At 28.2% G+C, this 144,179-nt stretch overlaps 2 protein-coding genes across 3 annotated transcripts; one reads left to right on the top strand and one right to left on the bottom strand.

Moving 5' to 3' along the window:
• Positions 1–17,201: 17,201 nt before the first annotated feature.
• On the top strand, positions 17,202–24,622 carry LOC132939004 (ribose-phosphate pyrophosphokinase 2). 2 transcript variants are annotated; one of them, XM_061005996.1, is made up of 7 exons: positions 17,202–17,506; positions 19,442–19,625; positions 20,433–20,504; positions 22,874–23,097; positions 23,165–23,338; positions 23,407–23,566; positions 24,247–24,622. In XM_061005996.1, the coding sequence occupies exons 1-7, from the start codon at positions 17,295–17,297 to the stop codon at positions 24,337–24,339; spliced, it is 1,119 nt and encodes a 372-aa protein (XP_060861979.1). In that variant the 5' UTR covers positions 17,202–17,294; the 3' UTR covers positions 24,340–24,622. The 2 variants fall into 2 exon arrangements, with proteins under 2 accessions (XP_060861979.1, XP_060861980.1); XM_061005997.1 differs by lacking the exon at positions 20,433–20,504 and having other exon boundaries at positions 17,203–17,506.
• A 9,234-nt stretch (positions 24,623–33,856) lies between these two features.
• LOC132938514 (protein bric-a-brac 1-like) lies at positions 33,857–76,857 on the bottom strand. Its single transcript, XM_061005393.1, has 6 exons — positions 75,555–76,857; positions 54,680–54,737; positions 46,628–46,894; positions 38,410–38,558; positions 35,723–35,998; positions 33,857–35,268 (listed from the first exon to the last, which is right to left on the bottom strand). The coding sequence occupies exons 1-6, from the start codon at positions 76,560–76,562 to the stop codon at positions 35,098–35,100; spliced, it is 1,929 nt and encodes a 642-aa protein (XP_060861376.1). The 5' UTR covers positions 76,563–76,857; the 3' UTR covers positions 33,857–35,097.
• Between the last annotated feature and the right edge of the window lie 67,322 nt (positions 76,858–144,179).

A 144,179-nucleotide genomic window follows, 5' to 3' on the forward strand; every position in this document is an offset into this window, starting at 1 on the left:
TATTATTATTGATATACCGCAATAATACTTTCGCCGCAGAGGTATGCTATTGTATTATAATATTTTAAAGATGATTTATATATCAATTTGCATTATATACTATTCTACTCGTCTTATACTTTTATATATAGGTGAAGTCTTTTAGATTCTGATCGTAGCGATTAATGCGTATTGAGATTTTATAATTAACTACGTGTATTTTTTGGTGGAAAAAATGCTTTGATCTTCAACATTAGGGATGATTTCTGGTTACAAGTTGGTACTTTTTAAGGTTGAAATTAAAATTTTTTTTTTTATATTTTTATTAAAAGAATAATTACAATCTATACAAACATTTTACAATAAGTAATTTTTTGATGGAGAATAGCGTTGATATAACAGAGAGAGAAGGTACTCAGTAGTACCACCCGACAGATCAAGGAAGGAAATATCTAGGCCAAGATCGTTTCAGTCTTCTTCTAGGATTATTGGGAATTGTACAAGAAAATTAAAATTTAAAAACACTTTTCTTAATAATTAGGAAAAACGACAAAATATTAAGGGAAACCTTTAGTAGCATCTTGAAATCTTCTATATTATATTATCAATTATGGTATAAATATAATTTAATTTCATATTAATACCATTTTAAATTTTCTATTTTTTTTTAGATTCTGAGCGGCTCAGATTGTATTGGTATGTGTGTGTTATTAAATTTTTTATGTCTCATCACTTTTTGAGGCTGTAAAAATGCTTCAATTTTCTTCAACAGCATCTTTTCAGGTAGGAAAGTGAATCTAATTGGTACTTTAGAGGGGGGGGGGGGGGGGTCAGTAAAAATTCCAAGTAGTTTTCAAAAGCGTCAGGAAAAAGAAACAAAAATTTAAGATAAAACTGAGATTTTTAATAGCAGTTAAGAAGTAATAATGATCCATAATATGTAAGAATTTTTTATTAGTAGATAACCAAAGTTCAAAATTGTACAAAAATTTATCAAATTGAAAATTTACAAATTATTTAGTAGTTAAAAATTTAAAAAGTTTTCAACTTTATAGCTAAGGATTAAAAATCGAAGCATTATTTCGACTATTTCAACACACAAACTTACTTTACTTAGTTTACTTTCGACACATGTAAACTCAATACCTATTCATCGCTCCACCCACAATCTAAAATGTTCAATTTTTACATCTAAGACTTAAAAGTTAAAATGTAACTTTAACTCTAAAAAAATTAATATCTAGGATCATCGTAAGGAGTTCATACTGAAAAAGAAACAACAATACTTGTATTTCAAATATGGATGATGAAGAACGATTTTGGGTTATTTTGTTGTACCTATACTTAATTCAAAAATATTTTTTGAGTGGATTTAAAAATTCTAGTATACTAGTATTTATAATCAATGGTTCTACGTATATTATTAAAGTTTCTTAATAATTAATAACAGTTGGTATGTGATTTAGCATATAAAAATACTATAAACTATTTTAATAATTAAATAATAATATATTGTAATAAATGTAATATTTTTGGCAAAAATTAATTTAAATTACTGTATTACTATGATATAAATATAAATATATCATACAATATTAGTTAAGATCTTATACGTTTTGATACATTTTATGTATGCAATGATTTATCAATTGACCACATAAATTACAGTGACTAACTCAATGACGAGGCACATTCGACGGTTGACACTTACTACTGTACAGCAGATCAATTATTAGTTATTTACTTTCCTCCCTTTTTTAAAATAATTGTCCATCTATTATGGTCAAGTTTTTTTTGACAATAAGCTAACTTATTTTTTAAATATTTGAATATTTATTAATATTAATTTTAATTTTTTATAATTGTCTTATAATTAAATTTTAAATAGTGGATAGGAAATCGGCCAACTCGTAAAATCATTACGATATTAAATCATCATATTATACTATACGATAACATACTTATGTGGGTATGTAACAAATGTAAAATATAGGTTATTCAAATTAAAAACTATACAATTATTTTCAACATTTTATTACCTAATTATTATTCGGTCGTTTCGTGTTTATCAATTCAGAATAATATAATGACACTTAATGTCATTATAATCCCAAATCGTTTATCAAACTCCAATAGTTACATAACAACGTAATAAAGTAAATATTTAAACTCCGGAATTCGAAAAACTCCATGTTCCCATACGTGTATATTATTAGAATTGTCATACCAAAATTAGTAATGTATACTTGTGTGATTATATTCTGGGTGATATTATGAGTACCTACTTAACAATCAAAAAATGATTTTTTGCCAATTCCCTATAGATAATCTAAGAACATTTAAACGTTCGAGTTGAAACAGACTACTGAGTACCTACTAATGAGTCCTAGACTACTAACACACATTAAAATATATTAGGTATTAGTTACCCACTTATAACTTAAAATATTTTAAACTTGCAAATAAATCGTACTGAATCTTTATTTTTATAGACAAGTACATAAAAATAATATAATTTCAATTATAAATCCAGCACATGTATTCTTTCTTACCAGTAGCGCAGCTAGGGCTAAAATGTTGGGGGGGGGCTGTAGCCCCCACCTGATATTACATGAAAAGTAACCCGTGGGGGCGATGCCCCCACATCCCCATATATATTCACATAAAAATATAAAAAGCGACATGAAAAACAAAAAAAATTAAGGAAAAACGGAAATTTTTACGCAAAATCTGTTTTCGAGAAAATCGATTTTGGTTTTTGTTGCAACTCTAAAACAAATGACCGTAGGTACATGAAATTTTGACTGAATGTTTATATTAGCATTTTCTAGACACCATTACATTTTCCAAATATTTTGACTTATTTTGAGCTGTTTACGGACATTTTCAGTTTCCATTTTTTTTTAGTTTTTTTTTTCTATGGATGTCAATAAAACTTTATTTGTTGGGTAAAAAAGCTTGAAAATTTGATACAAGGCTCCTACTATATTGTTACAATGATATTTGAAAAATATTAAAAATCCTTAGTCACAGTTTTTATTTATAAGCTATTAAAGTTCAAATATTGAAAAAATACGGAAAAATCACGAAAATTAGCAAATTATTTTGAGTTGAGAATTTATAAAAATATTTCTTTTTAAATCTAAGATTTGAAAATGAACTACAAAATTATCCATAAGTTTGTCTACCTTGATCAAAAAAAAAAATGTCTACAAGAAAGTCAAATTAACTTTTTATGAGCGTTTGAAATTCATATTTTTACAACATTTGATATTCACTTGATTTCCCATGTAACGATTTTCTTATTTTGTAATTAAAAATGCATGACTGTTACTTGAAAATTTCACTGAATGTTTATATTAGCATTTTCTATACACGATAAAATTTTGAAAATATTTTGACTCTTTTTGAGCTGTTTACGGCCATTGTCAGTTTTCAATTTTTTTAGTTTTTTTTTCTATAAATATCAATAAAATTTTATTTGTTGGGTAAAAAAAGCGTGAACATTTAATGCAAGGCTCCTGATATATTGTTACAATAGCAGTTGAAAAATATTAAAAATACATAGGCACAACTTTTTTTATAAGCATTTAAAGTTTGAATTTTGAAAAAATTTATCAAATTTAAAATTTAATAATTATTTTGTAGTTAAAAATTTATAAAATGTTCAACATTTATAGCTAAGGATTCAAAATTTAAAACAAGGCTCCATGTAAATAGGTAAATCAATTTCTATACCTACTTGATAATATTTTCAAAATAATTTGACTCGGTTTTAGCTGTTTACAGATTTTTTTTTTATTGTTAATTCGCTTCAACAACAAATACGTTATTAGCGTATAGAAGTATTTTTTTTTTTAATTACAATTTCTTTTTCTTTAAATGTTAAATGTTATCGTCATCAGTCATCACCGACACATATTAATGCTAAAAACAAGATTTAAAAACAACATTTTACTGTGTTAACAGAATAATTTTATTACATTATAATTAAATGAAAAGTTATTAAATAATTTATGTTGAATGAATGAGTGATTATTACAATTTTGATAATAGTTATGCCGAAAAAATGAAATACAATACAACAACAATTGCAAAAAACAATAAATATTATAATTATTTTAACAAAAAAAAAAAAAAAGGCATCAGACAAGACGAGGCGATGTTGGGGGGGGGGGGGGGGGGTACGTGATGGCGATTGGGTGGTGATACAGATGATGATGGCCACTGGTCGCCTCTACACCGTTCTCACGGCCGGTCCTGCGGGGCGGACGAGAGTCGCGGGCGAGTTTGCTCGGGACGCGAAGACGACCATGGCAGCGGGCGAAGTCCGGCCACGACGGCTGCGAGAGCGACGACGACAATTTTCGACGAGTGGTTAGTGCGCGATGTAGTGTGCTTGACGGTACTGCAGGCGCTGAAGACGACTGATGTGCCGGCGACGACGTTGACCAAAGCTCGGAGCGAGCGACGAAGACTATAATATCGGCCGGCGGGATCCGACCGTTGGGCGAAAACAGGAGAGAATCGGCGGACAGCAACGCACCGCTATCCTGATACTCTCCAAGGTTTTCGCCCTGGAGTCACGCACCGCCAAACTCTGAAACGTATCGTTTCCTCGAGCCCGGCGCTGCTGACGTCCGTGTCCTGGCCACCCTGTAATTATAGTCATCCGTCACTCACCCACCGTGAGCTCTGTGGTCTCCATCGTCTCCGCCACGAGTCGTCTTCGTGCAGCACTGCAGCAGTCGTCACTGGTACGGTCGGACGGCGTCTATGTCCGCGTCGGTACCGCTAGCCTCCATCGTCGTGTTGTCGTCGCTCTCGGACCGAAGCAGCCGGGCGCCCGCCGCGCCGCCAGAGGGTCTCGCGTGTCTCGCGTATCTCGAGCGCGCGACGTCCGCGATCTCGTCACGCTACCGCCGGTGGCCGGAGAACGTGTATCGGTGACTTACCGCCGAACACCCCAAAAGTGCACTGTCACGTACCTCTAAACTTCGACCCCACGTCATCGCCTCACCTTGTCCGCTGCCCTCGGCCAGGGGGGAACTTTCGGACGGTTTCACTTCGGGGAACAACAGCAGAAAACGCGTACGGTCTTGGTGATACCTCTCCACGCAGCGGACGCGATCCTCGCCGCCGTCCGTCTGCGCGGAGCTGCGCGTTTTTCTAGCGTTGCCCCCGGGTCCAGCCAGCCGATCAAGTCTCCAATGCTGTTCTTGACCTCAGCTCCCCTGACCGGTGTGACGAACTCCGCCTCGTCACTGGGCGCTTCTACGGGCGCCTGCATCGCTGGCACAGCGACCACGTCGTCGTTGATCAATTCAACCGGTCCAGTTCTGGAATCTTCGTCCGGTTGAAGGGTTTCCGACGAGTCGCCGCCCGCGAACTGGGTCGCATAATACAACAGGCCCGCCAAATCCTCAACCGTAGGTTCTTCTTGGAAGTTGTCAAATACGCCAAGTTCTGTTTCCATTAATTCATATTCGATGTGGTTTATGATATACTTGATGACATGTTTTACGGTTTTCTCGATTTCTTGGGTTGTTTGTTCAGTGTTATGCGATTCAGCCATTTTCACAGGTAAATATTGTTCGCGTGTAGGTAGTCAGAATAAATTGCAAATGAGCCGATTCCGAAATTCGTCCTAGGCCGTCGCCGATAATTTAAAACAAACATCGTTTATTAGTAGCCAGCAAGTAAAAACCATCATATTATTATTAATCGACCTGCAGCATCGCCTGATGGATTTCGGGCCCGTTTATTTTTTCGAACACCATATTATTATTATTATTGATATACCAATACTGTGCTTACGTTATAATAACGCAGAGGAATACTATGATTGATGATTTATTTATTGATCTGCATTGTATACTGTTGTACTCGTTTTATACTTTTGTATAGGCAAAGTCTTTTAGATTCTGATCGTAGCGATTATTGCGTATTGAGATTTTACAATAATTATGTTTGTTTTTGTGTGTGTAAAGGTACACGGTGGTTTATGGTAGACAAAATGCTCTGTTCTTAAACATTGGGGATGATTTCTGATTGCAAATTAGATCTAGTTGGTATAGGTACCTATCTTTGAAGGGTGACATTAAAAGTTATTTTCCTCGTTATTTTATTCTTAATAGGTGGGAAAAACATTTCAATTAATTTCATATTATAGAGTATAGACATTTTAAATTTTCTATTTATTTTTCCTTTAAATTAAGATAAATACATTTTCACAACAAATAAAAAAAAATCAATAAAATGTTTCACATAATATTATTTATTTTTACTACTATTTTTGACTTAAAAAACAACTCTTTTTTTTAATATATTATTTTTAAACACCCTACACCTTGTTTAAAAATAATTTAATAACAAGACGCGATATATATATATATATATATATATAACGTAATTATTTATTTGATTATAAATCATTTTATGTAATTCACCATTACTACTTGACTTATTAAGAGTATCATAAATTTCATTACTTTGTACATAATATATTTTAACTTTATTATTTTTTATTCTATGTACCTATCTAATAGAAAAATGCATTCATTAACTTTACTTATTATCTAATTTAGCAGTGATTCAAACACAGAACAAGTTCTGTGATTCAAATGTCTAGGTCTGTTGTTATCTAACGATTTCTTATTTTTTTCAATACTTAGCTTGTATTGCTTGTAAGTCATTTGGTACGTAATTTGTTATTTTTGTAATTTTCTTCATTATAAAGACACAACCATCTTCCTCTTTTGTTTAACATAATCACATATTAGTGGAAAACTATACCAATAATTATACAACTAAATAGTTATAGTCGCATATTTAATTTTGGTGGTATTAAGAAAAATTCTCAATATTTTCATAAATCTTGTCATATATTTTACTCAAACCATCATCGAGTAAATAAGTTTCACTATAGCTATTTAGTGGTATAATTATTGGTATAGTTTTCTACTGATTTGTGATTATATTAAACAAAAGAGGAAGATGGTGTTTAGCTATTTTGCTCACAATTAAAACATACTGCAACAAGTAAAATTTGGTGCTTCTAATTCAGTACCAAGGACTGTATAACAGCATAAGCTTCATCTAAGTATTTTCTACCTACCAACATAATATACTTTGACAAAATAAGAAAATCATATATAAAAATATTATATAGTTACAATTGTTATTCAACTTCAAAAGTGGTTCTTTACCAACAGTACACTCAACAAATTCATGGGAAACAATTGGTAACCGAAAGTATTCCATTAAGTCTGGTAAATGTTTATTCCGATTTTCTGTATCATACTTGATCCATTTCATTAGAGATTTATACACGTATTATAATAATTAGAACATTATTTAGTTTCGGTCAAGCCGTTTCGGAGGAGTTCAATAATAAAAACAGTGGCACGACATTTTTATATATTAGATATACATATTAATTACTTGATATGCTGTCGCACAATGCCCGCGATCTGACGTAGTTGGATTGACTACCAGAGTGGCTGAATTGCACTTACTACTGCAAGTTACATCCAAAAGGATTTGAACAATCACAATTTTTTTAAGGGTTGTCATTTTTTAAGTGAACGAAGTGCACAGGGTCAGCTAGTATAAAAATAAAAAGGCTAAACAATAATAAAATCAGCAAAAACAAAAATTACGAAAAAAGATATATAACAAACATTTTTGACGATTAATATCTAAATAAAAAGTCGATAAATTCATTTACATAAAACTTGCTTCAAACCACTATTTTAAAAAATGACCACTTTGTATATATTTGTATTGCTTGATTTTTTTTTATACCATGCCATAATACGGTGAACGATGTTGACGATTATTTAAATACAAAAATCAATAGATTCTCTTATATAAAACTGGCTATTCAAACCACTATTTTAAAAATTGACTACATTATATATTATTTTTATTACTTTAATTTTTTTTTACTTAACCATACGGCATATACAATACCTACCTATATATTTTTATTATTTTAAATATTATATTATATAACTCCATTTAAAAATATAACGATTTTACTTAATTTTGTAAAATTAATAATCACTAGATATTTGAGTTAAATTATTTTAATAAATATTATCCGTTATGAACGAAAATGTTTGAATTGTTTTTTGAAATATTTTATTTAAATAAAACTTACTTTATACTATTATGGCAAACTAAGTGTACCCTATAACCTAAAGTTTAGGTTAGGTTAGGCCCATGGGTTGGGAACCGCTGACCTAAACTATTGATAAAAATAAATTCTTTATAATATGATACGTCGGTTATTGTTTAATAAACAGTTGGTGGAATCAACATAAATAAATCACAGGTGGAATCGATAGTTGGCGGAATCAACATTAACAAAAACCCGGTGGAATTGATATCAAAACGGCGGAGTCGATAAAACCCCTCAGGACTGTAGCGCGTCCGATGGTAATCCGGCCGGTCGAGTTGCGTCTCCGGTCGCCGCCGATTCCGCAAGCACCAATACGGTCTTCACTCGCTCAGTGTTTTTGGTCACCGTTGAAGTCGTCTTCGACACAACAGTCTCGCGGTCTTCAACACTTGCACATCGTCATCGCGCACTATATAGTCGCTATCGCCGTCAACCGTCCCGCCGCGGTCGGGACTCGCGCTCGGTCACGATGGTCGTCACCTGCGAACAAACGCGCCATCGACTGCACTCGTCCGCCCGTGGGCCCAGCCGGGAGAACATAATATAGAGGTGCCCCCCAGTGGCCTTAATCAGTTCGCCATGACGCCATCACGTACCACTCTCCTAAGCTACTCAAAAACTACTGGACCGATTTCGAAAATTCTTTCATTATTAGAATGCTGCATTTATCCCTGAGTAACAGGCTAATTCACAAAGAGTAAATTGGAGGTTAGAAGGAAAAGCCGTTTTCGACAGTCCGTTTTGTTTGTTATTGTAACTCAAAAACCAACAACCGAAGATACTTCAAATTTTCACCTTTTTGGGCAATTTGTAAGCATGAGAATTGTTGATAAATCATTTTTAGGTAGGTCAAAAAATTTTAAAATTGAATATATTATAAGTTTCTACACAGGTTTTTGAGTTTTTCCACCTGTAACAAAAAAATATATTTACCGGAAAATGACTTTAATTTATTATGGGCGTTTGCCATTTGAAGTTTAAATTTTTAAGACATTCACACGATTTCTCATCGAACGATGTTCTTATTTAATTGTAATTAAAATACGAATAACTATAGAAACTTGAAATTTTCACCACGTGTTTCTCTTATCATTTTCTATGCACCATACAATTGTTTTGTTATTAAAAATGTATAAAATCATTTTTTATAGCTAAGGAATGAACATTTAAAACAAGATTTCTCATAAGTGGTTTATAAAAACTAAAATATTAATTATTTAAACGAAGAATTACAATTTCAGTTAGGTATTATGTTGTGATTTAAAAATATTATTCGTGGAAACTATTGAAACTTTTAAAGTTATGTACTAGGTACTAGGTATACCTATATTATTATAATATTTAAATATCTTATACTTATACAATCGATAACACATAATGAAATTTTCAAATGCAATTTTTTCGGAAAAAATTAATTCAACCTACTGTAGTATTACTAATGTTTAACAGTAAAATAAATCCCTTTAATAGCAATAATAATATCATAAAACATACTTAATATATTAAGCTTATATTATAATTATATATAGGAATCATTTTTCATATACAATAATACGATAAATTAAAATTATCATATCCATTACAGTGAGTGACATACGTGATACTTACCTAATATAATATATAGTAGAGTGGTACCAGCTTGGCCACCTTTTTTTTTTAATCCAAATTTGTCACATATTTGTATTCCTTAGTGCTGCACTTCCCTCTCCTTTAGCATAGTCCTGATACGAGGACAATATGGGTACGATATAGTCTATGAGACATGATGTATTTGTACACCTATTTACAAAATTCAATGCAAAATGTAATCAAAATACATAGATAGTCTATACTATATAGTAGTTGCCTATTTACCTATGTCTTATATAAATCACGGCGTACGTGAGCTAAAAATTGATATTTTAAAAGCAAGAAACTATCGCGAACCAATAATTACCAAGTTAATGAAACCAATAAGACTAAAAATTAAGTACAGTACAGTGCCACTTATTATTGGTATTCAAAATATAATCGTGTGGACCTCGGAAAACAATACTCAAATAAGAGCATCGAAGGACTGCAAATTCGCTGGGACATTTAACGAACCCTGTAACTTGGTATATATAGCTTGAGAATATTATACACAACCTTTATATATTTATACATAATGTAGACTATGATATATTAATATATTATTGTAATGGTGTGTAAGTGCAGTGTTTCATAAAGTGAACAATTTTTGAAAATACAAGAATCAGTCATATTCAAAGCAAAATCAAAATTTGTAGGTATTCCATTATATCCAGAAATCATAATAGTGAATAGTGAATACATTGCAATTTAATGATGAACAATTATTTTCAAGATATTACAATACATGTTAAGAGGACGTCGCACCCGCAAGTGTTATCCCCGTCTTAAACACGTACAACATGGACATTTCCGTTCGCTAGTTTCCATAAGGTGCTGCCAGTTTTGATATTTGAGTGAATTGACCTATATTATCAAACTTTTAGGTAACAACGTTCTCTCGTCGGTTTTTTACGATATTTTAATTTTTAAGCGAGTTATGAGCATTATCAATCATTAATATTTTACATACTGATAACTCAATTAAAAATTAAAATATCGTAAAAAACCAACGAGAGAACCCAGATAATGTTGTTATACCTAAAAGTTTGATAATAGGTCACTCTAATATCAAAAATGACAGCACCCTATTGAAACTAGCAAACGAAAATTGTCGTACGTGTGTAAGACGGAGACAACACATGCGGGTGCGACGTCCTCTTAACATATTATATTATGTTCTCCTCGCTATAGCTCCACAAACTATAGTACTATACATGTAACAAGTCGTCACTCGTCATTCGATCATTAAACTGTACGATTATTTTATGTCACAGACGTCTCTGTCCAAGTGGTCTCATGAAAAAATTGCACATGCAAACAAATAACAATTGGCCCGACACAACCTTATACACGGATATATTGGTCTTCGTCCAATTTTTTTTTCTGTAACATTATAATTTTGATATCCCAATTTAATTTTTCTATGGCTGGTTTTGAAACACTTCATTACTTTTATATTATTATATCAATACCAATACGCACAAGTGACTAGACGGATATACCTTTACTGCATTGAGAAATATTCGACATCCACGGTAGGTATATGTACAGTCAAAATGAACCAACAATAGTAACAGGTTGAATAGTTGGAGTAATCTGCTATAAAAGACATTATATTTATCAAGGGAAATATTGATTGAAATAATAAGATATGATTATATGAACTATTAAGTGTAGTCGGTGTGGAATCATACTCACTAAATAATGTAGATCATGGGTTATTTAAAAACAGATTGCTAAAAATAGTTAGTCTAAGCTATAATTTATAACCGATCAAAATGTGTATCTTGTCCTATTTAAAAACTCACCTCAACTGCTTAAACAATATTGGTATGACCAGTGCCGTAGCCAGAAAACCTTTTTTTTTTTGGAGGGTGGGGAGGCACTTAATTTTTTTCTCTAGCCTTTGAAACTCTAGAATATCTAATTATGACCCCTTTGTTCATAAAGTGTATCTACTCTTTTTATGACTTTATATTTTAATATAACAATGTACTAATATTATTGTAAACCATAAGTTAATATAATCATTAATATATTATCATTATATCAAAATGTGTTGTAAACAATACATTCCATTTTTTGTTCATATATTATTAAAATTTACCAATAAAAATTCAAAACTATATTAGGGCTTTTGAAAGCTGGTCGTTTTTTGTGCATTTAGACAAATAAGCGGAAAGAAATAATAATAATATACTTCCAGAAGTCCGATTTTAATTTCAAAAAAATATAAGAATTTCTCCGCTTTTTGTATGTGTTTTGTAGGAAGCAATTTTTTTTTAGTAATATTAAAGTAAAAGTGAATTAAAAAAAAAAATTAATTTGGTATTATACGTCTATACTAATTAAACAATACTACAATTCAAAATTCCATTTTCTCCATAACCTAGAAAAGAGATTAAGGAATTCAAATATGTTTTCAAAATTAAAATAGGGCTTTAGGTAAAGGGTGAATTTTTTTTCCGCTTTTTGGGAGTTTCGTGGCACATGGGAGTTGAACATTTTTTATCACATAATTTAGTGACATGACTGCGCGTATGTACGTTACTGAGGTCCAAGAATCTTAGCCGTCGTTTATCTTTAATTACACATAAATCGTTCGGGGAACTCACACACACTAATGATCAGTCACACAGCACTAAGGATGGATGTACAATATTTCTTAAATCCGACCCCATCAAAATGGTTCGCTTTCGACAGCCTCAACTTATAATTTTTATAAAACATATAATATAATATAAAACAAGCAAAAAAAAATTTCGGGGGGCACGTGTCCTAACCTAACCCACTGGGTATGACATTCAGTGATATTTTAATTTAAATTTTTTGAGTGTATTATGCTTCAAAAATAACCATTTTCTAATATTATGTTTTAAAAATATGGTGTGCGGCTTATGGTGTACGTTTTTGAAATAGGTCACAATAATTTACGCTAATTATTGGCGTAGAAAAAAAAGCATAATTGATTTTTGTATCATTTGTTAGGTTATTTTTATTTATTTTTGTGGGGGGAGGTCCATACAATTCTATGATGATTCTATAGTTTGAGTAAATATAATTTTATGGAAGTAAGATTTACTGCGGTCTATAAAAGCAGCGACTGTCCGGAACAAAGTTCAGGGACAGCATACGCCGAATTTGCTGCCCCCGTGCGTTGTTATGCTGCCCCCTGTGATATTAAAATTAAATGTATAGTTTTTTTTATGATAATTGATAATAAGTTACGAGTAATTGAAAAAAGACACGTGAAGTCTTTGGGCCTGTCTGGTCGTTATTGCCTATCTTATATGTGTATAGGTTTCTCGCTTCACACAAGTATTTACCAACCTAAAAATGTAATTTACGTCTATGTGTAGTTAGATGTATTTAAGGCGATACAAGTATCAGAATTTCAAAATAACGTTTAGTTTTTTAAATATTAAAAATCTTAAAAGAGATATTTTTCAATTTTTATTTTATATTTAAATCACTCGCCATATAACGCACTGTTTACCAAAAATATTACTTTTAAGATTTTTAATATTTAGAAAACTAAACGTTATATTGAAATTCTGATACTTTTATCATCTTAAACACTTAAAGTCACACATTTATCCGTAAATTAAATTATTTATTTTTTATTCATTACCTATGTGAATAATAGTCAACATTTAAAACAAATTTAAAGAACATTTTTTATTGTGCTGTGTGTTCCTTTAAATCTTAATTCACATTGAACTTTAATTTTAAATTACATTAATTGTATTTCGTATATGTTTCTGTTTTATAATGGATGCAAACAGTAAGCATAGTAAATTGGGTGTATTATATAATATATTATATTATAATACTTGTGATCAATTATGGGTGGCTTAAAAATTTTAAATGAATTACCTTATTAGTTAGGTATAACTTATTATAAGTGCAGTTAATAATGTGTAAAATTGATTTTTATTATAATAAATGAGAAGTAAAATAATATTTATTGATTGTTGGTAAATGTTATTGGTATACTGGTGTATTATATGTCTAATGTTGTTGACGGTGGTTGGTGGGAGGTTGTGTGGGGGGTGTAGCCCCCCCACGGGTTAGGTTGAGATTAACCGTTGTCAGGAACGCTAATTTTTTTTTAAGATTTTGAGTCCCCTTTTTTCTATTTTTCCAATTTGAGCACTGCTTATAATTAATTAATGCGCTTTCTGATTTGCGTTGGACGTCACAGGATATAAATCGTTTTTTTTTTCCAAAAGGCGCTTATTCTAGTGTTTTATTCAAAAGGGACTTACTCCTGGTGTAACGATTGTCGTTATCGAATTCATACATTACTCGCCTTACGTTGAGCACGGCTAATATGCTGAGTGTTAAGAAATGTCAAATGTGGTCGAAACGTCTAATATTAAATATTATGCTGACTATGGTTTCTCACGCATCGTTATAGCATTGACCGACCGGGACTCCAGGCAGTTGGCAATAATTGTTGATGGTCGATAGTTGGAGTCGAAGGACCACCCTGCACGACACACCACGGCCCGATCGCTAACCTTAATTTATATTATAATTTATAAGTTATAACTCACTGATTTAATGCATATTATTTCATGTTTAATATTATATCATAAAAGATTTGGTATAAATTATAATGCTGTAGTAATAATAATACTTAATTCATATATTATATACGATATATATATATTTACCTATTTTTCATTATATCACATATTATTATTATCTAAATCATTTAAAAATTAGAGAAAAAAAAGATAACTGTCCTGAAAAATTAGAAAAATGAAAAAGTTCCGTTTTGAATTAAAACCTATAAATTTATTTAAAAAAAAAACATAAATCAATTAACACTTATAAGATTAAATGATATATTTTTATTAAAATTTAATCAATTTAATCATGGTTGGGATATTTAAGACATTTTGTTTTGAACTCTTGAGTTGACATTATAAAAAGGTTATTACTTATTTTTGAAATTTTCAGGTACCTAGTAATTGAGCAAACAATGAGCTTTAAGTAAAAAACATAAACAACTACCGAAAACTCATTAGTCAAACATACAGCTCAAAATGAGTCAAAATATTTTGAAAATTTCATAAAGTATAGGAATTGATAAGATAAATATATGGTGTAAATGCCAAATATCTACAGTTGTTTGTTTTTGAATTACAGCAAAATAAGAAAATCGCTACATGAGAACTCGACTAAAAATCCAAAATTGAAAAATTTGAAATTCAAACGTTCATAACAATTTTTTTTTTTTAATAAAAGTAGACAAACTTATGCGCAAATTCGTATTACATTTTCGAATCTCAGATTTAAAATTAAAAATTTTTATGAATTTCTTACTTAAAATAATTTGCACATTTTCGTGATTCTTTTGAATTTTGTCAAGATTTTAACTTTAAATGCCGTTTTTACTGTGGCTACTATTGAGAAAATCGAAAAATGACCTCTCTAAAGTACCATTTTGATTCAATTTGCTAAAAGTTAAGGTACTATATGTGGAAATCGAAGCATTCCTTCTGGTAAAAATTGTTTAACAGGATTAAAAAAAAAAAATAATAAACACCATTGTAAATCACTAGCTTCCTCGCTCTGCTCAGAATCTAATACAATTGGGAAAAAAATTTTGTATACTTCTTATTACAATATTCTTCATTTAAAGTACCCTTTAATGTATAAAAATATACAAACCCCTAAACTCGACTAAGATATTCTGAAGCACTTCTGAAAGCAATGATAAAATCGTTGTTATCATGATAAATGTTTGGCTATTTTTTTTGAAGTAATGATAAGACCGTTGATAGATAAGACTTTAGATCATATACTAATCACATGGTTGAAATAAATATATTTTTATGGAAGTAGAATTAAACTGATAATTAAAAAAAAATTGTGACTGAAATTTTAATATCATTTTAAATGCCATTGTAACAATATATTAGGAGCCCTGTATTAAATTTTCAAACTTTTTTATCCAACGAATAAAATTTAATTAATGATGAAAAAAATTGGAAACTGAAAATGTTTCTAAACAGCTCAGAGCAAGTAAAAATATTTTGAAAATGTTATGGTGTATATAAAATGATAATATAAACATTCAGTCAAAATTGCATGTATCTAGTATTTTTCCATAAAAATATCGCATATTCACATAGTATAGAAATAGAATAACCTACATGACTACACGTAAGATATTATAGACATGGGTACTGAGAAATATCAATCAGGAATTCACGAAAATTGACATTTTAGATTTTAGATTATAGACTGCTGATGTAATACATTACGTGATAATAAATTTTGGTAATCACTAATCAGAATAAGAATCCCTATTCCCTGGAAATAATCCCATGAGGATGACCCCAACCCTAGGAAAAATACAGTGTCCTAATATTTTGACGATAATAATATTATGAGAACTACAAATAATATTAATTATTCATGAACTCTTATTTAATAATTTTATTTTATTTTACTTTTTTAAACTTTGGTACCCACATTTCAAATATTCTAGGTATATAATATTATGCATGATTTCTACGACGGAGTAACTATAAGTATATAACAATTGTATTGTATTTTTCCTTTTCTTATCTTTTAGAAAATGTATCTGATAAAACTTTTAAAAATACCTTCTAATAATTATTTAATTTTAATCTATGTTTATTTTGAAGATGCAATATAGCTTTGTTTTTTAATTTAATGAATCTTCAATACTTGATTTTTAGTTTTTAATAATTACTTATACAATATTTTATATTTTAAAATTATATAAATTTATATTCATTAAATCATAATAATTTATTATTAAATATTAATAATTTTGTAAACGCTTTAAAAATATTAGTCCAATAACTTTCATTAAAAAATTGATGTGTGAGAAATATATTGTATTCCAGAGATTTGTATTCTGCAATTAATAAATTGTAAAGGTACAGCTCGGTGGCAGAGCGACAACAAAGTACAAGTAACCGTACCGTTACAAGTACCGTTTAATCATTAACAATATTTTTTTTTTAATAGTCATGATGTTTGAATACGGCGGTTTGAAATACTTATTAGATCATATATTTATTAAAAATTTGTTATTTAGTTGTGCCATGAAAGAAAGTGTCACGTTTGGACCATCCTTTTAGACAAATCCTGGTTGCGCTACTGAATTGTGAATATGTGATAGGTAATAGGTATAAACTATAAATATAATATGCATTAGGTATATACAATGTACTATATTATAATCAATGGTATTACCCAGTTGTAAACCACTAGATGGATGAGCGCACTACTTCACGTCAAATAGTGGTAACGTCATAACATTATATACATATATTTTTGTACCGTGCACGTGGTTCCCCTGCGGATGCCCCAAGGGTTTAGCTAGACGCCCGGACTACCGGGGCTTGCCGCTCGGCGCGTAGTACGGACGGTCGCCGCCACCGACGACAGCGACGATCTTTCGGTGGGGTACGTGCGGCAGGCAGCCGGTAGGCGGGCGTTCGCATAGTGCTACGATGATCGCCGTGGTAGTATGCCTTTGTTATCATCCGAACCCATTCGCGCCCGGTGTCTAGTTAAATCCAATTTGGTCTCGACCCGCTCGAACGTCGCCAACAACAGAATGCCAAACATCAAGGTGTTCAGCGGCACGTCGCACCCGGACTTAGCACAGCGGATCGTTGACCGGTTGGGCATCGACGTCGGCAAGGTGGTCACCAAGAAGTTTAGCAACCTCGAAACATGGTAAATGGTAACCGAAAGCGCGCCGCGGACCGGTCTAACGGCTACCCCCCCGATGCGACTGTGTCTAATCCAATATTTCATTGTAATCCTTCTTTGGCTTGTCATATTATTATAAGTTATTACCGTTTGTATCTCAATTTGAAATATGACGGAACCACCGCCCACGCGTCGATAAATCATACATAGTAAATACCGCGGAAACTGGTTTTATTTATTTGTCGATTTTTCCCGTCCGTAGTTTTTACGTCACCGAGGGCACTGCTCAGACTGCACCGGCTTCTATTGTCTAGGTCGTGTCGCGTACACAGATAAGTTTTTGTGGAGACATATTTTGGTCCCACGGCACTCCTCGCGGAAGTAAGGTTGTAGGGAGATGGAAATTCGCCGTGAATTCTGTTTTCCTTGTAGGTTTTTTTGTAGGTTAGGAAAATGGTTTTGTCCCGCGGAAACACGTGTTTGCGCGCGCGTTTCTCGGTTCAAATGTTATCCATGCGTGTGCATTTTCGTTACGCGCTCAACTCCTGATATGGGCAAAAGGCATTAGATCGCTTCCGGTACACGTGCAAGACATCCACCAACATAATTCACGGCCGGTGGAATAGACGTGTCTCGTATAGGTGCTATCTGTCACCGAGACGAATTATTCTAGGGCGTTCGGTGGCCCAAACATTCTGTAAAAATTAGAGAATAATGACACTTTTTCTGTTTTAACTACCTGTTGATCATCTATTCGGGTGTGTTAACAATAATAATTTTCCCTCGAATTTTACTAAACACTACCTATTATTGAATAGGTACCATTAAAGTCAATGATATAGTATAACCCTTTGTTAGATACTGTATATTATATCGTTTTAACAATTGCTTTTATTGTTTTATCAATATTTCCTGTGCTCTATTGACTATTGCCCTAGCAACAACATAATGCATTAGAGTAAATTAGTATGCTTTCATTAATTTAGAAAAACTATTATTTCACTTTGAATTAAGGACCTTCAGTGGAAGAATTCTACCCCTAAAATTTCTTGCTTCTACAAAAAAATCTTATTTTTTCACCATAATCAATACACAGAGTAGATTAATTGTTAGATCGTAGATAATTTTTAAAAGATATAAAATAATTTGTAAAACAGCTATAACATTATAATCAGCTAATCAGATAATCAGTTTCATATTTTTATGGCTGACTAAGAACATTGCCAAACATCTGCAATTGTATCATTATCGATTATTACCACATTTATTACGGCTTGAAGAGGCCTTATAGATGACCCGGTTTGGCTAATACTCTAAATGTAGACTTATTATTGAGACTAACTCTATAATTTGTTTTAGTCATATAAAAACTGTAGCAAAAAATAATGTAAATGTGATAATTCCCTCCCCACATGGGTCTGTGATTAATCATAGGTAAAACCATAGCCTTATAAACTAATGGGCAGCATTTCCCACACTGCCCAGCCTTTGGTTAATCCAGACGACATAGCTGAGAGGGAAAACATAACATATGATCATATGAGAGAAAAAACATGTTTTAGCACACTGTAATGGCCCAAAACCTCTCTTTTTCTCTCAGAAAACTCATCTGGTGATTTCTCTATATGCGCTGTCTATTAAATTATAGGTCTATGGGTAAAACCCAACCAAACTAAAATCTTACATACACTTCTGAGTACCAGGGTATATTGGTTGATGTATAGTGTTCTTCTTCAACTGAAAAGTCAATGCTATATATAAGGTTTTTCAAACAAAATTCCACTTTTTATTCAAAATTATAAAAATTAACAAAAAAAGTAGACAATAATTTGTTTATCTATAAATTAAAAATAATGATTTATAAATATATAATGACAGTTTTCTTTTTCAAGCTTGCTATTTTAGTAATTTCCATGTATCTCTTCATAGTCCTTAACATTTTTTTCATATATATTTTAGTGTTGAAATTGGAGAATCAGTCAGAGGGGAAGATGTATATATCATACAAAGTGGTAGTGGTGAAGTTAATGATAACTTGATGGAACTATTGATCATGATAAATGCTTGCAAAATAGCATCTGCTTCACGTGTTACTGCTGTCATACCATGTTTTCCATATGCTAGGCAAGATAAAAAGGATAAGGTAAGTTTTTAAATTAAATTAATTTAAGTTCTAAACCATATAATCATTTATCAATTAGAATATTGTAGTGACTATTACATTTTCATTTTACATTAGTACATATTATTTACTAAAAAAAATAACTATCCAAACCATGCAATTCTACATTTTCTTTCTTTAAATTATTTTTATCTTAACTAACAAATATCACTTGTAGGTATTTGGTAAAATGTAAAATATAAAATTATTTTATTTGTTGTGTAAAGTAATTAAAAGATAGCTTAAAATGAAAAGGTAGAATATGTTATAATGTTAAAGAAAGAATATATGCAATATTATAAAATAATTTATTATTTAATTGTTGTTTAATAATTAAATCAGTCTCAATAATTAAAAGCTTGAATGTGTGTGTGGAAGAAAATATACATATCTACCATTTCTTCACGATGATTGGGTTATTTTAATTTATCATAGATGATTAAATAAAATGCTTCTAGTATTAAAGGTTTTTCATTTTCTTTTATATTTTGTTTGATATTGAAAAATACCTTATAAACTAGGCAAAGTACCTTTTAGTTTTAAATTTGTTTATCCTTTTCATAAGTAACTTAAAAGAAAATTATTTATAATTATTTAGGTAGTTCATTCTTTTATTACTATAATAAATTTGATTCTTTTCTTATGTGCAGATATAACAAAAAAAAAATATTTTCATAATGTTCACATGCCAATTAATTTTTTTTCCTTTAATTACTTGCATGATGGATATTACTCTAATCCGTACCTTACTTATTAATCATTTTTCGCTGTTCATGCTGTAAACAAAAGAATGGCGACATCCCCGAGAATGACAATAATAGATCAAGGGCAACCGTCAAGTGCAATGAATGGAAGTTTCGGGTATAGTTTTATTCAATGAAACATTATTAAATATACTTACCTGGGCATTTTAACTAAATTCATACATTATTTTATGGGATTTACAAAAATATGCGTCTTGTTGGGTATTGTGTGTTTTGAAATGTCAGTTTTCAATGTGTCAATCATTGATTCTTTATATCACTGAATTACTATTGTAGACAGTTGTGCCATTAAAAGCCCCTATTCTCTTATGTTGAATATCACTTGTTAATTTCACGCAGTTATAATTTGTTGTATGATTACAATGAAAAGTATTGGATGTCACGTAGTGTTGCAATTAATTTAATACAGGCTTATTATTTATATATAGGTGATAAAAATTAGGATAGTTGCCAAAAGTAACCATCATGTTACCATTAATGCTTCACACTGAAATATTTTTTTTGATTTTAAACTACATAGGTACCTACTATAAAGCTTATCGTTTCATCTTATGCTTTATTTATAAATAATACATTCATGGATAGATGGTTTAAAGAAAAGTTAGTGATATTTGTAAAAGCTTATTAGCCGCATGTGTGTATAATATATTAACATATTACTACCTACTAAATTTTCTTTTGAAATTATCGTAAAAAAGCTTTATTTTTAGTTAAGATAAACACTACTTTCTTTTCTTGGCATGAGTACCTAGTACATATTTTTTTTATTTAAAGGTTTCATTTTTAATATGTAATTTAATTAATTACCTGTTTTTATATTTTAACTACATTAAAGATACAAGTACTTATTGGTAATATCAATAACTGTACAAATGATGTGTTAAGCATTTAACATAATATTATACTTGGTAAAATAATTAATGTTAATTTTTCATTTAAAATAAGTGCTAGTGTAATTAATTGTACTATGTATTATAAATGTCATTGAATTAAAATCTATGATGAAATAATTCGATTGCATGTATTATAGTTAATAATATCTTTTTAATACTTAAGTTATTTAAACTAAATTTTGATAACACATACACGTATGACGTATATATAATATATATATATATATACAATAAATAGCACTTAATAAAATAATCTGCTTTACGAGTGTAAATGTAGAAATCAATTAAATAATATTTATGTAAAATAAATTGATATTTGCGTTGGTAATAACTGTTATATGTTTCATTTATATTTAACCAATTATAAAATAATATTAGAAACCATGTTGGACATGTTTAAGTCTAAATAACTAATTATAAAATTGACTGAAATGGTAGTGTTAACTAACACAATTTATATGTTACCTATTTTAATTGCTATAATTTAACATTACAGTTGTTTGGTTTCAAGAAATGAATTAGCCATCAATTCATATTTTTTGTTTGCTTTATTTTTACAGGAATTATTTCGAGATTTTGTGATCGGCAATCAGGTGCTAAAAAAATGTTTTTTAGGAGTTGAAACAAAAGTTTCTGTAACATTTCTTTATGTTTGCATGTTTGTTGTTTGAATGTCATTAATTACTTTTTACTTTAACATGTATTTGTAATTTCCTAATTTTTTATTGATGTATCTTGATTATAATTTTTTTAATTTAATACTAGAATATCTTATACTTTTATTACATTAAGTATGGTATCAATATCATTAAATCTAACTTATCTAGTAAATTGTTTCAAACTTAAAACTGTAGAAAACAATGCATAGAATATTATATATTGTGTTTATTCATGATTTCAAAGAATTAAATGATAGAAACAAATTATAGGTTCAGTATTATTTTTAACAGAGTTGCATTTAAATGTTTATCCATGTAAATGTGATATCTAATTGTATGTCATTTTTTGTTATTCTTCATAACTAATAAAATTTATTGATACTAAAAGGCCAACATTTTATTTTCAAGTCAGTTGTTTTTATCAGTTCCAATAAACAGAGAAACTTTTTGATGATTTGTATTTTGCTACTATTATTCAACTATTAAATAAATTCATAATTAGAAAAAATAATGTTTAGAATTGTTAATAAAAATTAATTACTGGTGCATGATTTTATTTAATCAATAATTATCAAGCTGGTAGTTATCTCAGTTTTACATAGTGGTTGGTTTATCAGTGGAAAATTTTATTTTATTTTTATAAAAAATATTGTTAAGGAAAGGATTAAGTTGATAATAATATTTTAATTTGTAATAAATTACCTGAAACTTCCATGAATTCACTGATTTACCAAGCTACTAAACTCTTAACATATGACTTGCTTATCGGTGAATGGGTGGCTTTTGGTATAGGCAAAAACAACATATACCCATGTAATACAATAATACTTTTAATCACTTAAATATTCATATAATATATTATTTTATTGTACTATGTAATTGTACTAATGATAATTTTTTATGTGACATTATAGAGTAGAGCACCAATCTCAGCTAAATTAGTGGCCAACATGCTGTCAGTAGCTGGTGCTGATCATATAATAACTATGGACCTCCATGCTTCTCAAATACAAGGTTTCTTCGACATCCCTGTTGATAATTTATTTGCTGAACCAGCTGTACTTAAGTGGATAAAAGAAAACATACCTGAGTGGAGAAACAGCATTATTGTGTCCCCAGATGCTGGTGGTGCTAAAAGGTACAATAATAACTCAAATTAACAAATATAATTTATGTATATATAAAAATTTATAATATTTGTCTAGGGTCACATCAATTGCTGATCGTCTAAATGTTGAGTTTGCTCTTATTCATAAAGAGAGAAAAAAAGCTAATGAAGTGGCATCAATGGTTCTAGTGGGAGATGTTAAAGAACGCATTGCCATCTTGGTTGATGATATGGCCGACACTTGCGGCACAATATGTCATGCTGCAGAAAAGTAAAAACTTTAAATTTAATAATATAATACAATTATCTATTTTACAAGTTGTTAATACTTTTTTTTAGGTTAACTGAAGCGGGTGCTACTAAGGTGTATGCAATTTTAACTCATGGTATATTCTCTGGACCTGCTATATCTCGTATTAATAATGCATGCTTTGAAGCTGTTGTAGTTACCAATACCATTCCACAAGATGGCCATATGAAAGAATGTCCTAAAATTCGTGTAAGCATATTTTAATTTACTTTTGATTTCGTCTTTATTTATAACAATTCAACATAAAATATTTTTGGAAATAAATAGTATAATGAGAGTTTTGAAAAAAGTTAAATCTTATTATATATTTATATTTAACACCAACATGTGTGGTGTGTTTACTGATAAGGCCTTCTCTAGGGAAAGACAGGGGCATTTTTCCACCCCTATTCCGAATATATAAATTTGCCGCCCTTATCCTAAAAAAGACACTTCTGTACAACATTTTTCTGTGTATAAAAAATGTGCCGCCCTATACAACCACATAGTACTTAGTGTCAATCCGCCCCTGGGGAAAGGTTATTAATTGGCGCTCACACTTATAAAAGTAATATTTTTTATAGACCCAGCAAAAAAATGTTCTTTCCAAGCAATGGAAATTATTGGGATGCCCCTGTACACAGATTTTAATTTTTTTCAAGCCTGATTGCTTTTTAGTTTCATTTTACAATGATACAATTTGTTACTCTATGACATTACAAATTATTTTTTCCATTTTATTTATTTGACTCATACAATTTTATTTATATTAAAGATTGTTTCTAAACAAAATGTTATAGTATCAAAACTACAAGCTTCTAAATATAATATAGAGTTTACAACTTGACTAAAGACTGACTTTTTTAATATCATATATGTTTATTTTATAGTGTATAGATGTATCAATGATGTTTGCTGAGGCTGTTCGGCGGACACACAATGGCGAATCAGTTTCTTATTTATTTTCAAATGTGCCTTATTGAAATGTGTTATCATGTTTTTATCATATTTGCTATGTACCTACATGTTTTTTAATATATTCATAAATTCATACAGTAATCTATTATGCTCAATAAAATATTGTAAAATTATACAGTTTATGAGCGTTACATTTTAAATAGATATCTGTTATACCTAAATATTATAAAACATTTTTTTTTAAATGCCAAGCAGTTTAAACAATTCACAATTTTAAATATGTCAGTTATACATAACTCCACTTATAACTCTTTATGTACATAATATTATATACATTTTCATATTATATTACAGTGTTTATTATGGAAATCCTGGATTTTAACCAATATTAAAGTTAATTTTAAATTAAGAAAATTATTATTTGGTATAATCAGTATTCATTTATTATTATAATTAACATGATGGTACCATTTATTGTAGATTGATCAGCAGTAGTTAAATAGTTAAAAAGTTATCTGATTTGAATCTCAGTTGGTTTATGAATAAAACATAAAACTTATTTTATTTGTGTCTAGTTTACCATTGGTACTTAGTAGTTGGTGATAAACTGAATCATCATAGTTTAACTAATAGTAGTTGCATAGGATGGGGAAGAGGGTCTAAGGGGCTATAGCCTCCCTGGAATTTTGTTTAGCCCTCCGTCCACTTTTTAGTTGCATTTTTAGAATATAGTATGTTGTGTACCAGGAACATAATGGCTATACTCCTATATCCCCTATGTATAAATTCATCAAGCTACGCTATGAGTAGTTGAAGTGGTCTTTCAAAAATAAAAAACATTTTATCAAAGTTCAAAATGAAAATGCGCTAATCTCAAATTCTGTGATATAACTCATACATAGTTTCATTATATGTTCCATTCATAGCATTTTCTGCTTAAAGGGATATAAAAAAAGGCTGAAATTATGGAGTTTAATTTTTAAGCAATTATTGTCCATTACATAATTCACATTTAAAGATATTGCAACACTAAGCAAAATTAACATAGTGAATAGAATTCTATGTCTTACAATTAATATATTTAATTGTAGTCTGTTTTGATACTTATAGGTTTGTTGTTTGTGTCATGTTCGTCTATACTGTAGCCTGTGGGTATATTTAACAATTGATTTGTACCTAGGTATAATTTTGAATTTGAACCTCTATATCATCCAGAATTCATTACACTCAATTCTGTGTATGTAGAGCCAGCTTTGGCACACCGTTCCCCCCATCCTATCTAAATAGTCTGCTAAGACATTTGTCATAGATAAACAAGTGCGTCAGGATCACAGAATAACAAGACAAGTAGTACAGAACAAGTAATACCATTAGAATTATATTGATTACATAACGATTACAGATTTGTAACATACACGCGTTTTATACATATAATTACAAATAATAAATGTGAGGGGGTGGAGTGGATTACGGCGTCGGCTCCGATGCGTACCGTCGCCGGTTCGAATCTCGACCACGGGCGGCTTTTCTCTCTGGGCAGGCAACTGTCTAGAAAGAGAGGCTGCCATCCCCCTACCGGGTATAGCTGAAACCTAGGGGTGCCCAATTTGAAATTCTGCCAAAACCAAACACACGTGTTTACAAACCAACAGTACCCTCCCCTACAAACAAACAAACCGCTAATGGCCATAGTTGCCGGGATTAATGATTAATAAAAAAATAAATAAATAAATGTGAGTAACCTAACCGCATGGGGGGCAAGTAGGGACAGTTACCCCCCTCCCCCTTTGGCTTTTTCTGGGTCGATTATCATATTATTATTGATAATTTTAATGTCCTAAAAAAACTTGAAAATTCCATAACAATGCTAAATGGCGCACTAAATTATTTTTAATTTTAATATAAAAAATATAAATTTGGTATAAATGATAATATACATTTTAAACTTTTAAAGGATTGTAAAAAAGACAGAATTTATCATATTGGATTTCTTTAATCTGAACTGAAAATTTACTTTTCTTTTTTGATATATGTTTAGATCATATATTTATTATAAAAATCATGTAAAAACGTGTGCAAATTTCAAAATAAAATTTCAAATTTAAATTAAAAAAAACTTCAAAATGCCACAACAACAAACTATACGTCCTTCCCAGATAGCATTTTGTAATGACAATATTATTCGTGATTATAATGTTATAATAATATTATTAAACAAAAAATTGGTATCTGGATTGCATACTAGTCTAACAATACTAACAAATGTCAAATATTATACACCTATGTCACATGTAAGCGGACAGCGGTGAGCCTAAAGGTAAGGAGAAGAAAAGTACTCTTTAAGAATGAAATATTAGTCGATTATTTATCATATTATGTTGTAGTAAATAGGACAATTCGAAGAAATATATTATATTATGTAGTTTTTTATTTAATTTGTATTATATAAGTACCTACATAACTACACCTGGTGGATATTTCATATTTATAGGAGTCACAAGCAGTAGGTATTAACTATGTAAGTAATATTTTTTATATTGAATTTGTCTAGTGCCCGTGGGGCCGGTGGGTAGGTACTTGAGTATTGAAGCATTTCCGTATTTATTATTATTTACATGATGTCATCCAAGATATTATATATATTATTATTATTATTATTATTATATATTATATATCGTATATATTATGGACGACGGCGGTTGAATATATTATTATATTTATATGTTATGTGCTTAATATGCATACCTTTAGGTACTTAGGTAATACCTACTTGTATCTGAATAATACATATTATATGGTTATTGTAAAAATATAAATAATAACTATACCTACCTACCTATCTGGGCAATCGGAATTAAATTTAGATGAGTTGCATCAGTTTAGTTGTTGTAGGGTATCTAATTGAAATATTGTATTATATAGGTAGATACCTTTTTTTATTTTATCATTATACTTATCGACCAACTACAAAAGCAGGTGCCAGGCGTAATGCTATGGTGAATGCGACTGATTTTATAATCGAAGAACACTCATTAGGTATATCAAAAGCTACTGACGTTTTTTAATATATTTTTTCACATAATTTTACATATTTAAATTTTTACTATTTTTCTATTGTTATAGTTATTTCTGTTTGGAAGGGCAACATACAATTTTAGTTTCATATTCCGAAGCAAAATATTATTCGGAGTATTTTAATGTAATCAAATCTTCTAATTTTTACGAGATTAGTTAGGTAATTAGGTAGTTATAGTTAGTTAGTACAATAAGTCGGACCAACTCTTTGAAGTTATCGTCGACTTATGTAACGAATCGTCGTAGGTAGAAAAATAATGTCCAATAAAAGCTTAGTACCTAGTATAATAACGTGGTCTATTATCATATTCGTATATTAAACTGTACGTAGGTAGGTATATATATATATATGTAGATTTTAATATTTCACATATTATTATAATTATAATAAATTATAATAATATAGGTTGTATAGTATTACACACGTACAAACGATAGGTATATTATACCTAGGTATTTTCATATAATTAATGTTTTTTTTTTTTTTTTAGTTAAATAATATATTGTATACTTTAGTTAACTTTCAATTGTGTTTTTCAATTGGTTTCGGGGCATGTAAAACGCGTTAACTGCGTGTTTTATAATATTATAATGTACCTATCATTATTTCCAAGGTTGGAATAGAATAAAATTATTATGGTTCATGATTTTAATATTTAAGTTAACAAATTGTACACAGACGCGCTTACCTATACCAATACGTGCAACATATAATATTATTTGTTTTGTGACGGTAGGTATATATATATATAGGTAGGTACCTACTGCAGAGCTGTGTGCCTGTGTGAGCTCTGTATGACTGTATTTACCTAAAGGTATACCTATCTACATATTTATTTTATAAATAAATTTGAAAATGACCGGGCCCATTATCATCCATATTATTATTAATATTTAATATACGGTTTGTACAATTTTTATGCAATGGGAATTTAATACAGGTATAGGTTCATATCTATAGATATATATTCTTACTCTATGATATATAGTCTATACACTTACATATCATAAATACTTGTATATGCGTATATTAATGTATTATATTGGTATCTTGTATACATTATTGTGTTCGCATACTATTATTACTATTACTATTAGTTATGTATTAAATTTAAATAATTAAAATATCTATGAAATATTCGTACCTACAGTATGAAGTCAGGGCCGGCGCAAGGCCATTAATGACGCCCCAGGCCAAAATGCCAACTGGCGCCTTTTTCGGTGCTGTTCTTGTAGGGGCTCTGAAGCCTCCCCCCACCCACCCATTGAAATTCCCTATTTGCGCGTATGGCGCTCACACACAAATCATAGAGAGATCATTGCTGGATGCGAAGACAAAAGTTCTGAAAACGATGAGAGGCACTACCCCACAACTACTTCAGTCCTACCTTGACCTTGGAAGGTTACTAGAAAAGAAGAGCCTGACTTATTCATTGCATTTTTGAAGGACATTAAAGCAGTTTATCGTTAAATCTATATACTATCAATTTTTTTAATTTTTAATTAAACTATGGATAAAACTACATTAAATAATTTTTTGACGTGATTTATTTTTATTGATTTCATTAACTTTTTTACGTTATTATAATATATTTGTAATTAAACTATGGATAAAAGTATAGAACTACGATAATTAATTTTTCGACGTGATTACAACGCGGTCTACATATAGGTAATGCGTAGGTACTGCTGTTAGTCTACTACGGTGGACCGCATACTAGAGCGGAAATATGACGGTATTCCGCATACAAGATCAGCCACCCTTTTTCTTACAACAACTCATAATATCATAATACTTAGGAAAAAATGTTGTTCGTGGACAGAAGTACGGAAAAATTATATATTATGCTTGACTTGTAAATAATTTGTTACCTATTGTCTAATTTTTTAAAAAAAATAACATATAATGTAATAGGTATAATATGTATAATTATATACCTGGTATATAATAGTCACATATAAATACAAAATACCTATATACTAATAATAAAAACAAATATTACAGAAATGGTTGTAAATCAACACTTTTCTCGATGTTCTCCCGACAAAACTCTGTGTAACTGTAGAAAAACCAATTTCGTTTTCTATAGATAAAATCGATAATGAGACCAAACGTTCATTAGCCATTGTGCCTGGATCGCAAGTATGATTTTATGAGTGTTAATTTTGAGAAACTCCGTTCACTACTAGCTGGTGAAAAATATTAAGAAGTGAACTTATGTCCAAACAAGAAATTAACAATTGCTTAATGTTCAGAATCTCTGCTGTGCACAATACGATGTACCATCAATATCAGAGTCAGATCCATTTTTAAGGTGATTGTGTGGTACCATACGGCATACGCAATATGTTTCAATAATTCGTTTTCATTTTCAGACGCATTTCTTAAATCGTACAAAAAAATAAAAAATTCACGAGAAAGTGTTTTGAGTAATAATTCTTTAGTTACGTCGTCATATTTACCCAAAAGCTTGACTAAACTTAAAAACATTTCCATTACTTAGCGTACAAAAAATTTATCTGAACTTCCTCGAAACGCTAGATTATTCTTAGATAAAATTAAAGTTACTGATAGCAAACGGTCTAAAATTGTTATCCAATACAGTTTCCATGTTCGTAATTCGTTTGTGCTCTACATCTATTTATTGTTCTATTTAGTTTTAACCGTTTTTCTATTTCTATCCATGTACCATAAGTCTTAAAATTATTAGGCGCTTTTTCGTGCATAGTAAGTACAGCAGATACGTTATACGCCAATCAGAAAATCCACCAAATGCCAAATTTGACTTATAGGAGTTTTAACAAATAATTTAAAACAGAAACAAAATATTGTAAACGATAACAAATATTCGAGAATTTTTATATTTATAGAGCAACATATACGATATACATTCTACGCTAAACCATAGTAAATATACTTATATTATTTTAATATATTATGGCTAAGCGAAATAACCATAATAATTATCAATATTTCAGTATAAAGTTATAGGTATTTTATATTTAAAAAAAATAATATTACTTACAAAAATGTGCAAAATTGTAAAAAGCAGTTTCGGCGCCCCGCCGAAAATGGCACCCGAGGCGACCGCCCGAGTCGCCTTACCCTCACGCCGGCCATGTATGAAGTAACTAAGGTAAGGTAGTAAGGTACCTATGACTCCATGTATTTTGTGCATGTTTGGCCTCTTAAGTATTAACTATAAGACCAGTTTATAGTTAATGTTATATAAAGTATGGATTTAAACGCACTTAAGTATTAGTTTCATAGATCCATCACCATGCATTATAGAATAATATTATAATACCTAGAGGCTATAGTGTGGTAGTATGGTGTACAATTGATTATTCGATTGACGATATTTTTACGATCATATAAAGACTATATGTATTAGGTATGTATAGGTTAGGTTACCTATACATTGTAAATATTATTTTATAAATATGCAGTAGCAGATCTATAGCCGCGGATGCTAAAATCCCCCTTGGGCTGTGTTGACCTTTTTGTAAAATTATATTATTTATCATCATTTTTGCGCCTGATAAATGCGTGTAAAATAGTCGTAGCATCACAAAAGAATTATTGATCCGCCCCGAGAAAATTATAAATAACAAACTATCAACCACTTTTAACTAGTTTTAAGTTAACTCCATCGTGTAATCGATAAGTCTCCCGGTCACAGCAGTAAACTATATAGTACGAATTTATTAGTTATTTACTCTGATTTAATATCCACAGTTGAGAGTGGTGGCCAAGTGGCCAAGCGCTGTCTATACGCATCTTAAAAAAATCTTTCGATCCTGCTGATGTTAAAATATTATTATATAAATATTATAAACTTTAATTAATGGGCGCGTAAATAAATGGGTATCTATAAATAAATAAATATGACTGTGATGGGGGACATCGGTGATATATTACGTATATAATATTATATCTATTATTATAGAACTACTGTACGAAGAGTGTTAGGTAACCGGGGCTTATTTTAAGGATTTTTATTTAGCGAGCACATGATTGATTTGATGCACCCCTCGCACAGCCCAACGCTAACCCCACCAAGCAAGAAAATACCCACCCACCCGGCGCATTTTTCATTCAAATTCAAGTAAAATATGTCCAAAGGCACGTTGAAACATAATGCGCCCTGTTAGGCCATCTCACTGTTGTACCTATATACATCGCACGTTGCAGAAGTTATTCATGGTTTGCAATTTTGCATGTATAAGCTATGCATGTTTGGACATAGGTAAAATAGGTACATATTTAGGTATTTAATACGGCAGTGCCTCAGCCAGGATTTTCCTTTTTGTGTTTGGGGGGGGGGGGGGGTACGGCGGCGGCGGCGGAGAGGGCTGATAGTTTCAAGTTTGTTGTATAAGGTAGAGCAAACTAGAATCTCTCGTATACGTTTGGTACCTGATATGCTGCTGATGCCGTGGGTATATATCTATAAAATTTTGCTGCAACCTTCATATAAATTATAATTTTAATACACGGTCACGTGTAACGCGTAATGCGTCCATAGAACGCTGAATGCATTTTGTAATTTTCCGAAAAAACTTCGGGGATGGCTGTAGGGCAACAGCCCTCTCGGACCCTGTCGATAGTGCGCTGTAATGTGGAACTGTAACGGTACCTATACTGTTCTGTTTAAGTACTCCGTGAGTGTAAAGCTCAATTAAATAAATATTATGATCGGATAGTAGGTACCGAACGTGACAACACCATAGTAATATTATTATATAAAGTCCAATGTTTTTCAAAAATAAATCGACTGTCCGTACCCTCACCTAGGTACAGGTTAGGTTAGGTAGGTACTCGTATATTATTATATGCACAGTTTAAAATTTTGATATATATAAGTATACATTCGACGTGTTTCAGCAGCCAGCCAATCGCCATTGATCTCGACGAACACAATATTATTAGTTACCTATATATTTATTATTGTAATTCTTAATATCGAATAGATATTGAAACCATGGGCGAAAATATTATCATTACAATAATTTAGTCCTTGGTAGACAACGATCGGAATGAAATGTGCGCAGATGATGCGATTACTTAAATAATGAATTGATCAATCCCCATAGACTATGTATTATTATGTTATTCTGTACGTTTACACCTTACACAGTACCTGTAATATATCTAATATTTAATGTTTTGTTGTTAAGCTATTTATTTTGGAGGTCACGTTGACAATTTTATAATAATATTACAGTATTCACAGCGTTGGTTTATTCGTAATGATATTAATTTACATTACAATAAACATTTTGTTTAAACAAGCTCGGGATTAAAAGTAACATATAGGCAGATTAAATAATATTTTATCTACAAGACTACAAAGTATACATAATATATTATGTATATTATTAATGTGTTAAAGATTAATATTATGTATTTTACCTAAAGTAATATTTATAAGATAACACTTAGCTTTTGGCCGTAGCTGCAGGTTAATTAGTAACATTTGAAATTAATATTGTTAAATAAGAATAATTAATAAATTATAATATAGATACGTTTTGAAAATTTTGCCAGAAATCAGAATATAGCTAAAAGCAGTGGACACGGGCCGGGGCACCTAAGTTGTAGACATTATTAGATAAGTCATTTGAAAAACGAATTATAGATCACTTTATAATAAATGTGTCGTGTAAATATGTATTGAGTATATAAACATTAAATTATAATTTCGATTTAAAGTTGCATTTATTGATTTTAAATTAATCTAATAGGCACCTATTAATTATTATATACAATATCTATGCTTAAATGGCATTTTAGATAGATTTTGAACTATTTCGATGTTTTTTTTTTAAAAAAAAAATTAAACCAAGTATTAACAAAATATAAAATATTTGTGTAGGAAATAATCGTCATACACATTTAATTTTAGGTGAAATTAATTATTAAGGGTGAATACTGAATGTACCTACGTCATACATTATAGTGTCATACACATTTATACCAAATTTACATGATTACAATGACATAGAAACGCATTAAACTTAATGTTATATTTTTATGCTCTTTGTCGTTCTATTTATATAACACAATATAAATCAATGTCTAATTTTATTATTATTATTAATTTAATATTTTAATAATAATTTGTATGGTATGAACAACATTTTTTTATCTGTTTATTATTATATTAATGCTGAAAGTATTTGTTTAAAAAGACTATTATAACACAGTTAATATCAAAATTTTTTTAATACACATTACATAATATTATATGATAATAATTAATGGAGGTCTATTATTTTAATTTGTCTATGTAATAAAAATATTTATTTTAAAAATCGTATATTATGTATATTAATTAGATAATATTTTTTTTTACATTATTTATTTACTATTTTTGTTTTTTTTTTGTTTGATGCCAAGACATAATAAAATAATAAAATTGTTTCTATAAATAAATAATGAGAGTAACACATCGAGTATGTAATGTAGCAAGGTTTATTTTTTTAAAAAATATACAACAAAAGAAAAAGTATTACCTTTTTTCTATTAATAATATACACGTCGGAGTATTACAATATTATTTATTTGTGTAGTCTAAAACAAGTACAATTTTTTAAGTCCATATAATAATAATAATAATAATAATAATATTTTAATGAATACAATTATAAACAATACATAATTAATCAAAATGTATAATATGAGAGTTATGCATACAACAAGCTTATGCTAACAAAAGTGTGTGTAAATAAATTAATCTAAAACTAAAAAAAAAATAATAATAATAATAATAAGGAAATAAGAACATGAAATACATTTTACTGGCCTAGTCCGTTGAGAATGTTTGTCTTTCAATAAATGATTTACAATAGATATTTACGTGCTAGGAACAGGTAACCAATACAATCTTGCCTTAAAAGTATGTATTCAATTGTTTTTTTTACTCCAAAACTACTCTTACATAATATTAATAATTATCATGGCAACCGCACGTCATATTTTACAAGCATTACTGTATATAAGTTTTTTTTAAATATTTTTTTAATTTTTTTTTTACAACCTACTGTTAATTAATAATAACACATTTTATTGTCTGCCAGACATAGTATTGACACATATCAAACAATATATACACACTTATTATATAATATATAATATACATTATACGTAATATATTTTATACATTGGCGCTCATTGCCCACGTATAATGTCATAAATAATAGTATACGAATAATTAATATATTATATTATATAATATAATATACAAATATGTAATAAAAAAACTACTTGTTGATTCACGTGATACGCGAGTAATGGCTTATAGTCATAGTTATTTTGACTATAATATTTTTTTAAATCATTTAAAAAACGTATATTACAATAATATAATATTATCTTCAGTAAATATTTGTGAATTTTGTTTTCAAACCGCTGACATTTCAAAATAAAATATATATATTATACTTTTTTTATTGTATATACAGAAATCGAATGACGTAATTGCGAATATTTTAACGATTACATAGTGCGATATTTAAAATAATAAATATAATATCTATTAAAAATAAATGCTAGGACTGCCAATCGATAATATAAGTCTATGCTTTAAATTTACAATAGTTTTTTTTTTTTTTGTTTTTTTTTTTTGTTTAGTTTTGTTGTTTTTTAATCGACGACCAACTCACATGACCACAAAGTCTTTAATACATCGGTATTATTGGATTTGTTCGCTATAGTTTATCTCAGTCTGTGTGTGGGTGTATTTTTATTCGGTCCGTTGCTCGATGACTAACGGCAACGGCTGCTGATCGATGGTGTTGCCCATTGACGAGCCCCCGGTACAATGGCTGTTCTTCACGAGCTCATCGATGTCTTCAACGAACACATTGTCTTGGTTGGAGTGGTCGATGGATCGCTTGTAACCACTTAGGCTCACCTGTTTGCAAAAACGAAAAACGTGACGCATTATTTATTTATTTATATTTTATTGGAATATTAACGCAGTTAATAACGGTGGTTACAATCTGGTAAGGAAATTTAATACAGTTGAAAACTTAAGAAAACAACTGTAAAATAATAAGTGCCCATAAGAACACATAATAATATATATAATAAAGAAATACAAAAATTAGATTGTTCAAGCCATTCGGGGAGTGTATAGTATAGGTTCTGAGGATGAGGTGTGGGGGTGGGTTATGGCCTTACAAAGTGGCGTGGCTCGTGGTAGAGAAAGGAAGCTGAATGCGGGTGGAATAAGTGGGAATTCTAAATTATTATTATTACTACTACGACGCTGAAATACACCTCCCGGAAACCCCGTACTGGTATAACATAATAATAATTGTTATTATTATTATTATTGTTGTTGTTGTTAGTATTGTTGTTCTTACCTCGACGTTGTTGTTGGAAACTAACGGCGAATCGGGTGGAGACGAATTTGGTGACATGTCAGCCGGACTGGGTAGGTGTGAAGAGGCGAGTAGGGCGAACGCGTCGACACCCGATGAAGGAGAGATGTTATGTCCGGCGGCGGCCATCATTTGCTGCCGTATACCCTGCGCGACGGCGGCCACAGCGGCCGCGGCAGAGTTCGGCGACACGGGACCTTCAACCGACTGAACCGCGTTGTTACCATAGTGACCACCAGACATTGGGTCGGATAAACACTATATAAACATAAAATATCGGTATTGTTATTATAAGTTTCACGAGGGAAAAAATAAATCTTTTATAAAATATTATTTTAAATTAAAAACGTTTTTGTTTTTTTTTTTTAATTTGCATAAATTTAAATTAATTTACTCCAGCCATATACTTTTAAAAGACAAATTGGATTGTATAATAAATTATTATTGGCCTTACTATTTAAGACATTACTTTAATGGAAAATAATTTTAATAATTAATAAGTAATAATAACAAAAAAATGTATTAATCTCGATCTAAATTTTAAATGTACAATAGGCGAGCTTAAATTAACACTACAGGTATTTACGTAAAAATTCAACTGACTATTAACTGTTTTTTAAAATTTAATTTTTATAAAATTCTTTGTTAAACTAGTTTTATTTGTAAGCTTAAATTTGTTGTTTTATTATTTTAATCTTAACACAATATTATTAAATACTAATGTCTAATACAGTACCTACCTAATAAGTTACCATGATAGCTAATGTTCAATGCGTTTAATACTTTAATGTCATAATTAAACATTAATTTATATCCCAGTTTTGTTGTCAGACATTAGACATTAATTGATAATTATAAAACCCATAAAACAGTGAACTAGAATAACATTCTACTGCAATAGGTATTAGGAATAGATGAAATGAAAAAATAATAATATACAGTAGGTATTTAAAACAAAAACTGTATTATTTCAGTAAAACAAAATTATTAAAAAATAAAACATATTACCCAATTGAATAACTGTTATATTAGGTAAACAAAAATGTTATTTTTATGTACAACGTTGAAATCACAATATTATAAATAATCTTTAATTGAAGTACTGTACATTATTTTTTATTTTTCAAGTTGAATATTATTTTAATATTAATTAGAATCGTATATTATATTGTTTCTTAGAACAGAAATTGATCATCAGGAAAATGAAGAAAATGATCAGGATATCATTTTGGGATTTAGTAAATGAAAATGCTGAGTGATAACTTATGAGACTTAAATAGTAGGTTTTGGTTATGAAATACATACCTACATACATATTATAACTTGTAACTACTGTTAAAAATAATATGAAACATTTATCGGAGATAAGCTACTCTTATAACTTTTAACTCCGATAACGTAATTCACGAGTGATGACTTAATACTTATTATTTTATAATATGACAACGTCTAATCTTTCGTGATGTTGAAACATTTCATTTGTTTAAAAAAAATAAATGTATACGGTATACACATAAGCGTGAGTTGACATTCGCGATGGAATGCTTATATACAATCCCGGATAGTCTCAACCCCAACTCCCTTACCATCGCACCCTAAGCCCACCCCAACCATGCATGTATTAAAACAATACATTTGTCACTATGTTTATATCTGCGTATGTGTAGGTGTAATCTTTTGTCGTGGAATAAAATTAAAAATCATTCCAATAATTATCATTATCGATTTAAATGGAAACAACACGATATAGTTTGTTATTTTGACGTCCCGATTAAGTTGATGTAAATGTACATTGTACAGATATACTTGTTAAATATAGGTAGTAATAATATTAGTATTGAGTTGGATGGTTGCACTGACTACTCGACGTTACAGCACGTTCCTAGCTAGTAACCATCAAAATTCGAATGCATTATTAATTTGAAAAAGTTTTTCCACAAACCGCAGGAGGGACCGCGGCCCACTAAACGACTTTCCCCCCTCACATATTGTGTAACTATTTGTACATAATTTATTTAATTCCGTATATTTTTAATTATATTTAAATTAGGCTTTAGTCCATACATACACACACATATATATATATATATATATATATATATATAAATATTGTATATTATACAATTATACAAAAAATAAAATACATAAATATAAAAAACCGACTCAATGGAATATTATTTCAAACACGCAACTGATGAAATTTACTTTTGATTACAAATAATGGCAAAATAAATAAGTAATATAACAATTATGTTTTCACTGTTTTTTTTTGTGACGTATTGTGCAGTACATTTATTATATGCCATTATCGTTGAATCATAAATTATAAGCTTTGCAAAACGTCCTTGATTAAAATTTAATAATGGTAATTTGTCAATATTTATTAAATTAAAGAATACGCACAAACTGTACACATAATTTATATTTTATCATACCTAAAAATATTTAAATTTGAAGAATATTATAATTATGTGTGAATATTTATTTTGATTCCAAGAAGTAAAATTATTTGTTTTCAATAGTTTACATATGAATGTATATTATATAATTAGTATAGCAGAAAGATATATTTTCTCGTTTAAATTACCCCTTTTTGGTACCTGACAACTATGGTTAAATATTACAGTTTTAATTAAATTAAAGAAATATATACATTTTTATTTTCTTACCGGTATTCTTGGGTAAAGGTGTAATGCTTCTTCTTTGATGTTTTGTGCGTCTCTGAACACAACAGTCCTGATTACATTTTGAATATGATCTTCTGGCCAAAATCCTAACAATATCCTTTGAGGACGTCCTCTGCCTTTAGGCCTTAAGTCTGTAAACATAAATATATATATATAAGAATTTTTACCTATATAATCTATTATTTTCTGATATGTGTTATTATTTATAAAAATATAGAAATTATTAATTAGGACTTATAAGTAAACTTAAAAGTAAGTTATGTTCTGTGTTCAATACCTGTAATTATTGAAAATATTTTAGGTTAGCTTTATGATTTATTAATCAAGAATGGTTCGTTGAATAAATGAATAGTTAAACAATGTGTATGTAACTAGTTATTAATTTGTATTCTATCTGATAATTAAGTCCTAAGTTTTTTAATTATTATTTATAAAATAATAGCAAAGTATCTCAAATTATAGAATTAAAAATAAATAATAATAATTTAAATATAGCCCAAGGAAAAATATAGTGAAGTATTTATTCGTAGGTATACAAAGTAAAGTCAATATAGTTTTTCAAGAAAAATAATTACAAGTTTTATTTAGTTGTTAATTTTTGAACAAAGTCATGCATTATTTATATTGACAATAATGAATTTTACAAAAATGCAAACAGCAATTTTGCTCGATTTGACATAAGTAGATACTTATAATGGTGATGCAATTTATACATTTGATCATTAGTTTCTCTAAGCGCAAAGGAGAATTACCGACATGACTGTCGACCAAAATGTAAAAAAATCATGATTGCTTTTATATTTAATATCACAACACACCACTATCCTGCGCCGATGTAAGCAGCGAAGCGAGTCGAGTGCCCAACACCCGGTGTCTGTATCCTGTCCGGCCTTTTCATATTATACATGTAAAAAAATAATGTATAATAATATAATGATTAATGAATTATAATTGTAATAAATTATAATAGTTATGTCAATTGGTATTGAACATTGAAAAATTATATGAACACATAATATTAAATTACACTTATTATTGGAAAAGTTTTTTAATTATCCTTAAAAATAGTGTATTGATATATTTCATAGATAATTAATATATTAAAATATATTAAAACAATAAAAAACACACACCTATTTAAAATTATTTTTTCACTTTGTAATTTATTGTTATTGATTTTTAGAGATATTCTTAGAAGTATTTTTTTTTTAATTTCCTTTGAATATATACATAATATATTAATTAATTTTTATACACAAATTATCATTTAGTATGCATGTTTAGTAAGCAGGAATGAGAAATTTTAATTGGAAGTATAAATCTTATTTCTGTGTAAAAAGATAAAATACAATTTACGGATAATGATATTTAATTTTCTTCGATTTGTGTAAACCACAAGAATAATTTTATTTAAAAATAAAAATCAATTAGTACTTCTCTCTATTTGAGTGTATATTTTTTCTTTACGTCTAATTATTTATTTAAAATAGGTATTAATCAATTATTAAAGTTATATTTGTTATACCAACACAGATTGGCGGCTTTTCGAATTTTGATGAATTTCCGGGAAACCGAACAGCCAAGAAAAACATTAGTTGTTCGGGAAAACTTTTAATTAGAACATTTTGTGTTTTTAATTTTCTTTGCGAACACGGTCGGTAAAAAATGAATAAATCTTAAAATGTTTAAAATGAAAAAAAATTATAACGGCGGTGAAGTGTGACAATATTTGGGGTTTATTTAGTGTCAACAACCGAGAACCACGGCTTTGGGCGATAGTCTGGTGGAGATTATATTTTGAATTTTTGTCCCTCGTAGTTTTGAAACAAGTTGTGTGCAACCGAAAAGAACATTACAAAAAAAAAAAAATATGGACAGGATATTTCTGGTATATTTCAGATAAAATATATAATATTTTAAAATTAATCTTATATTAATTCAAGACTTCAAGTGTTAAAAGTTTAAAATCTAAAAATAAACATTTTATCAAATGAAATACAATTAAATAAACTATGAATTCCATATACACAGGGTGTCGGACACTATTGTCTTTCGCTCTGGTGATCACCTATACAGTATAGTTTGTTGTGATATTAAATTTAAAAGTCATACAAATTACGGTAGTAAACAATTGCAAGTCTTATAAAATACCATAAACGATGATGTATATATATGCTTGTAAGTAAAAAGTTTGAAAAATAATAAATTCTAATACCGTAAGCCCAAGTTATACCTAACACATCCATAAGATGTACAAGTAAATAAATAATCGGGGAAAAATTCAAATTTCTATTATTATAATTTTATGAATAACTATAAAATTCCAACGAAAAATGTGTTGTACTATACGTGCAACTTTTAGCACACCCCTTCCCGAAAGCACTAGGTATACTAAAAGAGAACACAAGCACGTCAAAATGTAATAAAAAAATTAATCTCAAACGTATAGGTACTACCTATAATATACACGGACTACGAAAATCGTGGTATAATTATTTTTTTATAATTTATCTATGTAGGTACACAATATATAGTAGACGGAGCAGATGCACTCGTATATGCACGGTAAGTCCATATATATATATATATAATATAATAATATAATAATACGCGGCCAAACTGCCACGACCGCAGCAACGGGGACGCCGTGGGGTTAGAGTGGGACGGCGGCAAAACCACGAGGCGAGCTAATATGGTTAAAAATCGTACCGCCCCTATTTTCTATATATCATAACACACGCGACGGTGCCGGAGGGGATTGGGAATGATCGGCGGAGGGTGCATGCAGTAACTATACTCATTACACGTGTTCGTATTATACGTGTATGACGACCGACGACGACAACGACAACGATGCAGAGCATAATAATATATAATATTCTGCACCCCTCGCACATCATAATAGTGTATATAAATACATATAGGTAATATATATATATATATGTGTAAGGGGGTATCGAGTACGAGTATAGCACGCGTGCGCACTGTTCGCACATATATATTTATGTGTACCGCCATACGCCCTGGGGATTTTCGTAATACATATATGTATATTGTGTGTATATATATATATGTTATAATATATAGTGTGGTGACGTGGAAAAGTCTGGAAACTCGGGTCGTATACCTACATACCATATACACAACTATACACGTCCTTATTATTTGTCGAATCGAAGGGTTTCGAAGATAAAAAAAAAATTCGATAAGCTGTCCGCAGTATTTGGGTAGGTATTTATTATTACGTTACCAAAATTTGTTATATAGCTATAAAATATTAAATTATATATATATATGTATGGGAGATCGCCCGGTTCTTAATAACAGCGAATCGCTGCCCCCCTCCATACTCGTCGACGAAGACGTATTATTTATATGAAATTCTATGATGTTCTTTGGAGTTTTACTCACAATAAACGACGACGATAATAACACATATAAGTAGTTAATAATAATAATAATAATAAAGGATGAGTTAACGATCTGAAGAGACTAAAAATATTAGTGTGGTTGTCGGTTGAAGATGTCCGTAAAGTCTAAACGAATTAAATTAGATAAAATATAATGGTTATGACGACCAGGACGTTGTGAAGCTAATATTTTAATATCTAATGGATAAAAATGAATAATAGGTACCTATAATCTACATGGCTATATCATTCTAGCCTGAACAAAAAAAACACAAACGTACAAATCGTTAGGAAGATCAGAAAATAAAATTATTATTATATCACCGTTATTATACAAGGTAAATAAAGATTCACCAAATATGTTTACCCCCATGTTTCCTTTAATAATGCATTTATTCAAATTTCTATTTATGAAACTTTTAAGTATACTTTTAATTATTTAGATTTCGTGAAGCAATTCTTTTTTCATTATGAGAACCAACCTTTTTTTTTGTAAATTGCTTTACAGGTGATTTTTTAGAAAATGTTGATATATCTTAATCAAAATCCAAACGATTAGTTTTTGAGTTATTGCAATCTATATACTAGGGATAATAGTCTTTAAATGCGGTTATACTATACAAAAATATAAAATAGATTTAATATTGAATTTGGTATAATTTTTTATAGGTTATCTGACAATTTTTAAAAATTACAAAATATTGATATATTAATATGAATAACTATAATTTTTGAATTAAAGAAAACAGGAGGAAAGTAGGTAACCGCTCTGTTAAATGATTGTACCTCGTCATTGAGTAGGTCACTGTAATAGATGTTTTAAATTTGAATTCAATGATAAATCATTGCACACGAAAAATGGTTCTGAACGGGGACGGTCTGTCAGCCAATTATCATATAAATATATTGATATTAATTATTATTTATTATAGTAATTTATTTTACTATTTATAGTAATACAGAATAAACTATAAATAGTCAATAGTATACAAATATAAAATTAATCTAAATGTTTGAAAATGTAAATGTGTACTTAAATTAAATATAATAATATTCGTTCAAGTATTAAATTAATAGTATTAAAACTATTAAATCACCCCGTAAAATAAGATTAAATTATAACAAAATAACTAGAACTGTTAATTTTCGATTAAATATCAATTTTGTCAAGTTTGAACTTAAATATCTCTTAAAAAATCAATGCTATATATTTTTTTAGTAATTTAGGAATTTTCGGTATGAGCTACTCAAGCTACTCGAATTTATAAATTATTGTGATTTGACTAATTTTGTCAGAATTTGAATTTCAAATGCTTATAAAAAAATCTTGAACATTTATCTTTAATATAAATAGCTGTAACAACAAATTATAAGGATCCTTGTGTTATAATCTATTTTCCTAAAAAAATTGAATATTTCTCATGCAGAAAAAAAAGCTCAAAAAGAGTAAAATATTTTGAAAATGTTATTATGTATAGAAAATAATAAAATTAACAAATATTATTATAAATAATAATTAGTGAGTATTTTAAGTATCAAGGTTATTCATTTTAGAATAATAATAATATATCAAAAATCGATTGAGGAAAAATAGTTAATTTACAGTTGATTATCCAATGTTGTAAAAATGCTTATAAAAAATGTATGCGACTTTCCAGTAAACTTTTTTGTTTGTTTGTTATAAGTAGGAAAACTTATGAGAAATCTTATATAAAATGTTGAAATCTTAGATATAAAAATAAAAAAGTTTATACAATAGTTTTCAAATTATGGCGATTTTGACTAAATCCTTCAAAATTCCAATGTATTTTCGATATTTTTAATTTTTATATGAAAAATTTATAACGAGGAACCTTGTATTAAATTTTCAAATATTTTTACTAAACGAAAACATTTTAATCGACATCTACAGAAAAAAATTCAAAAATATCAAAGTTTATAAATAGGTTTATACCACAAAATGTATTTAAATATTTTGAAAATGTTATCATCTTCTTACAAAAAAATGCTAATATAAACACTTTGTTTCTACGGTCATTCGTTTTTGAGTATTGCCTATCAAAATAATAAAATCAATTTCATTAAAAACTGGGTTTAAATTTATTTTATTTTCTCAAACGTACCAAATAGATCCAAATTTCTATCAGAGATCACCCTCAAAGTTGAAATTCAAAGCATTTTTCAAATACTTTTCGTGTTAACAGACAAAAAAAAACTTCATTTTAAAATTAATATATTCATCATGGGTGATTGTCATATGAAAAAATAGGTTGGTGTCACCATAGAACGCACCTTAAATAGTATAAAAAATTCAAAATATTTGAAAATATGCTTCTTCAAAATTGTTAAAAATTACAAAACTCGGAATTTGAATTACCTAATTAAGTATTAATGGAAAAAATGGGTGAGAGCATACCCGGTGCCTCTTTGTGTAAGGTATTAGTCTATACTTTGGTCTTTATAGTTTTCATTTTTTTTTAATTCATAGTAATTTAAAATGTACCCAATATTGTTCTTATAGAAGTTAATTTGAAATAGGGTAGGGATACTTTAAGAAAGCAAGTTAACTCTTTTTCGGCACATTTATGCATTTTCCTAAAGGTGTTTTATTATTTATTATGTTTGGTTAATGTATGGATAAGTAAATATTTATTTAGAGAATTTTAAGAAAAACATTATAATTAATATTGCACAAGCTTTAAAACGTCTATAACACAATGATGAATAAAAATTGGGTTAAGATGAAAATAACCAAATAAGTCTGAAAATAATACATTAAAAAAAAGTATTTACTATAAATGTGTACTAAAATAAATACAAAATATTTAACTGAGTCTTGTTATGTATTATATAAATATTATACCTGTGGTTTAATATTGGTCTAGAGTTATATTTTCAAATAATAAATACATCTGTCAAATATTAAATCAGAACAAAGCAATCATATAAAACATTAATTTATATATAAAGTATTTGCGCTTTATGGATTGGTTTGTTTTCTAATAATTCATTTAATTTGTTATTATTTTTTAATAATTAAATTGTTTAAATATCACTCAATGTTGTAGAAATTATTATTTCTCTTAATTCAACTATGAGTAATTTTGAAAAAATATCCAATAATATTCAAAATAATTCAAACACAATCGAATTATTAATTAAGCAACTCGAGGAAAAAATTCATAAATAACATGACCAGAATTATATAACTTTAAAGATCTTTGTTTGGAAATTCAACAAGAACATTTTTACTATATTTTATTATTATTTTGATTATAAGAAAAAACGTTGACATTTACATATTATAAAAAATATATATTTTTTTAATAACTGTCAGCGTACATAATATTAGTGTTACGTACACATTGCACAATATAAATTATTTATATTAAATCTTTCGAGTACAGAGTTCAAACGATATACTCGGAATTTTTTGTATACTTTTTTTGTGAATATAATAATAATATATTGTTATTGGTATTCATTTAAATAATAAAAAGAAATACGAATAATAGACCGATAGATGATAAGCAATGTCGTCATAAAATTAATAACATAAAAAATTACATTAAACAAATTATAAAGAGTTCAGCGGTTATTATATATAATATATTATTATAAATATACAGAGTGTCTCACAGTGTACGTCTTCATCAATTTTTTTTCAATATATAATATTTATATTTGAAATATAATTTGGGAAAATAAATGCTATACCTAACCACCAATACTTGAAATGAATAAATGTCCAATTTTTTGTTTTCGATTTTCTCGGTAATTCAAAACGGCATAATATATACGGAATCATTAATTTCCATCGGATAGGTATTCGAATGGAAATGTATAAGTTATTGGCAGTAGAATGCCTAACTATATGATATTAAATAGTATAATATATTTAATGACGTACCAGCCTGCAGTATATACAGTGATATAATATATATAAAAGTCATACGGATACTACACACTATACACTACATAATATATACATATTTACGAGAACAAACACCCTGTATATATTCTATATAATGTATACTTTATACATGTATATAGTATAAGTATAATATATGCAATAAAGATGTACAATATAACAAATTATATTATTGTGCAATTTGATCTGGAAACGTTTAATTGTTCACATTATAATAATACGGTGTATATAATATTACAATATAAACGTTATGAAATCGAAATATATATTATAATATACGAATCGCCGATATAATGATATACACGGTGCGGCGGCACTTTGATTACGAGAAGAGAAATTATAATATACAATAATAAATAATATTTTATATGTACATATATACATATTTACGTGGCACGCATAATATACGCACACGTATATCGTATAAACACGTACACAATAATATATACAATTATAATAATTATTATCGTGTGGCCCGCGTAGATAGGTATATAATATTATAACATAATGCCCGGTCTACACGAGGCTATATAGTACTTCAAGCTAGGATATAGTAAGGCAGTACCTATTTCCGGTGACTCTCCTGGCTCGGCACAGGCTAGAGTGGTTTAAAGTGTTTACATCATTCGCCTGATATCTATTATAACTTATAGGAATTTCAAACCAGTTCGGTGGCGGGTATGGTGCTACTATAGCTCGAGTCTAGGTATATCCTGGCTTGAGACGCTACCTTCAAAACGAAGCTAGTTCTGCTCAGCACTAATATCCTAGCTTGAAATATCAACCTCGCGTAGATCAGGGATAATTTTATTGGATGATTAATATTTATTATGTAAAACGCGTCTGCAGCGCCGCTTACCTGCGCCACCATCTGCGGAGGGACCGAGCAAGTTGTGCACCCGGTTGGCGTACAGCACGAACGTCGGATACGGTATGTCGTACTTCCGAGCGGCCTGTGACAGCGACAAGCCCTCCTTGAGCACGGACAGTATGGCCTCGGCCATCGTCTCTGGTCTCCACGACTTGAGCGGACCGCGCTCTCTGAACCGTAGGTTGTGCACGAGGCTCTGGTTGGTGTTCCAGCACTTTTGCCACATGGACTGCAGTTGGTACTGGTAACTGTCAGCTGTTAAAACAACAATAGAACACACCGGTTAGTGAAGCGCATAGGTATATAGGTATCGTTCCTATATAATAGGTAGGCATTATTATATTATATTATAATATATATATAATGTACGAGTTAATAAATGCTACATGAAAATGAATCATACGAATGATATGAGAGATGAATATTATCTAACGTAAAATAGAATGAGAGAGGGAAAGAGTGGAAAGCGAGAGAGAGAGACAGTCCACGTCGCAAATCGTATATGCACTGCCGGTAATAAAGCGGGAAAGTGGAGAATGTCGATTTTTCGAGATTCTGACACAGCTTAAAGGCAGAAAAATGATCTTACTCTAAATGTGTAGAAATTCAAGATATTATTAACATAGATAAATCATCATATTATCGAAAATTATTGGTTTTATAATACGTTTTAAAATATTGTTTGACTAGAATTTAGAAAACAATGAAGTATCTATAAGTGTGATAGGGTTTCCAAGAAATTTTCTTTTTTACAAGTTCTCAATCGTATACGTATTTTAAACAATTATTCTTAACTAACATACATCTGGAAGAAACAATATAATATATTAATATGTGAAATTACGCAACTGCATGGGTTGTACGGGGTGGGAACTGGGCGCTGCAATAAAAACGCGGGCGATAATACATTAATATCGCACATAATATAACGATATTGCAGTGTGCTGCGCACGCCACGACGGCGGCACTATATAATATTATTATTAAAATGCCTATACATACGTGATTTACATCTAAGCCCGGCTGTTGCGTACCTCTACGTGTGTGCTAGTGTAATATAATATGCAGAGATTTAAATTTTTTTTCTCCAATATAAATATAATATAATATACGCGTCGATGACGTGCGAGTTTTGCGCACGTGCATGGCGGACGAGACTTTTTAAAATATATAATATAATCGAGACGGCCTAACCCCCGACCAAATCTAAAACGCTGTACACTACTACACTATATAGTATATACTAACGTAAGCAAATAAACGACAAAAAACAAATATATATACACCATATTAACATCTATAAACATTATTTCGACTGTGGCGTGTTAATTTTAACAATGCAAGCTGCTCGTTTGTTGTCTATGTATATATACGTGACTGCGAGACTACGCGCACACACACATTTATGTTTATATTAACGTTGATGGATAAAGGGGGAGGTGTGGAGGTAACAGGAGGCGGTTGTAGAATATTGTCAATATACCGGTGCACCACCACCGGGTTACAATATACGCTGCGCTTTTATAATATATGCTATGCATAATAAAATGTATAGTAATATAATACATATAGGTTCCGCATATGTATAAAAATATATAATCTAACTATTATTTGCAAGCATCGAGTAAACCCATAACTACACTATGATTCAAACACTATGCAGTTACACAGTGCACACATACTCTGAGACGACAACCGGCAACATAATTCGTGGACTTTCGCCTACCTGCAAACGCGGCGATTGTTGTTCGTGCAAAAAAAAAAACGTGCGTAAAAGTCGAAAAAACGTATATAATTTAAATTTATTACAAATTATTAATATATACAGCGTGGCAAATAAGGGGTGCAAAAAACTAAAAAAATAAAATAATAAAAACGGGATACAATATAATATACATATTATATACACGAGCATCTATAATATACATATATAGATATTATGCATTATACGTACACACGCAATTTTTTTCCATCGAATATACCGATATTATTTATAGCGCCGCGAAGGGAAAAAAAGGGTCAGGATGGCTGTATTAAAAAATAATTGGTAATAAATATCTTATTAGAAATTTTGTGTCGATCCATATAACCAAGCTGCAGTTTATTGACACAGGAAAATAAAAAAGGGGTGAGTTTTTTAGAATTTAAATACAAACAAAGTCTAATGTTGTATGGAATGTAAACAATGTGACCGACCGCACCAAGTAGTATAGTAATCAATATTTATTTTTTATTGCCTATTATTATCGAGCAAACACTCGAATGTATAGAATTTCTATGAGAGTTCGGATGGCATTTATTGAAAAGCTCAAGACAATATAGTAAATAAATAATACACTAATACATTTTCCACGGAAATCGATGATATAAAAATGTATTATGATTTATTATGTTTCTATTTTTTTGTGGAAACGATATCAACGAATTGTGTAACATGAATAATAATAATAATAATAATAATAATAATAATAATAATAATAATAATCGACATCAGAAATAATAATAATAATCATAATATTATACGCAAAGACTGGGGTGGTTTTGATGCATGAAATGCATATTTTGTTTTTACGGATATCGAGCGCATAGGTAGATAAATAATAATGCGTATAAGTATAATAGATATAATGGCAGATGGATAGCCGATATATATTTAATATCATATATTGTATAAGCGTAGGTATAGGTGCCTATACGAATAAACGGCATACCTATAGCAATATGTATATTTTATGCAATTGGAAAATAAATCGATCGAGTTTATATTATACATACCTACTACATGTAATATAGGTGCTCATATAATACGCACGTGGGAGGGGGGGGGGAGGTTCGGAATACTAAATTTTGATAATTTATTTACGACTCACGGTGAACGATTATACGTATATAAATATATTATATATTATATCCCAAGTACGTACAAGAATATTTTATGCGTATGCGTATGCATATTATAATGTATAGGTACCTGCGATGTACCTATGTATCAATATTTTTCTTTGAACGTCGTAGTATAATAATAACGATTTCGTCGGGAAATAATATATTTCAACGAATAAAGAAGAAAAAAAAATGGGAAATAATAACAACAACGGCAATAATATAATGTAAGCAACAGAATAATATATATTATAAAATATAATATGTTACCGGCGTCTGCGCGCGTGTGTCGTAATGGCCATGTCCATTCATTAGCATTTCGTATAATAAAACAGGGCATTTAACTATTGTACAGTAAAATTATGTACTATGTAAATTGTTTTATGTAAATCCATCACAAGTCGCCGCACTATAATATTATAATATATATATATATATATTATATATATATATGGAGCGTTCGCTATTATAATATATATATGTATGATTGCTGGTCTACGCCGAACGACAAACACATTGTGTACGTATAATATGCCTTGTATATTTATTGGACGCACAATATACATACCGCCGATTTCTCCCGTCCGTTTACTATAGGTAGGTACTACACCACTTCACTTCGCCACAGCATGAATGTATAATATATTATTATAAGGTATACATAACACCCCACACCGCGACCACCACCATCACCATCACCACCACCGCCGCCACCACGGTATAAGGCAAATAATAATAATAATAATAATAATATTGTCTCCCGACACACGCTGCACATACTTATTATTATAATAATATTCGGTTTCCTTTTCCTATATATCGTTACACGCGTTATAATATCGTATCTTTATAATAATGGGTACATGGTTGTGTACGGTAGGTATATGTATAATATACGTATAATATTATATAGGTACGCGTTACCGTATTATAATATTATATATATGCAATAATATTATATATTATGTGTGTGTAAACTCATTAACCTTTCGACCTCGTTGCAGCGCTGCAATGATAATGGGTGTATATACTGTATACGGACGAGGAACAAAAAAAAAAAAAAAATATATATATAGGAGAAAAGGGCGAGAGAGAAAAAAGACGGGAGGTGGGACAGTATATAACACTGCAGCGGGATGGGGCTAAGCCCGTTTGTTGTGTATCCCCTGGGCCCTGGGTGGTGAATAATGTACGATAGTAGGTACCACCACTATATTACGCGCGTTTGACCGCTCGACTCTATAATATATATTATATATAGTTAAATTTTTAATAAGTTCCCGTGTTATACGGAATTACAATTTATTCGCATTATCCGGAGGGGTATATATAGGTGCCGCCTACAATATTATACTATACATGCAACAATACCATACGATAATAATATTATTACGAACGATGATCATATTATATATTATACAACGTCGTGCAGCAGTGCGGAGTAGCCAGGATTTTGCTTTGGGAGGGGCTGATAATATTTGTGTTATATAGGGAAGGCTTAACTAGAATCCCTCAAAAGTTTGGTATACTGATGCCGTGGGTTAGGCTAACGTTTTAGAATTTCGTATACCTTCATACAAATTACAATTTGAATATTTGGTCACGTCATTCACGTCGTTGTAATACGTGATACGGTCAAAACTCACAAAAAACTGAGAGCGTTTTAAATTTTTATGACATTTCTGGGAGGGATGCAGCCCCATCAGCCATCCTTGGCTACGCCACTGACAACGTGCAGTATTTCTCTCACGATCTAATATTGTTAAAAAACGGAATAAATTGGTTGTTTCTCGCACCTTCAAATATCCACTCAGCAGACTAGCGAAAATTCCTCGAAACCGCCAGGTGGCATATATGCACACGGTGCACACGATGTAATGTTATTATGTAGGTAAAAGCATCGTATTGTCGTTAACGGGTGAGTCGCTCAGATTACAACTGTCGAGCGGTCGTGGTAGCCGCGGTAGGTATAGGTAGGTATTAATATTACTGTAATATGTATTATAATAATATCAATCGTTAAATAAGCCATCGTCACGCGTGATGCGATACTGGTATATAATATTATGTTATTATATAAGCGTGCGACACCGTCATCGGTCTTTTAATTTAAGGTCTGATCGATTAATTTTCCATAATGTGTATGATTACGTTTTAATAATTTCTCAACAGTGGACGGGATGTCGGTAGATACCTAATATAATGTTGTATCGTAACGATATAGGTAGCGAATGAAATGCTGCAGGTATATACGAAATACTGCACATAAGTCATCATTGGGCAGCCGAGTAAACCTACGCGGGACGCAGCAGGTCGCGGTGAAAAATTGCAAAACATAATAACAATATAATAATATATTTTATGTAGATATTTTATAGATGGCTCGTGTGGCATTTACTTTGAACCAGACCGCCAGCTGCAATACACCACCACACACGGACACGGTATAAATAAAATAACGGGCGAGGGGTGAAGAGCGGTGCAGCGACCGGATTTCGTTCATAACCATTGATCGACGAAATAGATTTCAGTACCAAAGTCGGTAAATAATTTGTTCGTTATTATAATAATATGTGGGTGATTATGTCCTATTATATAAAGGCGTAGATATATAGGCACCTGTAAATTAAGCCGAAAAAAAGAAATACAGATATGGCACGTATTTTTTTTAAAAGGCACGAAAACGATCTAAAAAAATATTTTAATATTATACAAATAAAATAGATAAAAACATTTTAAAACATTTCAAAAGTACGTGACAATTAAAAAGTACAAAAGATCAAATTACGATAGGAATATTTAGGATTAATGTTACATATTACGTCGCACTACGGAAAGTTATCGCTCTCATAAATTCATTATAATGGCGATTCAGTATATAGGTACATACAATTATCTATAGGTAAGTACATGTATTTCTTCATTACTCGATGCATATAAACGATATATAGTATATATAATACATATTACATATTATACTATATTATATGTGATGTTCATCATGTATTCATTGTAGATGTTTATATAATAAAATATTTGTAATACAAGCGAGTAGGTAGGTAGATTATTGTTATTTATTCGATATCACAATGTTATTGATCGGACGGAGCTCTTCCTCGGATATAGAATTAATTATTTTCAATTACTCCAAACTTAAAAGGGTAGGTGCGCATATGAAAACAAGACGACTATATTATAGAACTTCTCTCCGGTCCTATTATATAATAATAACATTATTGTAACAATATTATTCAAAAACACTAAAACAATTACCATCTGAGTTGGAAGTTTCGAGTTGCTAAATGTAATTATTATATGCGTCCTATAATTTCACGATCACCACTATATATAATACAGAATCCATCTCTTCCCGTGCTGCAGCAGTGTGCAAAATGTACGGAATGTACAACGGGCCAGCCTGTCGGCGGGGTGTCTTTTTTTTCTCCAACGGTACGGAAAAAAATTCCGTAGTGAATTACCAAAAAAAAACCCGGATGCAGTAGGTATAGGTGTAAAACGGTCAATTGGGCGGCGCACAGGATCGAAGGGCAGAAAGTACGACACACGATGCGCCTTCTCAGACGGGTGCATTACGGACACCACGCGAAACGCATTTCCGACGACACGTCCACGTGGGTTTTTTCCCCCCTCCCACCCATTGCCGAACGGTTGTTTACAGTCACTAATCACACTACCGTTGACCGTCGGCACGGCGCCGCTTGCACGTGGTGAGCGGTGCCGTCAACAGATACGACGGCGGCGGCGGTGGCGGCGGTGGCGGCGGTAACTGTAAAGTGTAAACGGTGGCGGCGGCGGCGGCAGCAAACGGTTGTTTTTGTTGTTGTATTTGTGGTGGTGGTCTATGCGGACGGCGGCGGCTGTATAGCGATAATCTTCCGCCGCCGCTGTAGCAGAACGAGAACACCACCGCGCCGCCGCCACTAGCAACGCGCGTCGAATGCACTTTTCTCGTATTGCACACAATCAATTATACCATCGTGTCATGTGTTATGACCGGCTGACATAGAAAAGGAAAATAAATCCTTTAAAATAGACATATTACATATTTTATTATTTTTTTTTTGCACACCGCCTGTTTTAAACCCCCTAATTCGCCCTTCGTAAACAATGTTTTTGTAATGAGAGTGGTTGATTCTATTTGATATTATAATATTACATAAGTAGTAGATAAATCTAAATACTTTATCGTCCTTTTTTTCTGATACATAATCACTAATTAATGAGGTGGTCGCGCTTAGATTTAGAAAACCTCAGGAGCAGCGTATGCACTGTATGTCTATTGTATACTATACATCCATAGTTTAAAAAAATATCCGACGTAATGCCAAATTAAATGTTCTTTGAATTTATTGTGTTAACTCTTATATAATTAAATAGAACAAGTAAAATTGTTTTAAGTTGGATAATCAAATTTTCTATGAAATATACAGTATTAAAAAACAGTATCAACGATCTGTAATTCACTTTTCAATATGTGACATATAATAGAGTAGTAGACAAACAAGTCTGATTCCACCTAAAAAAGATGTTCAGTCTTACGAAATATATTTAATATCTATACCAGAGTAGAGAGGAGTAAAAATATTTAATATTTGGTTTTTGATAGATTATATTATAATATAATCATATCAGGCACATCGAATTACATATATAAATATTATAATATGCAGAAATATAGGAATTATTCATCAATATAAAATATATATAATTAAATATATGTATTAAATGTATATAATATACTTAATAAAAGTGTTGAATTATGTATAGGTAGTATTTAGATTATAGATGCTTAGTCAATCCAAAATAAATAAATTCCAAATAAGATATTTTGAATAAAAATAAATGTATACATATACAATACAGAACAATGAATATTGTTGAATATTGGGTAGAACACGACTCTACATCGAATGTATTTTTTTTACGAAATATAAACATGCCTTATAAATAAATATTATTATTGAAGCCAAAATTATTGTAATAACAACAAAACGGCTTCCTAAGATAAATACAATACGTATAATATATGTAATACATATAAATGTAGGTATATATTGTATAATCATTATTTATTATATTATAATGCACCTATACCTATATGGTATAGTATGATATATATGATAATATTAAACTTACATGTCATTGGCGAGGACGTGGATGCGAGCCAGGCTTGAGAACTTTCAAACATTTTGGCCTAGAATCATAAAATAAAAATTGAATTATAAAAATGGGTATACATAATATTGTATCGTATAACATTAGTACTATTATGACATATATTTTGTAATACAAATAGTACCTAAGAAAAGGGGATGGTCTATATAAATTGTTAATGAACTGCATTTTAAATAGCTTATAATATAGAGATCCAACAGTTTTTTACCCTGATATATTCCTACTTAACATATTTCGACTTATACGTTTATTCACTAAAATGTGTAAAATACTTAACAGTTAATTAAAGGTTAAAGGTAAAAATTTCATGGTTAACCTTCCAACTCATTAAAAATAACCAAAAACCTTTGGGGAACTGTGGCATCATCTTCCCAAGGGGAGTGGCGGAAAACCTAATAAGACATTTCTCACTCACCCTGTAGGCTGTAAGTATATCGTGGCGAGCACAAGTCACTAATGCTATTTTGTGCTAACCTAATTCTTGTACCAGATATTATTTACCGTGTATAAAAAACAACAAATAAATTTCATGTATACAACCATTTTATCTCTTATTTCGTACTAATATAGGCATCGCATTATAGGTACTTTAATATTTCATGAAATCCTAGTTATAATATGTCTATTAAACAAAATAGGTATACGATATTTAAATTGTTTCATAATCCGGAAGCTTTTAGCGGGCACTGACTGATGACGCGTTGTAAAGTCCCGCATTTACAATTGTAAATACGTAACTAGTATTCGAGAACAATAAAAGATATTTACATTAAGTATAACATATTACACACATTTTTATAAATTCAACTATCACAGATTATATTATATTTATCTCGGCCCAGAATCTCAAATGATGTATATGGCCACAGCCAATGACCCGGAGTTGTGCAAGTGGATATTCACCAACTGTCGGTCTATGAACTTTTAAATTATTCTGAATATATTTTTACGAATTTGTTCACAATTCATAGTATAATTCGAAACATGGGTACAACTACACTTGGAAATATTAATGTGCAACGGAATATTCATAATCGATATTTATAATATATTATATAATATATATCAAAAGGTCATTTGTATACAATAAGGGTAAATGTCAAATGACCTCTTTATATAATGTCATACCTAACCTTCGAATACGAATAACGACATTACAATGGTTTATTTAATTATTTGTTTGCTAAAATCCGTTTGAATTTCAGAGAAAAATACCGGTGAAAAATTGTGATACTTATCAACACGGAAACACCAGTTTTCAGAGTGTGGACATCGAGTTAAACCGAATAATACCAAAGGGATATCCGATTTGGACTAGGAAACAATTTATGGAGAAGGGTAGGTTAAGTTTGTATCAAGCTTACGAGGGTCAATGACGTGGTTGGGATGCACAGGTCAGAACTTTACGCGACAAAGGGTGTTTCATTGTGAACATACTTTTATTTTTATTTTTTCCGTATGTCTGGAGGCGTTGTCCGTCTCGACGTCGTTCAATTTTTCAACAAAACCACAAGGATGAAAATTGACGCGAGACACACGTCAATAAATATTTAAGTGCATTATTTCGAACGCGACAAATACTAGCTGGATGAAGTCATGTAGGTCCTACTATAAATGAATTATATATAGAATTAAACTATCCAGGAACAGTATGACGTATAGAATACTTATATAATATTAAAAACACATATCTATAACTTGTTTATTATTCAAAGTTTGGTTATATATTTAGATTGTTACACATAATATGGAGGTTAAACTAAAAATTACTGGATTAATGATATTACAAAAATACTAAGGTTAGAATAATAAAATTGCAAATATTTTAATATTATTATCATTATATAAGTTAAATAATGTTAAATTGACCGCTTGACAAATTAGTAATTGATAACCAGTATTCGCCAATACCAACTTTAAACATTTATAAAACCTAGATTTAAATTGCAAATTAGCTAATCACATATTGTAAGTAAGTAATGATAATGTATAATGTAATTAATATACGTAGTACACTAGTACAGCAGTGAACACTATTAAATACAATATGCATGCAAAAACGCTTATACAAACATGGTGTTATAACAGCCGCTAGTATAAATTTCTTACAAAATAATATATTGTACAATAGATATGCTTAACAAATTATAAAATAAGTATGCCAGTATAGTCAAGCAATTATAATTTACAATTCTGTAGTGCTAGTATTGTGTTACAAGTATATTTAAAAATATATACAATTAAATAAGTTATTATTATATTAATTATTATTATTATTATTAATAATTAATAACTTATTATATTATTATTATTAATAATTAATAACTTATTATATTATTATTAATTTTCAGTGATTGTGATAAAAGATTCAGTCCTTTTTAATTTTAAAATATAATATGTTATATCAATGTAACTTGTTAAGTTTCTAAAAAATTGTACTAAAGAAACGGCTGCAATGAAAAAATCAATAGTCAAAATTTATCATCCGTAGGTACCTACCGCAGTAAAATGATCCCTCCCTTTAGTTTCAGAACGAAATTACATTTATTTTTCCACTGTACGGGACAGCATTTACCATTTTTCCCCATTACAAGATAGTCATCGATTTATTTCCCTGACAAACGAGACTCGGAGAGAGTACAGGAGAGACAGAAAAGAGAGAGAGGGGGAAATACACATACACAAAACCGGATACTATTGTAATAATAATAATAACAATAATAATAATAATAATCGTAAAATATAATATTAAAAATAATGATAATAGCATATACGATATACACGACGCAGTTGAATGTTATTTAAAAATATAAAATACAATATTTTGCCACACGAAAAAAAAAGGATCGATGGAACAGAACGTGCATGCACACACACATTTTGTTTCACACAACCACAATAAATATTAAAGACTATGGTGTGCACACATACACACACACATATATATAATATTATATATATATATATTATACACATACCCCCAACACAATAGTATGGTATTGGTTTATATTGTATAAATATAATAATATAGTGTTATGCTGAATAATACATTTTTATTATTATTGCACACATACACTAAGGCATTCTCGTTATTATCATTGTGCTGTTACGATTCCACCAAGACCCCCTAGCAGCTATTATTATTATAGTTATGGGTTATTATTATTATCATTATTATTATTATTATTATTATTATTATTATTATTACTATTACTATTATTATTATTATTACTATTATTATTATTCCGACTGTACCCCAAAGCAACTGCTACATTAATAAAATAAGTCTGATGTCGGAATAAAAATATATATTTGGTAACCCTCCTCCCCTTCTATCTGTTCATACTGTATTTATATATATAGAAAGACGGAAAGATATGAACAGAACCGAGGGGGGCTATAATAATAATAATATTTAACTATACAGTCACGTAGCTCCGCATTAAAGTAATTATTATATAGGAATATTATGTGTCTTTTTGTTCTATTCTCGTCTCTAACAGAGACGGAAGACTGGTGAGTGTGTGTGTGTATTGAGAGTGAGGGAGCGAGAGAGAGAGAGAGAGAGCGCGCGTGAGAGAGACAGTGAGGCACGAGAGAAGGGAAGAGAAAATGTATAATATAATATCTGATGGCGTATATTATGTGTACACATTATAATAATATACCAAACGATTATTATTTTATGCCTGTGTATGTGTATGTGTCGGTTTTTGGGGCCCACCTGGGAACTGGTTAGCGTTGACGGTCTAATGGATATATTTACGGTGTATGTATGTGTTGTATGCACAACCGGAATAAAATAAATATTAATATTTAAACATGGGCGCACTTCGCGAGATAATACTTATCTATTTAATAAAGGGTGGCGGAAAACACGTAAATAGGCAGGTAGGTATAGTTTTACTGTGTCTTGAACGGAAACCGTCGTTGGTAACTTTGACGAGGAATTCGCCGAATCAAAATAAGTGAATTACTAAAATTTGTTTAATGTATGATATTACAATAATTAGTAGTTATAATGGAAATATGAAAATATTTCTAATATTAATATCGGAGGTTTATTAATCTTTCATAAACAACAACTTTTACTGGCCTACTTAATTTTATGTTAACAATACCGTATAAAATGCAAAATATGCATAAATAAATTGCAATTTAAACAATAATAATACTTCGTGCAAAATAAAGTACATTTTCTTGGAACAAAATACACGCCGCTTAATTTAAGGTAACGTAATTTAAAAATTGCATAATATATACGATATATACCTACTTATATGCGACAATCAAAGCTGATCAATAACTTCTCCCTTACATAAAATTATGGACAACGATTGCGTACAATATATAATAGACATGTATGTAATAATATATATGTAATTATCTATATATAATTGGAAAAAATATATTTCCCTCGTGAGATTTTATTGTGTAGATATTCATAACCTTAACTTTATATAACCCTATGCTGCGTTACAATAAATAATTATAGCGTACCTACATTGGAAGATAGGCGTATAAAAAACGAAATAAAAAAACTCTATCCTATTATCATAGGTAATAATATAATTCTTTATAACCTATAATCTATGTATTCTAGAATTGAATGAGAAAAAATAGTTCGGTCGAATTGAAATGAGTAATTAGTATACAACGCGTAGTTCCATTAGTGAGTTTCCAATTTTATTCGTCTCTAAAAATACCAATGAACATCTGTTGTTTTTGATATTTTCTCATTTGTCAATTTTTATTATAAATAAAAACATCTGTTTCAATTAAATAATATAGGGGCCATATAATATCAATTAAATTTTATATAATAAAATACATAATGCACGCTACTATAAAATAATAATATAAAATAATAATATACGCATATTTATTTTAGCCGATAGTTAAAAATTTAACCCCTATATGTGGTCATATCACACCCGGTGCTGGTCCAGGTCACGAACCGGAGAAACAAATGGACAAAGAGGGGAAATAATGGGTTCTGAGCGAATGCGATAGAGATTAACTGGTAGATCTCACCGTAGAATAACATAGTACTCAACTTGAATACAATGAATAATTCCAAACGTTGATCCTCGTATGTTCTATATCTATGTAATATTTGTGATGACGTAATAGTATAATAATAAAACATACTTGTGTATAGATTTAATATAATAATATATAAATCCAATAAATCAACACCAGTTTCCTATCATGAAAATTATTAATAACTTATAATATTGCACGCATCCGTAATAATTACGAATATATTATAATATTATATTATGTTATTATGTATTTAAATTTCAAATCATGGGTCACATAGAAAGATGTGTATAGTAATAATATAATTATTGGCTATAATATGTATAGGTAAAACCTATTGAAAAATATTATTTTATTATATACCTAAATATTAATAGTATATATACAGACTTATAAAGGATCGAAGAGTGAAAATGTAATAGGATGAAAAAAAATTCAATTAAAAACGACTGTACAAATAATATACAAATATATTGGAATTGATTATTATTTCGTTTAGTTTCTGGTTTAGATATCAATACAATTGTAGATATGATAATTTGAACAAATAATATATTTCAACTTTATTATCTATACTTATTCATGTATCAAAGTGATTTTAAACAATACAATGCAAATAAAAAATTAAAAAGCTCCACTATAGTATTTTTTTATTTTAAAATCTATGCAATGGTAATTATTTACAGATAAACACGTAAAACTTTGGTGTTAAAAACATTGTTTATTAACTTTAAGAAAATATATATTATTCTTTGTTGTTGTATAGTAAAGTTGTCCTCTTTTCATTATGTAAAAATGTTTTACCTACGTTGTGAAAAAATATAAAGCTCTTAAAATATAAACGTTTTTTTTTTTTGCAGTTTTAATGGGATATGACATTTTAGTATTAATAATAAATTATATTATATAAATATATGTTACAGTATATATTAATGGTAATGCATATAATAATTTATTTACGTCACAAAAATTTACAGCTTCAACCAATATCATTAAATAATTGTATTTCCATAAAAATAAAAATGTATCCAATTATTAACAGACAAAAATTAAATTATAATTTGCCGTACCTAGTTATTATTTACAATGAGATTAAATCATACACAAAGAAACATTTCATTAAATTATTATGGAAATGGACAGCAGATAGTTATAAATCATTACTAAGACACAGTATCAGAGTGTATGATAGTTTTTTTAAAATAAAAGGAAAAAATTATTTTATGAAAAATACAATAAACAAAAACACGGCCGCTTAGCTGTTCTAGCAGTGTCAGAACTCAGATGGCTGAGGAGGAGTCGTCAATGTCTAAAAATTCATATTACATCATATTTATAACCGCTGCAACGTTGAAAGGGGGTGTACAGCCGTACAGGTTTAACAGTTAAAAATCAATCATCGTTTTGTGGTTCCCAATTAAATTTTAATAATCATACAGACATTATAATACATTATTGGAGTTTTACGGAAGATCTAGGGCTATAGGGCACCATGGTCTCAGAAGCTTGAAAAAAAAAAAATATGTGAAGTCTTTTCCATTGAAAAAAAATCCAGCGCAAAAAAAGGCATTTAATAAATGCTTTCAGGTAAGCAAAAACAAAAGCGGAACAAAAAAAAAAAATTGTTTGATAAAAAAATTGGCGTCTACACACGGCGTACCTATAATACAAGGGTTCCACGAAAGCATCGAACACAAACCCATTTTGTAACCTTCGGCGGCGGTAGCTAATATGATATATTCCAAATTCATAGCTAGGCGGTTGTGGTGCTTAATTAATGTACAGAGAGAGCTTTCAGTATTCTAATCGATATTTACAGAGGGTTCCCTATGCCCCGTGTCCCTGCGCCGCATTGTGCGTAATATTATTATTATTATTATTATTATTATTATTATATTGTGTTCAGAAATGAATAATGGAAACTATTACTGAAACACCATTCGGCCCCACGTAGAGACATTAAAACTATTTTATGTGCACATTTTATGCACAATGAGTAATCGTGATGTTTCCAGTTTCGGATTATTTTATATAGATAATATTATGTGCTGTATCCAAGCAACATAGTAACATACATCTCGAAATAATATAATTGTTCGGAAAACAAACGGACACTCTGATCGCACGCACACGCAGTCGCCCAAAGAGTGTAACTAGGAAAAAAAGAATTGAGAAAGGATTATTATAATATCGTTTTTATACAAACGAATCATATATTATTATATTACTTTTAATTATTCATAGCCGTGTTTTTCTCGGTCTAGCTGCAGAGAACCATTATAATTTATAACGCTACTTTCACCGATATTTTCCCATTATTTCTATATGTACTCTAATATTAATAATTATTTTAATAACTTAGACTCGCGATATTATAAATAATATTATGTACTAGCTAGGTAGGTACATAAATGATAATTTTATAGCACTTGCAATCGTTGGTACAAAGGAAAATCAAACATAAAAATAATAATATATATAAAGTATTTAAAACAACCTATAATGTATACTTAAATACTTAATACTTAAATAACATTATTACTCGTTTCGACAACTCAGCGTACATAATAATATATAAAATAATATAATATTATAAAACACATTATCACACACACGCGCACACGCAAACAGCACACACACATTGTGGTACACACATGACACATCAATTTATATACAGGATGGTTGTAGTTCCTCTAACATAACGCACTAATATTGTTTTCTTTAATAATGAATTTACTCAAATCCTGGTTTTTGGAATTTTCAAGTATACCATTTAAAGAATGTCCTGTGGGGATACAACATTTTTTAGACACATCAGCCATGTACTCCGAATTCAAAATTTTTAACTCAAACTGTTTTGGGAAATTAGTTCTTGATTAGTGTCTATTTGAAACTGATAATTCGAAATTTGTTACCCGAAATTAATGTTTCTGTATAAGTTGTTTCTGAATTACTAAAAATTGTTTATAATATAATCATCCTGAAAACCTTTACAAAAATATAACAATATATTTGTAATAGTTATTAATTAATCTATACATAATAAAATATACTCGGGCAATTTTTCAAATTAAAAAACGTTAAGAGATCCAATAATTTGATTTTTAATAAATTGACCAAAACATGGTGGTGAGAATGTTTAGTGAACCCTGTAAATATATATATATATATATGTACACCTAGGTATACCTAGGTATTGATATTATTAATATTACTATTAAATGTATAAATAAAACTGCGCTTAATTAATGTTCCTACCAGAAACGATTGTCAACAAATATAATTATTATTTATGTGTTTTATGGATATGGAAAAAAAACATAAATTTATATATATATATATTATTATACAATACAATATAATGACAGGAACGAAGGTTACGTACACGATGATGACGATGATAATGATGATAATAGTAATAATAATAGTAGTAATAATATATTATATATTATGTAGAGTATCTTCTCTGCGTGTGTACTGTTTTGTGTCTGTGAATGTGCGCTCGCGCGTGTGTGTGTGTGTGTGTGTGTGTGGGTATGTGTAAAACCACTTGGGCACAATAATATATAATATGGATAGGTAGGTATATATTATAATGTATAATACGTTTATACGTACATACATAAATACGTATAACGTATAAATATATACATGTACGCGCTTAGCACAGGCCATTTAAATCCCGTTTATTCATGTACAAACACACGTGTTCCATTACATCCGCATGTACGCAATGTATAAATAAGGCCGTTATTTACGATATTATAATATTGTGGCCGACAACAAGTCCGGCCATTTGGTCTCTATTGTTGCGCAAAATTCAAACTTGGTGCGTATATTATTATTATTATTATTATTATTATTATTATATTATAATATATTATATGAGTAGTATAACTATAGTAATATCGACCTCTTTAAAACACGCGGTACAACACCGCCGCCTCCGCTGGTACCACTTCCTTCACCATCATATCCACCTCCACCATAGACGCCGCCACACCACAACTACCTCCACCTCCGCCGCCGTCACTACCGCATGACGGCGGCGTAGCTTAAGTCCGCCGAATCGAATGAAGATTGTCTCCCTGGGCTTACCGATTGTATACAATATGTATATCTATGTATGTTTATAAACCTCCACGACACACACATGGTTATATGTATGCGTACCTATGTATTATTATTGTGTATATACGTATGTAATATGCCACACACTTCCACCTACGAATTATTATTTTTCTTTTATTTCATAAATTATATAATCATAAAAATAAAAAATAAAAATAAATAAACCTACAAGGCGGAATTGTTATTTTTATAATTAATGCATTTTTTTTACATTCAACCATATGTGTGTTTGTATTTTTTCTCTTTTTATTATTATTGCGAATAATACTAAAAAATATACATTTCGTTCGTGTTCGTGTTTATAAATAATATGTTTTATTGCCTCGCACGGTGTTATTATAAACTTTGTTTATTTCACCGTTTCCTGTTGGTAATGGTATAAAAATGGTATTTAGACGTGCAGGAGTCTTCCTCCTTTTAAATATATTTATATATTTATTTATAATATATATGTATAATGTACATATAAAATATATAATCGAAAAACATCTTTATGGTATGGGGTAAAAATAAACGGCAAAACTTTAATAAAAAAAAAAGGGTAGCTAGGACGCTAGGTAGGGAAATGCTCTAGAATTAATTATAACATAAATATTTCACAATTTGTTTTCGTATATATATAAAAATATATATGAATATAATATTATAATATTATATAAGCTTGACGAAAATAAAACGTCCTGTAGGCGGAAAAACTTCTGTAATATTTTCGGAGGCGTGCCGGTGGAAACTTTCATTTCTCGCCATTTTATGCAAATAAATAATTTCGAAAAAACACTCAGACGTGAAACAAGTACGTGACGGGTTCTTTTCTGGGAAACAAAAAAAAGGGTTCCAAACAAATAACTCCGGGACACGACATAGAGATTGAATGACCCAACGTGTGTTATTCATATTATAACATTATAACGTACATCGATCCGCTGGAAATTAAATAACGAAAAAATATATATTGTCAGAGCAATTTTTAGCCCCCTGATACATACGCGTGTGCGATGAAAACACACGCACACACACACGCATAAACACGGGCATTGGGCAATGTGAGAGTTCGAAAATTCAATTTGCGGCCCTCCATTTTCTTTTATTATTTTATTATAAGGACCGCCTGTGCGCTGTTGCAATTTCAATTAAATTTATCCCCAACGTATACACTATACAGTCTACTTATTATTTTTTTTAATCATACATTTATTATACTAGCGTATACATATTATATATGTTTTTTTTTATTTAATAATAATAATAAAAATAATAATAATATAATATGGGCCCCGCATATGGGGGCCTTAATTATACGAACTCCTTTCCTTTTATGTTCATTCCCTATCCCCCTCCCGAAACCAATAGCTTATCATTCAGAATCCGTTACAAATACACCGAGATCTAATAATCTATGAGCAAAGGTACAACTTGCTTCGGCTTGAGACGACCGCAACGGCCGGCGTGGTGTCATCCGTGAAACAATTGTAGGTATATACAATAATATAAAACCGGTCCGGGGGAAAAATTATAGTTCATAAAATGTTATATTTATGATTTATCTCTTGATATACATATGTGTAGTACTAATTTTTACGTACACGCAATAGTGCATATTTTGATAGATTACAAATATAATTGTATTATTACTGTCGTAATAACAAAAATTATTATAAATTATATTATAAATTTATAAATATATATTCGAAAATACATTATGCACTTATGCCAAGACTTTACGTCCCAACTTATACAATTACGACTTAAACAATACTTATATTTAGCAAACGTTTTAGTATAATTAATGGAAATTTGTTAAATACCTAAAGAATATAATATGAAAACGAAACTTTAATATCCAGATTTCAACTGATAACCAAAGAAAAAAGTAGGTAATAGAAAAAAAGATGAAATTTTTCATATTGTTATAGTTACAGTTACGTCACGTGATATAAAATATATTTTCGGTATATCAGTTGAACATATTTAATAATATTCGAGAAAATATTTTAATTTAAGAACAGATAAGAAAAAAGCATAACGCCAACGTTTTTGATATAATGTAGCTCAGAAATATATTATATTTTGAAACATTAAATTAATATAAATGGATTTAGAAAAATAAAGGTTACATATAATATATTATGTACAAAAAAAATAACATATAATAACATAGGTGATACACCTCTTGTACGCCAGCTGTAGTTAATGTACCGGTGACCGAGTATAAATAAATGAGACGGTACGATCGGCTCTAAACGTCTATTATAATAATATATTACGTGCTTTTTTTTTATTATTATTATTATTATAATTCCAACTGTTACCACCACGTTCCACCTGTCTGTGTTATTCAATCAGACGAGTGCATGGAGAAAAATATTTTTTTAACATACAATTTTATAATACCTACATGATATTATTATAGAAAGTTCATACGATTACCATGCATAACCCAAAGACAATAATTATCTGGGTGGACTTAGTGACGACGACGGGTATGTTGTACAATATTAAAATAATGATAACAATCGCAACATTATACTGTAGTTCTTTTGTATTAACCTAATATTTTTTTTCTTATGACTGTATTAATTGTGAAATCAAGTCACAGCGATTATAGGGTATTATTTTCCCGGTCATTTTCTTGGTGTAAATTAAATTTACTGTAATTTTAATAATAATTTTTAAAGTTATATTTGAATTATTACCATAACTAATACCAAATTCAACTGTTTTGATATTTTTCAACAAAATATATAGTATAATATAATGAAAAAAATAGTTGGTAAGAGTACCTAACGTATCAACTATATAAGTAATTTGTTAATACATTTTCACTTTGTCGTTAACTTTTAAAAAACATATTTTATAAACTATAATACTTTCTGGACGATTTTATACCATACTTTTTTTTTTAGTTCTATTAGGACTTTGCATGGGTTCTAAAAAGCAATTGCATGTATTACGAACAAGTTATGATAAACGATTTGATTTTTATCGTAGGGGGGGGGGAGGAGTGGCCAATGAGGTTTCATAATGGGTGCTTATTTTGGTATAAGCTACCAATTCGATATTGTTAAGACTTGGTTTTAGTTATTACTTTATCACACTGATAGTTGTAATTTTCAATAGACTTTATTGATATAACTAATATATTATATTTTTTCGCAATCTTACCTTAAATAAAATGAAGTTGAAAATTGCAAGTTACAAAATTTATAATATAATTTATTATTATATAACTTATATGTAGGTACATATACTAAAAGTTATACTCGTTCTACCCCTTCCTTCAAATATCAATAGTTTTTTTTTTTTAATATTGACGTTAAGGGAACGCATAACATAATTAAACTCTTACTAAATTAATGTCCCTACACGTAAATTTAAAGATCCTAAGTCTACACAATAAAGTATATGGACGGTTAGCGTGTTTGGCGTAAAATATCGACGATGAATAATTACGGTGTTTGGCCAGTTTTTTATTATTATTATTATTATTTTCGAAGTGAGGGGTGCGCGCTTATATCGAACAACACACAAGCCTTTTTTTTTTGACAATAAATAATAACCAAGGGACTTCCTCCAATTATACAAAGAGTGCAGCCGTCGCTTCTGCGTTCGCAATTTCCTTTATTAAATGTAAATCGATCGTTAATTGTTTATTCGGTCGACGCTCATAGCTCGTTTTCCGCCCCGAAAACTTGTATATAACTGAAGAGAATTATTTATTGGTTTTACCAGTCGTAAATTTTAAAAAGAAAAGTTTTGGCTGCCGCCGGCATTCGCGAAGTCCGCTAAGCCAACGGTGGCCGGATAGGGTGAGTGGTGTAGAAAACAGAAAATGGTTTAACTTAATTCGATTAATTAGTATTGGTAAATAATAAATTTAGAACAAAACTCGCCACCTTCCGGCATATATACTGATGGCGGTAGAACTTGCTAAAAGTTAGGTTGGGTCGACTAGAAATGTAGCTTATTATGAATGGTTGTTATTATTATTTTTCATTTCACCTTTATAAGATTGTTTTTTCTTTTTCTACCTAGGAAATCATTATCCTAGACATATAAGAAGAGTTTTTAGAGACACAACAGTCGACGACAGTGGTAATTAAAATAATCCAAACAGCCGGAAGAATGAGGGAGAGCATTGTTTCGCATATACGATTGTAATAAACCCACATTTCCCCTTTCCCTATAGTTACTACGCCATAATACGTATATAACCAAGATCAACCGTTGTTATAAGCATTGCATTTTTTTTTAAAATCATACTGAATGAGCGTGAACATATGAGAACATCAATACTAGAGTTCCTAATTATAATTTAAAGTATTAAATTCCTCACAACTGATGAGTACACTAATTTAAGTTCAGTTTTCAATATTAACAAATATTACTTCTATATACTATGTCCTAGGTTAATATTAAACAAGATCTGCATGAACTCAACATTTAAATTAATGAGGAAATTTAAACTACCGTAGGGGTTTTATTAGATAGGTATTTAATACAGTTTTCTCGTAGTGGATCGCAGCAATATACAATTCTAGAAGGTATTATGTAATTAATAACTTGGTAATATTTACTAAACGAATAAAAACAGTATAAAAATATTATACAAATATCAATTATATAATCACTGAATAATAGGAAGATGTTTATTTAAACATTTTAATAAGCTTTATAAGCCTATTTAATTTTTTAGGTAACTTTAGGGTATTAACTTTTTTGTATTATAGAAAAAATAACTATTGAAAAAATATTTTGTTTATATGTAGGTAATATTTATTTATTGATTTAGAAACTTTAGGTACCTATAGTCGGTGTAGGTATTATACAAATTTATGTATACATTTTTTAAAGAATATTGTTTGCATTGTGTAATAAAAATAAGAAACTCTAAAAGAGAATTGCTATCCGCAGTGTGACATAAATGTATAGTAATTAAAATTAATGCTGGACGTTTTTTTAAATTTTTTTATTATTATTCTTTTATTGGAAGTAATTAACTTTAACGAGTTTAATTGTTGGCACAAATGTCACATCCCCGTTTCGCCATCCGCTTATTATTATTAGTTGTTTTCTTTTAATTGCTAAGTATAAATTAATTCCAATTAATATAATAAGAGATCATAAGGAGAGCGCGATATAAATCCACACAAAAGCCTATTTCTTTATTTTGCTGGGATGTAAAATTTGTTTTATAGATTCTATGGTACGTTTATTTTTTGGTAAGTTCATAATTTAAAATTTGAAAATCTAACGATTATTTTCAGTTACATCATGGCATTTACTATTTAATTATTTTGTATAACTCATAAGTACACATTATTGATTATTCTGTGCATAATGCATACGATTATAAATATGATTAGTTAAAATGGAATAATATATTATATTATAATCAACAATAAAAAAGAAATTTGTTTAATATAAATAAATCATTTGTAAGAAGATATAATATAAAACAACTACAAGGAAATAAAAGATAAACGTACATTGTTTTATTAGGTACTTATTAGATATTAGTTATTATTCCTAGTATTAACAATAATCCTTATGGTAAAATAAATGTATAAATAAAAAATAAATTATATCTTTCAATAATTATTTTTATATTATTTTACATTATGACATAGGTATTTGTCATTAAATGGTATTCCAGGTACCGTACGAACGACAGCATTAGTAGCAATGAGAAAAATGATGATTTATAAATGTGCGTATATTTTCATTGACAAGCATTTAATTTTTTGACACGTGTCAAACAATTGACAGTAGTATAGACAATTCTAAATGTATTAGAACATATGCGTACCAACCATGAGTTAAATTAACATTTTAAAGGCATTTTAACATTAAATATTATATGAAATGAAATAGGACGTGTTTGCAAGTCACATCTTAAAACAATCCTCAAATTTAATTAACATAATATTTTTATTTTATTTTTATATTTGAATAATATTACAATGACACTAAAATAATACAATCTAAATTATTTTATGATTCCTTATCTGTTCTACTTTATATACATGCAACCGCCTGGGGCTTTAGGGATTTATCATTTGCTATGAATTTTAACCAAGTCTAAAGTTAAGACCGATATTCACAAAACACGTCTTCATTCTCTTTTTCTCTCTGAGTATAGTTATAATAATAATTATTATTATTATAATGAAAACATTCAAAATCCACATTTATAGTGACAACAATAATGGTGATCAATGAATATTTCGGACAAAAGTAATTTAACGGCAACAATGTCCTCGGAAAACAAGAGCTGCATTCTAAATTAATCGAGGCTAATTTTTGAACAGAATATAAATAATGGAAAAACTTGTCATCCACTAATGTCCTCTTATAGTAATAATAATAATAATAATGATAAATTATTAATTAAAAATCACAATCATAAAGGCTAATCGGTCTCCACGTAACAACAGTTATATTTTATGGTTTTATATGAATTCCCTACACGAACTACGCCGCTCACAGCCATTGTCGTAAAAATATTTATCAATGTCTGCCATGAGCTTGGTAAAAGAAAGTATTTACTATTTATAATATGAATATTTCGAAATTAGTCTTTATACAATTAACATAATTTAAATGTATTATTGTTAATCTATGTAAATGGTTTTAGTTATTAAACCCGTTGGGCACCTATTTTGTTCAGAATAAAATCGTATGTTGTGACATTTTATGTCTATGGTACAACGACGCCAGTGAGTCCTTTTACAACTTTAGACGATGAATATATTATTAAATTGACTATTGTCACGCCAAAGTTAGTTGAAAAAGTTGAAAGTCTAATCAAAATGTGACAAAAATATAGCCAGTCAACATACCTATTACAGGTTTAATGAAACACAGCTTATCGATTAGAAAATGATGGAATAACAATTAAACATATATTATAATCTATTTCTCAGAAGATGAATTCAAGAAAACAAAAGCAATCTTAAAGACACATAATCTCTACCTGGTTCTATTCTACTTTTTTTTTGTAAATTTTAAAATGTCTGTCCTGTAATTAATATATATTATATTCTCCAAAGTATATACCTACATTATAATACATATATATATTATATTATATACGTTTTATGCTGGGGACAACGTGATAATAAATATTTATAATATTCATCACACTGCAGCATGGATTTGTGTATAAATCTGAATAAAATATTCCACGAAAAAAAAAAAATAAAACAATGTTTTAATTAAAACTATAGTTGGTACCAGCCTTTAGGGGTTTTAATCTCTATCACTGTGCCGGGAAACGGCATAGCCGAAGGTTTGTTTTTTTAGTTTAAAGTTTTACAAATTCCAGAAATTAAGTTTAATTTGTTTAAATAAATAAGCCCCCCAATCAGCTTTTACGAGAAAAGAGAACTGGCCGAAGAGATAATTGTATTACAAAAGAAAACTCTTCGTTTTTATTCCGTTAAAATTATAATAAAATTTCCAGATACACAACCAACCCTCCGTTCAGGGATTCGACGGAGAGGATATTATACTACAGGCATGGGATAGGTATAAATTAAATTTATTGATCTCTGCGTATTATAATAATATTATACTATTATAATTTATAATAAAAATAAAAAATAAAAAAAATGGAATGCATGGAATTCATCGTGGTTCAAATAACATTATAATGTTCCGTACAGCCATCATATACATAATAATATATAGGTACCTACATATAATTTAATAACTTGTGTTTCACACTTAATGAAAATTAGATTTTAGAAATTGAAAAAAAATTAAAAATTATTGCATATTAACGTTTGAAATTGACCAGCTGAGTCCAATATACGTAGGTTGTAATCTACGTTCTAACAATTATTTTTTTCATCAGGACTTAGGAGACCAGCTTCGTGATTTATTCTTTATAGTAAGTATTATATTTTACAATTACGATTATTATTTTTTATGCCTGTATAATAAAAAACAATAAGAAAGAATTCAATTTGGATCTGAAACGTTAGCATGTAAAAATAACTATATTTTTTATGAAAATGGTAGAAAAATAAGTATATAAGTATTAAGTACCTACTGGGACAACTTATTTTGTATCTACCATAAAAATATATAAGCATCATAAGTGCCTACATACAATATTTATTTATTAGGTAATATTATACATTAGTTTTCGGCAAAATATATGAAAATTAATGTCGGCAGATAACAATATGAAAATGAATGTAAACGCCATTTGTATTTTGTTGGCAGCATAATTTGTCAAATATACATACCTTTAGGTCATAACAGCCTAGTAATAAATGTTCAGTTTCCCACGAACATAAATATAAAACAATAGGCTATGTATTATTATTATTGGATTGGCCTACATTGTGGTATTGCAAAATACTTAACATAATAACAATGATAAAAAAAAATACTTGGGCTACCGGAGATTTATAAAATAAATTATTTATGAATTTTGCTGATGGCTGTGTTTATAATAAATTTAGGCGTTATTTGCAATCCGAACGGAAGTTTACTTATTCTTAGGCATTAATTATTTACGAAAAACACAAAACCGATTCGTTTAGGTCAGTACAAAACAGCTCGATATACAGACGTCTGTCGTATTCCGTTTACAACATAAGGCACATATTATATATTTCCTCTTTTTCTCTCACTCTCTCTCTCACACGCATACACACACTTCTCTCTTGTTTTTCTTTCATCGTAAAAATAAATGAAACGACTCAACTCGGTGATTGATTTTCATAAAGAATGGATCGTTATCAAAAGATGCATTACATATTATATTATGAAGTATGAAAACAAATAATTGTGTTTAATATTAAAACGATTATTAAATAATCGTCACCACCGGTATTCAAATGAAAATCCGATAATTACATAGGGCTAGGCTTATAACATTTTTGCTTATAGTTTTTTATCTCGGAAAAGATGTTACAGAGGCTCAAAAATTACATATTCATAACCGGCTATGAATATTCATTCTTTCGTAAAGTTCGGGTAATGTCGACTTTCGCCAAATGATAATAAAAATTATAATAAAAATGGAGTAATGCTTTGTATAGTGATTGCACGCATTAAACATATATGTATAATATGATGAGAATAATAAAAATATAAGCGTTTTTGTCGTCCTCGAAGCAGTGATTTCTGGAAAATATAGCTTCTGTTCCTAAACTCTGTACTCACCTCATTCCACAGCAGGTTCCCCCTTTTATGTTGTATGTTATAAGTTATAACAGATCTAAAAATACCAGATCAAAGTATGGAATTTGATAACAAAAAAAATTGTTGATTAAGTATCAAAAATAAAAAAAAGAATAAATCTTTTGATCCATCCAAAGAATTTTAAACCTAATTAGAATATGTATAGAATCCATTATATTATACGTGTATTATATATCCATACACACTTTATAGACGATTTAAGTCAAGTATGTACATTCATTCAGAGTTAAATACATTTCATGATGAAAAAAAAAAACGCGGAATCAAAAACACGAAGTTTACAACCGCAACTTGTAGGTCAGGGATAAACATGTCGGGAAAGGGGATGCTATTTCCAAACTTCTAAGGATCCTTATAGCTTTTTCTACGCAATTCATTTTATCTCGCCTTGTAAAGGTGTTTTTACAGCCGGCAGCTTTTTTTAAATTCATTCATTTCAATTTGACGCTTAAAACTAAAATCACAATTATTTTATACAACAATAAAAAATTAAACAGTTTACAAGAGCGCATTTTATTTTATTTTTTTTTTTTTTAAATATGTCAGGCAAAATTTTGTTTAATATAATATACATAAATATAGTTTAACAACAAGTCATTATGATTTAAAATTCACTCGAAAAGAGGATTTTTGCCTTTAGCACATTATCTCTCAGGTCGGTTTAAATAACCATCCGTGAGCATACCTATATAGCTACTAAATAATTCAACGTAACACACCACACACGACAAGTGTATTGTTCAACGAAAAGTTTAAACGCTTCATGAACACATTCCCCAACCACTTAAAGCAAAAAGAATAGCAACTATTTTTTGAAAAACTGACTTTTATTATATGCTAATCTTTAATTGTTTCAGTATATTATACAGTGTATATATAGTACCTATATACATCCATTTTTTATCTGTGCGAATACAGTCTACAAAATATTCCTCAATCAAGTACTCAATTGTAGAAGAGATTAAATAAAATTATGTATTTTTCTGAATTATTATAAAACTTTCTAGAAAGTACTTATAGGTATTTTGGTCATGTTAAAATAAATATTTTGAAAACTACTATATGAACCCAACAAGTTACTCAGAAAGAAAAAAAACGTAACTCTTGAGAATAATAGAATACATAAAAAAAACCAAACGATTTGACAATTAGTGTAAACTGCATTTTCTTCCTACCAACGGTATAAAAAACACATTGCATGGATACTTACAATACAGTTAGAAAAATGATGAAAATTGTATTTGTACTACCTATTGCAAGCTTAGGAAACAAATGTATCGAAAACGACAAAAGAAAACCACCAATGCAATACATATATGATAATGAGCAATTTTCATAATATCTATGATATATAAATAATATATATAGATCCCTATCAATTAAATAATATTATGTTCAAGAACCTGGGATATCACTAATAATAACATAATAATTCAATGAATTTGTTTATTTTATCGATATAATTTAGCGAATAATTTAATTGATAAAAAATTAAAATAAATACTTTTGATAAATTATAAATAATTACTGAAATTTATCTCGTACATGTGGTACCTTTATCGTCAGACATTTATATTATATTAAATTATTATTTTTATTTTAGACATTAATTTTAAAATAAATATTTTCTATATTATTATTTATAGTGATAAAAGGAAGAAAATGCGGAAGAACACGCGTACGCATACAATTTAAATATAAAAAGAAGGCGGAGAGAAAAATTAACATTGCGGGGTGGAATGGGGGCTCGGGTGAAAGCTTCGAAAAGTTGTGTGAACGAAATTACGGTGTCGGGGGAGGCGTCGGTGGTGGCGAGCGGTGACGTCACTATATACACGGAGGCGCATTCTGCCATTGTTATTGTTATATTAATAATAATAATAAATAGGGTTAACGGGCGGGCGTGCGGGCGGGCGGGTGGTTCAGGCAATAAATTCAACTTGCCTCATTTAACTACGACTAGCGAGTGAGGGGGAGTGTGAGAGGCAGGCAGGCGGCGTGAAAGGGAGGGAAGGAGGAAGAAGAGAGAGAGAGAGAGAGAGAGATGAAAATATATATATAATATACATATTTTATTTATATATATAAACAGTGAGAATGAGGGGAAGAGGAGAGTATGCTCTTCAATCAATAACTCCTTTTAAACGTGTTATTACATATTACACACACACACACACACACACACTCACACTGTGTGGTCCGTTATTTATACCATAAAATATAATATACATTATACGTAATATATATATATATATAAAGATATAATATATATATATGACTAAAATAGATGTTGTCCCGGACGGGAGAGAAATGGGTAAAAAAAAAAAACCTTCGGAATAAAATATTAATAAATAATAATAAATGGTAAAATATAATGCTAAACGAGACGATTGTATTATTTAGAAGAAGATAATATTAAATATAAATGTGGTTGAAAATAACTCACTCTTTCTTCCTCGCGTATCATCTCGGCGATGCCTGGCTTTATCTCCATATCGTCAGCCACGCTGCTCGGCGGTGGTATCGACGACGATGACGACGACGACGATGAAGCGGACGAGGTGGACGGCGGCATGGCCTGTGGTGCCGGTGGCTGTTGTGACGACTGCTGCTGCTGCTGTTGTTGATGTTGCTGCTGCTGATGTTGCTGCTGCTGCTGCTGCTGATGTTGTTGTTGTTGTTGCTGTTGTTGTTGTTGTTGTTGTTGTTGTTGTTGTTGCTGCTGCTGCTGCTGCTGCTGTTGTTGCTGCTGCTGCTGCTGGTGGTGGTGGTGCTGGTGCACGTGCGACTGCACCTGCTGCTGGTGATGGGGGGCCGGGGGAGGCGGCATGTGGTGCAAGTTAAGCGGCGTGTCCGCGGCCGACGATCCCATGTCGGACATTACCGACTCTGGGCTAGCCACCGGTGGTGACAGCCTGTGCCGCTTGCGAGCCGGCTGTTTGGGAGATTCGGGTGCTACTGTAGTGGGCGTCACCACGGTGGCCGCGGCCTGTGGTTCACATCCACCGCCGCCGGTGAGTTGTTCGTTGCTAACGTCGGCCAGACCACGGACTTTCAGCGTCTCAGCAACGCGTAACAGTGGGCCAATCTGTTCCTGGTAAACGTTTATCTCGCCCTTGTACATAAAATCGACGACGGCCCTGAGCTCAGGCCACTGGACGTCTTTCAGTATGACGATCGGGTGCTTACACTTGTTCTCGGCCAGCATGCTCTGGAAGTACGGGCTGCACGCGGACAGCACGATCTTGTGCGCCTTGAGCGTGTGACCGTCACAGGCGATCGTCACATCCACGAACGTGCCGTTCTGCAGCAGTTGGTCGAACACGTTGGTTAGGTTACTCTGGTAGTTGTTCCACCTCAAGCAGAACTGTTGGTTGCCGGAACTTCCAGTCGCGCCGCAAGTCTTCTCGGCCGCCGCCGACGACACGTCTTTGGAGCCGTTGCTCGGTTGCATGGTGGCGGAGGCGGTGGGATGAAGGTGCTTCAGCAGTGCGTATACGCGATTATTCGGACGGACTGTCGAGAAAAAAATTTCGGCGCGAAATTGATAAAAATCACGAGCTTACAGATAACGATGGTTGCGGGTGGTAAACAAAAAATATTTAAATAACAACGTTCGATCACCTTTGAGCACACGTTTTTTTTTATCAACGCGAAAACGCAGACGAAAGTGCGCGCGCGTGACGGACGAGAGCACCGGTCGCGGCGGAACTGACTGTAGTCGCGTCGGGTGCCGCGTTTGGCAGGCTGGTAGGCGGGCGGCTGGCTGTTAGGCGGCGGCGGTGGCGCGCGCTGACGAAAACGCCGGCCGCGGCGGGTGCCTATGCCACGGCCGCAGTGTGACCAGAGGCCGCCGAACGAAATTACAGTGACTTGTCTACACGCCGTATCGCATAAAAATAAATTAAAAAAACACAGTCCGCGTTCTGCAGCTCCGTTATTAATATTTATTTTTATTTTCATTTTTATTTTAGTGTAACACGCCTTGCCTTGTTTATAAAATTACTCTCCGCCGGGTTGGTTTTACGATAAAATCGTTAATTGTTATACGAATCAAATAATAAGCGCAAATAAATAACTCACTATACAGTTGTTGCTATATAGGTACAAGGACAAAAATGTATTACTACATTAATTAAATGTAAAAATGTTATTTTCCTGTATAGATATTGTGTATATAACTTTATAACTGTAGGTATATTTTTTATTAAACACCAGCTCTGTATAAGTACCTACATGTCATATAAACATTTCAATACAAATAATTTTTTTCAATAGATAACATTTGAAACTTGCGACATAATAAAACATAATTTGTATGTACTTTCCAGGTATCAAAAATTTGTTCATTTACTTTAAAAAATAAATATATTGAAATACCACAAATTCAAATTCTCGCCCATATAACATTGCATGCACCCATACATAAAACTTTAATTTTAACTGATTTTTCTTAATTAATGACAGAAAGCTATAACAAACAAAAATTCTGTATTTTATAAAAACAAAAATACTATTATAGTATTATATAGTTGTACTCAATTGTGTATGGGTAACGTGTGTATATTCATGCATTATTGATTTATTATTTTAAATTTAAACACATTAAAATAAAAATGTTATAAACGCATAGGTACTCAAAGTTTTTTTTTTTTTTTAATGGGTTCTATTGAAATATTATTAAAGAGTTAAGATTACCAGGAATTTTGGCAGAATTGTATTTTAATCGGATTTATTTGGAGTGAGAATTATAATAATTGTAAAATATAATATTAATTATTAAAACATTATTATACTATAATTCTTAACTTATTCAAATGTAAAATCGTATTCCCTAATTTAAATTACAAATATCTACATAAAATATACATTTTAAGATAATTAACTTTTGAAGAAAATGAATATAAATAATTTAAAGATAAAATATGTCAACATTTCATTAAAATATGTTTTATTGAGTAAACGAAAATATTTGTTTGGAGCTAATCAACATTTTAATATTGAATAAAAAGCAAACCATAGACATTAGACATCGTATTTTAACTATAATTTTTACAAAAATGCTAAGTTATAAGTATTATGTAGTTGTGTACTATGTTATGGAGTATGGGTATTATGCTACACGATATACTATTAATATATAATATTTAATTAAAATTAATGAAAATGTTGAAATATTTTCAAATCAGATAACAATTTTTGAAAAATATTTAAAATATTCTAATTTTTAGGTAATATATACTCAATTACTCAAATATACAATACTCATAATATTAGATATTATTATAAATTCAAACTAAACATTTCTTTATTTTAATTACATAAATACTTATATTATACCTACCTATATAGTAATATAATATTAAATAAACAATACAATTAACGCATATTTATACAAGCAATTGCAGATATAGCTATGTATTTTTAATAACTATATACATTTACCTATACATAAAAAATAACAGTTTGAAATTTAAAAAATTAATTTTTCTACGATAAGTTTTTTTATATTGTTATTTAATATTTTTACATTGTACCTATTACAAAATGTCATTGTTGAGATTAGCAATGGGTGTGCATACTCAGCATGAATAAACTAACCCAAACAAAACAAAAAGTTAAAATTATTAATGATGTTGTCATTTACAAAATTTGTTTAGTTTTATTCTTGTAGATAATAAATTATTTATATATATTTTAAATATAAATATTCCAATTTAAAATAAATACAATTTTGGAAGAGATAATTAATGTCTCTGGTATTACTTGGAGCTGTTATATGAATAATAATATAATATACATAATATACAGTTTATAAAATATCAAATATATTTCAATATTTCAATATATTATACAATTTTATACCTACACAATATACCTATTATATACAGTTGTTTTTATCGCGATTTAATTTAATTTAAAATTTAAATTTTTAATTTTGTTCACCAAATTTGAAAATTTAATATAATAGCTTATTCCTAATAATGTAATTTATCTATACACAATAAAAAATTACGTGATTCCTATAATATAGTATATTATTTGTATTTATACAGTAAAACTTCTGTTAACGGTCACCTCTATAAGACGGTCAATTTTTTTGGTCCCGTCGAGTGTAATCCTATAGTGTTTGCTACTTCTGTAGGACGGGCACCTCTAAGTAGCGGTCATTATTTACAGTCCCTTCGGTGACCGTTATTTGGAAGTTCTACCGTATATATATATAATATATATATATATGTAATTATAAAATGTAATTGTCTATTCAGTCCGGTATCATTGAGGAAGCAAATGAGGTTATTCGAGATATCTGGGGATGGCTTCTAATAGTTTTTAGTATCAATTTTATTTAAATTTTAAATGACTGTAAAAAAAATTGTTTAAAATAAATATGTACCATGTTTAGCTATAATATTCTCATTATATACTTAAGTGGTCTAACTTAAAAACTTATAGCTACAAGAGATAATTAATGTTTTCACCAAATGTTTATATTAGAATTTTCTGTAAATAATAATATTATTCAAAATATTTTGACTTATTTAAACTATTTGTAAACATTTTGAATTACATTTTTTTTTTAATGTTGATGAAAAATGTTTGGCTTGATCAAAAAGTTTGAAAATTGAATGAAAGGTTTCTTATAAGTTAAGGAAATAGCAGTGTAAAAATATATTCATACATATGCTCGATTTTTTTATAAGTATTTTAAGCTTATATATTATGTTGATAAAATTCATCAAAATCACGAAATTTCTAAATTATTTTGTTGTCAAAAATGTATAAAGTGTTTAATTTTTATAACTAAGGATTAAAAATTTAAAACAAGGTTTTTAATAAGTTGTTCATACTGTCACTATATAATCTGAAAACTATATAAACACAGATTTTGTTAATAGATATTTTAAATATCAATTGAATATCAAAAATTGATTGTACCTAAGCATTCTACAAGTAAGCGAGTAAGCTTATGTTTTATGCTAAATTTAAATGTTTAAAGATATACCTACCTATAATATACATTATTTTAATAAAAATTAAATTGTAAATTATTTATTTGTGTAAGAGATAATATTTACTTTGATTAAAATATCTCATTTACGATGATAGTTTATATTATAATATACATATTACAATATATATTATATGCATCTACCTGCACTACTATAGAGTCGGAATAACAGTATATGTACCTATACGGCTATACACTATAATATATTATAATTATACGTATTATTCTACCTATTGAGTTGATATCCAATGACCTTTTAATTTTCAATAATTACTAGCTAATATGTAGGCAGAAATATATATTATAATCAATACTATTTTCTCATTTACTCAGTATTTAGTTGTCATGGTTTTATTATTTTAAATATTCTGTGTTCTATAATATTAAACAAACCGGCCAGTACCTAAAAAACAAGTAAACCGTATAGATAGATATATATCATAAACATATGACTATTTTAGATACCTAACTATGTAGGTAATACTATAAAGCATAATAAATATATTAGCTCAAATAAAAATAATAAAAATAATTTTTATTTGAGCTAATATATTTATTATGCTTTATAGTATTACCTATATAGTTAGGTATCTACTATCTACTATACATACTGCCTATATTTATCCGTAGGATGTAACTTTCAATACCTATATGAAATAATTATATACAAGTACTTGATACCTACATAAATATTGAAGTGTTTTTAAGCTTCGGTAAAAAAAATGTGTAACAATGTCTGACAATATTAAAGAATGTGTAAAAATTAGACATCTTGAGATATTATCTTATACTTAATAAAATATTAAGGTATTAAGTACTAACTATATTATTAAGGTCGTTATAGATATTATTTAAAAAAAAAGACAATTATTGAATTAGTAATAATAATATATAAATATTTTATCTAATAGGTAGGTACCTATTTATTTAGACCTATTTATATGCATATAGGCTACGTATAGGCTACGTATAAGAAAACCAGTTTGGTACTTGCTGCTGCTTACATAATGATATTTAATTTATAAATACATTTTGTGGTTGTGTATGTGCTCTAAAAGTTATTTTAAATAAAATATATTCAATTGGAACTTGGAAGTTCGACACATATGGCACTTCAAAGTTTTTATATCAAAAAACGTGAAAATTCCAAAAAATTTTCAAAAAAATGTTGGATAGACTTTAAGTTTATGATAGGTCTAATATGTATTAGTATAGTGTTTATTGTAACTCCATTGAAGGAATTATAATCGTTTTTGAACACAATAGTTGTCTGTTTTATGAGTATTGAAACTTAATTAAATTAAAACATTAGTATAAAAACTAGGTAGGTACACTAGTATTCCATTTAGAAATGAGCGATCCTGAGACGAGTATGTCCTGTAGTACCTATATGTCATATAGAACCTGCTGACAGTTGACCAGACATCGTTGTATATAGTAAATGTATCATTTGACAAATAGTATGGTCCTATAAACTAAAGTATTATTTTTAGTAACTGATATTTGGCAGTGGCGGATTTTCAACATTTTTCTTAGGGGGAGGGGGGTCTATAATTTTATTAATGTATTTAATTAATTACAATTTTAATGATGTATATTTTATAAAATTAACTCTAATTTTATTTTTACAAAGTTGACGCGAATGTAACTTTTGCACATTTACACAGCGCATTTATATGTTATAGGTACCTATATAGGTAGACTATTCTAAATTATTTCAATTAAAATAATGATTTTAGTCCACTTTACCAATAATAAACTGTTAATATTATAATAATAAAATTATGTAATTTATTGCATACATAATATTGTTCTATAAATATATTTAACACAAATATTGATGAACCGGGGACACAATAAGGAATATATTATTTTATATTTTTAATCATTTTTAACCATAATCCACCTGATAATATGCGTTGCTAAAATAGTATGAAAATATAAAATATAATAAAATAATATTTTATAATCAATAAAATTATCGTATGAAAGTCATTACATTGGCCTTTAATCTATATAAACTATGCGTTTCGTCATCTACTATTCATAAAACAATAATTATAAATTAATTCATAATGATACCATCAGAGGATATTAAAAGTTAATACTATATTGCTGGTATCGATCGATAAGTCTCCCAGAGAAGTGAGAGATTATAGAAATAATAATATTATTTTACAATAATTATGGTTTAATTACCCATCAATTCAAACTTTCTAGAAATACTGTACAGTAGGTAGTGAACACTCGAGTTTTTTTTTTATATATTTAATAATAATTGTTACTCTTAATCAAGGACAATATTTTACCACTGTTGCAATCATAATAATTTGCTTCGAATCCACTTAAATATTATATATAGTATATACACTTTACATTACACAATGTATACATTGTAAACAATCTTATTAATGTTAAATAATAAATAATTTAAGCAGTTTTTATTTTTAATATACACTTTATGTTAACAGTGTAGGTAGGATAGGATAGGTGGTATATTGTAAATTAGTAAGTTGTAACTATTACATATTATATAGTGCCAGTTATTGATACAAATCATAAAATAAATATCCGCTATACGCCTGTACCTGTAAAATATACTTATGTCTTAAAAGTTATAAGTCATAACTCTAAACTCAATTAAACAATCAAATACCAGTATGATAATATATTTTAATGTATTACAAATCAAGTGTTTTAATTCCAATAAACAGATACAAAACCGCTTTAATTCAATACTTGTGAACAAAATATGTGGGCTAATCAATTTATCAAAGACTAAAGCGTGTTAATGTGTTATTATAATATTATCAATGATTGTCGTATAGAGTATGGATATAATTGGTATAACTCTAAATACCCCTCTAAATATTATTATATCATAGTAATCTAATAAATAATTATCTTTTATAGGTAGATTCTTATTTCTCAATAATAATTATTCTATATTAAATCATTCTAATCTATTTTTATACAATATTTCTTTCTTCTTTCTCCCTGGCAATCCATCTTGTTAGCTTAAGCGTAAATGACCCAGAGACCGTATGTTAGTAAATAAATTCTAGAAAGTAATGTCAATGAACATCCTTCACTCAAGTCCTCCCGTCGTTGATAATAGTATCTTTCTTATAGGTATTTATTATTGTGTTCATTTTATGCATATCGTGTAAAATATTTGCTGTGTAATAAAAAATAAAAAGGAGATTGATTCTAATCAAACTAAATTCATATGTAAATATAAAAATATTTATATAAATTATTAACTAATTTATTTAGTTCCACGACGATTATTATAGTTTTTTTTATTTATTTTGTTATTATATTTTGTCTAATACCTGGAGTCATATTAAGAGGACGCCACACCCGCTTATGTTGGCTGAGTCTTACAAACGCGTAACATACCAAATTTACGCTCAGAAATTCAAGTTTTATGTCGTTAGAGTGAATCGACTTATTACGAAACATGATGGTAAGAACATTATCTGTGTTTTGTTGGAAGTTGTTTTACGATAATTCAGTTTTTAAGTGAGTTATGAGCATTTTTAATTTACATTTATCATACACGCTATAACTCGCTTAAAAACTGAATATTATTGTAAAACAACTTCCAACAAAACACAGATAATGTTCTTACCATCATGTTTCGTAATAAGTCGATTCGCTCTAGTTTTTAAGCTAACGGCATAGAACTTGAATTTCTGTCCGTAAATTTGGTATGTTCCGCGTTTGTAAGACGCAGACAACACAGGTTAAGAGGACATCGGATCTACATTTGTTATAAACGTAGGTACAAGATAGCAAATATTTTGTATTCAGCATGAACAAATGTTGTGTTTTTAGCTTTAATATTAGAGTAAATTGAGCTATTACTAATTTTAAAAACAATAACATTATCTATGTTTGAATGTTTGTTTTTTACGATATTTAAATTTTTAAGCAATAAACGAGCAAGCTTTACATACACATAATTACCTTGAAAATTCAAATATTGTGTAAAATCTAACATAATATTTAGTATTTCCACTCTTTTAAATATTTATTTTAATGTAGGTATTACCGTATTCTAATTACGATTGAGGAATCGTAAAGAAACTATGGATCGAATATTCATAATTGTTCTGAAAAGTAATATCAAGTTACAAAGTACTAACATCAATACAATATTATCTTATTGTTTTAAATGTATGTTTAATGTATTTTACTTATTAATTATAAAATATAGTCAGTTATTAGTTTATTACACATATTTGTATGTTAATATAATAATATGTGATATTTTATATTTATTTATTAAAAAAATAAAATATAAACAAAATATGAAATACGAATATAAAAATCAAATAAAAACGCTGATATTTCTGGTGACGTATATTACAAGAACATTTTTAAGCCCTTCCTATTTTTTTGTTTATCTTATTTGGTTGGTTATTGGCAAGCTTACAAAATGAAGTCCTTAAAAATTTCTGTTTATTTATTAAAATCAGTTAAAGAAATTACAAAACTGTTCAACTGTCAAGAGCACAACATATTCATTTGAAGATTATTATGTAAAATTGAGATTAAACATGAGTAGTTTTATAATAGAATTCTGTTATTTTTAGATTTCTTTTTGTTATGATGGACTATTCCAGAATCCAAAAACTACTAATTAATAAAAATTATAAGCTATTGTTTTATACATAATAAAGAAATATATTTAAATATTATATATTATATAGGTAATAATTATGATGAGCTTACAATTTCGATGAACTCTTGTTTACCCATACTATTTGTAGATGGGATGTTTTATCTGTAGAGCTTTTACGTGTCACACCCTGAAAAACTAATGACAAACTTACAACTTTTAAAAATAATAGGTAGGTAAACATTAATAAAGTGAATCTATGACAATTATTACTGGTGATATGTAAAAAATGTTATTAAATACTAGTCCAAGCGGTCTATTACTATAAAAAAGACCTAACCGTGGTTAAGAGTGTACCTATATTAAAAATACACGTAGGTGTGTTATCCCGTTAACGCTTATCTTATTGTCACACAACAAGGTGGTAAATCAGTCAATATTTGATAAGTTTTGATTACTATATTAATGATTTAAATACATTTTTTTGTTGATATAATAGATTAAAACAGTATCAAGAAGTTAGATTAATAACCGTATTTTAATAGTTCCTAATTTTAAAGTATACAATTTTATGTATCATGAATCATGATAGTATGTATATTGTAATTAAATTACACAAGCAGCTGTTTTACTTTATAATTTAACTGATTTGGGTTGTTTTTTATTAGTTTTATAATTTATATAAACATATTAAACACAATTCAACCAAATCAATAGTTTTCACGTTTTCAATTTTTTTTTATCAACATTTGAAAAATACGTATTGGTACTATATTTTTTTTATTTATTACCATGTCATGTATAAACTTAAGAGATATAATATACTATGATGCATTAAAATGAATTATATTATAATTTTATTTATCTACAACCATTTATTTAACAATAGTAATAAATTAATTCGTGGACATTTTATTAAACAAAAAACATAAAATAATATCTTCTATTTAATATATTTTTGTATTATGTATACCTACTTTTATAATTCCAAACGACCAAACTATATACCTACATAAGAAAATTAATATTACTGACTCATTGGATGAATAAATACTATAATTGTTGTAGTAGTAGGGAAATAATTAGGTCCAAACAACAAATTTACACTCATCAATAGGTTCTACGAAAACACTACTTCAAACCTTTGCTTACACTAATTTTTGCAATTTTATCGAAATTAAATGTTGAATAATAACATTTTTTCTCCAAAAACATAGTCATATATTATATCAATCTATCTTAATTGTTATATTTTCATTAACAAAAAATGTTTTAAATGAAAAATAATAAAAAACATACTATAGGTAATTACACGACAAATAAACTTTTGATCTGAACCAAATAAAAGTTGAAATATTGAGTTTATTTTATTCAATTTTATACTTATTCCTTTTAATAAATAATTTATTTTAATTGTCTAGTTGATAAACATTGTCTAGTAGCGTATACCTACTGAATTTAAATAACTATTTTACTATCTAAGTTATTTTAGTATATTTTCAGATGCATGTAAACAATTATTTGCAATGAGCCAATTTATGATTTTATAAATATTATAATTTTTATTGACACATATTTTCAATATTACTTTGAGAATATATTATAACGAAATATGCTTTTATATTAAAAAAAAGAAACCCCAATGGCGTTTTTTGGAGGGGAGGAGGTTGGTGTACATCTTCAGAGAATTAATAACCCTGAAGTAGTTTAATACAATATGAATTTAATATAGTTTTATTTTAGTAATTTGTAGTTTATTGTAATTAAATCACTAAAAAAAACTCCTAAGTACCTATATGTGCCAATAATATATTTAAAACGATAATTTTACTATAAATTTATAGTAGGTATGTATACCATTATAATATTATATAATAGCATTAATGTAATCAATAACAATTTTAAATTCAATGTTTTTCACAATTTTTTGTCACAATATAATATTAAAATAGAAAATTCCATATTTAATCCGTGGAGATTAACGATAAATTCAATTAGTATTTCAATTAATTATTATATTATCACTGTTCAACATATTATTATGCATATAAGCACATTAATTATTTCCAGCATAGCATATACCAGTACGATTTAAATACTGTTAACTGTGAAATCACTATAAGTTGTTTTTATTAATATATAATATTATGTGTAATGATTTTTATTATAATGTAAGTATTATATATTTATATCCGAATGTCAAAGGAAAATAGTAGACAAGGATACAGGCAAGCAGACTGAAAGGTATCGGTAATAATAATTTAAAAAAAAAGTTTGTCCACTTTTATTTTACTTTTTCATCGTCTATAGGGTCTGGCTGAGTCAGACTCATTGATAGGTATTATATAGTCTATGTCCTGTAAATGCGTAGCCATAAGACAGACAAGTATACAGTTCAAAATTCCAAAAAGCATAAAAGTGTTAAATGTACTTATAGTTAGAATAAATATTTTATATTTTGCATATTATATTTTTATGGAAATAGTTGTAATGGTATTATGCATAAATCATAGTTATTAGTATACAAACAATAAAATTATTTCTTTATTAAAAATACGCTTCATTTACTGTTTTTATTTATCCAACATTCCGACGCGTAATAAATAAAAACTACATCCATGTATACATCCTTGACACACCTTTGTTGTAGAGCGTTGGTAAAAATTAGTGTAAAATTAACTAATTAAAAAATTAAAAAGAACAACTATATAGGTGGTAATCTAATTATAATTTAATGCCTTTTTGTGCACTTCAACAATATATTTTAAAAAAATGATTTTTAGAATTACATTTTTTATCCGAGTGGATTTTGAAATATTACTGATAAGCAGATACAGTTTTTGTAACTTTCGTTTAAGTTTTAAGTGTAATATATATGTACTAATATCACAACATTAAGAACGGCTTGTGATGGGAATTAATAGAACAAGGCAGTAAAACGCACATTTAACCACATATTATTATTATGGTATGTTACATTTTTACCCGGAATATCCTTTAAATATTTTAATGATTTTTGTTTGTTTTCTTTTATCTTTCAAGACTCAGCAACACTTAACTATTGAGCAATTTCTTCCATATTTTGAAGAAAATGTAATAAATGGGTAAACCTATAACTTATTAATTAGAATACACATAGGCCTAACGGTATACTGAAGTATACTTACATTTGTTAGAAAATCCGTTTCTATTTTTATAGTATATATTATGAGCACTATATAATTGATTATAATTTATATTAGTAGTTTTTCCAGATACAAAGTTTTAAATTTCATTAATGTTATTTTTTGGTTTTGGGATATGTTAGGGCGTTTCGGATGTTAATATTTGTACCTATCTACAGATAAAGTAGATAGGTATGTAAATACTAAATAATATATACTATATATAGACTATTATAGTTAAACGTTAATATCAAATCTATTTTAGTCCGATCAAAATTGACCTCCAGGCTCCCGGTCCACTCATCCCTAAATTTTTCGTCGATAATGAAGGTTTGCTGTATGCGCGATCGGACGTGTTTACTGAAACATGATTCTATACTTTGTCGGTGTTCCGAATAAATGTCCGATTTTTCTGTTCCGAACGCCTATATGAATATTATGATAGTACCTACGATGACGTACATAATATCTACACAACATCACAATAGTCGAATACTGCGTGAAATAATATATTAGTTGGCTTATAATTTTAGAATGGATTCGGATATCGTCCACTTCGAGCGCTGCTGGTGTCCTGGCCATGCTGCAGTCGCCAATAATGCGTTTGCCAATATCGCAAGGAGAATTTGCAAGTGGGTAGGTGCACGAGGCAGACAGTATTATAATATTATTATGATGATATTAAACAGGCGCTATATAGATCGTCGGATCGTCGTCATCCGATCGCACTCGGCACGCTCTTCGCTCGTCTGGATTCGCGTCGGGCGTGTATTATTGTATAGTTGTAATATTATAGGTATTGTAAATTATATTTTACATATTATATTATATAACGTCATCGTAAACTAATATATTAATTCGATAAAAAATAAAATGAAATAAAAAGCCGATATAGAGGAATACAGATTACCGGTGAAACAATACGGTTTTCCTATGTACATGCACGGGTATCATCGGGGTATATAGACGTAATATATTATTAAATATATATGTGTAGGTGCCTACACGAATGTATATTACTATAATTTTATGATATTATTATATATTGTTTTCGAATCACCCGGCTTAACACACCGTCGTCGTCTGCGCCGACCGTCGACGACGGCGACATGTATAGCCGCACAGGACCGGGGTACATAATAATAATAATAATAATATTATTATTATAATATACACATATATTACGAGTCATATTATAATGTGTACCTATATGGGAGAAGGGGGGACGGATGGATTCCACCGGTATTAAACCGTATATATAATAACATATATGCACACAGAAACAAAGATAGAAAACATGCATTAGTAATTACTATATAGCCTATACGGAAAGCTATTATATTATATATATATATACATTTAATGTAGAATAGTATGGCGTCGTGGCCGTTGTGTGCGTACGAAGAGCAAGCGCACCGGTGTATAATATTATGTTGGGTGTGTGTGTGTGTGTGTGTGTGTGTATGAGCGCTGTATTATATAAATAATAATATGTGCATGTATATAATAATAATAATAATAATAATAATAATATATAATAATGGATGGAGCCGTTTCTGTTGTCAAGGCCGGACCCCGCGCGTCTCGACCCGCGTGTACGTGTGTAGTACGTGCATGTGTGTGTGTGTGTGTGTGTGTGTGTGTGTGAGCAATGCGTTTGAAATTATCCCCCGCCCGCCATAGACGAAGGCGGCGGCGGCGGCGGCGGCCGCCGCCACCGACGCCACGATGGAGCCCCTTGGGAAATTCTACCGTGCTTTGAAAATCGTTAGTCACATTTGCTTATATTATTATTATTATTATTATTATTATTATTATCGTTATTATTATTATTTATCATTATTATTATTATTACTATTATTATTATTATTATTACTATTATTATTATCATCATCTGTCCTGTCGTCTCTGCCGCCGCCACGGATACGGCGGCGAGACTACGAGAGTTGCTTTTTATACACATTAGACGACAACGGATTTTTTTCAATCATAATATCATTCAAATAAATTTAATATTACTTTACGAAAATGTACATAGTTAAATAAAAATCTCTAATACAGTATATTATAATATTATACTATTTACTATTATATAATATTTTTAATTAATTATTCAATATATCTTATATTAAATTTTCAAAATATCGTCACACTTCAAACATTTACAGTTCTTCACTTATTTTTCATCAAGAAACCAAATAAATTTAAAATATTGATATTGATATACATATATGATTTTGTAGTACTTATTACCTATAATACTTATATTATATGCATAAGTAGGTAGGTCTATTACATCTATCTCATTTATCCATTAACTGCTCTATCCTAACCTTTAATTTCGAGTTGAAAAATCAATGATATCATGTAAGTATAATTAGAATAAGATAAAATATTTTGTTTTTGTCTATAATAATAATCGATTTATAAAAACAAAAATAATAATAATAACTAATAACTATTAACTAATATTGTATGTTATAAAGTTTTAACTTTTCAGTTTTAAAAAAATAAATATTTTGTGGACTTTTATGCTTTATAGCTAAATTAAAGTTCTGGTATAACTAGAATGATTCTGTGATAAATAACTTTAATTATTAAGATATTGGAGACAGGCGTAGAGTATAAATTATAATATAAAATAATAAATGGAATGTCTCCGTGTAAAAAGGAATGGGAAATAAGTAAGAAACAATAAAAAGAAACTAAAACGTGTTCGAAATATATGTAAAGAATAAATTGTTTTTATTTTTTATTTTATATTTCGTATAAATATAATAAAAGGTTGAACAACGTGGCCATTGGCGTTTGTTAGATACAAGATTACATCAAAGAAAATAATATATATAATTTATATAATAATATATAGTACCTATAGGTATACACCTATTTACGCATGTAAAATTGGTGGTATTATGTCTATAAAAATATTTCTAAAGGTTAATAAAAATAATATAATTTATTATATCTTAATGTTTATATTGGTCCTTGACACGTAGGTATAAAATTGATAAGAGAGCTATGCAAGAGAATACATTAATTTTACGATATGACCCTAATTAGGAAAACTCAAATATTAATTTTTATATTTGATAATATTCGAATACAGTTTAGGTAACACATAATTAAATATTATTTTCATAAATTATATAACTACCTATACAGATATTTGGAATTTTAGATTCTGAATGAAGAAAACTATATGGTAGTACAATGGTCAATGATGTATGATTTTTTCAATTCGATTTATTATAAAAAATTTTCTGGACAGTCTAAAAACATAATGTTTCATGTAACACGTATTATATTGAAGATTGAAGAAAATTTGTACTTTGGGTATCAAAAATCCAGTTATTTAAAACTCAAAAGATGTTTTATATCAGAAATTAATCATTCAATTTTGTATCAATATTACAGCCTTAAATCAAAAGTTTAACATTTTATTGAAAGGAATATAAAAATGCTGAACAGGATAACACAGAGACCTGCAAGTATTATTATTATAATACATTTACAGCGATGGTATACCATCCATTCGAAAAAGGGATTATAAGAATAATAAGATAATATGAAATGTAATTTAAAAAAATTATTAGAAATCATATACCTAATAGATTACATAATATTATAAATACAAATAATTTTACCTACGACTTACCTATGTAGAAAATTATACTAAATTGATATTTGTAATTGAAGTCAATTTTTATTTTAGTATAGATTTGTAATATTGTTTTAATATTTGTTGAAATCTAAAATAAAGGCCAAGATCAAAATTTCAGAATGACAAAAATTATATTAAACTTAATATTGGATCTTTTGTAAAGGTTCATAGAAATAAATTGGTAATAAATCGGCATAATTAGTGTTATTTAGGTATAATGTTAGGTTTAATTAAAAACATTAATATTTATGATCATATTTACAACACTATAACATCTAAAATATTTTGAATACTAATTACTCTTTGTTATTAGTGTTATTAATACACCAATAAATAATAAATTTAATAGAATAATAGGTACATTAGGCATACTATTGTAATAATGTCATATTTTCTGGACCGCGTGTTTCGTATAGTTATAACTTATAACATACAAAATATTATGTCCATTTAAAACGTAGATACGTAGGTATTATATAAATCCGATTGAAGAGAAATAACCACATTATAGTACATTTTGGTTTTGGCAACATCATAAATCAATTTATGTAGATACACGAGTACACTTTATACTTTTGAGTTTTGGTTGTATTAGGAAAGTACCTACCTATTTACCTAATTATTTTGTATTATATTTTGAAACACGGTTGACTACAAAAATATTTTTAAATGAAAATCTTTTGCACGTATAGTATTTTGAAGATTATCAATCAGTTAATATTAGAACATTTCATATACTCGTTTAAAATAGCCAAATAGGTATAATAATATGTTTAATATTTTGTATACTGCCCACGCGAACCTCGACTTTACGAAGTGATCATGAGTAGGAGATGTAGCGGTGGCTTCATTCATGATTACTATAATATGTCTGAAGTACTCGTCACTCGCGTTAACAACATTTGGTTATTTTTTCTTCCTTTTCGAAAATTTAAACATTCAATTATAGTTCGTAATTATTATCATGTGTAGGACAAGTGGGTACTCTATAGTCCTTGTCTGGTTTATTTGTGTAGGAACATTAGGAAATACACTTTTTTGTGCGCGTGTGTGTGAATATAGTAACGAAATTAAATTGAAATGTATACATATAAAGGCTATTATCTTTGAAGTTGAATCCTTATTTTCGTGTCTTACATAGCTGTGTTCAATCAATAATAAAGAACAATACTATCAAATAACTGTCCCGACGCATGCATTTTACAATTAAAATTTCCTTCATTTAAAAACACAAAGTTTTATTTTTTTAGACACAATAGGTTTAATAATTATTGTGTATAATATACCTACATATTATATAATACCTACTATCATCATCGGAGCGACACGAATAACAGCATTTATTTGAATAGGTAATATAATATACAATACACGGTAAATTGTAAATTAATTGCATGTGTCATAGGACAAACATTTATATTAACATTGTACATTATCCGTCAAAGAATAAACTGGAACTGACCCTTTATAATAATTATTCCTTTTGACATATTTGGGAGAAAGAAGGACTTTCAATATAGTACATAAAATATTGGTGCGCCATGTGAACGGTTGTGTTATATTGCAAAATTCGCTGGTTATATATTATAATGTCTCCGTTCATTAGGCGTTATTTACCATTATGCGGTAAATTAGGCCATTAGGGAACTGACTTTATGAGTCATGTTTAGATATAAAATCTACACCAAACATTTATTATTTTATAATTAATGTGGTTTTCTCCTAAGTAACAGTCTCAGTTATCAGTATACTGGTAGAAATTTTTTAAATTTTTTTTTAAGTTATTTAAAAAAATTAAAATATTTTGATTAATAGTGGCATGTATATTTAGTAAAAAAAGGTTTTTATTAATTAATAAAGAGCAGTTTATGTTTTAAAATCAAATACATTATTATATTTTTGTTTATATATAGGTTCGGTATGTATAATGATCTATTATACCTATTAATTTTAGAATCTTTTTACTTTTTTGTTGGAAGGTTACGTTATCTATAAGAAGAATTTTTGAAATCATCTATATTTTCAAAATTTTATCTTTTAAGGGAGTAAAATTATAATGGTATTCCGAAATATTAATTAACTTTAAAATTGGAAGACCTGCCTAGAATGCAATACAGTTATATTATTCAGCATCATATTTGAAAATCATTACAAGTTTGTAGAATACTGTTATATTAAAATATATATTATGTATAAACAAGGGTAATATGATGTTGATATTATATATCTACTATGCTGTATAAAATACCTAGGCATATTAAGCGTCACGAAATATATTTTATAATTTCAAATTAGATTGAACGAAAAAGAAAAACTAGTTATTTTTAGAAACATTTATACAGCTTGAAAATAATTTAGTTCATCTCCCAAATAATAATATGTTTACATACAAAATAATAAAAGCAATAAGGAATCTCCAGTACAAATTTAATTTTCATACTTTACATTATGTCTATACTCATTAGTTCAGAACACATTTAATTAAATTTAGAACTTAGAATATGAAAAATATTTTTTAAAAAGTAATATAAAAAATAGTTAGTGTTAGGTACTTCTGAAAAATTATAAATTACCGGGGATTAATATACTATAATATATAAAAACTATTAATAATGATAATTTAATACAACTTTTCTTTAATTTTAACAGTTTTAATACTCGACTAGAGAATGGAATTATTTTGTATACATTGATTATAATATATAGGTATACAAACACACATTATATACCGTGAATAAAACGAGAATTAACAATGTTATTGGTGATAAATAGACTCAGCACTCATCGATTTTCCTCACTGTATAAAATAACGGATATAATACTATTAAGGTAGGTGTAGGCTTTATATTTATTCTGTCTGGGACGTAAGATTTAATTAGTTTTTGCCTTAATGGCTTTTCTTAATCATCGTTCTTAGTTTAATATTGTTATAATCATACCCAGTTTTTCGAATGAAAGAAATGTGAATTACAAAAAAAGATATATTTATTATACCTAAAATTTAATAAAAAGTAATTAAAATTTACTTCTCAACGCTTTACAGGAAAAAAATTATACAACGTTAAAAACATAGTACCTATAGCTTTGTAAAAATGATTATTTTTGAATGATTTAATATGTATGAAAATTCAACGTTCGAAGTGTTTAAAATTTGGGCTAAATGTGATATAATTTACTCTTTAAGACTATATTATTTGAGACGGCAATTAAATAATATAAATTATAAATAAATTGTTAAGTCAAGTTTATAGTGTTATACGGTTAGCTATATAATCTTGACTTAACAGTATATTATGTACCATACTACTATTTAGAAAATATTGTTATAAAATCCATAAATAATAACCAAGCATAAAAAGTAATCACAGAGACCAAATAGTGTGTGAGAAACCGGAAAGAACTACAACTGTATATACAATATATATTAAATTTGAAGCAGATTGAAAATATTATTTAACAATTATTATAATACACAGACAGAGACAATTTAAATGTTTGAAATAATGCAGAAACTGGAAAATATAGGTGATACCAAAACGTTTTAAGTGTCATCCTAATTATATATATTTTAAACTTAAGTTGACTACAAAAACGAGGAGTATCTACTTATTAGTACCCACAAAATATACGATGGTAAAATCTCGTTGAATAATAAATTATTAATTAGGTAGTAACTAGTAAAGTATTTAAATTTTCAATATGAAACTAGGGAAGTAGAGAACTAGCTTCGACTCTATAGTCTGTATTGACTTGGAATTGAATAGGTCACTAAAATGGATGAGTAAAGTGTTTTAATTCTATGCTCAAGGATTGAAATCTATTTTAAATACACATAAATATTGTTAAAAATCATTTAAAAATAAAAAGTGATATCAAAATAAAAAATATTTTTTTTATGATAGTATTGAAATTGAAAAAAATTTGAATCGATAATTTATACCAAAATAATAATTGTTTTATGTTTTTTATAATATACAAATCGATTTAAAATTTTAAAAAGGTGTAGCTCTGCAGCTCTGTGCAGGATAGGATACTACACAAGTGTGTCACTGTAATAGATGGTGTTAAATTTAAATTCAATGATATAATATCTTATATCATTGTATACGAAAAACGATTCTGAGCGAAAACGATCAGTCCGCCTATAATATATTTGTAAGTATATTTGATATAATATTATTGTGAATAAAGTAATTTATTTACCTATTTACGTGGAACCTTGTTTTAAATTTTCAATCATGAGTTATAAAAGTTGAACATTTTATAAATGTTTAACTACAAAATCATTTTTAAATTTGATAAATGCTAATATTAACATTCAGTGAAAATGTCATACCGTAAGTCATTTGTTTAAAAGCTACACTAAAAAGTAAAAACCAAAATCGATTTTGCCAAAAACCGATTTTGCGTAAAAAACCACGTTTTTCCTTAATTTTCCGGCGCTTTTGAAAACTACTGGGAATTTAAACTAGATTCATTGTCCCATCAAAAAAGATACTGAAGTTGAAAGTCTAAGCATTATTTTGTAAGTACTACTTATCGTGTAAAGACACAAAAAAAAAACACATAACCATTGTAAAACGATACATTCATCGCTCCGCTCAGAATCTAAAAAAAAAAAAATTAAATTAAAAATCCAACAACAGTCGAAAAGTATAGAATGTTATTCATATTATGAAGGTAATAATAAATAACTAATACCTATTTCGTTATCTTTGGCCTGCGTTAAACAGCCACGCGAACAATGCAGGGTTCTCGTAGTTAAAAATCAAAATTAAAATCAATAAAGGTAAAATAGATATTTTAAATAAAAAAAAAAAGAAAATTATGTTCACATTTTAGTTGAAAATCATATTTTAAATTTAAATCAGAAAAAAATCAAATATTTATATGTGAAATTGAAATTAAAATCAAAATTTTCATTTTGATTTCAAGCCCCTGCAGTTTATGAAATTAATTGTATAAGAAAAAACGATCCCTTAATTAGTTTAAATAGTAACTATTTATCTAGAATTTACCTATTTATAATTCATGAAAATGTTCTGCTCCAAAATGTGATGACCGATGATAAATACAAAATAAAATATATACAACATCAGTGGCGGATCTAGGTTTTTTATGGAGGGTGCTATGTTGATAAATATTTGAAAATTAATTACATAATGTATTGTATCCATATAATAATTATAATAGTTTACAATTGTAAAACTTTCTAACATTAAACGATATTATTTTACTGTCAAATAAAAATAAGCTACTGATAATATATAAAAAGGGGGAAGTAGGTAACCGCTCTGCAGCATAGTAGCTCAGCTGTATGCTGTATTGTCGAGTGTTTTCAGTAATTCACTTTGAATGTGTCTTATTTGAATTCAACGATAAATTTTATTATTGCATACCTACGAAAATCAATTACGAACGAAGACTGTCAGCCTTTATTACTAAGTATTTATTATGATATATATTTATATTGCAATTGCTGTACCTAGGTAATTAATATTTTATTATTAATAAATAATAATACGGTAGGTTGAATTTATTTTTGGCGAAATCGTTGAATTTATTATACAATTAATATTTAATTATTATAATAGAATATATTTATATTATATTATGTTATTAACGTTTGAGTCAATAACGACTTACCGTAGAACGGTGTGAATAGGAGTGTAGATTATACTGTAGATAATTATATACGTTGGTAATTAATATTTTAAATTTCAAAAAAATAACTAAAATCTGTATTCTTTATTTAAATATCAAATTCTGTCCAAATTTTCACTTTTAATGTCTATAATAAAAGATTGTGCTATATATTTTTAGATTTTTAAATAGCTGTAAGAACAGTTTAGAATTTAACCTGTATTACATTTTCAAGCTTTTTCACCCAAAAATAAAAATTTTATCATACATACATCGAAAATAAATTAAACAAAATCAAAAATTTCTTACCTCTAACCTATTTGTATTTATAATTTCTTTACCCCTGCCAAGTACTACTATATTCAATTTACTACCAGAACCCATCCTCAATATTGAAAATTAAATTATTTCTTTTTCTTAAAAAGGTGAATGTGATGGCATATACATATGGTGATTAATAATAATTTTGATTTTTGTTTTTAAATATTACTTAGTTACCCACATCACCTTATGTCATGTTGAATTATACCTAAATACATTTAGCTTCTCGAAAATTGTATTGATTTCTTATTTACCTAAATATGTTATGTAAATTTAAGTTTTGAACTCAGTCATAGCTAATTAATTATATTTTGTGTGTACAACTTTGCTTCACTTTTGATTAAATATTTTTTATTTTTTATTTTTTAAACGCTGAGTATAGGTATAAGATATTAGTATTATTAAATAATAATTGTTTTTATGTTTAAAATTAAAAAAAATATGAATATTATCGAATAATAAACATTTATCTTGTACAGTAGCATATAAAAACAATGCATTTAATTTTAAATACATTTCCTGTAGAATGTTTCATCATTATAAATGTATTGTTCTAACTGTTATTTACATTTTATTTATATTTTATCAATTTTAATATCAACAGATATTAAAAAACACACAACCTTGCATCGAATTTAGTACTATAATCATACAAACAATTATAATGTTTTTTATTATGTAGGACGTAGATACTTTTATATAATTCAACCGTAAGTAAATAATAATGATTATGACCAAACATCGTATGTTGAACTGGTTGGGAGACTTTTTGTCTTCATGATATAAGATTTAAATCGGAATATCTTAAAACCATCCTCATACTAGTAACGAGTTACTAGTGTTGCTGTACACATCATCAACACATTGAATTTATGAATTTATGAAAAGTATATTATCCATATTCTTCAGATCAAATCAAATCAAATCAGGCGGATCGGATGGCGGACAAACACCAGATGATGGGCCACTCGTCTTGCTTCCTTCGTCTTATTAAATACAGAATAGCCGTTTGTTGGCATATTGGTCAAGGTTATGTTGATATAAAAATGATTTCAAAGCAATAAATTCAAAAAAACAGTTCTGACTAAAGTTTTTTGACATTCTTTGAAAATTCTTTTGATTCTGAGTGGAGCGATGATTGTATTGGTTTTACAATTATGTGGCTTTTTTTATTTTAGATTATGAGTGGAGCGATGAAAGTAGAGATTTTAAAATGATATGTATTTTTTTATTTTTAATATTAATTTTTACTTTTATTTGTGTCTGTCATCACCTACTGATCCTAAAGACAGTAAATTTCTTCTACAGCATCTTTTCTGATAGAAAAGTGAATCTATTGTAGATTTAGTTGGTACTTTTGGGGAAAAACGAGAATTTTTACGAAAAATCGATTTTAGTTTTTGGTGTAACTCTAAAACAAATGACCGATACATAACATGTTCACTGAATGTTTATATTAGCATTTCCTATACAATTTCCAAAATATTTTGATTTGTTTTGAGCTGTTAACGGACATATTCAGTTTCCAATTATTATTATTAGTGTTTTTTTCTATAAATATCAATAACATTTTATTCGTAGGGTCAAAAAGCTTGAAAATTTAATAAAAGGCTCCTAATATATTGTTACAATGATAGTTTAAAAATATTAAAAATACATGGTCACAATTTTTTTTTTATAAGCATTAAAGTTTGAATTTTGACAAAAGGCGTAAAAATCACGAAAATGTGCAAATTATTTTGAGTGAGAAATTGCTTCAAATGTTTACAAAATTGGATATTCACTCGATTTCTCATGTAGCAATTTTCTTATTTTGTTGTAATTCAAAAGTAAATAACCGTAGACACTTGAGATAATTTTCACTGAATGTTTATATTAGCATTCTCTATACTTGATAAAATTTCCAAAATATTTTAACTTGTTTTGAGCTGTTTATGGACAATTTTAAATAAAAATTTTTTTAGTTTTTTCTTCTATAAATATCAATATAATTTTAGTTGTTGGACCAAAAAACGATTTTAGTTGTTTTGTTGTAATTTTATAATATTAATTCAGCTTATCGGCTACTATTATTAATAATAAGTGATAACAATATAAATTATCCACACTAAAAGACCATTTCCGTTTAGAATAATTTTTCGTTTGTTTGTGTATGCCATCACTTTCACCTTTTGAAGAAGAAGTTATAATTTAATTTTCAACATTGAGTGTGGGTTCTGATAATAAATTGGATATAGTAGTACTTGGCGGGGGTAAAGAAATTATAAATATAAATAGGTTACTGGTCAGAAATTTTTGATTTTGTTTAGTTTATTTTCGATGTATGTATAATATGATCCAATTTTTATTTCTGGGTAAAAAAGCTTGAAAATGTAGGTTACAAATTCTAAACTGTTCTTACAATCTTACAGCTATTTAAAAATGTAAAAATATATTATTGAATTCAAATTAAATATAATCCATTATACAGTGATCCACTTGTAACCTACTGTACAGCAGAGCGACATCCAAATACCAGCTTTTTTTCTTTGACAGTTTGAAAAACTAATGAAATTATCTTTTAAAAGTATAGGTAGCAATGTACCATTATTTAAACTCAGTTTTATTTTCACAAATGTGCCATAACATATAGTCGATATACCTAGTCGATATAGACATAAAATAGGGATGATTCCTCTTACCCAAAATAGTGTCCACAGAAATCATAAAAAATGAGTAAGACTCCACACCAATACATTTCTCGAAAATGGCTAATATAATAGATATATAATATGTATATATATATTTCTTTTGGGTTGAGGCTTTGACAACTGAGGTCATTATAGCCAGTGGAATTGTGGGGGGAGGGTACTGTAGGTTTTTTGAACACGTGTGTGTTTGTTTGGCAGAACTTTTAAGTGGGCACCCGTAGGTATCTGTCATGCCCGGATGGGGGATGACAGCATCTCTCTCCGGACACCGTGACTGCCTGAAGAAAAATGCCACCCGTGGCCGAGTTCAAACTGGCGACGATGCGCGTTACAACCGATGCCTTAGTCCACTCGGCCACTCCGTCCCCCAGATATATATAATATAGGCAGGATATGCGAATATTATGAGAATCTAAAATTGTTAACATTTTCGTTTTTTTTTTTCTCTGATATATTGTGTAGCTGCTATTTTCTTTCTGACATTATACAATCGCGTTATAAATGTATTATTTATTTAATAAATTGAATTACGCCTATATACACATTTACGTGCAGGTCTCTGGCTCAATTAAGCTCGACCAAGCAGCCTAGATGATATCAATAATGATAAAAATTTTCAATACAAAAATATTATGATTTTTGTTAAGGTAGTAAAAACTCGAGATCTCTCTGAAAAATTAATACAAATATTTTAAAAACATATAATAGTCGAAAACACGGTTTGGTAACGATACGGTGTATGATATTTATAACTATTGTCGCACACATGGAATTTTGGGGAAAAGAAGTACCCGTTGACTCTATATAATTCTTTTTCTTAAGTTTGTATTAAAATGTAATATTTTTATGCTATAAAAAAAACAAATTACCTATTGATATAATTATATGCTTTAATGAGCCCTTTAAATACGTGTTGACTTTCTCCTTCCCCTACGCCCTTATCTCCCTAATTCATATATTATGTTGATTTGGCCTCTACATTCAAGTAGGTTCTTATGTTCACTTCACAACCAAAAAATTAACCATCACTAAGTTATATGTAGTTTGTATATAAAAAGCTAGCTGAAAATTTATGAATGAACTAAAGAAGAAGAGTTTATTTAGTGGGTAATAGGTAGGGTAATATTTGAGAAGTATTTAAATAATGTATAGTTTTTTTTCATTGGTAGAGGGTCTGCAGGACCCAAAAAACACCCCCCTTGAATAAGCCCCTATTTATTATTATAAACGTGCATCATGCATGTTATAATAGATTTTAAGATACACATATTAATATGTTTGATCAACTGAACATAGACGTAATTAGATCTTTGAGATTGGAAGCTTCTTGAGTCTCACTTATAATTATTTTTTCAGGCTCCGATGAGTACCTACTGTTTTTAGGATATCTTAGTACCTTCCTTAAAACGCCTATTATGTACAGGTTTTTTCCCCCTGAAAACCATATACAAAATTTACCTATGTACCTATACACCACTGATTTAAATATTTAGTAGTTTTAGATTCTGAGCGAAGCGATGAATGTATTGATTTTCCCATGATGTGTGTTTTTTTTTTATTTTTTTTATATCACCTTTTAGGACAGTAAAAGTGCTTGGATTTTCTTCAACAGTAACTTTTCTGATAGGAAAGTGAATCTAGTTGGTACTTTGGGGGGTCAAAAGTAAAAATTTCCCAGTAGTTTTCAAAAGCGACGTGAAAAACAAAAGAAAAATTAAGGAAAAACGGGAATTTGTACGCAAAATCTGTTTTCGAGAAAATCGATTTTGGTTTTTGGTGTAACTCTAAAACAAATGACCGTAGGGACATGAAATGTTGACTGAATGTTTATAATTGCATTTCCTATACACCATAACATTTTCCAAATATTTTGACTTATTTTGAGCTGTTTACGGACATTGTCAATTTCCATTTTATTTAGTTTTTTTTTCTATAAATATCAATAAAATTTTATCTGTTGAGTAAAAAAGCTTGAAAATTTGATAGGTTATTGTTTCAAAGGCAGATGAAAAAAATTAAAAATCCTTAGTCACAGTTTTTGACAAAATACGGGAAAATTACAAAAATTAGCAAATTATTTTGAGTTGAGAATTGATAAAAATTTTTATTTTTGAATCTAAGGTCTGTAATACAAGATTATCCATAAGTTTGTCTACCTTTATCAAAAAAAATGTCTACAAGAAAGTCAAATTAAATTTTTATGAGCGTTTGAAATTCATATTTTTACAACATTCGATATTCACTCGATATCTCATGTAATGATTTTCTTATTTTGTTGTAATTAAAAAACGTATGACTGTAGATACTTGAAAATTTCATTGAATGTTTGTATTAGCATTTTCTATACACGATAAATTTTTGAAAATAATTTGACTCATTTTGAGCTGTTTACGGACATTAACAGTTTTTAATTTTTTTAGTTTTTTTTTCTATAAATATCATAAAATTTTTTTTTGTTGGTTATAAAAGCGTGAAAATTTAATATAAAGCTCCTGATATATCGTTCTAATAGCAATTGAAAAATATTAAAAATACATAGGCACAATTTTTTTTTATAAGCATTTAAAGTTCAAATTTTGACAAAATTTATCAAATTTAAAATGTAATAATTATTTTGTAGTTAAAAATTTATAAAATGTTCAACTTTTGTAGCTAAGGATTCAAAATTGAAAACAAGGCTCAACGTAAATAGGTTACATATAAATTACTTTATTTACAATAATATCATCAAATATACTTGGTAATATCATAGGCTGACTGACCGTTTTCGCTCAGAATCGTTTTTCTTATACAATGATAGTATATCATTGAATTCAAATTTAACACCATCCATTACAGTGACCCACTTGTAACCTACTGTACAGCAGAGCGAAATCCACTTACCCACCTTTTTTTTAATTTAATTTAAGGAGTGTTTTATAGCGATACGAACTTTTTTTTCAAATGAAAACCATCCTTAAAATTACTGAATTATTAAATATTTTGTTTTTTGAAAATGTTGATGCATAAAAATCGAAATTTAAATGAGTGATACAATTTATTAACATAGGATAATTGTCTATAATAATCGATTTAGAAGATACAAGGGACACTACAGATGGCTACGTTGATTTAAACAGTTAAGTAAAAAGTAATTTTTATTAATTTATAAAAAAAAATTATAATTTGTAAAAATTGTCAGAGTACATAGGTAATAAGTTTTTTCAAACTAAATATTTCATATATTTTATGTAAAACCATTACAAGGACTATAAATTATAATCCTTAATTGGTACATAGTACATTAGTACTACATACAGTTGAATAACTCAGAAACTACTGGGTACTACTATATATAGGTACACATAAACATTTTTTTATGCACAACAATTTACAGTAAAAAATTGTAAAGGGTTTCATTAAAAAAAATACGTATGTGTCACACTTCTTAAATAGTATAAAAGATCTCAGTTTTATAAAATATAATCTCAAATTCTAGAAATCATAATTTTAATAAATTGATTTTTAAACGATTAAAGGGGTTGATGAATATGACGAATCACTCAGTATAGTATATAAATTACAATTTACAATAACGTGTATTTATCATTTGACGACATTTTTACGAGTGATTTACATTTATCTATCGGCTCAGTTTTAATTACCTATTTATTTTATCGTGAATTAATTTTTATGATGTAGGTATTTGACAATATTTGCCCGATTGTAAATAATTATAAGATACGTTCAATTTTATTGCCTATAAATCTATCAAAGAATTAACTATATTTATACAGACATAAATTCATTTTGGTATAAATTATAGTCATGATAACTTAATTAATTTTTAAAATATCATCATATACTAACTTCTTTATCCATTCAAAATGTCTTATTACATATATTATTTTTTTTCCATTGAGCAGAAACCTATTTAATAAAATTTACAAACGTATCATTATAATATATTAATTATTAGTTATTATTTATTAATGATGATTCAAATTTCAGAAGTACTGTTAACATTCATATTATGTACGTTAAATGTTTTAACTTTTAAATTTATTTAATCAATTAATATCTATCCATTTCAAACCAAGTTTCAAATAATTTTAAAAACTAAAAAGTTATGATGTTGTAATAGCTTTCAGGTAAATTTTACGGATCCGAATTACAAACATAAAATGGTCAGTAGAAGTACCTATATAATGCCCACTAACAAAATTAATAATAATATACGTACGAAACGAATACGGAATAATGGTAAAAAATAAAAGCATCATTGATTTTCATAACTCCAAAGAATACAGCCCAAGCAACTAAAAGAATAAATAGATTTTTTCTGAATCGAAAATATGCTAGCCAGATAATGTCATGCAGGGTATGACGTATAAATGTAAAGACAAATTTACCTACCTATACCTATAGTGATTATGTTAAATTAATTACGAACAATGTACTTTACATTTTGTTCATGTTGTAAAATTATCCTTAATAAATTCACTTTCACTGGAAAAATACAAACGGTTATAACACAGTTATCAGTTATCAATAATAAGTGTCTATATAAGGTCTATAAGGTGGCGTAATGCATACGCAAATAGTTCCCTGCAGGTTTCATACTTCAGAACAGTTTTTGTCCTCATTATCAAACTAAATCCACGAGTAAAGAACAGTGAAATAGACATTTTAAGTTTTAATAAGTTTTTTTTTTTGAATATTGTGGTTAAGAGGACGTTACACGCTGTCACAGTGACATTTGTTGTCTCCGTCTTTCAAGTGCGTAACATAGTAAATTTTACGCTCAGCAGATCACGTTCATCTCCGTTTGTTTAAAAAAACTAGAGTGAATTGACTTCTTATAATATTTAAAGTTAAGATTATTATCTATGCAATGACATAAGCTTTTCGTTATATTTTAATTTTAAATTGAGTTATGAGTATTTTAAAACTGTTAATTGTTTGTGCATCTTGCCATTGCCTAGATAATAATCTTACCTTTACATTTTATTAGAGGTAATTCACTCTAGTTTTTATACTAACGGAGGTAAACGTGATCTTCTGAGCGTAAAATTTGATATGTTACGCACATGTAAGACAGAGACAAAATATGTCGTTGTAACGTTCCCTTAAATTATCTGGTAAATTGTTACCATTCGCCAGTATATTCAATCGCACCGACATGTTTGCGTCTAGTTATTTTCCTCCGCAGGACATATCTTTTCAATTTATAGTTAAAATATTGCTAAAAGGTGGACGTCTAGGATATATATTTATAAAAACAATTTCAGCAATGTTGAGATATTTTAATGGGTAATTTTTATAACTAACCATAAGAACTAGAAACTTATAAAATTAGAAGTTATAACTATTATTATAGTTGCAATTGGCTTATAGTTATATGACGTGTCAGTATTATAATTTGATATACTTAAGCCGTTTGGGATTAAGACTTAATATCCGCGGTATATATTTAGATCCTGGTTATATTACGTATACATAAATTATTTTTTTCATAGTTTTTAAAAATCATGCCAAAGGCCGTGAGTAATTAAAAAAACACCGGAAAGGTGTATGAAAAATTATATTTTCGTACCTTTGGACAACAAATAACACATTTCATAATGCTATTTTAACTTATAAAAGTATTCATTTATTTTATAGAACCTATTTAAGTAAATTTATTGTGAATATTTGTTATGGTGGTTGTCTTATCTTGAAAAACATCATTGTTAAACGGTCCAATTCTTATTGCCTTATATATATATCTAATATTATCTTACTCCTTAATCTTATTCCGCTAGTATATATGACTATTGAGGAAAAGAAAAAATGCTAGATAGGAAACAGAAACGGGGTGTCGGGCATTTGTCATCCCACGTTTGGCTCACCCCACCGCACAATATTGTAGGTATGTTTTGATATTTAATTGGTAAACATAATTATAAATCATTGCATTCTAAAAATAATCTGAGTGTAGTTCAAGAAAAAATCAAGACTGTGGGAATTTTTTTTTTAATTTGTTAGATATTTTCAACAAGTAGTTTATCCTTACAACCATTCGGGAAAGGTAAAACCGACCCACCTACATATAAAGTAGGTACCTATTTCCTTGACTCAAATTTTAAGATGCTTCTTTTAAAATTTCAAATAATATATTTTAATGAAATATTTTTCTTTTGGTATTGTTACGCAGTATTAAAATACTCGTAAGTTTAATCATTTCAAAATGTTTTGAAAAATTAAGATGCTTTCTTTAACGTTTTCATCGTATTTATACGTGTCTGTAAAAAATAATGAAATAAATGTATTACAATTTATATAAATATAAAATAAAAGATATAATTTAGAACTTGAAAAAATGCTTTTTCCTGATGTATCATGCATTAATGCATTATCATTAAAATAAATTGTTCTAACTTTTTACTAAAAAATTTAAAATGTTAAGGTAGGTAGTAAAACTGCTAGTAACTTCCTAAACCTAGTAAATACCTACATATTGAATTATGTGTAACCTAACCTTAGTATTTATAAATTGTACGTGATGTAGAAATATGTAATTAACTTCAAAATAACAATTTTTTAGTGGTGGTATAGATAAAAACCATTTTCGATTCTGAGTGGAGCAATAAATGTATTTATTTTACAATGAAATGTGTTTTTTTTTAAGATTTTTTTTTTGATTTTAAATTTTCATTTTTATTTTTTGTGTCTGTCATCACTGTTGGGGCAGTAACACAATAACACTGCTTCGATTTTCTTTAACAGTATCTTGTTCGATAAGAAAGTGAATCTAGTTGGTGCATTCGGGAGGTAAAAATTTGAAATTCTCTATGGTTTTCAAGAGCACAGGGCAAAACAAAAATTAAGGAAAAACGATAATTTATAAATATTAATAACATTAATTTATTCATATGGTCAAAAAGCTTGAAAATTTAATATACCTAAGGATCTCAATATAATATTACAACGACAGTTCTTTGAAAATAAAATTAAAATATTTAAAATACTTCATCACAATTGTTGTTTATAAGCATTTAAAGTTCGCATTTTGACAAAATACATAAAATTCAAGAAAATGTGCAAATTATTTTGAGTTAGCAATTCATAAAAAATTATATCTTTTAATATTATTGTATTTCAAAGTTTAATTCAAGATTTTTCATAAGTTTGTCTACCTTTATCAAAAAAAGAATGTCAAAAAAATGTAATAAATGTTCATAACGTTTGAAGTTAAAATTATTACGAAATTGGATATTCACTCGATTTCTCATCTAGGAATTTCTCATTTTGCTGTAATTAAAAAACGAATAACTGTAGATAGTTGAAATTTACACCATATGTTTATTTTATAAATTCCTAAAATTGATAACATTTTCAAAATATTTTGACTAATTTTGAGCTGTTTACGGATATTTTAAAATATAAATTTTTTAGCTTTTTTTTCTATCATTAAAATTGTATTTGTTGTGTCAATAGCGTGAAAATTGAATACAAGGTTCCTAGTATATTGCTACAATAGCAGTTGAAAAATATTAAAAATACATTGGCACAATTTTTTTTATAAGCATTTATAGTTAAAATGTTGACAACATTTATCAAATTTAACAATTTTAAGGATTTTGTACCTAGTAAAAAATGTATAAAATATTCAACTTGTATAGCTATAAGGATTGAAAATTTAAAACAAAACTCTACGCAAATAGGTAAATAAATTTTATAAAATGTTATCGTATAGAAAAAAATGTATAACTGAATTATTGCAATATTGCAAGATAGTATTATAGTTTGTATGTTAATTACTTTTGTTTAAAAAACAGACTTTTATAAAATATAAAATAGAATTTTAATGATGCTGAAAAATGTATATTTTTATAATATAAATAAAATAATAATCATATTTGTTATTAAAATAGAGCAAAACAGAATACATATAATTATTTGTAAATACTTTCTAACATTTTAAAAATCTTCGACTACTTAATTGTTACTGTTTCCATTTAATCTGACAAAAGTGTTTTATATACTTTTAAAGTTGGGGAAAAAGCATCCAAGTTGCGATTGTTCAAAACTTTTTCTAGCTAAATTGTATCGTTTATACCTTAAAAGTCGATCATTTCATCCTTTTGTTCTACGCTTTCATAATTTTATATATTATCTTCTTATAACGAAAAAAAAATTCAAATTGAGGACGGAGATGAAAGGGATGAGGTTATGAGGCAGTTATACGGGGGTGACGGGAAAAGAGTATAGTGTAAGGGGTGCGCGGAAGCGTCAATCGGCGCGCATGCACACACTCAAAACAACTCCGCCATGTTGCCAAACTAACTATTAATATAATATAATTAATAGTAAAGACCGGGTGGGACGAACGCCGGGTAGAGGAATGGGTGGTAGGGAAGAGCGCCACAGTCGGGAGGGGGTGGTATGTACACCGATAGGCGAGTGAGAGAGGGTGCGTTAGAGGAATGGGTGCAGTGAGAGAAAGAGAGAGAGAGAGAGAGAGAGAGCGAGCGAGAGGGAGCGAGTGTGCGAGAGAGGGTGGGAGCGAGAGAGAGCGAAACTCTTGTTAACATTGTGTCCAATTATTGATCTGCGTAAGTATGTAGGAAGCGTTCACACTGCCTTTAAGTAGGACATGTGGGATAAGGAAATATCCGTGCGATCGCGGATTGGTGCCACTTTTAAACGACAGTCGACTGAATGAGGATGATGGTACTTTGACAGAAAATGGTCATTTTTTTATACTGTACACAATAAAAGTGCAATTTTTTTTCAAATACTGTATTTTTGGATGAATGAGATTCAATGTGATATCGAATACTTCTAATGATTAAATCATTTAAAATTAAAATCATTCACACAATAAATAAGGTGTGCTATTTTACAGTTGGTAACTAAATATTATGATTATATAGAAGAACATATTGTGATGTCGATTAATTTGTTTATTTGATTTTCTTACAGCAAAAAAATGTTTTAAATATTTCTTTGATTGTTGAAATTGTTAAAATGTTATCAAACATTAAACATGATTTTTTTTTATAATGAAGACATATCACTATACGTAACTATTTCCTTCACTATTTAAATGATTTATGTAGTAGATAATTATATTTTAATTACATTGGTTGCAACTTTAATAAAGTATAATTTTAGTATCGCTACCATAAATGATAAATGTAATAAAATAAACTAAAAAAAAATAAATCTAATATGTTATACTGGTAGGTATGTATAAAAACTAATTTTTGTCAAAAGCAAGTTAGTTCATCCGCGTTTGTTTACTATAGTTTTCAGTTGTAAATTCTTTATACAAGAGGGAAGCCGAGATTTTAATTCATTGAAAAAAAGAGTACACGAACATAAGAATATTGTAATAAGAAGTATTGTTTGTTGTCTGTTGATGACTTTTCATGGTCATGAGAATATTATAGGAGTTATTTTCTTATGACACGAAATATTAAATAACATCTTATCAATTAATATTCAAATTATAAATGCAAGGAGACGATGGTAAAATTGTTTTTAAATAAACCATAAACTGTTTATACAATTTAAAATAAGCAATAAACTTTACTTCAATCTTATAACATTGTATTTACACATTTTTTAAATATGTTATAAAAGTATATTTAAAAAAATTAACAGAAAGTTAAAAGTCGTTTAATATTAATAATAGATACTTAATATTGTAGTATTTTTTTTGGAATATAATATGTTCTAATTTATGTTTATAATTTTATATATAAAATAATACTATTTATCACATCAATAAATATAGGTTATATTTATATACAAGAATGTTGAAAAATTACACATGTACCTACTCTAAACAAAGTAGATATAAGTTTAAAAGAACTTTTAAGTGTAAAATATTTTGTTTTCTCGAGTGAAAACAGTGTATATATATGTAAGTCTTAAGAGGACACCACAACAACATGTGTTATCTTTTTTTCTTATACACGTAATACCTACCAGACCATTTTGTAATTTCATAAAAGTAGGATTTAGATTAATATATTATTAGCGATTAACCTATTATAGAATACACAAAAGAAGAACTAATTATCTATGATAACTAATAAACTATTAATTAAACATATTTAAATAATAAAAAATATTTCATAATTTTTTTAAATGAATTACCTACTTAAAAACCAGGAAATTTCTCTGCCGTATAGTAGGTATTGAGTGTATCTCTTTTAGCCAATGAAGCCTGTTAAATTTGTATTCCATGATAGAACCTTGCATATTATGAAATACGGTTCTAAGGCGAAATTATGTGTCGAGGAACCTTGTGGTAAATTTTAAAGCCCGAATTATTAACTATTAAAATTTGAAATCTGACGACTTCTTAACTACGAAAAACTTAGCATTGTTTGTGATTTTAAGTATATTTGAAATCGAATATACAAACAGCATATACAAACGATTATACAAGCAATTTAGCAAATATTGTATTGAGAAATTGATATAATAACAATTTATAAGAAACATATCTATTAAATGTTCAAACTTTTTAACCGTGGAAAAAAAATACTTATTAACATAAATAAAAAAAACTAAAAGAATTATAAATTTTAAAATAGTAAAAATTGCTTGAATAGACTCAAACTAATTTGAAAACTATATCAATTATGCTAATTTAAATATTTTGTAAAAATTTCAAATATCAGTACTATATTATATAATATTAAGGTTATTCATTTTCAAATTACAATAAAATAACAAAATCGATTTGGTCGAAAACATGTGTTATAGTTTTCCAATACATATATTCTTTTTTACAGTTTTTCCCGATTATGCATAGGTATTATGTCTATTTTTGACCCTCCCCTCCCAATTCATGAAATAGATCAAATTTTCTACCCAAAACCACTTTAATATTTAAGATTCAAACATTTTTCTGGTAAGTATAAAAAGACTATTAAAAGACTACTCTTTGTAAAGAGATATCTGCCACAAATAATAGGTGTCATTGAAAAACCAATACATCCATCGATTTGCTTAGAATCTTAAGTCTAAACAATAGTTTATACACCATGACAGGCCGGGATTGGGCCGACAAGCTACCAAGAAAATCTCGGGGCGGTTCACGGTAATATAGGTATTACTCATGAGTACTTCGCCTTAATTTAATTTTTATATGGTAATGAGGAACTAATACGAACATTAGTAGAAAATATAATTGAATCAAATTATTAAACTGTATGGTAGTTGTAACCCAATAGTCAAAGTTAAAAATCCTAAAATTCAGTTGGTTGGTACCTTAACTATCCGCCACTGCATAATGATCACAAAATATAACTAACAACTTTTCTTTTTGCACGTTATAGTACGTTGTACGTTGTACGTTACTATAAATCAATGATAACTAGTAGGTGCCTATTCCCTATATGATCTAGTATAAAAGTTTGCTTACACTTACAACTTTAGAACTGACGAAGTTTTAAGCTAACAGACTTCGTGTAGACGTGTAGTATAAATGTATAACTGTAGTATACTGAACTTGTATTTTAAATTGTTTTTTTTTTACAGCCAAGAACAGGAAATCATTAATATTATGTAAAGTAAATAATATTACAATTAAATATTATATGTACCTACTAATTATTTCTATATTATGACGTGCATGAATGTATGGTTTAGTTTTATAGTTACGGTGCAACATTGTTACCCAGTGAGACAATAATTGTCTCAAAAATAGAAGTATGGTGGTTGGTAGGTTAATCTATCTTATAGTAGGCAATACTGACAAAGTATTAAGTATTTGGGTTATTTTGTATCTATATACATACATAAGTAGTATGATTATAGTCTAAATTAGAATAGACAATGGATAATCATTAATATTAATGTACTAACATGGATAAAGACATAAAGTAGGTAATTTTATCAATACAAATAATAATATCGATATCGATAGAAGTATAAGAAGTCTAGAATAAAGAGACAAACTCCGCCACTAAAAACGTCCAGAAAAGTGTTCAGAACTTTTAGATTCTGAGCGGGGCGAAGAATGTATTGATTTTACAATGATTTGTTTTTTTTCTAAATTTTTAAATTGTATTAATTTTTTTAATTTTTTTTATTTGTGTCGTTTATACGATAACTGAAAAGTAGTCGAAATGATGCTTCAATTTTCAATTTCAGTATATTGTTCAATGGTAAAGTGAATCTAGTTGGTGCATTGGGAAGGTCAAAATTTGAAATTCCCAGTAAGTTGTTTTCAAACGCCGGGAAAAAATCCCATACTCCCAAAGTGTTTAAAAGTGCCGAGAAAAACAAAAAAAAAACCTAACCGTTACCACTCAGAATCATTTTTCGTATACATAATAATATTATATCATTGAATTCAAATTGAATATGAACCATCTATTATATGGAGTGACTTCTAACCTACTGTACAGCAGTGTGATATCCACTTACCCATCTTTATAATTATGATAATTAACAATGATAAATAACATAACCTTCACATATTTGTTATTCGTATTTTTCGTCATAAATTAAAACAAAAAAACCGTGTTACTAAAATATAGGTTTGGAAATCAGTTTTTTGCTGATTAATACACTTTTACCAGTTTTACCCATATTCTCTGCTACTTTTTACGCTTCTGAAAAACACTATTCTGCATTTCATTTCTGAATCAAATTTGTATAAAAATAAATGAAAATAATTTTTAACATGTTTACGGTATAAACAAATAACCCATACAGTGCCATACAGTTAGATACCACTGTGGGTTCAATTGCTTTAATATTTTGCCTCCAGAAAAAGTAAGTATCAAACATTTTAAATACTACCTATATTTTTTTATGGGTTTGCTTACAAGTGTTTACTACTAGAAATTCGACCCTGGCGGAGAATGTGTTACATTTAAAATACTAATGCCCTTCGGTTTCCATTGGTTGTGAAACGTTGTCGTTGGATTTATTTAAAATTTGTAATACAATTTGATTCAATTCGATACAATCATTAAAGAATAATCAAATACACGACTGTATAAACCAAACTATATGATAGAATAAATTAATGATAGATAGGTATTTATGAAATATATTTTGATATTATATAATGTTCTATGACTTGAAATTTGAATACATAAATTAAATGTATCAAGTATTTACATATTTTAAAAAAAAGTTTAAAATTTAATAAATTTATCAATTAAATAATTAAATGACCAAATTCAAAACATAATGATTACATTAATTTAACATAAATTATAAGTTATAACTAATATGAATTGTTACTTCTCATTGTATAATTGTATATGAATTGTTCAAAAACTCAGGAAATTATTTTAATACCTATGTCAGATAGATACGATATTGCTAAGTTTCAAGTAATTTGTTATATTCAGTATTCTATTTTTTTTTTCAACTGCAGTTTCAAATTTTATTTCAATAACTATTGTTTTATAACTATGTAATTATTATGGGTTATAGATTAAACCGGACATAGCTCATTCGACTCCCGTTTTACAAAAAGGTCAATTCCCGAACGTCTAGGGTTTTTTTCAACACTTCCTACTTCATACAGACTTCTGACTTAGGACTGTCTCAAAAGAGGTGTGGTTAAAAATGAGTTGGTGTTTTTTAAGATTATATTCTAAGTAAATTATAAAAATTATATAAAAAAAATCATATATTATGAATTAAATGTTATTAAAATAATATTAAATTTTAGTGTTAAAAAAATAATATAAAAATCGTAAAAAAATGTATGTACATATATGGTTTAAACCTAAAAATATAAAAATCATACGTTGGGTAAATTTTTAAGGTACAATTTTTTTACATAAAATATATGTTATTTCATTCGATGAAAATTCGTCAATGATGTTGCCAATGTGCCCTTGTTTTTTTCGATTTAGGTGTATTTATTATTAATATATATATTTTTTCAATTTCAAATTGTACAATAATATATGGTATATTGGTATATCAATCTCAAATCGGTAAAATACAGGTATTACCGTCATCTGTTTGAGAATTTACCTGTTCGTAATACTTTTTTTGACGAGAGCCTTTTGGGAATTTACCTGTTCATAAAACCTTTTTCGACGGGAGCCGTTCGGGATGCGCCGGTTTATATCCCAAGTGTTGTATTATTTGAATTCATGGGTCACCCATCTAAGAACAAGCAATTTAAAGAGTAGATTAACAGCAGTATCTACCAGATGGAGGATCCTGAGGTATATCCAATCTGCCATATCATACAATAATAATACGAACTTTGAGTTAACAGTTTTAACATCGGTTTAGGTCAAACTTATCAATTTTAAACTTGGAGACGCAATGTCTTGCTAATAAAACATAGTGTATAATATATTATGTTCAATCTTCACAATAATATAATTGACCAAAACATTACTGCAATATTTTATTACCATATTTTTTTCACTCCAATCAAACTACATTACACTATTATAGTTTGATTGAACAACAAATAGAGTTTAAAATACAATTAAAATTAGGACACTATATACATACATGCACTATTCTGTTATTTTAAGCTACAGCATTAATTAAAAGTTGTTTACGTTAATTCATTTTTAAATAGATCACTATTAAAATATCTTTTAAACTTTTAAATCGCAATTAAATAATGTTTTGATAAATAATTAGAATAGATGATGAACAGATATGACTAAAATTAGAATACCTATCTAAAAATGAAACCGAAAACTAATCTAACTACATAATCAATCATATATCCATGTGTTTGTTTAATTTTTAGTCAAATGCAATGCTTTTTAAAATAATTAGTAATTTGCTTTGAACGATTTCACAAAGTACTACTTACATTCGACTTAGCGACGATATGGATTCATAATAATAAAATAAAATTTTAGGTATACATTATGTATTAAATACATAAATATAAATATTCAGTGGTCTTCGCGAAGAGGCGGTGGAGGGTAAATTGACCCCAGATCATACTTATTGCCCCATTCATAAATATATTCAATAACTAATGATGTATTTCTTTTTATTTTATTTATTTATAAAAGCTCTTATGAATGAATGGTCATCATCTGAAACCATTAGATGTTGTTATAAAAATAATTGAATATTTATATCATATATGTAATACATCATATATTCATACCCGATTTACAATATTAAAGTATAAATTAATGGTATACTGATTATTATAGAAAATACAAAGCCCTGCCTAACAACAGTTGCCTAAATGTAGCGTATAAGTACCTATATTATAATAAATACTGTTTATATTCTAATTAAACATTCCACAATATGTTATGTCCTAATCAGAATCTACTCAGTTGTCTCCAAATCACTTCAACGTTGACAGTTGACACCATCCACACCATTTGATGAAAGACTGCATTCTAAGTATAGGTCGCATTTTCACTGTCGAATACTATCTCTGAAATAACACGCGGGCAGTACCTAATATGTCATGAAATGTATATAGAATATCCTTAGTATACACTATACAGAGACTTTAATGCAAAGATTATCTTATAATACACGTTACACGGGTCTCCGTTAGGGACTTGTCTGCGGATATACAATTCTATAAACTGGAAGGTTTTATTAAATATTGAGTGATCTTTATATATGTATATGACATTTATAATAGTTACTTATATTCTATGATTGTTATTATATTAGTCAAAAACTTAATTAACAAGTAGGAATATAATTATTTAAAAAAAAACCATCTCCCAACCGAAAAACTCATTATGCTTCAATGATCTGTACGAAAACGTTTAGAAAGATGCACAGAAATTGATAAATAATATGTTAATTTATAGATCTCTTTCAACTTATATCATCAGGTTTTTCTATTAAAGCTGTTTGTGCCAAATTGAACCATACAAACTAGTCCACAAGCTTGTGACTTTGCGAAGAAGCAAGATCTGCAATATTTCATCCAAATGTAGATGAGTAGCTACGATATCCCCAATAAATAATTAATATGAACTTTTATTAAAAAATTATCGTTGAGCGCGTCACAACGTTATGTTATACATTATTATTCGGTATTCACTCGTAGTTCAATGTATGTGATTGGCTCCGCCCACAGCCTAAATCCGTTCTATATGAGTGGGTTTTGGGGGAGAGAGAGGTTGAAACATTCGATTTCGAATAACATGAATAGGTACGTGGGGGACGAGGTGGCCGAGCGGTCTAACGCGTCGACTGCGGCGCTGGCAGTCGCGGGTTCGACTCCCGGCCACTGGGCGGCATTTTTCTTCGGGCAAGTCACGGTGTCCGGAGAACAAGTGCCGCCATCCCCCCACCCCGGGGCACGGCAGAAACCTACGGGTGCCCCATTAGAAATTCTGCCAAACACAACACACACGTGTACCAACCTACCCAATATAAAACCTACCAAACCTACCCAATATAAAAAACCTACAGTACCCTCCCCACACCCAATGGCCTATGTTGCCGCGGGTTACTCAATAAAAAAAAAAAAAAAAAAAAATAGGTACGTAAAATTGGTGAAAAATAATAATAATAATTGTTAAATTTCACGTGGTTTAAGGTCGTTAATATGGGTGCACAACAATAACACTATTTATAATATATAATACATATGTCATATAATAATAATTATTATCCTATGAGTGGGGCGCGGTGAAACACGTAAAAGGGAACTTTTGCGCCCGCGACGACGCTTTCGGGATGTTTCGGAATCGCGTATTTTATGCATTGCGCGGTCGTGATAAAATACACGTCTACGTCGCTTGTCCATATGGGCCGTAGTAATAAATATATATTTTAGATCACTTGCCCAAAAGAGTAAGAAAAAACGTACGTAAATATTGACTCTCCTGGTGAGACCTGTGCCATATATTATAGAATGCGGTGCTTTGGTACACTGTGAGAACGCTATAGCACATTTTCGTCGCCGCTCTGAATTAGGACTACCGATTTTTATGAAAATACCCTGAACGAAACGAAATGTACAAGTACCTAGATATATTTTAATATACTTGAATAATATTGTCTCACGACTTGAGATACCTAGCATAGACGGATGTCTATCGTTTGCTCAATTATTTTTGAGTTTATGTAATATTATTCGAATCGTTTATCATATGTGGCTTGACATTTTTACCTTTCGTATTTACGTACCTATATTATTATTTACTATAAACAATTAAATTTTAAAAATATTTAGACTAAATATACCATTATTATAACCTATTCACCATGTTCTATACGGTATACGTTGGTATTGGGTTATAATAAGTCAATAACAATAACAATAATAATAATATATAATAACTACCATGTTTTTGGTAAATATTAGTTCAACACTTCAACCTACCGTATTACTATTAGAAAAATAAACATATTATAGTAAAAGAATTAAACATAAAATATCCTTAGAAATAGAGGAATACATTCATTGATTCATTCAAAATCTAAAAGAGTGTCAGTTTTTTGAAACACTTTCAAACTCAGTATCTTAAATCACATAGGTATATTGATATAAAAATGTTTTAATAAGTATGGTGGGTAATAGCTACTAAATTGCGTTTGTTCCAAAATTAATATTGATGTAACAGTCTCTAAGGCAACTTTGTCCAAATAACCCTAGTTTTAACATTAATGTGTACATTATGAATGTTAATAGGTAGTTAAAAACTATTAAAATATATATTATTTGAATTTATTTATTGGTAATGACTAAGACTTTAAAAATAACAGTAATTATATAGTTATGAACAATTATTTTTATTGAAGTATAATAAGAATTTGCAGTAGAATAAATTGTTCATGAAATCATGTTTCGTTGCCCACCTCCCCCCATGTTATTGAGTGAATAAATTATGTTAGTGGTGCAACTGAAATTTTTTTGTCTCACTGGCAAAAAATGTTGCACCACAAGTACCCGCCACTTTGTAGTTTGCACTACCTATACGATTTAAATTGACTACGATCACATACTGGCACAAACACATTATAAAGAATAATAACTTAAATCAAAATCAATTTTAAAATTCAAGATGCTGGTTGGTTGCATCATTTGAATGAAAAATTTACTTTTTCAAACATTAGAAATGTATTAAAGTTATTTATCAGCTCGATATCTTTCAATATTATTCATATACATATATTATAAGAATGTAAAATGTATGATAGATTATGTGGCAGAAAAATAAAATAATATAGGCATCACACTTCGTCCCAATCATACATGATATTATTATCATATTGTGAAACCATCGAATACATTGCAGATTACCTATATAATGCAGATCTCCATCGATTCCTTAGTTTGATAATTAGTTAACACTCACGGATCTTCTCGGGACACAGATCAACAAATACCCCCCTGAATACAATTTATATATATACATTATCTATTGAAACTTAAAAAAAGCAAAATTAAAATCATCAAAACTTACTATAATTTAAAACTTGAATGTTATCTCTAAAACTCATACACTTACTTAATGAATTTCATTTATATTTATATTGAATATATTTATTTACATACAACTATATATACCTATTAATGCATTGTCGTAAATCGTCATCGACAATGAAAGTAATTCAAATTGAGGCAATGGTGGCAGAAGAGTCAAGCCATCAAGGTTATAATAAAAAAAAAAATAAAAATGCAATTAAATATACACATTATATTTTATAATATTAAACTGTTAAAGCTTATTAAATTGTAAAACTAATAAATGTAAAATATAATTATAGAATAGGTACAATTTCGCATAAGCTCTTAAATGTACCTTATACCGATACAACTATTTTATGCACATCACACGTGCATACAATAGTGAATTATTGTATTTTATAACCTATTAAGCGCGTGTAGAAATACTTCAAATAACTAGTATTTTAAATTCCAACCAAAGCGTAGAGTGTATATTCCTATATTTTAAAATTAATAAGTCTTATACTTCATTATTATTAATTTTTCTTTGAACACTTTTGAACTAATTGTATTCTAAGAAAGAGTGCTAAAAAAGTTTCATGTTAAAAAAATCTAATTTAGATAGTACATTAAAAAAATCAATTTTCGATTCTCTCAATAGTTTTACGACTGTCTCCGAATTGAGTCCAAAAAAAATTATATATATATTCCAAGATAACTGTATGCATCCACGATTCGTCAGCTACAGGCCTGAGTTGCGTTCTCAGTAATTTTTTTCCAAGATAAATAATTAGAAATCATTTATGTTATTTAACTGCAGGGATGTGTTTTCAATACTTTATCTGTAGATAGGTATCATCAAATTATATGTATATTTCTATACAGCTGAAAATTAATTTTGTAGCTATATTTTAACAATATAAAGTGACAATGTGACAGCGATATTTTAAACTTTTAAAATTAAAATTTATTTATTTATAACGGAAATTGATAAAATGTTTAATGAAACAAATAAAAAAATTAAATAATATTATTGATGGCTATAAATTTACTTTTCAAAAGTTTTAAAATAATAATATTCAAAAATGGTTGTGTTCAAAACTTAGGTACATGTAAATCTTATTTACATAAAATATAAATGATAATCCTCAGTTCGTGGAAGTAAGAATGAAAATATAAAATGTTTAACTGTACTACACAACTTGGAGCTTTATTCTACCGAAGTATGGTACCTACCTATAATTTTCGGACGTCACTCGTATAGTCGTATGCGCCAAGTTTCATCTCTAAGCGTAAGGAAAACCGACTGACCATTCATTACGACAATCTTACAAGATGTGCGTCAATAAGAGGAGTTTTTACTCGGAATGGTTTTCATTCAAAAATAATCATAATACGCTGCTTACAAATTGTATAAGTATCTTATTGGTTATTACCAATATCTATTGCAACATTGGTGTATGCAAAGAGAGATGAATGTCCAATACCCGGTCTTTGTATAGTCTATATCCGTCGTGCTTTTACATTTTCATATCACATATTTTATATTTAGTGAAGACTGTTTTTACTATTTCTTCATTAATTCAAGGAGAAATTATTAATTGAATTAATTTGATCTCAGTAGCAAATATCAGGTTAACTATATTATATAATCAAAAATAATAATTCTAACACTGTAGTGATTGACCTACACCCAATGTATAATGTATAATAGTACCTATAATGTATATAATGTATAATATATATTTTATTTTATTTATTAATACCAAGCGGAAATTTGTATAGGTAAATAACATAATTACATAATATAATATAACGGAATTAAACTCAAATAATAACAAATAACCGACAAAGTGCGTAATTAAATACATAAATGCTATCATAACAAAATAATTTGACATTATTGAGTTAAATCTGTATACATTGAACACGGACAGTATGAGGATTGAGGACTCATTATTAATTGAACGAAACATACGGTGTAGACGTAAGAAATGGAATGAGAAGGAATACGGAAAAAAATTATGGTTTCTCGCAAGGAGGGACATGTTCGATAGAATATCAGGTGCATCCAAATTCCAAGGTGCCGTTAAGAATGGGAGAAATGAACTTGACGTCGGCGTCAGGCTTAGGACGACGAGATGATAATAAAAGTGTGACCGAATGAGTGAGCAAACGTGAAGCGGGTGGACAATTTTTAATATATATGTGGCTTAAGAGAAGAATCTATTTTGTACACGTTTTAATCTTTAATAATCTTTGGCCAGATAAGGTTTCCAAATAACTGAGCTGTATTCCAATGTAGACTGAATTAAAGCAAAATAAAGTATGCGAAGGTAATTAATAGAAATAAACATAGTGTATTATACAATATAATGAAGGTTTCAAAAATGTTTGTTTTATTTTTTTTATTTTTATTTATTTTTCAAGAAGATAATGTTCGCTTATTTATTTAATAATTATACTATAGGTAATTGAATTGTTGAAGTAATGTATATTTTATAAATTGAATATTAGTATATATTATGTTGTATACACAGAAATGCATGCCTGATTAATAGGCATAAATATTGATGAAAATATTACATAAATGAAAATATAAAAGTAATCCGTTGCTCATGGAAACGATGTACATACAATATGTTTTAAGTACAAGACAAAAATAATTCATTGTTTGTTAAAAATATAGCCGTTAATAAAAAATGTACGAATTATTTAAATAAACAAAGTAATGGTTATCATGTGACTATATAATATTATCGATATCATGGGTAAAGTACACCATGACTAAAACCATATTATACAAGACATATTAATTGTACATTGTAGATGCATATTCAATAGTGTAACTGTGTTTTTTTAATTCACCTAATCACCTATTTAGACTGTCGCCACTGGGTGGCTTCTTTCTTCAAATATATTCATGTTTTTTTACTATTAGCTTATATGCTTATGATATTATGTCAACTGATACAGATTGTATATTACTTATCTAATATAAAAAAAAATTATAATTAGATAAAATCTAAGATCTATAAACAATAATTCTTGTTATTTTTTTTAAATAAAATATTATAGTTTCAAAAGCAATTAATAAACTAGGTATAAATAAATCAGTTTTAATTATCAAAATTACACTATAGGCCATAATATAGACAATTCGATCCTTTTAAATTCTAGAATCTCAATATTTTCAATTTTCAGTGATTACATTAATTATTATATATTGTATCTTTAAATATTTTTTTTAAATAAATTATCGTGTACTTCTAATAAGATTTTATGCGATTATAATTTTTTTCAATCAAAACTAAGTTTATAGAAAATATAATGGGTTTATATATAAATTAAAATTATGTCCGTTTATATGATTTTCTCAAAATATAATTGAAATATTAAATTGTATTATGAGTAATAGATACATTTAATTTCCAAACGAATGGAAAATCACAGCAAATTATTATTTATTACTTTAAAATTGTATTCGGATAAAATGAATATAAAACCAACAGCCGAGTACAGAAAATTATGTGGAACAATGATTTTATTTTTTTCAAAATTAAATTAGTTAGTTTAGTAACGGTTATCACATGGCACCTTCTGCTTTCCTGCGGACCGCCTATATCACCGTGTCATCATCTCTCGTTGGTTCATGTCTTCGACCGCACGAAAGTGGGCCCTGAACATAGCACGAATACTCTCAAATGTTATTATATCACGGTATTTTCCTGACCACTATTTGTCCGTCATCTATTCATCGGATTCACCAAAATTAAAAACAGTATCTACATATATATTCTAGAAAATAAAAAATCCTGAACTCGATATCGAGCTGGAGCTATTCAAGTACCGCAGTCGTACTATTGGACAATTGGTAACAATGAAAGATAAATGCAGACTGCAGAGTACCACAAGAATCCGTCATCGGACTCTTACTGGGAATTATTGCCTATGAGTTATGCACGGGGTTCGTAATCCTCCTACCCGGGAAAATGCTAAACATTGGCTACACTGACATATGTCAGTAGAGTTGATCTTAAATTTACGAACTGGCTACGGCAACAGAAAAAATTGTTCGGGTTTTTTGGGATATTGGAAGTGCAGTTAGCTGGGGATAAATCGGAAGGTGTTACTAACCGATACATAATCCCAACAGCTCATATTATAATGGAATTTTGAGGTATCTAAGTATTTTAAAATGATAATTATTAATTGAGGAAAAATACGATGAGAAACCCTGTGATTTATACTTACATATTTCCAGAACATTGAAGTTATCATTATTATTATTATAATTAGGTATTATAGAAACTATAATGCAGATAATTGTTTATATATTTGAATATTTCCGAATGAAGAATCCTTCTAATGAGGACACATAGTCTTAATAAACATTATCTAGGTAATTATATTTTTATGTTAACTATCATATTAGTAATTTACTATAATAATATTAATGTAAACCATTGAACAATTATTTTATTTTAAATATTGTTTGAATTTGCTGCATTATTTATTTTAACTACACTCTTAATTCACCTAATTACATAAAATTAAATACCTAATAATTACCTATGTTTAACATGTTTTATTTAAAACAAAGACTAAGTATTAAAATAATTTGCCAACCAACCAAACATAATGGTATTCTCAATAAGTTTATGGAAAATCGTCGCATTTAAAAAAATATTCACTTGCTATAAAAACTGAAAGTATCTAATAAAAACACGATTATCAACGTTCAGCGAATGATGGACAGTTAATAACGATAAATACTAGTGTGAGAGGAGTCGCTCCTTTTAAGAATTTGAGCAGCGTTCCATAGTTCCACGTGTAATGTGAATGTATACAAGTAGTTTACAAGTATATTATTATATCTGAATAATTTTATCAGTAATTTAAAATTTATCAATTTAAAAACACTGATAACCTCAATATAAATTCACAAAAAAAAAACAATAATCATAATTTAAGGGTGAGAATGAAAATCTGATTAAGATAATTACAACAAATATTTTTACACCACAAGGCAATATTTTTTTGTTTATAAAAAATGGTCACTATTGTCACTTGTCGGTGTTAAAACCAATTATCTCACCTATACGGCTATACTAACCTAATATTATAGCAACTATACAATTCTCTCAAATTCGTTCATTATTTTTTTTACACAAACATATTGCAGTGGGTTAGATATATTATTATTATTCTGATAATTATTTTTATTTTTTTATAATTGGATTGACATCGGTAAAAATTACAGTTTACCAATTGTTCTACACGTATTCGACGATTGAAAATTTGTTTTAATGAAATTAAAAGGGAGGAAAAGTGAGAAAAAGAGGAGAAATTACATACAAGACCCCTAGACGGAAGCTGATTTAATTGGAAATATTATAAACGAATTGAATAATCGCCAATACATGAAAGTTATTACTTTTTTTAATATAAACTTTTCCATTTTTCATAGGTAAATCTGAATAGTATATAATAGCAACATTTATAAATGCTTGAATATAATATTATTAAATTTATATTATTATTGATATAACCACAAGCAATATATCAGAAGTTAAAAAAATACTGTACTACTACTGTCACTTTTGAAACTATTATGATTTGTTTTTTTTTTTCTATAATATTTAAAATTAATATCCATATGAAATTAAATAATAGAATATATAGGTAGACTATATTATGCCATTGTTAAACTGAATATTTTTCAATAACAATTACTTTTAATATATATACAGATAAAAATTTAAATTTAAAGTAGGTTTAGGCGTCTGTAGTATATTTTTATGGCGCATAAATTAAAATATAAATTATTCATATTCTAAATTGGGTTAAATGATGTATAAAGTTATAGCATATAATGAGTTATATTTTAAATAAAACAAATATATTACTTTTTAAAGAAATGATGTCATCAATTCAGTATTAACAAATATAACATATTATAACTTTATAGATAGTATACTAGTATATACAATATACACTCATTATTTATATGAATAATGTCAATATATACACACGTAATCAAAAACCAAACATTAAAACTTTTATAAATCAAGTGGACATGAAATGTAAAATTTAAACAATTTTTTTTTAAGTATGAAACTATTATTTTTAATTTACAGAAATGTAATGCTTCTATGACGTATATTTGTACATTATTGAAACAGCTGTTTAATTTTAATATTTTATTTATAAAAAAAAAAAGCTTAGATTAAAGTTATAAGCCTAGGTAAAGCAAATTGTCGATTATAAAAATATTTTTCTTCTTCTTGAGTTTATGCAGTAATAACTATAAATTATATATATACATACAAACACTAATACCAATAAATATAATACAATTAGATCAATTTTTAATAGAACATTAAAAATTTGAAAACATAAACTTGAATCAAACATAGGTCCAAGGGAGTAAGATTTATGTTTACTAATGTAATAAAAATTAATTTGTTATTGGGTTCATCCCGTTTAAATTTATAATAAATAAATAAAATAAATATAAGTAGGTTACAAGTGGGTCACTGTATCGTAATGGATGGTGTTAAATTTAAATTCAATGATATAATATCATTGTATAGTATGTATACGATGTATGATTCTCACCGTAGACCGTTTGTCAGCCGAGGATATTTTATATTATATTTATATCATTATTATTATAATACGGTAGCCGGTAAGTTGAATTAATATTATTTGTACATAATACTATACTTTAGAAGTTTCAAGTACCCACGAATAATATTTTTAAATTATAAAACAAAACTAAAATCGTTCTTCTTCGTTTAAATATCTAATCTATAGTCCAAATTTGAACCTCAAATAACTATAAAAAAATCTGTGTTTATGTATTATTTAGATTTTTTGGTTACAGTATGAACTATACTTACGTGGAACCTTGGTTTAAATTTTTAATCCATAGCTATAAAAATGTATCATTTTATAAATGTTTAACTGCAAAATATTTTGTACATTTTCAATATGATAATTTTGTAGAAATTTGAACTTTAAATATTTATAAAAATAATCTTGTCTATGTATGTATTTAATTGTATGTTTAATATTATTAAACTGATATTGTAACAATGTGTGAGGAGTCTTGTATTCAGTATTCAAGCTTTTTGACCCAACGAGTAATATTTTATTGATATTTCAAGAAAAAAAATCTAAAAAATCTAAAATTTATAATGTCCGTAAACAGTTTAAAACAAGTTAAAATATTTTGAAAATGTTATCAAGTATAGACAAGTGATAAAATAAACTTATGGTGTAAATTTCAAGTATCTACGATTGTTCGTTTTTGATTAACAACCAAATGAGATAATCGCTCCATGAGAAATCAAGTGAATATCCAATATTGTAAAAATTTGAACTTCAAACACTCATAAAAATGCAATTTGACTTTCCGGTAGAATTTTTTTTTCTGTTAGAATTTCAAAACTTATGAAGGACCTTATATTACATTTTAAAATCTTAGATATAAAAATAAATATTTTTATGAATTTATAATCAAAATAATTTCCGAATTTTCGTGATTTTTATCACCGTATTTTCTCTACACTGTATTTAGCCAATTTTTGTATTTTTTGTACTTTTGCCCCCCCTTAAAACAAGAAATTAAGCCCTGGATCCGCTACTGTGATAAACAATTATTGTGGATTTACGCTCAGCTTTTGTTTAATTAACAAACTAATAACAACTTACAAGGTTTAGTCAAAAAACAGTTTTGAATCATTTCGTTTCAAATAACTTTTATTTTTGTAATCGCAAAACAATAAAAAAGTACATCGTATTTTTATCGATATACATGATGTGTGATTTATTTCTTTATTTGTGTATTATTAGATCCAAGTGATGTTAACTAATATTTAATAATTTGTATAATGCTTAATATAATAATATAGAATGAATAGCTTTGCATAATCTATTCACGTGCAGAAGTAACTAAAAAAAGGTGGGTAAGTGGATGTCACTCTGCTGTACAGTATGTTACAAGTGGGTCACTGTAATGGATATGTTACAAGTGGATCACTGTAATGGATGGTATTAAATTTGAATTCAATGATACAATATCGTTGTATAAGAAAAACGATTCTGAGCGAAAACGGTCAGTCAGCCTATGATATTACTAAGTATATTTTATGATATTATTGTGAATAAAGTAATTTATACATAACCTATTTACGTGGAACCTTGTTTTAAATTTTTAATCCTTAGCTACAAAAGTTGAACATTTTATAAATTTTTAACTACAAAATAATTATTACATTTTAAATTTGATACATTTTGTCAAAATTTGAAATTTAAATGCTTATAAAAAAAATGTGTGCCTATATATTTTCAATATTTTTCAGCTGCTATTGTAACAATGTATCAGGAGCCTTGCATTAATTTTTCACGCTTTTCTACCTATCAAATAAAATTTTATTGATATTTATAGAAAAAAAAATTAAAAAAAATTGAAAACTGACAATGTCCGTAAACAGCTCAAAAAAAGTCAAAATATTTTCAAAATTTTATGGTGTATAGAAAATGCTAATATAAATATTCAGTGAAATTTTCAAGTATCTATAGTCATTCGTTTTTTAATTACAATAAAATAAGAAAATTGTTACATGAGAAATCGAGTGAATATCAAATGTTGTAAAAATATGAATTTCAAATGCTCATAAAAATTTTAATTTTTCTTTCTTGTAGACATTTTTTATTGATAAAGGTAGACAAACTTATGGATAATCTTGTATTACATTTTCAAATCTTAGATTGAAAAAGAAAATTTTTTATGAATTCTCAACTCAAAATAGTTTGTTAATTTTCGTGATTTTTCCATATTTTGTCAAGATTTGAACTTTAAATGCTTATAAATAAAAACTGTGATTAAGGATTTTTAATATTTTGCAAATATCATTGTAACGAAATATTAGGAGTTTTTTAATTAATTTTCAAACTTTTTTACCAAACAAATAAAGTTTTATTGACATTCATAGAAAAAAAGACTAATAAAATTGGAAACAGAAAATATTCCTAAACAATTCATAACAAATCAAAATATTTTGAAAATTTTACTGTGTATAGAAAATGCAAATATAAATAACCAGTGAAAATTTCAAAAACTATGTATATACGTTCATTTGTTTTAGAGTTACACCAAAAACCAAAATAGATTTTTTCAAAAACAGATTTTGCGCAGAAATTCCCGTTTTTCCTTAACTTTTTTTTGTTTCACGGCGCTTTTGAAAACTACTGGGTCATTTTTACTTTTGACCCCCTGAAGTACCAACTAGATTAACTTTCCTAACAGAAAAGATACTGTTGAAGAAAATCTAAGCATTTTTACTGTCCTAAAAGGTGATGAAAGACACAAAAATCTAAATGAAAACAAAAAAAGAAAAACACACACATCATTGTAAAATCAATACATTCATCGTTTCACTCAGAATCTAAAATACAATAATAATAATAATTTAAAAATATTAATTACATTTATCTGTAGATTTAATACAACATTTAAATTAACAGAAGTATATAATGGCGTAATATTATTATATTTTATAATTGTATCTAGAAAAAGATAATGTTTATATGAAAATGTATGGAACAAGGTATACCTATATAAAATATTGTTAAAATCATAATGGACGTGAAAATAATTTTTTATAGAAGGTATAGGTATAGGTACGCAGTAAAGTTTTAAAAGTTATTTAAATAATAAAACCCAACGCGTAGCAGAATTTAATTAGGTAAGAGAAGAATAAAATATGTCACAAATCCTTATATTGAGCCGATCGAACTTTATAAAATAATAATATTATATTTTGAAATTACACACATGTCGTGTTATGCATCTATGTATATATTGTAGGCACTATACAGTATAGTTGTGTAGTAGGTATATTATGTTATATTACATTATTACTATATAATCTTACTCATTTAAATTTCAAGGGAAATATCAAAGTTTTATGGTCTATCAAGGTCTTAATTAAAATAACTATAGGTCTTCATTTTTTATAATATACCTATATACATACGTGTTTAATATTTATATATATGTATATAAAATAATTAATTTTTTTAAATGATTATGTATAATTAGTTATAATTTAAAATTAGTAGATACTATAATATTATTATGTAAGTAATGGGTTATAAGTTTATATTTAAATAATAATTTTTTTTGTGTCTATTTTTATTTATTTCGTTCTTCGGAAATTATTATAATCAAGTGCCTATATTATTATGAAAGTTAAAAAACTCATTCTACTGTACAATACTCAATAAGCATAGAATTGATTGATATCCATTTGGATAAATTGTACTATTTTTGTTGGTGATGTTCATATTAATGTTATAATGCAATTTTGTTTTATCGTAATTAAACAAGCACTTAACAGCATTGAGTAAAATACAATAATGCAACTTATTGTACCTTTTTTATATAATAATGTTCTACACGATAAATACATTTATCTTTTATATAATATGTTCTAGTTTCACAGAAAAGTATTTAGTTATAGGTACTTATAATATTATGTATACTATCATTATCAAACTTAAAATACCTGCAAGAATTTTAACATTTTAAATTATATTGGGCGTAGAAATATTTTTTATGCAAATTACATGTATTAAACACAGTTTGTTCGGAGATAAAGAGAACGGTTACTAATATCAGTCATTATATACTACATATTAATGTGTACCTATAAAATTGACATTGTTTATAATATAACTACATAAGACCAAATTAGGTTTTCGGTGTATAGTAAAAAGGACTCAAAATGCGTGTAATAATAATAAATTATTGTTATTTTATACCTTTATCTCTTCTATACTTAACATATGTGTAATAATTGTGAAATATAACTTATTTTTTTCGAATAGAAAACTACAGTTTTTGACCTTGTATGTTTTTATATTATTTAAAACATCTTATGTCTCATGCTTGAACCACCTATACGTGCAAATCTTGCTAAATGCGAATTATTTGAAGTCTTTTCATGAAAATGTGGGTTTTTCTGTTTTCCAACAATGTTACGGTATTTTAAATAAGTGGTATGCCATCGATTTTAATAAAATTGTGCAAAGATTATGACACTAGACAATAAGTATTAAAAAACTATAGTATAAAAAATATTTGGTAGGTACCTCTACAGTTTCCTTTTTTAATGTGATACTAGATATTATATTATGTTAAGTTAAAAACGCATAATTCTTATTAATAAAATATTAAATATAATAAAAGTATATAAAATTAAAATGTATCATACTATTATTATAACATGCACCTATTTTATTATGTACTGCATAACATAATTTTACAATCAATCTATATTCTTTATTATTCCGACATGTTAGTCATAAAAAAAAATAATTACGTTAATATGTATTGTCTTGAATATTTAATTTATTATAGACTATAGTATAGGGAGCATTGTTATGGTAATGTGTTAGGAACGCTAGTAACGGATTAGAATATATTAATATGAAGGTGTTTGGTATATATTATAAACACACACACACACTGCACACACAAACATAATATATTATATGAATATAGCATTATAGCTATATAGGTTGTAGGTACGGACATCAGAATAATATACAGAGTGTGTCTAGTGTTCAATACCTTATTTTTTAAGTAATATATTGAAATATGAATTTGAATAACTAATACTGTAGTGAAGACACACAATATTACTATAGTTCTTTAGTTTACATAAACTGAAAAAAACCTAAAATGTTTGATTTTTTGTTTTTTAAAATTAAGATTACCAATTTCTAGAAAAAATGTATTAATATTTAAAAAATTTAAATACTGATTTCCATAAAGAATTCAAATAGTTCGGTTGTTTTAATTTTAAAGTTTGGACAGGTTGAGCAGTCGTAAGAGTAAATAATATCAGGTATTAGGACAAACTCGACGAGACACTTTGTATGTAAAAAATTATTTTTTTATCTTTGATAAAATATATGTTGTTATTCATAGATGACTTATTCAATACATTTGAGTATCTAAATACACGAATAGACTTATATTATTGTATGTAGTTTATTCGTAACTTTGTTCAATGTTAGCTAAACATAGCAATAGATTTTATAAAATTATTATAATTTATGTTTTATATTAAAATATATTAAAAACATTTTAAAGTTAGTACTCAGTAGTCTATATATGCAAGTGCCAAGTACCTATATAGGTAGGTAATTGCTAAATATAAAATAAATAATAATAACTATTAAAAATATATCACTTCACTGAAACACGTTGTTTATATTTATTGTTTAATTTTTGTAAACTCATGAGAAGGTTAAATATTATTTCATTTTTTTTTTCGAAATTCAGAACTCTACGATGAATATTGTAATAATAACAATATCGACAACGAGGTGGTCACGTGTCTTTCGGGCCGCCGCTGTCGTCCCGAAATAATATTATATGTATACACCGTTACTGCTCTGTATAGTATATTATAGCAGTTTCAGTGGTATAATATTATACACAACACACACACAGACACACACATTATATATACCTATATATATATAAACAATATAAAATATGATATTATATGTATGTATACATATTATATATAAATGTGCACGTATATATGTACAGCCAGGGAGGAGGGATCGAGCAAGATAAAGGTGATGGGGTAAAAGGGGGGAGGAGGTGCGAGACAGACTGAGAGAGCGGATGGGAGAGAGAAAAACCGAGTGAGAGAGAAAACTTCAAGTGAGCGCACAACCGACGACGTCGACGGGACTGTGTGGCCGGAGGGGGCTTGGACCCCTTATTTATTTAAGTTCGGCGTATACATAATAGATGTGCGCGTTCGCTGGATATAGAATTTTCAATAATAAACGAGATATCTTTTAATTTATTAAATAACCCCCTCTTGTTTCGGCTCGGTTTCCTTTTATAGGACACGGGCGAGGCGCTAACAGCGAAACTCCCAGAAAAGAAGCCCATCGCGATCTCCGTCCAGACCCCGCGCGTCCCGGTGAGGTCTCATAATTTGTTTTGGTTGTTTATTTTTTATTAAAAAAAAAAAAAAAAAAAAAAAGGAAAAGGAAAAAAAGAAAGGAAAAAAGAGAATAAAAAAAGAAATCCAGAGGCGACTACTACGATATTCAGACTTTTATAAGTAATTCATCGAGTTGGACGAGTGTTGCCCGTTTGCAATATTAGTGTTAAAATATTAATACACATTTATCCCCTAACAGCTGCACGGGGTGTAGCGTAGGGGGGGGGGGTGTGGATATAATATGTATACGCCGATGCATACGCATATAATATATTTATATATGTATAGCGTATACGTTACATTCGCCATGTACTTAGGAGGATATTGTGTGAGAACGTTAAACATACACGCGCGTGCATGTACGATATTATTATTACTCGAGGTTCGTTTAAATTATAATGTGCGCGCCGGAGGATTAAATACGCCATAGGCCATTTCGATATATATAATAATAACAATAATAATAATAATAATAATAATATTGTTATTTCCCGGAAATCCAGTTTTAATTAAGTCGGCCGCTGCCGCGTGATGGCGAGGGGGACGGTACCTACATGTACGGATTCCTATGTACACACGCGGTGCATATAGAACCCATGTGTCGAAAAAATAACACCACTTATTGTAAAACATATTATATTGACCACCATTCCAGAGCAAAACGTTTCATTGGGTATTAAAATATGTAATCGATTTCATCGAGTTGATAATAATAATAACAATATCACCAACGACAATTTTAATCTAAAAAGCTCGAATCGTTTCGTACACACAATAATAATATTAATATAATGGCGTTGATGACTAATGGATTATTGGTCGAGTCGGTAATCGAAATTAGTGTCAAAAATACCGAATTCGTAATATTTTTATTCGATAAATGATTGGCTTTTTAAACAGTGTAGGGTACACGTTATACATTTAAAGTTATTCGAATTTATTAACAATATTTATTAAAACTTGACAAACATTAATTAATAAACATCGCTGTATAGTAGTGTAGTCTGTAGAACATGATTCATGATTAAATTATTACCTACTTTATATGTAAACGCAAATATTACAATATAATTAATTCTGAACAATTGATATGTAATATTATCAAACATAATATAGTACCTATATAGTATAACTTACGTAGGTACTGTACATACGCTGCAGGTAAAATAAATAATATTTCTGTGTACCATGCATATTTAAATTAATTTTTAAGTCATTCGCTTATTTTTAATTTATTCATTAGATTGTTCTAGTATATCAAGAACTTTGGCTAGGTAATTATAATAATGAATATATACAATCGACTATAATATATCATACTATGTTAAATAAGAAAATAATTTTCAAGTAAAACATGTAAGTAGTGTTAATGTGTTCAACTCTAACCAAAAGTAAAGCATTGTAAGTATAGTTGTTTGTAGACTCTGAACGGAGCAATAAATTTATAGGTTTTAAAAATGATGAATAGGTTTTTTAAAAACAATTTTAGTGTCTGTCATCATATAAATAGAGCATATTATATCATATATATAGTGAAAATGATTCAATTTCCAACTTTCAGAGTGGTTTTTGATGGCAAATTGGATCTAATTAGGTAGTATTATTCAAACTAATCGGAAAAGAACAAAAAAAGTTTACAAACGACTGGAATATTCTCACAAACCTAGTTTCGACATCGATTTTGTTAGATAGTTATGATTCAAAAACGAACCGTATAGTAGAGACTTGACACTTTTCACAAATACTATATTATACTTAACGTTTTCTAGATATGATATAATTTTTTAATATTGTAACTCTTTTTTTTTGCAATGTACCTAATATTTATATTGACATTTAAAAATTTCACTTTTATACTTTTTATTTGATTTATTTTTGATAAAAATTGTTTTGTAAAAAACTAATAAAAAACTTAAAAATGTAATTCAATGTAACTCAAAAGATACTATTACAGTAATTTAAAAATATTAAGTTTACATTAGCACAATTTTTTTTGTATACGTTTGAAGTTACAAAATTGGATGTTTAAACTGAAAATAACATTTTTTTCTTTAACGGTTTTAGTTATTTTGTTGTAATTTAAAAAATATTAATCTTTGGGACCTGACACTTTCCACCATTACGTAGGTAGTATATTATTAATTATAATTATAATACATTATTATTATTTAAAATTTTCAAAATATTTAGACAAATTTATTTTAAGCTATATTCACATTGTTTTACGATACATAATATTATTATAATGAATTCATAATTTATGTGATGTTTTTGGTAAAAAATAGTTCAACCTAGATAGTTTTAGATCTTACTAAAAGACGTAATATAAATAAATTATAAAATAACCTTAGAAGTAGAGGCCGACTCACACCATTTTCGCTCAGAATAGTTTTTCGTTTGCAACGATTTATCTAACACATCCATTACATCAATTATCCTAGGTACTCAATGACGATATGTACACTCGTGCTTACATCGACTTTTACGATTGTTAATCATATAATATGTTGTCTTTTCAGAAAATTGTTTTTGACACTGCAGTTACAATGCTCCTAAATGTTAATATTATATTTTATATCTGTAGGTACTCGTATAACAACATGAAATAATAATATTTTGTTGGTAGGAACTTTAGATAAGTAATTTTTACAAACTCGTTAATATTCTGAATTATAAACCACTTTTTAGTTGAAACTTGAATGGGCAACACAACTTAAATATATATGACACTGGTTGAAAATTCACATTTATATATGTATGAGGATTACTAAATAATAGCAACGTTATTATAATTTTGGGAAATTTTCGAGATAGATTATGAATTTAACTATTCATATTGAAATGTATTAATTTTAAAACGGTATATTATGTTATATATTTATAAATTTAACTCATAATTTATATTATACAATACAAAGAGAACCAGTGTAATATAAATGTTGTATATTATAATTTATATTATATATAAGTAGGTATAAACAGTACCAATAACTAACCACAGGCACATTAAAAAAAACTATTCATTAATATTTTTTAAATGTATTTACATTTTAAAGATTATAATAAGACGACATTATTGCACTTATTAACTGAATTTTGATCATAGCTAGTTGTCATTCAAATGCGATACAGTCTTTTAATTTTAATATGAAAGACAAGGCAGCTCATTTTGCTTATTCACACCTCAAAACAAGCGAAGGATGTTCCCTTTTTTATAAGCTCAATCTATCTTCTGTTGGTTTTTTCTAAACTTTTGTTGTTGAATTAAACGATTTAGAATTTACCTGTTTATTATTCTGTATTATAAAAAATAGAAATAGAAATAAATATCATTATGTAATATAGTTACAGTTATATAATATGTTTATAAGCAACTATATATTGTTCATAATGTTAATATACAAAATATTGGTTATAGACATACTATTATAGTATTATAGTAGTGAAAAAGATTAAATGTATATATCATGAACACTTTTTATCAAATTATCAAATCAAGTTCTAACCATGGCACATATATGACACCATGGCACACCAATGACAATCACTACCCCCAAAAGGACAAAAACTTTAATATATATATTGCCATATTGGTTTTTCTTATGCTCAAGTCTCTAGTGATATAGGTAGGTATTATTGATTCTTCGATTCTTGATCATTTTCAGGAAAATCGCTAAAATTAAAAAAAAATTACGATTTTAAAGTATCAACTCCATAAAACTTTCAATCTATAGGGTTTCTATAATAATATATTTAAATTACATTATTGCAGCACTTCTCAGTTCTCTTTCTCAAAAAAGAGTATTACACAAAGGTACGTCCATACAATACCTATTAACATAAATCCAAATCGTTGTAACGCTCCGATAAGAAATAAGAATATAAAAGTTGTAATAGGTAAATCTTAAACAACTAAATCTAAACAAACGAAGTTTCATTATTGCATCTTGCATCTTATCACGATGTAGAGACGATGCATGTCATCGTAGTGGATTTGTAATTATAGTATTATTATTATTATTATTACTATTATTATTTTTATTATTTTATTATTTATCTATAATTATAAGTGTCATCACTGGATGGCTTCTTTTATCAAGTATTCATGTCATTTATTTTACTTTATCTAATACTCTTATTGTACCTATTAGGATCAGACTGTGTATATATCAATAAAGGAAAAAAAACATCTTTCATTATTAAATAATTTATTCAAATTGTGTAAAAGCAAAGAACACACGTATAAGAAGTTTCATTAGGTACCTACCTCGATAATGGTAATTATTCTTTTTTTTAATTTTGAGGACAATTAATTTTAATAAATACACGTCAAAACATACTTATATCTTTTCAGTTATATCCTTTCAAGAAGTATTTTTTTCACTAATAATTACAAATATGGAATAAGTACAAAACAGATGTATTATTTTTCTTGAATAATTGGGTATAAATACATTGTTTTGAACCAAAAGGCAAAAACTTTACTATATGAATTGTATTAACTACCTATATATTATATTTATCATAGTAATTGTACATCTCTAGTCTTTAATACAGTATAATAAATAATACTTACTCAAAATCGTGTTTCAAAAATATTAATTTATAAAAAGTTATATAGGCAAGCACGTCCTGTATATTATTTAATGAATATAATTTTAGGTTTTTTTTAAGCCCATAGTGTTTTACTTACTATTTCTTTCAGAATGTATTGAGTATTTTACAAGAAATGATGAACTGTAATTTTGCTTAATTTTAATCACTAGGTCGCTTAATTCATAAATTATAAATACCATGTTCAAACAAGTGAAATTGGTGGAAAATAATTTATCCTCTAGTAGTGAGTTTTAACACTTAAATCTAGCAAAATAACTAACAATCGTTCAAAATTAAACTTCAAATTTCAATGTATTTACATTTTTAAAAAAAATGTTTTTAGTACTGTAGTGTACTTAAAAATTTTAAATTTAGTATTCAAACATTCTAAAATATTTAATAAACAATGTGAAAATTTAGTATCTCGGGTAAGAATACGTAGGTACTTATACTATAAATGTATAAAAACAAATTTCTGTAAATATAATTAATATTCTATAACATTTACTTTAACTTTACTAAATCTTAATTAAATTTATAATTAGTTATGAAAATGATTAATTTAAATTATATTATCATAAACAAGATTGTTTTAAAAATATTTTAACGCGAAAGAAGTGATTAAAAGATTAATAATAAAAATACTTTAAAAATATGTTTATGTGTAAGCCGTAAGGTTTATTAAATGAATCTTGATTCTTAGGGATTTATTCGTTAAATTAATTATTAAATAATGTTATTACTTATCAGCTATAATTTAACTATATACATAAAATATAACTGTACCATATGAATGTCCAAAATATAGGAATCATAAACCATATTTTAAGATTTTGATTTGTTATATTATAATTTATTTAGATCAAATAATTTCAAATAAGTCAGTGGTAAATATAAAATTGTATATATTACACTCAACTATCCAGTATCTATACGGTTGTAAGTAAAAATAAATGTTAATTTTTAATATTTTATAAATGGATTATTGATAGAAAAACTATTATTAACTTAATTCGATACAAGGGCAATTTATATATTATAATATAAATAGTATATTGGAGTAAGACGTAAGTGTTATGTAACATAAATCCTTGACATTCAAATGATAAATTGTTGTAAAAAAGTCATTACCACTTACATAATAAAATATATAAGTAATCATATAATAATTTTAAAATTTTATAATTTTTATTAATGATGATGAGCATTTGTAATTTTGTATGGGTGCCTATTTATATATTTTTTAATTTTAACCTAAATAGTTGATACGTAGGTAGTAGGTACCTATATAATTTTTATTAGTTAATCAAACGAAGTCAGCATTATCATAGATTAAATATACTAGTAGATTTAATCTATGACATTATCCAGTACCCACTAATCAGTTCAATCCAGTTCTTGAAAATATCTATGCGTTTAATCCATGAGATACTATTAAGTTAATACAAATTGTATGTACCTAAACGTCATTAAAATATGGAAAGTTGATAGTTATAAACACCTACATTCATTAGAATTTATGCAACATATTTCACCGGCTAACTATATGTTTTAATAAATAGACCTCAAAGGCAGATAGTCTTAGATAATTTTAAAATATTATGTTTTAGATCATATTATTTAACTAAAACAACAAATAGGTTAGGTTAGTTTATTAGGTATATTTATTACCTATGTAATATAAAACAATTTGATTTATATTGTATTTCAATTTATAAAATAATAATAAAGGTAAAAATGAAAATACCATTCCACGATCATAGAAATCCCTCGGTTTAAATAAATAATTAAAATAAATACATAAATAAATAAAAGAAGATTTGTAATAACTTAAGTACTCAGATACAGCGATGACGCACACAAATCAACTTTAGATACTATAAACGAATGCTTAAGATTCAGAAAATTATTAATTATTTTATAACAAGGCTTATTCTAACCAAAAAATATAAATATATTTTATACACCTCAAACATGAGTATAACCTAATGGAATTAAGTCTTGCAAAGTATGTAGGTATATAGGTTAAGACGTTGTAAACATAATAAAGTCTGTAGTTAAAAATGTGTAAAAATGGTTATCTTTATACTATTATAGCGAATAAACCATAAACTAATCTGAAGTAATTATATATTGACATATTGTCAATACTTATATAATATAATATCTGTATATAAATATAATAATATACCAATCGTTATAATATTATTGTTTCATAAAATGTATATCGACCGTTCTACGTTCGTAGCATATTTATATTTTACATTATATTTCTTTCATACCAACTAATAAATATCAAATAATAAAAAAATATATTCGAAAAATGTGAAGCCTAAAAAAATGTTTTCATCGATTTGGTCATGATCTAGAATAAAAAAAAAAAATGGAAAACGCCCCATACGGCCATACACAGGAATCACGTAGGTATGTATTTTTATATTCCATGTCTACAATAATATTCCGTAATAAAAATAATAATATAACACATTATTATTATGAGTAATAATATAGTGGGCCTTACAAGTTACAATGGTATACTACGAGAAGGTAGGGAAATAGAAACGTGGCCGCCAGAAACGATTTCTTTATGTCTCTGTGCCCCGTGTTATTATATTTTGATTACAGTTGGCTTGTACCCTTGTCATTACACAGCAGTTACTAACCACACAGGTCATACATTTTACAAACGATTTCCTATAAAAGGTACCAATCGAATGTTATATGTTGTACAACGAAACAAATGGTTTAAATATAATTTAAATATTATTCTTGTACACCTTATATAAAATAACAACTTATTTATTCATATATCATATTATATTATGTGAGTACTAAAGTACCTACGAATAATAACATAGTTTTATACCAGCAGAAATTTAACTACAGTTTATTTATATTTAATAAAAAAAAAATAATACTAAAAAATTGTAATTATTTCGAAATAATTAACACATTTTTTACATTATCTGTAGGCTATTATATTTAATATATTATATAAATGTATATACTGTGCAGTAATATAATTATTGACGGGTATATAGTATATACGTACAAGGACAAAGCTCACCAATATAGTGTTTTGCCATGTCAAATTACTGAAATGAGAGAATAATTTCTGTTAAGTATTTAGATACTTATGAATTTCTCATTAGTAAAAAAAAAAAGTACAATGGAAACTATATTAATGATAGCGTTGAGAAATGTAAACATTTTTAATTTTATATTCCTAAGCAAAATATTTTTCTGACCATTTAAATAAATAAAAATTGAATTTCAAACGTGTAGTTAATTATTTATAACATATAGAATTTAGTCTGTCGGGTGGCACTCTAGAGCCCTCTTAATAAAAAAAAAACTTATAGGTTACAAGTATTTAAAGTAATAGAGTGGTGTAGTAGACCACCATTATGCCAGGTATCTCCGTGTCATTTAACTGGCTCATCTAAACTTTAAATACATATAAGTATAATATAACTACTTTGCTAATAGATCAAAATTAAATTTTTAAATGTATTTTTATTCTCAGAAAAATATTTTGTAAGAATATGATTGATTATTATGGCATTTAAAATGGATGTCGTTGGTAAAAAATTAAAATATTTAAAAATTATATAAATAAATAGATAAATAGATAATAAATAGAAAAAATAATATTGATTTTCAAAAATGTTGTTTTATAATGACTTTAAACAATGACAATTTTTTTTCTTCAAAAAGTTAATATTTTTTAGTATAATGAGCGATCGCCGATTACTAATAAAACAAATAGATATTACTAAATTAGTAGAAGTATAGCCGTATAGGTGTATTTCTTATTTTTAATTAGCTTGATTTTCAAACCTTGTACAATAGTCAATGATATTCGCTTATTTTTAAATGATTATTGAGTGTGGAGTATGGTCATGTAGGTTACCGTACCTATAAACTATGTAATATTATATGAGTCAACCAATCGAAGAAATGACCAGATAATAAAAACGTGGCAAGACAGACAATTTCTTGGATTTTCTACTTTTGACCCCATCCAAAGTACAAACTTGATCCAATTTACTACCATAAACCACTCTAAATATCGAATATTGAAGCATTTTTGCTGTTATAAAACTAAAAAGTGATACACAAATACATTATAAAGTCAATACATTCCTAGCTCCACTCAGACCCTGAAATGTTGATTTTTAATGATTTCAATAATTACCTATCTATCTAAGAAAAATATTTCCAAATACGTAAGGTTTTCATAAAAATTATTTACCTAAAAATGTACCACCTTGTATATTGTATAATCTATACTCTATATGTCTAATATTAGTATCTATGTAATATCTTCCCGCGGGGCGCGGACGGTAAGTGTGTAAATACAAATGTAATATTTAGTTTGACAGATATTATCATCAATATAATATAATTATGGTCAATATGGTCAAATGAGCATAAAGTCGTATATTATTATAAGTAATTAATAATTATCTCTATTGCATATCCATGATGATTTATGGAATGCCTACTGAAATAAATTAGTGTCACTGCAATAGAAATGTTGTATTAATAAATTATTATTGACAAAATATTAACTTAAAAAAGTGTAAGGTGATGTGATTTTAATCAAAAAATATTAATAAAACCGTGTATTCCACCTCAATTTTTCCTCTGAAAATGAATTAATTCAAATTTTGATCTTTGGAATTATTAGTATACTTAAATGACGAATTTTCAAATTCTTGAGATTTGAATCTATATTTAACAATTTAACGAATAGTTGCTCAGACATATAAGTGATGTAATATTGAATCTAGAATTTATTATACTTGAACAATTTTTACTAATTATCAATGTTTATATGTTAATATAATGGGTAACTAACATTTTCAAATAACTATAGCCGCAGTTATCATGGATACATACATTTTTTTAAATTTCAACAAGATCTTAATGTATTATCATGTATCTAAACTAATTATTACTGTAATATAGTACACGTGCACTGAAATAATAACGTCTAGAACCCGGGACGTGAATTATACGTACATTTAATTTTTAGTAATTAAAAAACGTTTTTCTTCTTATTTTTGTGTATATATGGAAAATATACAATCACTGCAGGCTTACGGCAGTATCACTGGCGTACGTCTAACGGTTAGTATATATTTCTGTGAACGAAAACAATAATAACTTACGGTTCATAAATTCAACTCGTGATATAATATTATTATAAATATTATAATAAAACTCTTGTAGTGTAATTAAAATTCGAAATGTTCCGTACTGTAATAAAACCCAAAAACCCGTTTTACGGGGCTCTTAAAAACAATGCGCTACCCTCCCTCAAGCACCCCCTCCAAAAAGCGCAGTGTAAGTAATGCGGCTTTTAAAAATTATTTTCAAAACAGTCTGCCTAGCCAACGTTTTATATTATTAATATTTTAAACACCATTTTACTGCTTTCATTCTCGTTTTCGCCGTTGTTATTTGGAGGTTTAACCATTATGACACGAACGTTCCGTTACAAAATTACATTTGTTCGGGAAATCTAATATTAGGTCTGTGTAATTAAATTTTACAAGTTTTGTTTTCGGCTCTTATATAACTCCCTAAGGACATTGATTAAGATTATTTATACCCCTGCCGAAAACAATAAAATACATTTATACTACAGGGTTGAAAATATTTACAAACATGCGAACAAATTATTATTATTATCGGTAACCAGTAATGAGAGTAACAATTTTAATGTAAGCAAACAATTTTTTTTTAATATAAAAGTAAATAATACACACTATACACACAATTCAAATACGCATTTGACTCTACAAATTTGTTTATTTTAACGTTGAAAGGAAGACTAATTTTTTATAACGTTTAAAAAGTTCTAGTTGAGATTAATGACATTTGTAAAAATAGACAATGCAATAAAAAAATATCTTTCTCTTCGTTAGAAACCGCTATTAGTTTCTATTTAATGCGTACACATTTCAAAGCCACACTCTTATAAACAATGGTTGCCGACCAATTTAAATTTCAATAAAATGTTATTCATTATTAGAAATGTAATAAAATGGATTATTAATTTTTTTTATAAAACATAGTACATAGCTACCGACCTACCGACTGTTTAGTTTTTAAATTAATAAAATATAAATCTATTGAACATTATTGTAATTTATAACAAAAACAACAATATGGAATATATGGGGTGATTAACTAAGTATGCTCACCCCCATGTTTCCCTTTAATTATAAATTTATTGAAATTCTGATTTTTTGGAATTTTTAAGTATACTTAAGTAGCATATTTTTCCACTTGGCGGACGCATATAGTCTGCCAGGTCGCAGGGGCATAAGCTATGGATGTAATTCATAACTAGTTGTTTTTATCAATAAAATATGGGGGCCGGGGAGCTGTAATGCAAATCGCGGTTCTCTCCCTGGTCCTCGATGATACGGGGAAAAAAAAAAGTACCATATTTTCAATTGCTTAGATTTATATACTTGTAAGGAGTACCTATTCTAATTAGAAAATTAAAAGTTGGTTTCGCTAAAAAGCACTTCTTAAATGCTACAAAAATCTAATTTTTCAAAAATATGGACCCTTCATGTACAACATAGCAAAAACTGTTTTGCGCGGGAAACTATACTTCCTCTGTGTTTATGGTAGAATTACCAAAACGCATAGGGAAGAACTTTATCTGTGTCATAACGTTTTTATTATTTGAATAACAAAATATAATTAAAGTTATAAGTTTGAGAACATTGGGTTTTTTTTTGTTTTTTTTTTTTATTTAATTAATAAAAATTATTATTGGTTGGCGCTGTCAGAAAAATAAAAAAAATTACGGCACAGACAAAGTTTTTCCCTATGTGTTGTGACATTTTGGTTAGAATATTTATCCCACCTAAAACAGTTATTTCTATATAGTACATTTGTAAGACGGAAACAACACCTGCGGGTGTAGCGTCCTCTTAAGTCTTAACTCTTAAGTATAATAAAAAATTCTAAGAACCAGAATTTTAATACATTTATTAGTCACTGAAAAAATAGGATAAGCACTGAGCATGCTTAGTGAATCACCCTGTATACTTCTATTCAAGAAATTTCAAAGTTGTTTATTATTTGTTCAATTCGTTGTACAATTTATAAATACAAATAAGTATGATCAAACAAACTAGGAAGCCGGAAATGGGTATGAAATATGAATGCTAGTTAATCGATTTCTACAATATTATGACTCGCGCACTCACACTATTACATGGTCACATAATATAAATTCATATAATATATATAAATATGATGTGTGTAATAACTAATAACAAATGGAAAACGCAATTACTCAAAATATTTAAATTAGTATTAATTAGATACAATTTTCTAATAACTGCACGAAATCAAATAATAGATTATCCTGATTATTTATGTATTATGTATAAATGTATAATAAAAATGTATTAATTTGTCCTAGTTATTTTTTACTTATTTGTTTAGGAGTAGATTCATCAATCATCAGAATAATGAATTCCTGGAATTGTGTTTTGAACTTAACCATTTTGTCCTATTATGTACATACTACTCTACGGACTACCAAATTAATTATTTTATAACTGATATAAAAACAATAGTGATGTGCTCAAAGTGTATTAAATTTGATTTTGAATATTTATAATTTATTATGGTATATTGGTGTAATAATCTAAATAAAAAATACAGTTTGACCAAATTTGCTTGCCACACAAATAATTTAATTGTGCATAAACAATAAACATTAAATAAACCCATAGGACATGGTCACTGTTAAAATAAAAAACATATCATAATCATACTCCAGTGGAATAAATACAATGCTCAATAATAATTATTCTCGTTCTTTTTTTTTTGTTTTTTACAAAAATTAATCTAATTCATGAATATAAAACTAATTGTCACGTAAAAATAACTTGATGAATATGGATA

Source organism: Metopolophium dirhodum, chromosome 2 (assembly GCF_019925205.1).
Source record: "Metopolophium dirhodum isolate CAU chromosome 2, ASM1992520v1, whole genome shotgun sequence".
NCBI lineage: Eukaryota > Metazoa > Arthropoda > Insecta > Hemiptera > Aphididae > Metopolophium > Metopolophium dirhodum.

Coding starts and splice junctions, on each gene's coding strand:
- LOC132939004 (XM_061005996.1), top strand. CDS start 17,295: ATGCCTTTGTTATCATCCGAACCCATTCGCGCCCGGTGTCTAGTTAAA. Junction 17,507..19,441: donor TTTAGCAACCTCGAAACATG/GTAAATGGTAAC, acceptor TATATATTTTAG/TGTTGAAATTGGAGAATCAG. Junction 19,626..20,432: donor GGCAAGATAAAAAGGATAAG/GTAAGTTTTTAA, acceptor TGTAAACAAAAG/AATGGCGACATCCCCGAGAA.
- LOC132938514 (XM_061005393.1), bottom strand. CDS start 76,562: ATGCAACCGAGCAACGGCTCCAAAGACGTGTCGTCGGCGGCGGCCGAG. Junction 38,559..46,627: donor CTCCGCAGATGGTGGCGCAG/GTAAGCGGCGCT, acceptor TTATGTTTACAG/ACTTAAGGCCTAAAGGCAGA. Junction 35,999..38,409: donor ACCTTTACCCAAGAATACCG/GTAAGAAAATAA, acceptor ATGTTTATATAG/TGTTTATCCGACCCAATGTC.